Source organism: Pogoniulus pusillus, chromosome 7, assembly GCF_015220805.1.
Source record: "Pogoniulus pusillus isolate bPogPus1 chromosome 7, bPogPus1.pri, whole genome shotgun sequence".
Classification (NCBI taxonomy): Eukaryota; Metazoa; Chordata; class Aves; order Piciformes; family Lybiidae; genus Pogoniulus; species Pogoniulus pusillus.
Genome location: NC_087270.1, coordinates 1,805,087 through 1,947,716, shown reverse-complemented (window position 1 = coordinate 1,947,716; position 142,630 = coordinate 1,805,087). Strand labels below are relative to the sequence as shown.

The 142,630-nt window shown below is 48.9% G+C and overlaps 1 protein-coding gene across 1 annotated transcript in view; it reads right to left on the bottom strand.

The window, feature by feature from the left end:
- Positions 1 to 138,129: 138,129 nt before the first annotated feature.
- PAX1 (paired box 1) overlaps positions 138,130 to 142,630 on the bottom strand; it is a 6,691-nt gene continuing 2,190 nt past the window's right edge. The window contains exons 3-5 of the mRNA XM_064146756.1: positions 141,857 to 141,999; positions 141,430 to 141,649; positions 138,130 to 138,700 (exon numbers count right to left, since the gene is read on the bottom strand). Coding sequence (XP_064002826.1) covers positions 138,600 to 138,700; positions 141,430 to 141,649; positions 141,857 to 141,999 — 464 coding nt within the window. The 3' untranslated portion in view covers positions 138,130 to 138,599. The remainder of the gene's footprint in view (positions 138,701 to 141,429; positions 141,650 to 141,856; positions 142,000 to 142,630) is intronic.

Below are 142,630 nucleotides of genomic sequence, written 5' to 3'. Positions count from 1 at the left end.
TAAAGATCAGCCAGTTCCAACCCCCCTGCTGTGGACGGCGACACCTCCCAACCTGGGCTTGAATATCTCCAGGGAGGGAGCATCCACAACCTTCCTGGGCATCCTCTTCCAGTGCCTCCCCATCCTCACAGTCAAGAATTTCTTTCTAATCTCCAGTCTAACTCAGCTCTCCTCAGGCATAAAGGTAGAGGAATGTAAGCAGGTTGCCCCAAATGACATCCAAGTGAGTTTGGAATCATAGAATCATAGAATCAACCAGGTTGGAAGAGACCTCCAAGATCATCCAGTCCAACCTAGCACCCAGCCCTATCCAGTCAACCAGACCATGGCACTAAGTGCCTCATCCAGGCTTTTCTTGAAGACCCCCTGGGACGGTGCCTCCACCACCTCCCTGGGCAGCCCATTCCAATGCCAATCACTCTCTCTGGGAAGAACTTCTTCCTAACATCCAGCCTAGACCTACCCTGGCACAACTTGAGACTGTGTCCCCTTGTTCTATTGCTGGTTGCCTGGGAGAAGAGGCCACCCCCCACCTGGCTACAATGCCCCTTCAGGTAGTTGTAGACAGTAATAAGCTCACCTCTGAGCCTCCTCTTCTCCAGGACAAACAGGCCCAGCTCCCTCAACCTCTCCTCATAGGATTTGTGCTCCAGGCCCCTCACCAGCTTTGTTGCCCTTCTCTGGACATACTCCAGCACCTCAACATCCTTCTTGAATTGAGGGGCCCAGAAATGGACACAGCACTCAAGGTGTGGTCTGACCAGTGCTGAGTACAGGGGCAGAAGAACCTCCCTTGTCCTGCTGGCCACACTGCTCCTGATGCAGGCCAGGATGCCATTGGCTCTCTTGGCCACCTGGGCACACTGCTGGCTCATCTTCAGCTTACTATCTATCAGTACCCCCAGGTCCCTTTCCTCCTGGCTGCTCTCCAGCCACTCAATCCCTCTGGGCAAGGAGATCCCACAACCTCTCTGGGCAGCCTGATCCTCACAGTACAGTTTTTTCTCATGTTTAGGTGGAACCTTCTGGGTCCCAGTGTGTTCCTGCTGCCTGTGATGGTTTGGGTGTTCCCTGCCCCCCCACGCTTTGGAAAGCACCCAGACTAGACTCAGCCAGCTCTGGAAATTGAATGAAGCTTATATTTACAGCTTAGCTCAATATGCAAGCAGAGATTTACAATATAGATACAGCTATATACAGAAATGTACAAGGTAGAAGGGAATACAGAAACACAACAGCCCTCCCAGAAACCTGAGTCCCCAGGAGGGGCTCCCAACTGCCCTTCCACCTTCTCCCACCCCTCTCTACCTTACCCCAGACATTGCCTTGTGCCCAAGGAAGAATGGAGAGTCAGCCAGGGGGGCTAGGAAGCAAGTGGGTTAATCAGAGAGACAGAAGGTGAGGTTAGAGAGATGCAGCCCAGAGCCCAGACAGAGAGCAACTACGTTTGGATTCTTGCTCTTATACCTCTCAGCAAGCCTATGAGTGCAGTAGACATCACCATTGTTTCTCTTTCACAGTCTGTAATCTAATTCTTCTCACCAAAACATTCTAGCTAGCTTCAGACTAGCACACTGCCCCTTGTCCTCTGGGCAGCACAGAGAAGAGTCTGTCACCATCTTCTTGTCTCCTTTCCCTTTAGATATTGATATGCATCAAGAAGATCCCTTATCAGTCTGCTCTGCTCCAATCCCCTCAGCATCTTTGTAGCCTCCACTGGACTCTCTCTAGTAGTTCCCTGTCTTTCTTGAGCCCAGCACTGGTCCCAGTACTCCAGATGTGGCCTCACTAGGGCAGAGTAAAGGGGGAGGAGAACCTCCATCAACCTGCTGATCACACTCTTGATGCACCCCAGGAGACCATTGACCTTCTTGGCCAAGAGGGAATGTGGCTGGCCCTTGGGCAAGATATTTTCCACCAGCACTCCCAGGTCCTTCTCTGCAGAGCTGCTTTCCAGCAGGTCAACCCTAACCGGGACTGGTGCAGGGAGTTATTCCTTTTCAGCTCCAGGATCATAGAATCACAGAATCACAGAGTACCAGGGGTGGGAGTGACCTTCAAAGCTCATCCAAGTCCAAGCCCCCTGCCAGAGCAGGATCTCCTAGACCAGAGCACACAAGAATGCGTCCAGGCAGGTTTGGAATATCTCCAGAGAGGGAGACTCCACAACCCCCCTGGGCAGCCTCTGCCAGGGTTCTGGCACCCTCACAGGGAAAAAATTCCTCCTCATCTTTCCATGGAACCTCCTATGGCTCAGCTTCCAGCCAGTGCCCCTTGTCCTGGCACTGGGCATCACCCAGCAGAGCCTGGCTCCAGCCTCCTGCCACTCACCTGCACATCTTGATAAGCAGTGTTGAGGTCACCTCTCAGCTCCTCCAGGTTCTTGTTAAACTCATGAGGTTCCTCTCCACCCAGCTCCTCAGCCTGTTAATTTAGGTGGGTTGGGTTTTCTTTCCCTGGTGATTTTAGCAGTACTGGTGATGGATTTGCTATTTATCCCCAGCCTGACAAAGCCCTGGGTGTGAGCAGATTGTCCACCCTGCCTCCCATTGCATTTTCAGCTGGGAAAAAGAACTTTGCTTGTATTCTTTCCACTTTATAAATTCAGATGTGCATCTGTCAGGCCTCCCATGCCAAGGGACACAGTACCTGCTAGTGCCTCCTGGACCTCCTGATCTGTTGGAAGGTAGGAGAGCCCTGCAGAGGGACCTGGCCAGGCTGGATGGGTGGACAGAGGCCAATGGGATGAGATTTAACAAGGCCAAGTGCAGGGTTCTGCACTTTGGCCACAACAACCCCAAGCAGCACTACAGGCTGGGGACAGAGTGGCTGAGAGCAGTCAGGAGGAAAGGGACCTGGGGGTACTGATAGAGAGTAAGCTGAAGATGAGCCAGCAGTGTGCCCAGGTGGCCAAGAGAGCCAATGGCATCCTGGCCTGCATCAGGAGCAGTGTGGCCAGCAGGACAAGGGAGGTTCTTCTGCCTCTGTACTCAGCACTGCTCAGACCACACCTTGAGTACTGTGTCCAGTTCTGGGCCCCACAATTCAAGAAGGATGTTGAGGTGCTGGAACATGTCCAGAGAAGGGCAGCAAAGCTGGTGAGGGGCCTGGAGCACAAATCCTATGAGGAGAGGTTGAGGGAGCTGGGGGTGTTTAGCCTGGAGAAGAGGAGGTTCAGGGGTGACCTCATTGCTGTCTACAACTACCTGAAGGGACATTGTAGCCAGGTGGGGGTTGGCCTCTTCTCCCAGGCAACCAGCAATAAAACAAGGGGACACAGTCTCAAGTTGTGGCAGGGTAGGTCTAGGCTGGATGTTAGGAAGAAGTTCTTCACAGAGAGAGTGATTGGCATTGGAATGGGCTGCCCAGGGAGGTGGTGGAGGCACCGTCCCTGGGGGTCTTCATGAAAAGCCTGGATGAGGCACTTAGTGCCATGGTCTGGTTGATTGGCTAGGGCTGGGTGCTAGGTTGGACTGGATGATCTTGGAGGTCTCTTCCAACCTGGCTGATTCTATGATTCTATGATTCACAGATTCACAGACTGCAGCAGGTGGGAAGGGACCCTCAAAGGCCATCTTGTCCAAACCCTCTGCAGGCAGCAGGGGGATCTCCAATTACATCATGCTGTCCAGGGCCACATCAAGGCTGATTTTGAAGTCCCCTTGAGGGAGAAGACCTCAACCACATCCCTAGGCAACCTGTTCCAGTGTTTCACCACTTTCACTGTGAAGAACTTCCTCCTGATTAACTTTAATCTGCCTTGCTCCAGTTTCAAACCACTGCCTCTCATCCTATCACCACAAGCCCTTCTAAACAGTCCTTCCCCAGCCTTCTGGTAGGTCCTTTCAGATACTGAAATGTAGCTCTAAGTTCTCCCTGGAGCCTTCTCTTCTGCAGGCTGAACAGCCCCAGTTCTTGCAGCCTGTCCCCATAGTAGAGGTGCTCCAGCCCTCTGAGCATCTCTGTGGCCATGCCAACAAGTCTGTGTCCCTTCTGTGCTCGGGGCCCCGTACCTGAGCACAGTACTCCGGGTGAGGTCTCACCAGAGCAGAGTGGCAGAATAATCTCTTTCCATCTCCTGGCCATGTTGCTTTTAGTATCCCAGTATCATCAGGGTTGGAAGAGACCTCACAGATCATCAAGTCCAACCCTTTAGCACAGAGCTCAAGGCCAGACCATGGCACCAAGTGCCACGTCCAGTCCTGCCTTGAACAGCTCCAGGGACGGCGACTCCACCACCTCCCCGGGCAGCCCATTCCAGTGCCCAATGACTCTCTCAGGGAAGAACTTTCTCCTCACCTCCAGCCTAAATCTCCCCTGGCGCAGCCTGAGGCTGTGTCCTCTTGTTCTGGTGCTGGCCACCTGAGAGAAGAGAGCAACCTCCTCCTGGCCACAACCACCCCTCAGGTAGTTGCAGACAGCAATGAGGTCTCCCCTGAGCCTCCTCTTCTCCAGGCTAACCAATCCCAGCTCCCTCAGCCTCTCCTCGTAGGGCTGTGCTCAAGGCCTCTCCCCAGCCTCCTCGCCCTTCTCTGGACACGCTCAAGCATCTCAATGTCCCTCCTAAACTGGGGGGCCCAGAACTGAACACAGCACTCAAGGTGTGGTCTGAGCAGTGCAGAGTACAGGGGCAGAATGACCTCCCTGCTCCTGCTGACCACACCATTCCTGATGCAGGCCAGGATGCCACTGGGTCTCTTGGCCACCTGGGCACACTGCTGGCTCATGTTCAGGCAGGTATCAATCAGCACCCCCAGATCCCTCTCTGTCTGGCTGCTCTCAGCCACTCCGACCCCAGCCTGTATCTCTGCATGGGGTTGTTGTGGCCAAAGTGCAGCACCCTGCACTTGGAGCTATTGAAGCCATCCCCTTGGACTCTGCCCATCTGTGCAGGTGGTCAAGGTCCTGCTGCAGAGCCATTCTGCCCTCCAACCCAGCCACATCTGCCCCCAGCTTGGTGTCACCTGCACACTTGCTGATGACTGACTCCATGCCCTCATCCAGATCATCTATGAAGGTGTTAAAGAGGATGGGGCCCAGCACTGATCCCTGAGGGACACCACTAGTGACAGCTGCCAGCTGGATGTGGCACCATTCACCACCACTCTCTGGGTCCAGCCCTCCAGCCAGTTCCTAACCCAGCACAGAGTGTTGCCATCCATCCTAGGTGCAGAACTTTGCACATTGCCCACACAGACAATGTAGGTACTTGGACATATCAGGGATGCTTTAGAATCATTGAATCAGAGGGAGACTCCACAACACCCCTGAGCAGTCTGTTCCAGTGATCTGTCACCCTCACAGGGAAAAAATTCTTCCTCAGGTTTAAGTGAAGCTTCCTATGCCTCAGCTTCCACCCAGTGCCCCTCGTCCTGGCACTGGGCATCACCCAGCAGAGCCTGGCTCCAGCCTTCTGGCACTCACCTTTACATAGTTACAAACATTGATGAGGTCTACTCATCAGAGGGTGGTGATCAATGGTGCCAGGTCCAGCTGGAGAGCTGTGACCAGTGGTGACCCTCAGGGATCAGTGCTGGGGCCAGTCCTGTTCAACATCACCAAAGACATTGATGAGGGCACAGACAGACAGAGTCTGCTCAGCAAGTTTGCTGATGACACCAAGCTGGGAGGCTTGGCTGATCCAGCTGAAGGCTTGAGGCCATCCAGAGAGACCTGCACAGACAGAAAGCTGGACACAGAGGAACCAGATGAAGCTCAACAAGGACAAGTGCAGAGTGCTGCATCTGGGGAGGAATAATAAACTGCAGCAGTACAGGCTGGGAGGTGACTGCTGGAGAGCAGCCCTGTGGAGAGGGACCTGGGGGTCCTGGTGGATAACAGCCATGGCACAGCAATGTGCCCTTGTGGCCAAGAAGGCCAATGGGATCCTGGGGTGTATTAGGAGTGTGTCCAGCAGATCAAGGGAGGTTCTCCTGCTCCTCTACTCTGCCCTGGTGAGACTTCATCTTGAATACTGTGTTCAGTTTGGGGCTCCCCAGTTGAAGAGGGACAGGGATCTGCTGGAGTGGGTCCAGCAGAGGGCTAGAAGGATGATGAGGAGACAGGAGGGCATGGCTGATGAAGAGAGGCTGAGGGACCTGGGGCTGCTTAGTCTGGAGAAGACTGAGAGGGGATTTGATAAATGTTTATAAGTATCTGAGGGCTGGACAGGAGTAGGGGGACAGGCTCTGCTCACTGCTCCCTGGCATAGGACAAGGAGCAATGGATGTAAGTTGAAGAAAAAGAGGTTCTAGCTCAGCACAAGGGGACACTTCTTTACTGTAAGGGTCCCAGAGCACTGGCACAGACTGCTCAGAGTGCTTGTGGAGTCTCCTTCTCTGGAGCCTTTCCAGGCCTGTCTGGATGTGTTCCTCTGTGATCTGTGTTAGATAGGATTGTCCTGCTCTGGCAGAAGGGTTGGACTTGATGATCTCCTTGGGTCCCTTCCAACCCCTAACATCCTGTGAGCCTGTGGTCTTGTGATCCTCTTAGTCTCCTCTCCTCCCAGCAGCACAGCCCCAGCTCCCTCAGGCTCTCCTCCTAACAGAGCTGTTCCATTCCCTTCAGTAGATTTGTGGCTCTGTGCTGGACTCTCTCAAGCAGTTCTATGTTCTTCTTGACTTGAGGGGCCCAGAACTGGACACAGTACTCCAGATGCAGCCTCATCAGGGCAGAGTATAGTGGCAGGAGAGCTTCTCTCAACCTCCTAACCACAGCCATCCTAATGCCCTAGAACAGCATTGCCTCTGCTGGGCACGAACGCACATTGCTGGCTCATGCTCAACCTCCCATTCACCAGGACCTCCAGGTCCTTTTCCCTGTTGCTGCCTCCCAACAGGTCAGCCCCCAACCTATCCTGACCCCGGGGGTTGTTCTTTCCCATGTGCCAGACTCTACACTTGTCCTTGTTGAACGTCATTAGAGTCAAAGTATCACAGTATCACAGTATCACAGTATCACAGTATCACAGTATCACCAGGGTTGGAAGAGACCTCACAGACCATCAAGTCCAACCCTTTACCACAGAGCTCAAGGCCAGACCATGGCACCAAGTGCCACGTCCAGTCCTGCCTTGAACAGCTCCAGGGACGGCGACTCCACCACCTCCCCGGGCAGCCCATTCCAGTGTCCAATGACTCTCTCAGGGAAGAACTTTCTCCTCACCTCCAGCCTAAATCTCCCCTGGCGCAGCCTGAGGCTGTGTCCTCTCGTTCTGGTGCTGGCCACCTGAGAGAAGAGAGCAACCTCCTCCTGGCCACAACCTCCCCTCAGGTAGTTGTAGACAGCAATAAGGTCTGCCCTGAGCCTCCTCTTCTCCAGGCTAACCAATCCCAGCTCCCTCAGCCTCTCCTCGTAGGGCTGTGCTCAAGGCCTCTCCCCAGCCTCGTTGCCCTTCTCTGGACATGCTCAAGCATCTCAATGTCCCTCCTAAACTGGGGGGCCCAGAACTGAACACAGCACTCAAGGTGTGGTCTGAGCAGTGCAGAGTACAGGGGCAGAATGACCTCCCTGCTCCTGCTGACCACACCATTCCTGATGCAGGCCAGGATGCCACTGGCTCTCTTGGCCACCTGGGCACACTGCTGGCTCATGTTCAGGCAGGTATCAATCAGTACCCCCAGATCCCTCTCTGTCTGGCTGCTCTCAGCCACTCCAACCCCAGCCTGTATCTCTGCATGGGGTTGTTGTGGCCAAAGTGCAGCACAAAGTAAAACTCTCCAAAGTCAAGAGATAACAACCCAAGGCAGCAGAGCTCCCACGGTTCATCCCAGTAGCTATTTTCAACCCTAACTCTTTCTATTTACCTCTCTGATGTTAAAGCACAGCAGCAAACACTTATATCATAGAATCATAGAATCAACCAGGTTGGAAGAGACCTCCAAGATCATCCAGTCCAACCTAGCACCCAGCCCTATCCAATCAACCAGACCATGGCACCAAGTGCCTCAGCCAGTCTTTTCTTGAAGACCCCCAGGCACGGTGCCTCCACCACCTCCCTGGGCAGCCCATTCCAATGCCAATCACTCTCTCTGTGAAGAACTTCTTCCTAATATCCAGCCTAGCCCTACCCTGGCACAACTTGAGACTGTGTCCCCTTGTTCTATTGCTGGTTACCTGGGAGAAGAGGCCACCCCCCACCTGGCTACAATGCCCTTTCATGCAAGCCAGTGCCACTGCTCAGCCCCAGCCACGCAGCTCAGGCACACAAACGAGCTCCAGGTTTTACATGCAGTTCATTCTTCATCTTGCCTTTCTGGGCTTGTTTATGTTAGCCCAGCCTCCTTCAAAACGGTGTCCTAATTAAATCTGAAAAATGGACATTTGACTCTATTTTAAGTGATGATTTCATTCTGCCCTGGGTATAAATTTAAGTTATACATAACAGACATGCAGGCTGCACAGCTCATTCCTGGGTTATAGAGATGTGATTTAAACGAGAGCTTGTCCTTCCCTCCCCCCCTCCCTCCATATTTTTCAACTGTTTGTTTGGGGAAAAAAAAAAATCCCCACTCCAACTAAACCCCAAGCCAACCACCAAGCTTTCAGTTCCTGTGGAAAGCAGAATCACAGAATCATAGAATATATCTCCTTGGAAGAAACCTCCAAACTCATCCAGCCCAACCTAGTACCCAGCCCTAGCCAATCAACCAGAACATGGCATTAAGTGTCCCATCCGGGCTTGGCTTCAACACCTCCAGGGGTGGGGACTCCACCACCTCCCTGGGCAGCCCATTCCAATGCCAATCACCCTCTCTGACAACAACTTCCTCCTAACATCCAGCCTGAACCTGCCCTGGCACAACTTGAGACTGTGTCCCCTTGTTCTGTTGCTGGTTGCCTGGCAGAAGAGCCCAACCCCACCTGGCTGCAACCTCCCTGCAGGTAGCTGTAGACAGCAATGAAGTCTGTCCTGAGCCTCCTCTTCTGCAGGCCAAACACCCCCAGCTCCCTCAGCCTCTCCCCATAGGGTTTGTGTTCCAAGCCCTTCACCAGCTTCATCACTCTTCTCTGGACACATTCCAGTACCTCACTCTTGAACTGAGGAGCCCAGAACTGGACTCAGCACTCAAGGTGTGGCCTGAGCAGTGCTGAGCACAGGAGTACCAGTGAGTATCCTTGTCCCCAAGTGAGAGTCTCCTTCTCTGGAGCCTTTCAAGGCCTGTCTGGATGTATTCCTGTGTGACCTGAGCTAGACTGTATGGTCCTGTTCTGGCAGGGGCATTGACTTGATTATTTTTTCAGGTCCCTTCCAACCCCTGACATCCTGTGAGCCTGTGAGAGGTCCACATGTGGCTTGAACACCCCCAGGGATGTTCTTCACCACTACTCTGGGCAGACCATTCCAATGTTTGAGAATCTTTTCAGTGAAAAAATATTTCCTGCCCTGGTGCAGCTTTGAACCATTTCCTCTGATCCTGTTGCTTGACACCGAGGAGAAGAGACTGCTCCCTCCTCACTTCAACCTCTTCTCAGTTAGCTGTAGAGAGCAATCAAAATCACAGAATCACAGCAACATGCAGGCTGGCAAAGCCTCTCAGGAGCACCAAGTCCAACCTAGAACCCTACTCTACAAGATTCACCTTCAACCACAGCCCTAAGCACCACATCCAAACCACCCTTAAACACACCCAGGATGGGTGACTCCAGCACCTCCCTGGGCAGCTCATTCCAGTCCCATGACTATGAAAAACTTTTTCCCAATGTCCAATCTAAACCTCTCCAGTCTCAGCTTGAGGCCATTCCCCATTGTTCTATCTCAAATTCCCTATGAGAAGAGCCCAGTGGCAGCCTCTCTGCAATGTCTCTTCAGGTAGTCATAGACTGAGGTCTCCCCTCAGCCTCCTAAAGACTGAACAATCCTCTGTCCCTCAGATGCTCCTCTCCCTTCACCAGCCTCATTGCCCTTCTCAGGACACGCTCCAGCATTGTTCCTCTTGCAGTGAGGCAGCCCAGAACTGAACACAGTACTCAAGATGTGGCCTCAGCAGTGCTGAGCACAGGGGGATGGGCACCTCCCTATCCCTGCTGGCCACAGTGTTTCTAATACAAACCAGGATGCCACTGGCATTCTAGGCCACCTGGGCACGCTGCTGACTGATAGTCAGCTGACTATCTACCAGTACCCTCAGTTCCCTCTCCAAGGTACAGCTTTCCAACCACACATGCCCAGGTCTGTAGCTTACCATGGGTACCCCTGACTATATCTCTAGCCTGAGATATGAGTAATTGGTCTGTAATGTGCAGCATCAATCAGTAATTCCTTGGGAGGATGAATCTTGGGGTTCATGCTGTGTGTTCAAGGTGTGCCTGCTTGCAAACCTGGAGTTACCTCATGTGCAGAGTACCTTCATCAAAACCTCTAGTCCCATAGATGATGGGGAGCCCCAAAATACTGGCTCTGAGCTGCTTGTGCTCACATCCACTCAATCAGGATCAATCCTAACTCCTGATATTGAACTGATATTGTAGTATCCAACCTGATATTGGGATTTACAGTGAGGGTGGTGAGACACTGGCACAGGTTGCCCAGGGAAGTCATGGATGTCCAGGCACTGGAGGTGTTCAGCATCAGGTTAGATGAGACCTTGAGCAACCTGGTGCAGTGGAATGTGGAAGTGAAACTCTCCTACTCATGGCAGGGGAATTGGAACTAGATCTTTAAGGCCTCTTCCAAACCCCAAATCATTCAATGAATCTATGGTTTGTTTTGTGTCCTGTGAGGGAGATGTCCACCTTCCTGAGCGACTTATGGGATGAGGCACAGCACCGCAATCAGTCCCCCAGCACCCTTGATGAGTTCTACCTGTTAGTGGAGGCACTGTCCCTGGAGGTCTTCAAGCAAAGACTGGATGAGGCACTTAGTGCCATGGTCTGGTTGACTGGATAGGGCTGGGTGCTAGGTTGGACTGGATGATCTTGGAGCTCTCTTCCAATCTGGTTGATTCTATGATTCTATGATTCTATGATTCTACCTGTTAGTGGAGGCACTGTCCCTGGAGGTCTTCAAGAAAAGACTGGATGAGGCACTTGGTGCCATGGTCTGGTTGATTGGATAGGGCTGGGTGCTAGGTTGGACTGGATGAGCTTGGAGGTCTCTTCCAACCTGCTTGAGTCTATGATTCTATGATTTGTTTCAGAGAGCCTGCTTTGTTGTTCACCATGTTTATGCATTTAGGAGAAACTAAATGGCCCAGCTCCAAAGTGCCTCCTCTTTCCCCAGGTCCCATTTGTGGGCACTGTGGATTTGGCATTGCCAGTGCCTGCGTCTGCCGTGCCTCCTGAACGATCCCTCCTCCAGCAAATAGAGAACAGAGGCCCTTAAAACGTGGAAAATTAAGAAAATGCAGAACACATCGTTAAATCCTAGACTCAGGAAGCTGTGGCAATCTTTCCTTCCACTCACAGAAGGACCCCACTCTAACTGAACTCTCTATTTTAATGATTTCCAGTTTGGATGCCCCCAATGCACTGTGGAGAACCTCCACTGCTTGCTGTGGAATAAAAAAAAAAAACGGAAAAGCAAAGGAAAAGAAAAAGAAAAAGAGAAAATTGGGTGGTAAAATGAAGAATGCTGCAGCTAATGCAGAACAGTTGCATGCTTATATTCCACATTGCCCTAGGCAAAAGCCCTCCTTTTATTTTGGTGCACAAGGCATTGCTTTCCCTCCCTGCTACAGCAGCTGCGCTCACATCGTGTTTGATCGCCAGCTCTGACAGGCTGACCCAGAGCAGCTCTTCCAAGCAGCTCCTCACCCCAAACCCACCTCCCTTGTAACCCCTCTACAATGCACATAAAGTTCCTCCAGCCTCTTCCAACACTGAGCAGGCAGATTTTATATTTTCCATAACGTTTGCAGTTGCTGACAGCTGGAATAACTCCGTACTCAGTGTTACTGAGATTATTCTCCATCAAACATCCCTGGCTGCAGGCAGCATCCCTCAGACCTCACCACCTGCTCACCAAGGGTAAAGCCACTGCCTTGTTCAGGTAAAATCCTGGCACATCCTAAACTGTGTGTTCAGGGCTACTGCTTCCACACCTTGAGTGCTGTGTCCAGTTCTGGGCCCCTCAATTCAGGAAAGATGTTGAGGTGCTGGGAAGTGTCCAGAGAAGGGTGACAAAGCTGATGAGGGGCCTGGAACACAAACCCTATGAGGAGAGGATGAGGGAGCTGGGGGTGTGCAGCCTGCAGAAGAGGAGGCTCAGGGGTGACCTCATTGCTGTCTACAACTACCTGAAGGGACATTGTAGCCAGCTGGGGGGTGGCCTCTTCTCCCAGGCAACCAGCAATAGAACAAGGGGACACAGTCTCAAGTTGTGCTGGGGAAAGTCTAGGCTGGATGTTAGGAGGAAGTTGTTGGCAGAGAGAGTGATTGGCATTGGAATGGGCTGCCCAGGGAGGTGGTGGAGGCACTGTCCCTGGAGGTGTTCAAGAAAAGACTGGATGAGGCACTTGGTGCCATGGTCTAGTTGACTGGCTAGGGCTGGGTGCTAGGTTGGGCTGGATGAGCTTGGAGGTCTCTTCCAACCTGCTTGATTCTATGATTCTATTTGACACTCCAGGATGTGGTTTAATGGCCATGGTGGTGTTAGATCAAGTGGTTGGACTTGATGATCTTAGACCTGTTTTACAACCAAAACCTTTCTATGACTCTCTTCACTGGTCGAGGGCAGGTGGTCTGGATCAGGGTCTTAAATCTGTTAGTAGCCTTTTTTTATTGTTTTTGGGGGTTTATGGCTCACTAATACACTGTTTGATTTTCTTTTGGAATTGTTGGATCTTGACTCAGACAGGCTAGACAGATGGGTAGAGAGGAAGCTCATTAATCATAGAATGGTAGGGGCTGGAAGGGCTCTTCAGAGATCATAGGGATCACAGGATGTCAAGGGTTGGAAGAGACCCAAAGAGATCATTGAGTCCAACCCCTCTGCCAGAGCGGGACAATCCTATCTAACACAGATCACAGAGGAACACATCCAGACAGGCCTGGAAAGGCTCCAGAGAAGGAGACTCCACAACCACTCTGAGCAGTCTGTGCCAGTGCTCTGGGACCCTTCCAGTCAAGAAGTTCCCTCTTGTGTTGAGGTGGAATCTCTTTTGCTGCAACTTACACCCATTGCTCCTTGTCCTATCCCAGGGAGCAGTGAGCAGAGCCTGTCTCCCCACTCCTGGCAGCCTTCAGATGCTTATAAACATTTATCAAATCCCTTCTCAGTCTTCTCTTCTCCAGACTAAGCAGCCCCAGGTCCCTCAGCCTCTCCTCATCAGCCATGCCCTCCTGTCCCTTCATCATCCTCCTAGCCCTCTGCTGGACCCTCTCCAGCAGATCCCTGTCCCTCTGAAACTGGGCAGCCCAAAAGTGAATGCAGTATTCAGGATGAAGTCTCACCAGGGCAGAGTAGAGGAGCAGGAGAACCTTGATCTGCTGGACACACTTTTCTTAATACACCCCAGGACCCATTGACCTCCTCGGCCACAAAGGCACTTTGCTGTCCCACAGACAACTTGTTCTCCTCCTGCACTCCCAAGTTCCTCTCCGCAGGGCTGCTCTCCAGCAGAGCACCTCCCAAGATCAAGTCCAACACCCCTACCAAAGCAGGACCACTTCAGGCAGGTCACCCAGGAATGCATCCAGATGAGTATGGAAAGTCTCCAGAGAAGGAGACTTAAACCTCATGAAGTAGACAGAGGCCCACTTCTAAAGCTTGTCCAGACCCCTCTGAATGGATTTGATGCCTCAGACTTGCCAAATGCACCGTTCAGCTTAGTGTCTGTTTCCTTGTTCCATCTCAAACACATCACGGAGCCAGCAACCACCACCTGTGGTCTCCAACACATCCACTTCTGCCACAGAACTTCATGGGAGCTGAATGATGCCCTGACTTGTCAACCAGATTTTGTCCTTTCCCTTGTAAAAGAAGATGCACTTCACCTCCTCCTGTGTTCACCACACAGCACAGTACCTGCTCAATATCCAAGAAGCCAGGGATAAACCCAGCCTTTGATCTTGAAGTTGTGGGAAGAGTTTGGTGTGGTTTCTCTAGATTTAAGACAGATATCCTCGCTTGGCAAACTGCTCTGCTCCCCAGCACTAAAAGGATTCAAGCACAAATGCACAGACTTATGACACCAAGCTGGGGGCAGATGTGGCTGGGTTGGAGGGCAGAAGGGCTCTGCAGTGGGACCTTGACTGCCTGCACAGATGGGCAGAGTCCAAGGGGATGGCTTCAATAGCTCCAAGTGCAGGGTGCTGCACTTTGGCCACAACAACCCCATGCAGAGATACAGGCTGGGGTCAGAGTGGCTGGAGAGCAGCCAGACAGAGAGGGATCTGGGGGTGCTGATTGATACCTGCCTGAACATGAGCCAGCAGTGTGCCCAGGTGGCCAAGAGAGCCAGTGGCATCCTGGCCTGCATCAGGAAAGGTGTGGCCAGCAGGAGCAGGGAGGTCATTCTGCCCCTGTACTCTGCACTGCTTAGACCACACCTTGAGTACTGTGTTCAGTTCTGCCCCCCCCAGTTTAGGAGGGACATTGAGATGCTTGAGCGTGTCCAGAGAAGGACAACGAGGCTGGGGAGAGGCCTTGAGCACAGCCCTACGAGGAGAGGCTGAGGGAGCTGGGATTGGTTAGCCTGGAGAAGAGGAGGCTCAGGGGAGACCTCATTGCTGTCTACAACTACCTAAGGGGTGGCTGTGGCCAGGAGGAGGTTGCTCTCTTCTCTCAGGTGGCCAGCACCAGAACAAGAGGACACAGCCTCAGGCTGTGCCAGGGGAGATTTAGGCTGGAGGTGAGGAGAAAGTTCTTCCCTGAGAGAGTCATTGGACACTGGAATGGGCTGCCCGGGGAGGTGGTGGAGTCGCCGTCCCTGGAGCTGTTCAAGGCAGGACTGGACGTGGCACTTGGTGCCATGGTCTGGCCTTGAGATCTGTGGTAAAGGGTTGGACTTGATGGTCTGTGAGGTCTCTTCCAACCCTGATGATACTGTGATACTGTGGTACTGTGACTTGGAAGCAGGAGGGCAGCTGAGTAAGGGCAAAATGTTAGCATTAAAAAGCAAAAAAAAAAAGGGGAAAAAAAAAGGGAATTGAAAATAAAATTGAGGAGTTTATGTCCTAAATTCCACAGTGTCACTAGGATCTGTTCCCAGCTTTTCTTTAACCCAGGAAAGGATCTTGGTGTACTGGTTGTGACACAACATCTCTCTGATAGGCCTGTCAGAATTGTTCTGGTTTTTTTCCCAGAACTCAGGGACTTCAAATTATTCTGTGATGTCCCATCCCATCCTATCACTCCTTTTCCTTGTGCTCCTGGGATGCGTGCTTCAGCCACACTGCCTTCAGCAAGAGGAGCTGATGAGAGGCTGAGCAAGGAGGTTCCGAATTAGCACAACCTAAACACCTCCAGGTTTGCATAGAACAAAGCTGTGTGATCACTTTAGATGAAGCTTTTCAAGAGCTTCCATAAAGCAGGGAGCTAAGTCCAGGTGATGTCATGGATGGAGCTGGTACACGTTGCAGTAGTCAGGAAAACACTGATTGCCATAAGGTGTCAGCTTTGGCTGGGATGCTCCTGTCCCAGCATCCACTCTCCCCCCATACCACCTCCACCACCAAAGCCAAAAATAACCCTGCAGGATGATGTTCTCATTCTGGATCTGTATGGAGGTGAGAGGCTGTCCTGTATCAGTGCTACGATGTGGTCCTTCCAGCATAGCTTCAGGCACGACACATCTGACTCTCAGTGCATGGGATGTCTTCCAACTCAGAGGCTAATTCTGCATCTCCTTTATGGATAAGAATTAATCATGGAACATCTGGGCTTTCAGAGATAGAGAGTAGCAGCAGGAAGTTTGCACATGACACCAAGTGAGGTGGCAATACTGATTTGAATGAGGGTAGAGATGCTCTGCAGAGGGACTTGGGTAGGGCCAACATGAATGGGAGGAGTTTCAACAAGGCCAAATGCCAGGTCCTGCACTTGGGGCACAACAACCCCAAACAATGCTACATGTTTGGGGCAGTGTGGCTGGAGAGCTGCTGGCAGAAAGGGATCTGGGGGTTGTAATAGGCAGGAGCTGAATGTAAACCAGCAGTGTGCCCAGGCAGCTGAATGTGAGCCAGCAGTGTGCCCAGGCAGCTGAATGTGAGCCAGCAGTGTGCCCAGGCAGCTGAATGTGAGCCAGCAGTGTACCCAGGCAGCTGAATGTGAGCCAGCAGTGTGCCCAGGTGGCCAAGGAGGCAAACAGCATCCTGACTGGCATTAAGAATGCTGTGGCCAGCAGGAGTAGGGAGGTGATTGTGTCCTTGGACTGGGCTTTGGTGAGGTCACACCTCAAGTGTTATGTTCAGTTTTGGGCACCACAATACAAGAGAGATGTGGAGGTTCTGGAGTAGGACCAGAGGAGGGCAATGAAGCTGGGGAAGGGCCTGAAGAATAAATGTTATGAGGAGAGACTGAGGGAGCTGGGGATGGGTAATTTGAAGAAAAGGTGGCTGAGGGCAGACCTCATTGCTGTCTACAGTTACCTGAAGGGACATTGTGGAGAGGCTGCTGCTGGGCTCTGCTCACAGGGAATTGGAGACAGAGCAAGGGGGAATGGCCTCAAGCTGAGGCAGAGGAGGTTTGGACTGGACATTAGGAAGAAGTTTTTCACAGAGAGAGTGGTCAGGGACTGCAGTGAGCTGCCCAGGGAGGTGCTGGAGTCACCAACCCTGGATGTGTTTAAGGGTGGTTTGGATGTGGTGCTTAGGGCTCTGGTTGAAGGTGAATCTTGTAGAGAAGGGCTCTAGGTTGGCCTTGGTGCTCTGGAGGGGCTTTGCCCACCTGCATGTTGCTGTGATTCTGTAATGATCTCTGTGACAGGCTTGTGAGCAAACCACTTTCCATTGGACTTGCCATGAAGCATGTAAGAAGAGGGAACCCCTGGATCTCCTCTCTGGACTTTTCAGAGCTCTGTGAGGTGATAAGAAAGGCACAGACTAACATGGGCTAGAGGTAAACTGCTCCCAAATCCAGGCCAGGGAAAGACACCTGGAGCAGGGTGGGGAAGATGATGAAAAATGAGACTGGTGTTCTTGTAGAATGATGCAATTTATGTTATCCCTGAGGATCTTGGTATCTCACAGACATACAGGGTGGTTTATATCCTGCCTCCTGAGCTTCACAGCAGGGTGAAGGGCTCTGGTAGCATCACTGCTCTGGAAACCTTCTAGCACAACATCTCAGGCAGCACTGGCACCAGGAGACACTGTGTGAACAACCACTGGATCTTTCACCTCCCTGCATCTTTGCTCCCCAAAGTCCTGTCATCATTTGCAACTCTGCTGCCCCTCCAAGTCATTAAGGCTTTTCCAAAAGTATTAAGCCTGAGATGGAAAGACTTAACGTGGGCCAACAGATGAAACCTGGGTGGAAGGCTGCCACTGAGAGCGCAGGTGTGGGACATGGAGTGCCAAAGGATACAGAAGGGTTTCAGGGGAGCAGCTCTGTGTCTGGATGAATATCTGCTCCCAGACACATGCCAAGGTATTTGCACATTACTGGGCAGCAGGTGCTGCTTAGAGGCGAGGTGAAGCCTCAGAGCCAAGTGCAACAGTGGAGCTGGAGGAGAGCAGGTCCTTCCTAAACATGTGTCAGCAGCAAATGTGGTCATGCCCCAGCACAGCTCACCAGCACCACCTTGCCCGCCCAGCGCTTTGCTGGGTCCAGGCACAGATGAAGGATGTGGTGCCAAAGAGCTGTGCAAAACACTAACACAGTTGCAAGGCAATAATTCCTTTTCTCATTCCTTCACGCCACAGTGCCCAGGAAGCACCTGATGTGCCATCAGACATGTTTCAAGGGTCCACATTTCCATTTGGTGCTGAAAGTGTGGGAAACAAAGCACTGAATGGACTCAAGCAGCTCTCCCAGAGCAAGCTGGGATGTGAGAGCTGCCTCCATGGTTCCTGGATCTCAGTTGTCATGCCCCTGTACTCAGCACTGCTGAGGCCACGCCTGGAATAGTGGCTTCAGTTTTGGACCATTCATTACAAGAAGAATATTGAGGTGCTGGAGCAGGTCTAGAGAAGGGCAAAGAAGCTGGTGAAGGGTCTGGAGAACAGGGCTAGTGAAGAGTGGCTGAAGGAACTTGGGTTGTTTAGTCTGGAGAAGAGGCTGAGGGGAGGCCTCGTTGCTCTCTGAAAGGATGCTGTAATGATGTGAGGTGGTCTCTTCTCCCTGGTAGCAGGGAACAACAGCAAATGGCCTGAGATTGTGCCAGAGAAGGTTTAGTTTGGAGATGAGGACAAATTTCGTTCCTTAAAGTGTGGTCAGACATTGAAACAGGCTGCCCAGGGAGGTGGTGGAGTCCCCATCCCTGGAGGTGATCAGAACAGTCTGGATGCAGGACTGGGCAATCTGAGAGGTCTTTTCCAACCAAAGCAATTCTATGATTCTATCATCCAGAAGGCCCCACTGTGCAAGAGGGACATGAGGACATACTGTGGGGACACCTGTCTGGTCTCAGAGCAGCACCATTCATTCTAAAAGGTGGGTTTCAGGGGAATGGACTTAGCCAAAGCAGGGCAAATCATTGCACTAACCCTACAAAACCAACCCACACATCTAACCCAGTGCCTGAGCACGCCCAGGAATGCTGCAGTCCAAGACTTTGCAGCTTTAGTAAGTTCCTTCACAAGATTAGGTGTATTTTTGTTTAAAGCCCTGGGTTTGGAGCTGTGTTTTGACACATAATTGGTGTTTTTAATGAATTAAAGCCACCAGGCTTTGTGGCTGTAAGATGAAAGCTCGAAAAGAGCCTGAGTCCAAAATGGGAAGGAAAATGAAAAGAGTCCAGGATTTATTATTTTTCTTATTATTATTTGCCTGGTTTCTGAGCCTGCCTTTTATTTTCTTTGGAGCTAGCTTGTGATTTTTGAGCTCCTGGGGCTGACAGTGCTAGAGTTAGACTCCAGAGCCTGGCTGCTGCCTTTCTGCTCAAGCAGCTTTTACAGGCTGTAAGCAGGACAAAGCAAACATGTTCATATTATTTCTGCTTTACTAGAGGCTGTACAAGGAGGTCAGTTTGTTTCCTCAGGGCTTTCTTTGCTGCTTGCAACACCCAGCATCTATCCCCGTTCCTCCAGGTTAAATGCCAGGCTCCTCACCCCACTGTCAGTAAATCCCTTCAGAAGCTCTGAAGCTTTTTTTCTCTGTAAGATGCTCAAGCAGATAATGCTCCCAGGGCTGAGAATTGAACTCATATTTAACCCCCAAAAAATGAGCCAGCCAAGGCATCTCTTTACAGGATCACAGGCTCACAGGATGTCAGGGGTTGGAAAGGACACAAAGAGATCAACAAGTCCAACCCCCATGCCAGAGCAGGACCATACAATCTAGCTCAGGTCACACAGGAACACATCCAGACAGGTTTTGAAAGGCTCCATAGAAGGAGGATCATAGAATCATAGAATCAACCAGGTTGGAAGAGACCTCTAAGATCCAAAAGCCCTTAAGGCTTTTTTGTGGTGGGATGGAGGCAGCTGTAACCCAAAGCCCTCTCTGAGGGCACTCAAACATCCAGCAGCTGTGACGTGCCCAGTTTTGCCTCGCCTGGGCAAGGGATCCCACGGCACAAGTCAGTGAATGAATCCCATCAAATCACAGATTCATTTAGGCTAGAAAAGGCCTTTAGAATCATCAGAGCCCATGGCACAGCTTCTCTCCATGTGAGAACCTGGCTTGCTTCTTTACTCATCTCAAGATGAATCTGTATTTTCCAACACTTCAACCTGGTTAATCTGGACCTGAGCCCAAAAGTGAATAACGTTAGAGAATCTGCCAGTAAGGTGGGGGAGAAATAAGCAACTCAACTACTTTCCTCTGCTGTTTTTGCTATGAATCATGTTCATTGCAGGCCTGCTTCAGGCTTTTCTTTTTCTGGCCACTCTGTAGGTTTGGCAAACATCAGTATCTTTTGGAAGAGTGGCAGAGAGCAGCAGTTGGTGTCCCTGGAGCTGTAGGAGATGAGATGCAGCGGAGAAATGCAGCAAGGGCTCAGCTCAGAAGTGGCAAAGCTCTTAAAATCCCAGTTTGGTACTGAATTTGCTTTGAAGGTTATCTCCCAGCAAGCTGGGAAGTGGCTGTGCTGACTTTCCACCTGAAAACACAGGTGCTTTGCTGTGTCTGAAGGCATGCTTCTTTTGCCTTTATCACAGTATCACAGTATCATCAGGGTTGGAAGAGACCTCACAGATCATCAAGTCCAACCCTTTATGGGGCTTGAGGCAGCTGGTTCCCTCATAAAGATACCAAATAGTTTGAGGTTCTCTGCAGAATTATTTAGTGCTGGATGGGGGTTGTGGAGTCTTCCTCTCTGGAGATATTCAAGAACCGTCTGGATGCATTCCAGTGTGATCTGCTCTGGGTGATCCTGCTCTGGCAGGGGGGGGCTGGACCAGACGTTCTTAGCATGGAGAAGAGGAGGCTCAGGGATGGTCTCATTGCTGTCTAAAACTACCTGAAGTGAGGCTGTAGCCAGGTGGGGTTGGGCTCTTCTCCCAGGCACCCAGCAACAGAACAAGGGGACACAGTCCCAAGTTGTCCTGGGGGAGGTCTAGGGTGGATGTTAGGAGGAAGTTGTTGGCAGAGAGAGTGATTGGCATTGGAATGGGCTGCCCAGGGAGGTGGTGGAGTCCCCATCCCTGGAGGTGTTCAAGCAAAGACTGGATGAGGCACTTAGTGCCATGGTCTGGATGAGCTTGGAGGTCTCTTCCAACCTGCTTGTTTCTATGGTTCTATGATCTTTCGAGGTCTCTTCCAGCCCCTGACATTCTGTGATTCTACAACTGATGCATTGCTTCCCACAACCAACTTGGACCTGAAGGGTGCATACAAAAAAGCTAGGCAGGGATAGGGTGAAAGAAAAGGAATTAAAGCTTGAGGAGGGCAGGTTTAGACTTGAGATTAGGAAGAAATTCTTTACAGTGAGGGTGGGTAGACACTGGAACAGGTGGCCTAGGGAGGTTGTGGATGCCACTTCTTTGGAAGTGTTCAAGGACAGGCAGGATGAGTCCTTGAGCAACCTGGTCTACTAGAAGGTGTCCCTGCCCATGGAAGGGACCTTGGAACTAGGTGATCTTGAATCTTGGATCATAGAATCATAGAATCAACCAGGTTGGAAGGCACCTCCAAGATCATCCAGTCCAACTGCAGCCTGTGAGATGAGCTGAGGAATGCAGTCTCCATTTCAGCAGAGCTCAGATCAGCCCCCAGAGCAGCACATTTCTTGTTTGCATTTTCATTCCTCATTTAAGATTAATCGATACAGTTCCCTGCTCAGTGCAGGAATGAGAGTGGAAGGCAGAACTCCACTCAGCTTCACTCCCAGTGTTGAAATCTGTGCAAGGAATGCCTGGTTTTATTTTCCTAGCCTTTCTTATCCTGCTTCGCTCCTCCTGGGAGCTGTTTGCAGGAATGTTTTGGTGTCGTTCTATTTTTGCTAGCCTGCTCCTAACCCGCCCAGCTCCGTGGGGTACATGAACATTTAGCATAGCTTTGTGTCATTTCCCTGTTGATCTTGCACACTGAATTTTTATTTTAAAGGATTACATCTGCATTTGACTCCTGAGAGCAACGTAGCAACGAGAGGGGAGAAAAACCCCAGACAGGCAAAGTGAGCAAAGACCTGGTGGATTTGGGCACAGCACCATCACTGTCTATATCTTACCACTTGTGCTATGCTTAAAGGCATCTGCTGAGGTCACACGTTGAATGTGTTCCATTTCACAGACTCAGTAATTCACAGGTTCACAGATTGCATTGGGTTGGAAGGCACCCAGGACAAGGAGCAATGGGTGGAAGTTGAGGTGTAAGAGGTTCCATGTGAACCTGAGGAAGAAGTCTTTCCCTGTGAGGGTGACAGAGCACTGACACAGGCTGCCCAGGGGGGTTGCAGGGTCTCCTTCTCTGGAGATATTCAAAACCTGCCTGGATGTGTTCCAGTGTGATCTGGTCTAGGTGCTCCTGCGCTGGCAGGTGGGCTGGACCAGATGATCTTTTGAGGTCCCTTCCAGCCCCTGACATTCTTTGATTCTATGACCCTCAAAGGTCTTCTTGTCCAAACCCCCTGTAGGCAGCAGGGACACCTCCTACTAGATCAGGCCACCCAGGGACATATCAAGGTTGAATTTCAATGTCCTCAACCACATCCCTGGGCAACTTGTTCCAGTATTACACCACTCTCATTGTGCAGAAATTCTGCCTGATGTCCAATTTAAATCTCCCTTGCTCCAGTTTCAAACCGTTGCCCCTCATCCTGTTGCAACAAGCCCTTCTAAGCAGTCCCTCCCCAGCCTTCCTTCAGGTCCCCTTCAGACATTGCAATGTGGCTCTAAGGTCTCCTCAGAGCCTTCTCTTCTCCAGGCTGAGCAGTGTTAGCTCTCTAGCAGACATAACTAAGCTCTTCCCCACCCACCCCTGTTTGATTTGCATTTCACTTGCCCATTCTGCTCATGCAAGTTCTGTTGATTGGCTCAAGCAACGCACAAGCTCCTGAAAATCGTCTCTGCTACGGTGCCTTTTATTAGGAAATGAGGCATGAATGCAGAACGGCAAACCCCAATCGAGCCTGAACAGAAGTCTTCAGGCGATGCTGTGGAATTGATTTTCACAACAGGATGTGAACAGCATTGACAGGAGATGTTTTCTCATTAACTAGGCATTAATACAGATCACTGCCCTGTCATTGCTGGCTCCTATTTGAACAGCGAAAGAGACAAGAGAGGCTGAGGAGATTCAAATGCATTTTGGGAGCTGAATCTGCCACCTGAAAAAAAAAAATGACCAATAACAACAAACTCCTCCAATTATTTTTATCCTACAGGTCCTGCCAGGTGCTGTGGGCACTCAGCCAGGGGAGGGATGCTGTGCCTCACAAGAAGAGACACTGTTGTGGTAGCTGAAGATATTGAAAATCAGCCTTGATGTGGCCCTGGACAGCCTGCTCTAGGTGGAGGTGTCCCTGCTGCCTGCAGTGGGGTTGGACAAGATGACTTTTGAGGGTCCCTTCTAGCTCAGTGTAGGCTGTGAACCTGTGCATGTCTGTAGTGATGTTTGGTCCTTTCCTGCTTCTCATTCTTTTAATTCTGGAGCTTTAGCACTCTGAATTACTCCAGTCAATGGCATAGGAGTGGTAGGTGATGCTGTGGTGACCACTGGGCAGCATCCATCATGTGTCTGGGGGTATTTCATAGATGGTTGCCAATCCCATGCCCTCCTTGTGGCTGGTGGTCTCAGGCATCTTCATCTTCCACCTGTGTTCCCTCACTAAAAAGTCAGGGAGGAGGCAAGCTGGTTCCCATCTCAAAGGTGGGTTCATGTCCAGGTGCAGTGCCCCATTCATGCACCTCCACTAAGCAACAAGCCAGCTGGTTCCAGCATTCCGGCTCCTGCTCTGTCATCCTGGTAGTGTGAGTGAGTGGAGATGCTCACATTTATCCTTTGCTGCCCTCTTTTGCTTTCCAGCAACCTGATCCTTCAGCAGCTTTGTTTGATGTGGCTCATGCAGCCTGCTGTTCTGGCAGGCTAATAAACAAAATGAAAGAAATGTGGATGCTGGCAGTGCTTTTAACTGGAAATGGTCTCATTCCTTAAAGCAGCTGCCTGGGACACTGTTAAGATCTAGAATAAGAGCATCTTCATTAAGACATCTGCCCAAACTGCTGTTGCATGATACCAACACGGAGGCACGGCAAGGTCCGTGACCAGAATCACTCATGGAACTGAAGTGTGTCTCCTCTCCACTACCAAGGTACCAAACACAACCTCCTTTAGAAGCTCAAAGCTGCTCATTCACCCTGAACTGTACCTTGCCTCCATGCATGGTTAGAGCAGATGATCTCTGAGGTCCTTGGTCTAATTTTGGAGAGAACCTCCTCCAGAGCCTCCTTGAGGGGCAGCTCTGTGTGACACCAGCCCTAGTGGTGTCCCTTTGGATACCAGGAGATGTAGGCATCTGCTGAAATATGACCAGAATATTTGGTTTTCCTGCTTGTAGGAAAATTGAGTGAAATCAAAATGCCCTCTGGGGGCTTAGGTGGGCACAGTGAGGCTTACCCAGTTAGAAGGTGGGTCACTCAGTTCACCTAGAGGCTTATCCACTTAGGGAATGGGTTCCACAACTAACAAATGGTTTCCCAAATAGTGAATGGCTTCCCCAGTTAGGGAATGGTTTCTCTAGTTAGGGAATGGCTTCCCCTATTAGGCAATGGTTTCCTCAGTTAGGGAATGGTATCTTCAATTAGTGAGTGGTTTCCCCAGCTAGTGGATGGCTTCCCAACTTAGGGAATGGCTTCCCCAGTGAGGGAGTAGTTTCCCCAGTTAGATAATGGCTTCCCCGTTAGGAAATGGTTTCCTCAATCAGTGGATGGCTTCCCCACTTAGGGAATGGCTTCCCCACTTAGGGAATGGCTTCCCCAGTGAGGGATTGGTTCCCCAGTAAGTGAATGGGTTCCTCAGTTAGTGAAGGGCTTACCAGTTAGGAAATTGTTTCCCCAGTTAGTGGGTGGCTTCCCTACTTAGGGAATGGCTTCCCCAGTTAGTGAAAGGCTTCCTAGTTAATTGGTTCTGTTTACTGCTCCTTGTTTAGTTGGCAGGATGAAGCTATTTGGTACCTGTTGGGGTAATTTACTGTGGCTGTGTTTGGTTTGGGCTCAGGCTGAGGTGACCTGTGAAGGGCTGTGGCTCTCTTGGGACAGTGCAATAATAAAGCACAGCCTTTCCTCAAGGTTTTTATCCCTTCTCTTTTTTTGGTTGTTGCTGTCTTCCAGCTATTTCCCACCATCCAGCACCACAGTAGAGAAGAACACTAGCTCCCCTGCACCATAAATCCTCAAAAGTTCAAATCAGAATGATTCTGTTGCTATTTGCCAATGTTGGAGGACATAGTGGCCAATTTCTCCTTCCAGAAACAGAAGCATGCTCGTGGCATCCATTTCTGAAAGGCAGCAGCACTCACAGGTGGAAGGAAATGTTTAAGAGGCTTGAAAAGAAACATTCACCATCCTGGCTGCAAACAATAGACCCTTCTTTAGATGTGGTCCTTGCCACATTATGGTTCCATGAGCAGCTCTTCTCAGATGGAGGCAGATACTGGGAGAGTCTTCACTGAGCTGAATGAGAAGTTGCTTCACAGCATCATTCCTGTATCTGAAGGGGGCCTACAGGAGGGCTGGGGAGGGACTATTGACAAGGTCTTGTAATGACAGGACAAGGGGTAATGGATTTAAACTTGAAAAGGGGAGATTTAAACTGGATGTTAGGAAGAAGTTGTTTGCAGTGAGGGTGGCACAGGTTGCCCAGAGAGGCTGTGGCTGCTTCCTCCCTGGAGGTGTTCAAGGCCAGGTTGGATGAGGCCTTGAGCAACCTGTTCTAGTGGGAGGTGTCCCTGCCTATGGCAGGGGGTTGGAACTGTCTGAGTTTTGAGGTCCCTTCCAACCTAAACCATTCTATGATTCTATGATCATTCAGATTTGAAGTGGCCCTGAGCAGACTTGATGTTGTCCTGGGCAGTCTGATCTTGTTGGAGACATCCCTGCTGACTGCAAGGGGGTAGGTCAAGATGAGTTTTGAGGATCCATTCCAACCCAGTGCAATCTGTGAACCTAGGAATGTTAGAGCCATTCTTCCCATAAGCTCATACAGATAACTGCAGAACAGAATCATGACCAGCTTGCAGAGGCAGGTGCTTGAGTTCTGCCCATAAAGCAGAGGGATGTGTCTGCTCCTGGATGTAATCACAGAATCATTCCAATCAGAAGTACCCTTAAGATCACAGAATCACAGAATGCCAGGGGCTGGAAGGGACCTCGAAACCTCATCCAGTCCAACCCCCATGCCAGAGCAGGATCACCTAGAGCAGATCACACAAGAATGCATCCAGGCAGGGTTTGAATATTTCCAGAAAGAGAGACTCCACATGCCCCCGGGCAGCCTGTGCCAGTGTTCTGTCATAGTATCATAGTATCATAGTATCAGCAGGGTTGGAAGAGACCTCACAGATCATCAAGTCCAACCCTTTACCACAGAGCTCAAGGCCAGACCATGGCACCAAGTGCCACATCCAGTCCTGCCTTGAACAGCTCCAGGGACGGCGACTCCACCACCTCCCCGGGCAGCCCATTCCAGTGCCCAATGACTCTCTCAGGGAAGAACTTTCTCCTCACCTCCAGCCTAAATTTCCCCTGGCGCAGCCTGAGGCTGTGTCCTCTCATTCTGGTGCTGGCCACCTGAGAGAAGAGAGCAACCTCCCCCTGGCCACAACCTCCCCTCAGGTAGTTGTAGACAACAATAAGGTCTCCCCTGAGCCTCCTCTTCTCCAGGCTAACCAATCCCAGCTCCCTCAGCCTCTCCTCGTAGGGCTGTGCTCAAGGCCTCTCCCCAGCCTCGTTGCCCTTCTCTGGACACGCTCAAGCATCTCAATGTCCCTCCTAAACTGGGGGGCCCAGAACTGAACACAGCACTCAAGGTGTGGTCTGAGCAGTGCAGAGTACAGGGGCAGAATGACCTCCCTGCTCCTGCTGGCCACACCATTCCTGATGCAGGCCAGGATGCCACTGGCTCTCTTGGCCACCTGGGCACACTGCTGGCTCATGTTCAGGTGGGTATCAATCAGCACCCCCAGATCCCTCTCTGGCTGCTCTCCAGCCACTCCGACCCCAGCCTGTATCTCTCCATGGGGTTGTTGTAGCCAAAGTGCAGCACCCTGCACTTGGAGCTATTGAACTCCATCCCCTTGGACTCTGCCTATCTGTGCAGGCGGTCAAGGTCCTGCTGCAGAGCCCTTCTGCCTTCCAACCCAGCCACATCTGCCCCCAGCTTGGTGTCATCTGCAAACTTGCTGATGACTGACTCCATGCCCTCATCCAGATCATCTATGAAGATGTTAAAGAGGATGGGGCCCAGCACTGATCCCTGAGGGACACCACTAGTGACAGCTGCCAGCTGGATGTGGCACCATTCACCACCACTCTCTGGGTCCTGCCCTCCAGCCAGTTCCTAACCCAGCACAGAGTGTTGCCATCCAAGCCATGGGCTGACAGCTTAGCCAGCAGTTTGCTGTGGGGGACAGTGTCAAAGGCCTTGCTGAAGTCCAGACAGAGCACATCCACAGGCCTCCCCACATCCACCAAGCAGTCACCTGATCATAGAAGGAGATCAGGTTAGAAAGGCAGGATCTGCCCTTCCTAAATCCATGCTGGCTGGACCTGAGCCCTTTGCCATCCCTCAGGTGTGCTCTTATCACCCCCAAGCTAACCCGCTCCAACAAGATCCTTGACTCTGACCATCATCTATCTCTACCAAGGCTGGTGCCAAGCCATGTCCCTTAGAACCACAAAGTACCTCAGGTTTCATCTACTGATGCTCCAGAGAGGAGAATTTTATGGCATGAAACACTAAGCAAATCACAAAGAGTGGTTCTGAGCACTTCCATGTATTTATTTGAACTCTATTTCTATGTATTTCCAGCTGCAATTGTGCTTCAGTTACAGGAAGAAAGTCTTCATCTGATGTTGGCAGCTCCTCTTGATAAGGCAGGTTAGTGTTTGTTGGGGTTTTGCTGTTTATTGGGATGGGTTTGGGTTTTTTTTTGAAGGGGAGGGTTGCTTGTTTTGTGTGTTGGGTTTTTGTTTGCTTTATTTGTTGGGTGTTTGCTAGTTTGGTTTGGATGAGCTTTACTGGGTTTGTGTGTTGAGGTTCTGCTGTGTTTGGTTTGAGGGGATTATGGGTTTGTCTGCTGGAGTTTTGCTGGGTTTTGTTGAGGATTTGTTGTTTTGTTGGAGTTTGGTTTGGTTTGGGGTTTTTGTTGTTGGGGTTTTGTTGGTTTTATTCATTGGGGTCATGTTGGGTCTATTTCTTGGGGTTTTGTTGGTTTTATTTGTTGAGATTTGGTTGGTTTTACTCATTGGAGTTTTGTTTGCTTTATTTGTTGGGATCTTGTTGGGTTTATTTATTGGAGTTTTGTTGGGTTTATTTGTTGGGGTTTTGTTGATTTTATTCATCAGGGTTTTGTTGGTTTTATTCTTTGGGGGGTTATTGGTTTTATTCATTGGGGATTTGTTGGGTTTATTATTTGGAGGTTTGATTCATTGGGGTTTGGTTGGTTTTATTTGTTGGAGTTTGGTTGGATTTATTCATTGGGGTTTGGTTGAATTTATTTGTTGAGGATTTGTTGGATTTATTTATTGGGTTTTGTTGGGTTTATCTGTTGGGAGTTTGTTGGTTTTATTCTCTGGGGTTTTGTTGGTTTTATTTATTGGGGGTATGTTGGTTTTATTTGTTGGAGTTTTGTTGATTTTATTCATCAGGGTTCTGTTGGTTTTATTCTTTGGGGGTTTGTTGGTTTTATTCATTGGGGATTTGTTGGTTTTATTATTTGGAGGTTTGATTCATTGGGGTTTGGTTGGTTTTATTTGTTGGAGTTTTGTTGGATTTATTTATTGGGGTTTGGTTGATTTTATTTGTTGAGGTTTTTTTGGATTTATTCATTGGGGTTTGTTGGATTTATTCATTGGGTTTTGTTGGTTTTATCTGTTGGGAGTTTGTTGAGTTTATTCTCTGGGGTTGTGTCGGTTTTATTTATTGGGGTTTTGTTGGTTTTATTTGTTGGGGGGTTGTTAATTTTATTCATCAGGGTTCTGTTGGTTTTATTCTTTGGGGGTTTGTTGGTTTTATTCATTGGAGATTTGTTGGGTTTATTATTTGGAGGTTTGATTCATTGGGGTTTGGTTGGTTTTATTTGTTGGAGTTTGGTTGGATTTATTCATTGGGGTTTGGTTGGTTTTATTTGTTGGGGGGTTGTTGATTTTATTCATCAGGGTTTTGTTGGTTTTATTCTTTGGGGGTTTGTTGGTTTTATTCATTGGGGATTTGTTGGGTTTATTATTTGGAGGTTTGATTCTTTGGGGTTTGGTTGGTTTTATTTGTTGAGGTTTTGTTGGATTTATTCATTGGGTTTTGTTGGTTTTATTTGTTGAGGTTTGGTTGGATTTATTCATTGGGGTTTGGTTGATTTTATTTGTTGAGGTTTTGTTGGATTTATTCATTAGGGTTTGTTGGATTTATTCATTAGGGTTTGTTGGATTTATTCTTTGGGGTTTGTTGGTTTTATCTGTTGGGAGTTTGTTGGTTTTATTTATTGGGGTTGTGTTGGTTTTATTTATTGGGGTTTTGTTGGTTTTATTTGTTGGGGTTTTGATGATTTTATTCATCAGTGTTCTGTTGGTTTTATTCTTTGGAGGGTTGTTGGTTTTATTCATTGGGGATTTGTTGGTTTTATTATTTGGAGGTTTGATTCATTGGGGTTTGGTTGGTTTTATTTGTTGGGGTTTTGGTGATTTTATTCATCAGGGTTTTGTTGGTTTTATTCTTTGGGGGTTTGTTGGTTTTATTCATTGGGGATTTGTTGGGTTTATTATTTGGAGGTTTGATTCATTGGGGTTTGATTGGTTATATTTGTTGGAGTTTGGTTGGATTTATTCATTGGGGTTTGGTTGATTTTATTTGTTGAGGTTTTGTTGGATTTATTCATTGGGGTTTGTTGGATTTATTCATTGGGGTTTGTTGGTTTTATCTGTTGGGGTTTTGTTGTTTTTATTCATCAGGGTTCTGTTGGTTTTATTCTTTGGGGGGTTGTTGGTTTTATTCATTGGGGATTTGTTGGGTTTATTATTTGGAGGTTTGATTCATTGGGGTTTGGTTGGTTTTATTTGTTGGAGTTTGATTGGATTTATTCATTGGGGTTTGGTTGATTTTATTTGTTGAGGTTTTTTTTGATTTATTCATTGGGGTTTGTTGGATTTATTCATTGGGTTTTGTTGGTTTTATCTGTTGGGAGTTTGTTGAGTTTATTCTCTGGGGTTGTGTTGGTTTTATTTATTGGGGTTTTGTTGGTTTTATTCTTTGGGGGGTTGTTGGTTTTATTCATTGGGGATTTGTTGGGTTTATTATTTGGAGGTTTGATTCATTGGGGTTTGGTTGATTTTATTTGTTGAGTTTTTTTTGGATTTATTCATTGGGGTTTGTTGGATTTATTCATTGGGTTTTGTTGGTTTTATCTGTTGGGAGTTTGTTGGTTTTATTCTATGGGGTTGTGTTGGTTTTATTCTATGGGGTTTTGTTGATTTTATTCATCAGGGTTTTGTTGGTTTTATTCTTTGGGAGTTTGTTGGTTTTATTCATTGGGAGTTTGTTGGTTTTATTTGTTGGGGTTTTGGTGATTTTATTCATCAGGGTTTTGTTGGTTTTATTCTTTGGGGGGTTGTTGGTTTTATTCATTGGGGATTTGTTGGGTTTATTATTTGGAGGTTTGATTCATTGGGGTTTGGTTGGTTTTATTTGTTGGAGTTTGGTTGGATTTATTCATTGGGGTTTGGTTGATTTTATTTGTTGAGGTTTTGTTGGATTTATTCATTGGGGTTGTGCTGGGTTTATTTCCTGGGGTTTTGTTGGTTTTATTTGTTGGAGGTTGTTGGTTTTATTCACTGGGGTTGTGTTGTTTTTTTTTCTTAGGATTTTGATAGTTTTATTTTGGGGGAAGTTGTTGGTTTTATTTGTTGGGGTTGTGTTGGTTTTGTTCATTGGGAGTTTGTTGTTTTTATTCTTTGGGGTTTTATTCATTGGGGTTTGGTTGGTTATGTTCATTGGGGTTTGGTTGGTTTTATTCATTGGGGGTTTGCTGGGTTTATTGTCTGGTTTCGTTCTGTTTGTTTGGGGTTTTATTTTGCTAGATCAATTCAACAAAGTCAGTAAATCTGCAACAGCATCTGAAAATCATGGGAGCAGACCTGAAATAAGCTGCTCCACTGTTTAACAAGAGAAAACAAAGCTATTTCTGCATCCTTCTATTTGCACTGAGTGAAACATCTATTTTTATCCAAGGCCCGGTGGTAACAAAGAGTGGAACAAGCTTTGAGGTCATCGCTCTGTGCTGCAGACCTTGCAACGGGAGCTGACTGTAACATCTTTCCAAGTGTTCTCTTGGGGTCCATATGTGTAGACTGGTAAAGCTGTTAACGCTCCCAATTAGGTTTTAATTTATCTTAGTTTCCTCAGCGTGGCCATTAAAAGTCACACCACAGAGCTATTAAACCTTAGCAGTGCAGCCGCCGAGTTTTGTCAGGTGTTGACCAAGCGAAGACTGCTGCAGACAAGCAGCAGAAACTGGACTTTAATTCCAGCTTTTTGGAAAGAGTCGGGGGGGGGGGGGGGGGGGGGAAGTGTTTAAATAGGTCAGGAGACCCTGGACATCTGTTTGACGTATAATGCAAGAAAAAACAAATAAAAGCTTCCACATTCCCAAGGACAGAAAGCATTTAATCTACTGGTCCAGTCCTTTCAAGAAGCCCCCCATTTTGGCAGGAGATAGATGTCACTAAAGAAACAACCAACAAGATTTATGGCAGCTAATTTATGTCTGCAGCAGCTCAGACATGTTTTGGGGGCGGCAGAGCTCACCACGGGCAGTATTTTCCTTCCTGCACATTCTTATTGTTTCAGTTGATTCCAGCAGCATGTCTTGTGAGATCATTTATTGCTTAGCGCGAACGCTCCGCCGAAGCCATTTATTACAGGGGGAGGTGGGACACACACACACGCACACACACACACACACACATCAACACGTGGAGTGAGATCACTCCGCTTCCTTGGGGTCGGCCTATGGGAGGGTGATGAAATCATGTATTTATCTACAACTTATTAGATGCCTTTGATTGACTGGGGATCGATTTATTTCTTTCCCCTCCTCAGTGCGGCTGAGGAAGGTTCTGGGCGCTCGGCCGCGGTGTTGCGCGACAGCCGCTAAAACAATTATCACGATACGGGACCGTGGGGGCAGCCCTCTAACACATGTTTGCAGAGAGAAGAAGACAGCTCCAGCAACTCAAAATATAAGCCAGATGGAAAAGTCATCCGGCTCCAAGGAGGAGGGGGAAAAAGCTCAACCTGTTGTAGGTTGTTTTATAACTGGGGGAACGGTACAGTAAATGTTTGGGATAACCCAAGTCACCAGTAGGTCTTTCCTGCCATAGGTGAACTTCTGACCTTATTTCCTTGGAGGGCTGTTAAAATGAAGTCAGAGGGCAAGCAGAGTTATTTGCCAGCACGGTTTTCACTTGTGTGGTCTAGAAAGTTAACAGATTTTTGTTCTCCCTCCTCCAGGAGACAGACATGGTGATGAGGGGAAAGAGGAGATAGCTTCATTAACCTGCCCCATCCTTTCAGGTCTCCTAGGTGACACATTCGCCTGGAGTGGAGCTTCCCAAATGGTGTTTCCATCCTGCCAAGACCTGTTTACTTTGGCTGGGGACAATGTTTTATGAGATTTCACAGAATCACAGAACTCTTTTGGTGGAACAGACTCATAGATTCACAGAATGGGTTGGAAGAGACCTTCAAGATTATCCTCCTGTCAAGATTATGCCTCCCTGTCATGGCCAAGGATATCTTCCACTAGACTAGGTTGATCAAGAACTCATCCAACTTGGCCTTGAACACCTCCAGGGAAGGTGGTCCTTCATGGGCAACCTTCTCCAGTGTCTCACCATGCTCACTGTGAAGAATTTCTTCCTAACCTCCAATCTACATCTGCCTTCTCAAACTTCAGTCCACTCCCTCTCATTGTGTCACTACAAGCCCTTGTAAAAAGGTCTCTTCCTGGCTACCTTGTAGGCCACTTTGATGCACTGGAAAGCTTCTATAAATTTTCCCCCTTCAAGATCATCAAGTCTCACCTTTAACCCAGTACTGCCATTTCAGGTGTCCTCACTGGTGTGAGTGTAAATAGTGACAGAAGGAGATATTTGCAGCTTTGGATGGGTTTTCCGCTTCTGGAGTCAGACTGGAGCTGCCTGCTTTTATGACAACCTGGCTTTCAAGTTCCAAATGGTTTGGACAGATTCACTCTGGGATGGGTCAAGAAATGGCTGGAGGGCTGGGCCCAGAGAGTGATGGTGCATGGTGCCACAACCAGTTGGCAGCTGGCAGTGATTGTGTGCCCCACTGGGCACAGTCCTGTTCAACATCTTTACTGATGATCTGGACCAGGGGATTGAGTCCAGCGTCAGTAAGTTTGCAGATGACACCAAGCTAGGTGCAGGTGTGGATCTGCTGGAGGGTAGGAGAACCCTGCAGAGGGACCTGGCCAGGCTGGATGGGTGGGTAGAGGCAAATGGGATGAGACTGAACAAGGCCAAGTGCAGAGTTCTACACTTTGGCCATAACAAGCCCAAGCAGCACTACAGGCTGGGGCCAGAGTGGCTGAGAGCAGCCAGGAAGAGAGGGAGCTGGGGGTGCTGGTTGAGAGTAGCTGAAGCTGAAGCAGCAGTGCCCAGGTGGGCAGCAGAGCCAATGGCATCCTGGGCTGGCTCAGGAGCAGTGTGGGCAGCAGGACAAGGGCAGTCCATCTGCCCCTGTACTCAGCACTGGTCAGGACATGCCTTGAGTGCTGTGCCCAGTTCTGGGCTCCTCAATTCAAGAGAGATACTGTATGAGTTTGCTGGAAGGTGTCCAGAGAAGGGCCAAAAGGCTGGGGAGGGGCTTGGAGCACAGCCCTGTGAGGAGAGGCTGAGGGAGATGGGGGGGTGCAGCCTGTGGAAGAGAAGGCTCAGGGCAGAGCTCATTGCTGTCTGCAGCTGCCTGAAGGGAGGCTGTTGCCAGGTGGGGTTGGGCTCTTCTGCCTGGCAACCAGCAACAGAACAAGGGGACACAGCCTCAAGTTGTGCCAAGGCAGGTTTAGGCTGAATGTTAGGAGGAAGTTGTTGGCAGAGAGAGTGATTGGCACTGGAATGGGCTACCCAGGGAGGTGGTGGAGTGACCATCCCTGGAGGTGTTCAAAAAAACACTGGGTGATCTGCTTAGTGCCATGGTCTAGTTAGTTGGATAGGGTTGACTGGATGTTCTTGGTTGGATAGGTTGGACTGGATGAGCTTGGAGGACTCTTCCAACCTGGTTGATTCTATGATTCTGTAATAGCTGGACAAGTCAAAATAGCATAGAATGAGCAAATACACTGGAGCACATCTCATGTCAGAGATTCACAGGAGGACAAAGCTTTGTGGGTCAGAGCTGACCTGGAAGCCACACCAGAAATCAGCATCCTCATCCGCCTGAGTAGGAACTGCAAGCTCTCCTCACATCTCCTTCCTACTGCTTGAACTGGAAAATCTTTTGTGTGATTCTGGCACTCCTGAGACCTCATCCTGAAACAAGCCTTGAGCCTTTCCAGAGTGCTACATAGTGATGTCTATCAAAGCCTCATTGATGCTTCTTCTCCTCTGAGGAGAGACTGAGGGAGTTGGAGCTGTTCAGTTTGGAGAGGAGTAGGCTTCCAGCAGACATTAGTGTGACCTTTCAGTATCTTAAGGAGTCTAACAGAAAGCTTTTTAGCATGTTAGGCAGTGATAGGATGGGGGACAATGGAACAAATCTGGATCCTCTCACTCTGAAGAATCTGTTTCCTAGGGGAGGCTGGAGGAAAGCAATGACAGATACCTACCAGTGTCTCTATTCACAGAATCACACAACTTTAGAGGTTGGAAGGGACTTTCAGAGATCATGGAGTCCAATCTCCCTGCCAAGCAGGATCACCCAGGTAAGTGTGCACAGGAATGCATCCAGGTGAGTTTTGAAAGTCTCCAGAGAAGGAGACTCCACAACCTCTCTGGGCAGCCTGCTCCAGGGCTCTGGCACCCTCACTGGAAAGAAGTTACTCCTCATGTTGAGCTGAAACCTTCTGATGTCCAGTTTGTAGCTGTTGCTCCCTGTTTTATTGCTGCTGACCACCAAAAAGAGCTTGGCCTCCTCTGCTTGACACCCACTCCTCAGATACTTGTATACATTGATCAGATCTCCTCTCAGCCTTCTCTTCTCTAGACTAAACAGCCCCAGGGCTCTCAGTCTCCCTTCATAGGGAGGTTCTCAAGGCAAACTCGTTTATGATAAAGAAACCACTGACCATTCTCTGTCCTTATTCTTATCCTTATGCCCTGGAAGCCATGTGGTGAATGGTGCCACATCCAGTTGGCAGACAGTCACTAGTGGTGTTCCTCAGGAATCAGTACTGGGCCCAGTCCTGTTCAATATCTTTATTGATGATCTGGACGAGGGCATTGAGTCCAGCATCAGTAAGTTTGCAGATGACACCAAGCTAGGAGCAGGTGTGGAGCTGTTGGAGGGCAGGAGAGCCCTGCAGAGGGAGCTGGCCAGGCTGGATGGGTGGGCAGAGGCCAATGGGATGAGATTTAACAAGGCCAAGTGCAGGGTTCTGCACTTTGGCCACAACAACCCCAAGCAGCACTATAGGCTGGGGACAGAGTGGCTGGAGAGCAGCCAGGAGGAAAGGGACTGCAACTGCCCCATTGCACTGGGGGACTTGACTCTGCAGACACTACCTGCCTCCTCCAGACACACATTCTTCCTCAGATATGTGGAATTGACAACTTCTTCTCTGAATGCTGAAATTCGGGCAAGAAAATGAAACAGTATTGGAATGCTTCCAGGGCATAAGGTAGGTATAGGCTGGATATTAGGAAGAAGTTCTTCACAGAGAGAGTGATTTCCCTTTGGAATGGGCTGCCCAGGGAGGTGGTGGAGGCACCGTCCCTGGGGGTCTTCAAGAAAAGCCTGGATGAGGCACTTAGTGCCATGGTCTGGTTGACTGGATAGGGCTGGGTGCTAGGTTGGACTGGATGATCTTGGAGGTCTCTTCCAACCTGGTTGATTCTATGATTCTATGATTCTATGTTCTAGGAGCCAGCTGGGGCTTTTAAGCCCTTTGGAGGGAACCTGCTGGAAATGCTACCCACCACACACCATGCTTGGCTTCAGGTTCACCTGAGCATTTTTCCCCTCTCCATTTTCTGGCACAGAAGGTCTCTCTGACACCACTCTGACATGCTAAATAAACCAAGGTTGGACCGGATCATTGCTAAGGTCCCTTCCAGCCTGACATTCTGTAATTATTGTCCTTTCTTACCTGTGTCCCACAATGGCATGGGCCTCTCTGTTTACACCCTTTTTAACAGGAGGGTGTTGGCTTTCCTTTTCAATAGGCTTTGTTTTCCCCCTACTTTAGAATCACAGAATCAGTCAGGGTTGGAAGGGATCTCAAGGATCATCCAGCTCCAGCCTCCCTGCCATGGGCAGGGACTCCCCACACTAGATCAGGTTGCTCAGAGCCACATCCAGGCTGGCCTTAAAGACCTCCAAGTATGAAGCTTCCACCACCTGCCTGGACAACCTGTGCCAGTGTCTCACCGACCTCATTGTGAAGAACTTCTTCCTAACATACAAACTGAGTCTGCCCACTTCTAGTTTTGCTCCATTCTCTTCTGTCCTATCACTACCCAACACCCTAAAAAGTCCCTCCCCAGCTTTCTTTTAGCCCCCTTTAAGATATTGAAAGGCCATAGTAAGATCTCCTTGGAGCTTTCATCTCTCCAGACTGAACAGCCTCAGCTTTGCCAGTCTTTCTCCATCAGATCATAATTAAGAAATCCACATTCTGCTGATTGATTCATGAACTGCAACATTAACTGCTTCCTACCAACATTCAAGTTGTCTTCTCACTGCATCCCAACCTTGCTCCAGGCTTGTTGCCCACATTATGAGTGCAGGAAGACAGAGCTCCTGGGACTAAAATCACTTTGCTGGCAATATCAGACATCCAATGGTGGGAGGCTGGGAGGATGCTCACACCCAAACAGCCCTTGCACAGGTTAATTGGCTGCTCATCTACTTCTAATAGCAAGAGGTGGTAATGAATTCAGTTCATTCATTAATGAGCTGGATGAAGGGATAGAGTAGACCCTCAGCAAGTTTGCAGATGGTACTAAAACGAGAGGAATAACTGACATGCCAGAAAGCTGTGCTGCCATTCTGTGTGACCTGAACAGGTTGGGCAGATGGGCAATGGAAAGAAATGAAATGAAATTCCCTAAAGGCAACTGTTAAGTCCTGCAGATGGGAAAGAACAAGCCCAGGAATCAGTGCACGTTGGGTGCTGAGCTGCTGGAGAGCAGCTCTGAGGAAGAGGACCTGGGAGTCCTGGTAGGCAACAGGATGAGCATGAGCTGGCAATGGGTCCTCCTGGACAAGGAGGGTGATGACATCCTGGGATGAATTCAGAGGAGTGTGGCCAGTAGGTTGAGGGAGATTCTCCTCCCCTTCTACTCTGCGCTGGTGAGACCTCACCTACATTACTGTAGCCAGTTCTGGGCACTCCACCTCAAGAAGGACAAAGAACTCCTGGGGAGAGTTCACCCCTAAGATGCTGAGGGGACTGGAGCATCTCTCACATGAGCAGAGGCTGAGAAACCTGGGGCTGATTAACTGGGAGAAGAGGAGGCTGAGGGGGGAATCTCATCAATGCTTACAAATCTCTAAGGGGTGGGTGTCAGGAAGATAGGGCCAGACTCTTCTCAGTGGTCCACAGTGACCGAATAAAAGGTCATGACCACAAATCTGACGTAGAAAGTTCCATCTAAATGTGAGAAGGAACTTATTGACTTTCAGGGTGGTGGAATGCTGAAGCAGGCTGCCCAGAGGGGTTGTGGAGTCTCGTTCTCTGGAGCCAGCAGTGTGCCCAGGTGGCCAAGAGAGCCAGTGGCATCCTGGCCTGCATCAGGAATGGTGTGGCCAGCAGGAGCAGGGAGGTCATTCTGCCCCTGTACTCTGCACTGCTTAGACCACACCTTGAGTGCTGTGTTCAGTTCTGGGCCCCCCAGTTTAGGAGGGACATTGAGATGCTTGAGCGTGTCCAGAGAAGGGCAACGAGGCTGGGGAGAGGCCTTGAGCACAGCCCTACGAGGAGAGGCTGAGGGAGCTGGGATTGGTTAGCCTGGAGAAGAGGAGGCTCAGGGCAGACCTTATTGCTGTCTACAACTACCTGAGGGGTGGTTGTGGCCAGGAGGAGGTTGGTCTCTTCTCTCAGGTGGCCAGCACCAGAACGAGAGGACACAGCCTCAGGCTGTGCCAGGGGAGATTTAGGCTGGAGGTGAGGAGAAAGTTCTTCCCTGAGAGAGTCATTGGACACTGGAATGGGCTGCCCGGGGAGGTGGTGGAGTCGCCGTCCCTGGAGCTGTTCAAGGCAGGACTGGACGTGGCACTTGGTGCCATGGTCTGGCCTTGAGCTCTGTGGTAAAGGGTTGGACTTGATGATCTGTGAGGTCTCTTCCAACCCTGATGATACTGTGAGACTGTGATACTGTGACTTTCAAGGCGAGCCTGGATGTGCTTCTGTGTGACCTGCTTTAGGTGATCCTGCTCTGGCAGAGGGGACTGGACTCGATGATCCCTTCCATTCTATGTTTCTATGATAGTGGCAGGTGATGGTGAGGAATGAATGTGGGAAGCAGTGGCAGCAGGCAGCCCGAGGCAGAGCCGATGGCTGAACACCAGGCAGCGTGTTCCGCGTTATCCCTGCACTCCAGCAAACAGCAGACAGATGTTCCCTGGTGCGATACATCTCCACAGCCTGAGGTAGATCACAGGAAACACCCAACTGCTTCCAGCTGCGCCGCCGTGATGAAACGTTTCAGACATATGGTCCCAGAGCTGATCCCTATGTAGATGGTGCCTGGAAACAGGGAGAAGGCATTTGGGAACGAGTGGTGCCTGTGAATGGATTGCTGGAGGCTCACAGAGGGAGAGGGGTTCCTGTATGCTGGATGGTGGGGGGGGAAGCCCTGCTGCTGAGATTGTGGAGGAGCAGTTTGGGGATGGGGTGGTGAGCTTGGGTGTCTCCCAGTTAATAAAAAAAAATCACAACCCAAAACCCATCAAAAAATAAAATAAAATAAAATAAAATAAAATAAAGCAAAATAAAATAATGCAAAGAGAAATAAAGAAGGCAGGAGAGAAGAGAAAATAAGATAAAAGAAACAAGGGAAGGGAAGGGAAGGGAAGGGAAGGGAAGGGAAGGGAAGGGAAGGGAAGGGAAGGGAAGGGAAGGGAAGGGAAGGGAAGGGAAGGGAAGGGAAGGGAAGGGAAGGGAAGGGAAGGGAAGGGAAGGGAAGGGAAGGGAAGGGAAGGGAAGGGAAGGGAAGGGAAGGGAAGGGAAGGGAAGGGAAGGGAAGGGAAGGGAAGGGAAGGGAAGGGAAGGGAAGGGAAGGGAAGGGAAGGGAAGGGAAGGGAAGGGAAGGGAAGGGAAGGGAAGGGAAGGGAAAAGAGGAGAGGAGAGGAGAGGAGAGGAGAGGAGAGGAGAGGAGAGGAGAGGAGAGGAGAGGAGAGGAGAGGAGAGGAGAGGAGAGGAGAGGAGAGGAGAGGAGAGGAGAGGAGAGGAGAGGAGAGGAGAGGAGAGGAGAGGAGAGGAGAGGAGAGGAGAGGAGAGGAGAGGAGAGGAGAGGAGAGGAGAGGAGAGGAGAGGAGAGGAGAGGAGAGGAGAGGAGAGGAGAGGAGAGGAGAGGAGAGGAGAGGAGAGGAGAGGAGAGGAGAGGAGAGGAGAGGAGAGGAGAGGAGAGGAGAGGAGAGGAGAGGAGAGGAGAGGAGAGGAGAGGAGAGGAGAGGAGAGGAGAGGAGAGGAGAGGAGAGGAGAGGAGAGGAGAGGAGAGGAGAGGAGAGGAGAGGAGAGGAGAGGAGAGGAGAGGAGAGGAGAGGAGAGGAGAGGAGAGGAGAGGAGAGGAGAGGAGAGGAGAGGAGAGGAGAGGAGAGGAGAGGAGAGGAGAGGAGAGGAGAGGAGAGGAGAGGAGAGGAGAGGAGAGGAGAGGAGAGGAGAGGAGAGGAGAGGAGAGGAGAGGAGAGGAGAGGAGAGGAGAGGAGAGGAGAGGAGAGGAGAGGAGAGGAGAGGAGAGGAGAGGAGAGGAGAGGAGAGGAGGGGAAAGGAAAGGAAAGGAAAGGAAAGGAAAGGAAAGGAAAGGAAAGGAAAGGAAAGGAAAGGAAAGGAAAGGAAAGGAAAGGAAAGGAAAGGAAGGGAAAGGAAAGGAGAGGAGAGGAGAGGAAAGGAGAGGAGAGGAAAGGAGAGGAGAGGAAAGGAGAGGAGAGGAAAGGAGAGGAGAGGAAAGGAGAGGAGAGGAAAGGAGAGGAGAGGAAAGGAGAGGAGAGGAAAGGAGAGGAGAGGAAAGGAGAGGAAAGGAGAGGAAAGGAGAGGAAAGGAGAGGAAAGGAGAGGAAAGGAGAGGAAAGGAGAGGAAAGGAGAGGAAAGGAGAGGAGAGGAGAGGAGAGGAAAGGAGAGGAAAGGAGAGGAAAGGAGAGGAGAGGAGAGGAGAGGAGAGGAGAGGAGAGGAGAGGAGAGGAGAGGAGAGGAGAGGAGAGGAGAGGAGAGGAGAGGAGAGGAGAGGAGAGGAGAGGAGAGGAGAGGAGAGGAGAGGAGAGGAGAGGAAAGGAGAGGAGAGGAAAGGAGAGGAAAGGAGAGGAGAGGAGAGGAGAGGAGAGGAAAGGAGAGGAAAGGAGAGGAAAGGAGAGGAGAGGAGAGGAGAGGAGAGGAGAGGAAAGGAGAGGAGAGGAGAGGAAAGGAGAGGAGAGGAGAGGAGAGGAAAGGAGAGGAAAGGAGAGGAAAGGAGAGGAAAGGAGAGGAAAGGAGAGGAAAGGAGAGGAAAGGAGAGGAAAGGAGAGGAAAGGAGAGGAAAGGAGAGGAAAGGAGAGGAAAGGAGAGGAAAGGAGAGGAAAGGAGAGGAAAGGAGAGGAAAGGAGAGGAAAGGAGAGGAAAGGAGAGGAAAGGAGAGGAAAGGAGAGGAAAGGAGAGGAAAGGAAAGGAAAGGAAAGGAAAGGAAAGGAAAGGAAAGGAAAGGAAAGGAAAGGAAAGGAAAGGAAAGGAAAGGAAAGGAAAGGAAAGGAAAGGAAAGGAAAGGAAAGGAAAGGAAAGGAAAGGAAAGGAAAGGAAAGGAAAGGAAAGGAAAGGAAAGGAAAGGAAAGGAAAGGAAAGGAAAGGAAAGGAAAGGAAAGGAAAGGAAAGGAAAGGAAAGGAAAGGAAAGGAAAGGAAAGGAAAGGAAAGGAAAGGAAAGGAAAGGAAAGGAAAGGAAAGGAAAGGAAAGGAAAGGAAAGGAAAGGAAAGGAAAGGAAAGGAAAGGAAAGGAAAGGAAAGGAAAGGAAAGGAAAGGAAAGGAAAGGAAAGGAAAGGAAAGGAAAGGAAAGGAAAGGAAAGGAAAGGAGAGGAAAGGAGAGGAGAGGAGAGGAGAGGAGAGGAGAGGAGAGGAGAGGAAAGGAGAGGAAAGGAGAGGAAAGGAGAGGAGAGGAGAGGAAAGGAGAGGAGAGGAGAGGAGAGGAGAGGAGAGGAAAGGAGAGGAGAGGAGAGGAAAGGAGAGGAGAGGAGAGGAAAGGAGAGGAAAGGAGAGGAAAGGAGAGGAAAGGAGAGGAAAGGAGAGGAAAGGAGAGGAAAGGAGAGGAAAGGAGAGGAAAGGAGAGGAAAGGAGAGGAAAGGAGAGGAAAGGAGAGGAAAGGAGAGGAAAGGAGAGGAAAGGAGAGGAAAGGAGAGGAAAGGAGAGGAAAGGAGAGGAAAGGAGAGGAAAGGAGAGGAAAGGAGAGGAAAGGAGAGGAAAGGAGAGGAAAGGAAAGGAAAGGAAAGGAAAGGAAAGGAAAGGAAAGGAAAGGAAAGGAAAGGAAAGGAAAGGAAAGGAAAGGAAAGGAAAGGAAAGGAAAGGAAAGGAAAGGAAAGGAAAGGAAAGGAAAGGAAAGGAAAGGAAAGGAAAGGAAAGGAAAGGAGAGGAAAGGAGAGGAGAGGAAAGGAGAGGAAAGGAAAGGAAAGGAGAGGAAAGGAGAGGAAAGGAGAGGAGAGGAAAGGAAAGGAGAGGAGAGGAAAGGAGAGGAGAGGAGAGGAGAGGAGAGGAGAGGAGAGGAGAGGAGAGGAGAGGAGAGGAGAGGAGAGGAGAGGAGAGGAGAGGAGAGGAGAGGAGAGGAGAGGAGAGGAGAGGAGAGGAGAGGAGAGGAGAGGAGAGGAGAGGAGAGGAGAGGAGAGGAGAGGAGAGGAGAGGAGAGGAGAGGAGAGGAGAGGAGAGGAGAGGAGAGGAGAGGAGAGGAGAGGAGAGGAGAGGAGAGGAGAGGAGAGGAGAGGAGAGGAGAGGAGAGGAGAGGAGAGGAGAGGAGAGGAGAGGAGAGGAGAGGAGAGGAGAGGAGAGGAGAGGAGAGGAGAGGAGAGGAGAGGAGAGGAGAGGAGAGGAGAGGAGAGGAGAGGAGAGGAGAGGAGAGGAGAGGAGAGGAGAGGAGAGGAGAGGAGAGGAGAGGAGAGGAGAGGAGAGGAGAGGAGAGGAGAGGAGAGGAGAGGAGAGGAGAGGAGAGGAGAGGAGAGGAGAGGAGAGGAGAGGAGAGGAGAGGAGAGGAGAGGAGAGGAGAGGAGAGGAGAGGAGAGGAGAGGAGAGGAGAGGAGAGGAGAGGAGAGGAGAGGAGAGGAGAGGAGAGGAGAGGAGAGGAGAGGAGAGGAGAGGAGAGGAGAGGAGAGGAGAGGAGAGGAGAGGAGAGGAGAGGAGAGGAGAGGAGAGGAGAGGAGAGGAGAGGAGAGGAGAGGAGAGGAGAGGAGAGGAGAGGAGAGGAGAGGAGAGGAGAGGAGAGGAGAGGAGAGGAGAGGAGAGGAGAGGAGAGGAGAGGAGAGGAGAGGAGAGGAGAGGAGAGGAGAGGAGAGGAAAGGAAAGGAAAGGAAAGGAAAGGAAAGGAAAGGAAAGGAAAGGAAAGGAAAGGAAAGGAAAGGAAAGGAAAGGAAAGGAAAGGAAAGGAAAGGAAAGGAAAGGAAAGGAAAGGAAAGGAAAGGAAAGGAAAGGAAAGGAAAGGAAAGGAAAGGAAAGGAAAGGAAAGGAAAGGAAAGGAAAGGAAAGGAAAGGAAAGGAAAGGAAAGGAAAGGAAAGGAAAGGAAAGGAAAGGAAAGGAAAGGAAAGGAAAGGAAAGGAAAGGAAAGGAAAGAGGGAGAAGGGAAAAGGGAAAAGGGAAAAGGGAAAAGGGAAAAAAAGGGAAAAGGGAAAAGGGAAAAGGGAAAAGGGAAAAGGGAAAAGGGAAAAGGGAAGGGAAGGAAAGAAAAAGAAAGGGAAAGGAAAGGGGAAAGGAACACAATAAAACAACATATAAAAGAAAATAAAACCTAAAATAGAGTAATAGACTAAAATAATAAAAGGAAATAAGTAGAATAGAATAGAATAGAATAGAATAGAATAGAATAGAATAGAATAGAATAGAATAGAATAGAATAGAATAGAATAGATTGAAACCAACATCCAAAAAAATCCACGTCCAAAGATATCTCAGTCCCTTAGGACGTGCAAGAGGTCCAAGGTTCTCTCAATGACTTTGAACGTTCAAGAGATCCCAAAGTATCCCAGTGCCTTGCCTCTGGATGTCACCAAAACATTGCGCTTCCAGTAATGACTCCTTCTTCATATGCATCCTTTTGGAGTGAGTTGTGGTACTTTCTGGGGGGCTGCAGAAGTCCTTGTTCTCCATCTGCAGCAAGTGGTGTTGGGGTGATTTGACACTGCAGCGAAGTGAAGCAGAGCCAGGGAGTATGTCTGGAGCACAAGCTGGTCGCTCTTGCTTCCGACTGCCTGTCTGGGTCAGCCAGTTTGTGCAGGTGGGGGTGGAAGGACCCAGACACTAAACAGAAGGTCCTACTGTAACATCCCAGTGGTCCCTTATGACCTTGAAGATTATCAAAATCTCTTCTTTTGGGGCAGGTGGCTACCAACTTGTCTGCCTGTGTGCAGAGTTCACCTTGAAGCTTTGTAAATCCGAGAGGTTTGTGGTTTGAAGGTCTGAGTCATGCTTTGATGGCTTTAATTTCTCATCCAAATGCAGTGATGCTCACTGATCTGCAGGCAAGTTCTTAAATCAGGGGAGCCAAATATTCCTAGGGCAGCCTTAAATCAGCTTTAAGTGACTTAATTCAACTCAGGACGATTCCTTATCGATTTAAATGAGTCATTAAATCTCGACTTTAATGTCAATCAATCTTCCTACCTTGCCACTCTCATCTTCTGGGGCCACAGGAATGGGATCCAGCTGTTTGTGTTTAGGTCTGTGCCTGGCTGCCAAGGTGGGGAAATGTGGTTTCTTCAGTGTGCAGTTATCCAAACATTCCAGAAGGTTAGCTTCCTGTGCAAGGACATGTGTGCTGTGGCATCCTTGACAAATAAGGCTGGAAGGAGTGTGGAGAGGTCTTCTCATGCAGCCCCACCACAGAGTGGGTTTGGCCATGCTGAGTCACTCCTGGGCAGCTGCAGTCAGGGTCTTCTCCTGCCATGAGCGATGGAGATGGCAGTGCCTACCTAAGCAAGCTCCTGCTGTGTTTTCTCTAACCACTACAGAAGGTAACTGAGTGTTGAGCCATAGAATGGTTTAGGTTGGAAGGGACCTCAAAGCTCACAGTTCCAACTCTCTGCCATAGGCAGGGACACCTCCCACTAGATCAGGTTGCTCAAGGCCTCATCCAACCTGGCCTTGAACACCTCCCTGGGCAACCTGTGCCAGTGTCCAACCACCCTCAACCTGTGCCAGTGTCTCACCACTCTCACTGCAAAGAACTCTTTCCTAACATCCACTTTCAATCTCCCCTCTGCCACTTCAAACCCATTGCTCCTCATGCTGTCATTACAAGACCTTGTCAATAGTCCCTCCACAGCCCTCTTGTAGCCTTCAGATCCTGGAAGGCCACTCCAAGGTCTCCTGGAAACCTTCTGTTCTCCAGGCTGCAGAGCCCCAACTCTTGTAGCCTGTCCTCATAGCAGAGCTGCTGCAGCCCTCTGAGCATCTTGGTGGCCTCCTTTGGACTTGCTCTGAGAGTTTGATGTCCTTCTTGTGTTGGGAGCTCCAGAACTGCACACAGTACTCTAGGTAGGCTCTCATGAGAGCAGAGTAAAGAATCCTCTCCCTTGCCCTGCTGGCCACATTTCTCTTGAATCCCTATCTTTCTTGCTCCAGCTTGAAGCCATGGATTGTGTTGTCCACAGTGACAGGCAGAACCTTCTTATTTTCCATTTTGCAGTATCATTTGGTGCCTAACTCTTGTCCTATCCCATGTGTTCAGTTTTGGACACCAAAAGAGAGATGTGGGGGTGCTGGAACAGGTCCAGAGGAGGGCAATAAAGCTGGGGAAGGGCCTGGAGAATAAATGTTATGAGGAGCAACTGAGGGAGCTGGGGATTGTTAGTTTAAAAAAGAGGAGGGTGAGAGGAGATCTCATTGCTGTCTGCAACTACCTGAAGGGACATTGTGAAGAGGCTGCTGCTGGGCTCTGCTCACAGGTCCTTTGAGACAGAACAAGGGGGAATGGCCTCAAGCTGAAGCTGGAGAGGTGTGGACTGGACATTAGAAAGAAGGTTTTCATGGACAGAGTGGTCAGGGACTGGCATGAGCTGCCCAGGGAGGTGCTGGAGTCACCAACCCTGGGTGTGTTTAAGGGTGGTTTGGATGTGGTGCTTAGGGCTATGGCTGAAGGTGAATCTTGTAGAGTAGGGTTCTAGGTTGGCCTTGGTGCTCCTGAGGGCCTTTGCCCACCTGCATGTTGCTGTGATTCTGTGATCTCATTATTCTCTAACTTAAACACCATTTGCTCCTTCCTTTCTTGGGGGCCATGTTCTCCAGGCCTCTGATTCTTCCTGCTGCTCTACACCAGCTCTCTCCACAGGGTATCTCTTGTTGTTGAAGACTGAGCCATGTTAAAGGGCAAGGACAAAACCACCACAAATACAAGCACAGCATAAAGTGTTAGGACTCTTAGTGAAGTATTCAAACATGTACACTTTGCAACCTTCACCAGATTATGGCCCTGCTCTGGCATGGGAGTTGGACTCAATGATGTCCCTTCCAAGCCCTAACATCCTATGAGCCTGTGATATATCTTCAGAAATTCTTCCATGTGTGGGTTTAGCAGGTTCACAATGCTTCACCTCCAAGGCATCAATATCCAAAACCAGATGCTCACTTCTCCACTGTTTTCATAGACTCATAGAAGCAAGCAGGTTGGAAGAGACCTCCAAGATCATCCAGCCCAACCTAGCACCCAGCCCTATATCAAATCAGCCAGACCATGGCACTAAGTGCCTCATCCAGCTTTTTCTTGAACACCTCCAGGGACAGTGACTCCACCACCTCCCTGGGCAGCCCATTCCAATGCCAGTCACTCTCTCTGGCAACAGCTTCCTCCTAACATCCAGCCTAGACCTCCTCTGGCACAACTTGAGGCTGTGTCCCCTTGTTCTGTTGCTTCTTGCCTGGCAGAAGAGCCCAACCCCATCTGGGTACAGCCTCCCTTCAGGTAGCTGCAGACAGCAATGAGGTCTGCCCTGAGCCTCCTCTTCTGCAGGCTGCACACCCCCAGCCTCTCCTCATAGGGTTTGTGTTCCAGGCCTTTCACCAGCTTTGTCACCCTTCTCTGGACATGTTCCAGTATCTCAACATCTCTCTTGAATTGAGGGGCCCAGAGCTGGACACAGTACTCAAGGTGTGGTCTGACCAGTGCTGAGTACAGGGGCAAAATAACCTCCCTTGTCCTACTGGCCACACTGTTCCTGATGCAGGCCAGGATGCCATTGGCTCTCTTGGCTACCTGGGCACACTGCTGGCTCATCTTCAGCAGTAAAATTTGGATAGTTGGATGACAATGAAGTCTCTAGCAGGAGGAGGTAAGAGCTCAGCCCAGCAGGCTCTACTCCTTTCCTGCTGCCAAAGATCATGGGACAGACAGTGACATAAAGAACAGGAAACCTGTTGAGTAGCTCTTGGCATCTTGAATTCCACACTGGCACAGGTGGGAAATTAGCATGCAGAATCCAGAGCTGATCATAGAATCACAGAATGGGTTGAGTTGGAAGGGATCTCTAAAGCCCATCTAGTCCAACACCCATACAGTGATCATAGAATCATAGAATCATAGAATCAACCAGGTTGGAAGAGACCTCCAAGATCATCGAGTCCAACCTAGCACCCAGCCCTAGCCAATCAACCAGACCATGGCACTAAGTGCCTCAGCCAGGCTTTGCTTGAAGACCCCCAGGGACGGTGCCTCCACCACCTCCCTGGGCAGCCCATTCCAATGCCAATCACTCTCTCTGGGAAGAACTTCTTCCTAACATCCAGCCTAGACCTACCCTGGCACAACTTGAGACTGTGTCCCCTTGTTTTATTGCTGGTTACCTGGGAGAAGAGGCCACCCCCCACCTGGCTACAATGTCCCTTCAGGTAGTTGTAGACAGTGATAAGATCACCCCTGAGCCTCCTCTTCTCCAGGCTAAACAGGCCCAGCTCCCTCAACTTCTCCTCATAGGATTTGTGCTCCAGGCCCCTCACCAGCTTTGTTGCCCTTCTCTGGACATGTTCCAGCACCTCAACATCTTTCTTGAATTGAGGGGCCCAGAACTGGACACAGTACTCAAGGTGTGGCCTGACCAGTGCTGAGTACAGGGGCAGCATAACCTCCCTTGTCCTACTGGCCACACTGTTCCTGATGCAGGCCAGGATGCCATTGGCTCTCTTGGCCACCTGGGCACACTGCTGGCTCATCTTCAGCTTACTGTCTATCAGTACCCCCAGGTCCCTTTCCTCCTGGCTGCTCTCCAGCCACTCTGTCCCCAGCCTGTAGTGCTGCTTGGGGTTGTTGTGGCCGAAGTGCAGAACCCTGCACTTGGCCTTGTTAAATCTCATCCCATTGGCCTCTGCCCACCCATCCAGCCTGTCCAGGTCCCTCTGCAGGGCTCTCCTACCTTCCAACAGATCAACACCTGCTCCCAGCTTGGTGTCATCTGCAAACTTACTGATGCTGGACTCAATGCCCTCGTCCAGATCATCAATAAAGATATTGAACAGGACTGTGCCCAGCACTGATCCTTGGGACACACCACTAGTAACAGCTGCCAGCTGGATGTGGCACCATTCACCACCACTCTCTGAGCTCTGCCATCCAGCCAGTTCTTGATCCAGCACAGAGTGAATCTGTCCAAACCATGAGCTGGCAGCTTGGCCAGGAGCTTCTTGTGGCAGACAGTGTCAAAGGCTTTGCTGAAGTCCAAGTAGACTACATCCACAGCCTGCCCCACACTCACCAGGCAGGGAACCTGATCATAAAAGGAGATCAGGTTGGTGAGACAGGACCTGCCCTTCCTAAACCCATGCTGGCTGGGCCTGATCCCTTGGCTATCCTGTAGGTGCTTTGTGATGGCACCCAAGATGACCTGTTCCATGACCTTGCCTGGCACTGAGGTCAGGCTCACAGGTCTGTAGTTTTCTGGCTCCTCCTTACGACCCTTCTTGTGTATGGGAATCACATTGGCAGCTTCCAGTCTTCAGGGACCTCTCCAGTGAGCCAGGACTGCTGATAAATGATGGGGACATCTCCAACTAGATTAGGTTACTCAGACCCCCTGGAGGCCTTGCATCAGCCCAGACATGATCCGTGATGCTAACAACATCCCTGGTGAGGGCTGAAAGGGCATGGTTAGGGCTATGAGATGACACACATGCCTCCAGCTCTGCACCAGCCTGTGTACCTTCTCTGGCATCCAAAAATTCCTGCTGAATTGAAAATTGGCACTTATGGTCCTGGCCAGGTAAGGATGTTTTACCAGGGGGAAGGGGAAATATATTCACCTGGATTCAATGTAGGAAATTGATGGAGAGGGCTTTGTGGAGATGTTTGAAATCCCTGCACATGCACACACCTCTCCCCTTTATACTTTTTGTTTGTGTGGTTTGGGTTTGCTCTGAGCCATTGAAATGAAATATTCCCTGGTTCAGTCTGAGAAAAGAGCCCGAGAAGGTGAAGGCTGCACCAGGACAGGTTTAGAATCACAGAATCACAGAATGTCAGGGGCTGGAAGGGACCTCAAAAGCTCATCCAGTCCAATCCCATGCCAGAGAAGAACCACCCAGAGCAAATCACACAGGAACACATCCAGGCAGCTCTTGAATATCTCCAGAGAGGGAGACTCCACAACACCCCTGGGCAGCCTCTTCCAGTGCTCTGCACCCTCACAGGGAAAAAATTCCTCCTCATGCTTAAATGAAACTTCCTCTGCCTCAGCTTCCAGCTGGGCATCACCCAGCAGAGCCTGGCTCCAGCCTCCTGCCACTCACCCTGCACAACTTTATAAGCATTGCTGAGGTCACCTCTCAGCTCCTCCTCTCCCAGCAGCACAGCCCCAGCTCCCTCAGGCTCTCCTCCTAACAGAGCTGTTCCATTGCCTTCAGCAGCTTTGTGGCTCTGCACTGGACTCTCTCAATCAATTCTATGTCCCTCTTGACCTGGGGGCCCCAGAACTGGACACAGTGCTCCAGATGCAGCCTCAGCAGAGCAGAGTAGAGTGGCAGGAGAACCTCTCTTGACTTACTAGCCACAGCCCTTCTAATCCACCCCAGAAAGGCATTGGCCTTCCTGGCCACAAGAACATTGCAGCATTAATGGTTCATGCTCAACTTCCCATCCATTGGGACCCTCAAATCCTTTTCCCCTTTGCTGCATTTTGGTTGGATTGGAGAAGTAATTTCCTCCCCAAAAGGCTTGTCAAGTCCTGGAACAGGGTGCCCAGGGAACTGGTGTAGTTACCATCCCTGGAAGGATTGAAAAGCTGTGTAGATGTGCTGCTAAGAGACATGGTTTATTGGTGACCTGGCAGTGCTGGGTCAATGATTGAACTCAATGATCTTAAAGGTCTTCTCCAACCAAAATGACTTCATGGTTCTATGAGTCCTCACCATCCCTCCACACTGTGACTTTGGTGTATAGTAGATCCTCCTGCTGGTTACTGAAGCATCTCAGTGTCTCCATTCAGGCAATACTGATCAGTTCTCCTCAACAGACCAGAGATACATCCTCACTTCAGCTGGCTGACTTTGTATTTCTTGAGCCAAAAGACTGAATTTGGGGTCTTCCTTGCATTCATTGAAGGCTGGAGTGACACTGGCTGCTGCCCAGTTCTCGGTCACTTCCCCTGTTCTCCAGGGCTTTTAAAAGATGGTGGAGAGTGACCAAGCAATGACTTCTACCAGCTCCCTCAGCACTAGCAGGTGCATTCTATCAGGACACATGGACATGCAGATATCTAATTTATTTAATTGATCTCTAATTAATTTATTTAACTTATCTCTGACTTGATTTTCCTCAGCCAAGAGAAAGTCTTCCAGGCTTTTTCTGTTGTCTCCAAAGCTAGGAGTTCCTGAGGTCTGACATGAGCAGTAAAGACTGAAGCAAAGAGGCATTCAGTACCTGGACCTTCTCTGCATCCTCCATCACCATGGCACTTCCCTCATTCAACACCAGGCTCACACTTTCCCCAATTTTCTTTTTGCCTCAGGTATACTTGAGGGAACCCTTTGTGTTGACCTTGACCTCCCTAACCAGATTGAGTTCCCAGGAGACCTTGGCTATTGTCAGAGACTGAGCTAAACAGCATGTCCCAACATCTTACAAAAAAAACTTGGTTTGAGCTAAGTTTCCAAAAGTGCTAAGTGAGCATCCTGTTTGCACTCACTGTCCCATACATCCCCTCTTGCATCAGCTCAGACCCCCAGGAGCTCTCCAGTGTGCAACAACTGGACACAAAAGCAGCCAAGGAGTGCAGAGTGAGCTTGTGCATGCTGCCATGGGACCACCTGCCTGACTGCTCAGCCCACATGGACTGAAAGATCATCCCTCTGGACCACCATACCTGGACCTGAGCTCCTGTCACCTAACACACATAGGATGTGAAGGCTTCTTGTGCCAGGTGATGCTGATTCTGAGCCAACCACAGTCTAGCAGCTCCTGATTGATCAACAGCAGCCATCATTTCAGAGAAAACAGCCAGACAAGGGGGGGCTCAATCCTGGAAACCCCCTACCACACCCAGCATGCCCAACACCACTGGACAGCGGGGAGGCTAAGCAAAGCACTCCTGGGAAATGCTAAGTGACTCTCAGAAGAACCTGCATATTCAATGAGGCAGCAGGGAAAAGGAGAGCAGCTCTGACCTGCAGGCAAAGTGCTCCCCACACGCTCTCTTCAAACGGACTTTTGGGACACCAACTGACTCCAGGGTGACCTTTCTTCTCTCTGCATGGGGATATTGCTTTCTTTTCTTTCTCTTTCTACTCCCATCTCTCTTTCTCTTTCCCTCTCCTCATCCCTCCCTATCCTCACGTGTGCATGCAATAAAACCAGCCTATGTGTTTGACACCGTTTGTGCCTTAATTCTGTGCCCAAGAATCTGAACACCCCATAGCTGGGACTCCTCTGGACTGGGACAGCTATCCTTGTTACACCTGAATGCTCTAAGAGCATCCCTGGAATCTTCCCAAGTGGTCAGTCCCTTTTTTCAGGTACTGTAATGTTCCTTCCCTTGAGCTTTTTCAGAAGCATCCTGTTCAGCTACACAGGTCTCCTGCTTCCCTTGCTTGTTGTCATGCTCTTAGGGATACACCAATCCTGAGCTAGGAGAAAGTGATTCTTGAATATCAACCAGCTCTCTTGAGCCCCTCTACTCTCTAGAGCCCTAACACATGAGATATCTAGACTTGGTAACTACATTTCAGTATCTGAATAGGATCTGCAGGAAGGCTGGGGAAGGACTGTTTAGAAGGGCTTGGAGTGATAGGACAAGGGAAATGGTTTGAAAACAGAGCAGGGGAGATTTGGTTTGGACATCAGGAGGAAGATCTTGATAACGAGAGTGGTGAAATGCTGAAACAGATTGCCCAGGGGTGCAGTTGAGGATCTATCCCTGGAGACATTCAAGATCAGCCTTGATGTTGCCCTGGGCAGCCTGATACAGCTGGAGGTGTCCCTGCTGCTTGCAGAGGGCATTGGACAAGATGGGCTTTGAGGGTCCCTTCCAGCCCAAAGCAATCTTGAATCTAAGCAGTTTCTTGGAAAGGACAATGATAGCCCTCCTGAAGTCAAAGGCTGCAATCATTCTTAGCAATTTGTGCCTACTGCCCACGATCCTCAATTTTACCTTCTCATGATCACTACTGCCAAGGCTACCCTCAATCCTAATCATAGAATCATAGAATGTCAGAGGCTGGAAGGGACCTAAAAGCTCATCCAGTCCAACCCCCATGACAGAGAAGGATCACCTAGAGCAGATCACACAGGAACACATCCAGGCAGCTCTTGAATATCTCCAGAGAGGGAGACTCCACAACCTCCTGGGCAGCCTGTGCCAGGGCTCTGCGCCCTCACAGGGAAAAAATCCTCCTCATGCTTAAATGAAACTTCCCATGGCTCAGCTTCCACCCAGTGCCTCTTGTCCTGGCACTGGGCATCACCCAGCAGAGCCTGGCTCCAGCCTCCTGCCACTCACCTGCACAACTTTAAAAGCATTGTTGAGGTCACCTCTCAGCTCCTCCTCTCCCAGCAGCACAGCCCCAGCTCCCTCAGGCTCTCCTCCTAACAGAGCTGTTCCATTGCCTTCAGCAGCTTTGTGGCTCTGCACTGGACTCTCTCAAGCAGTTCTATGTCCCTCTTGACCTGGGAGTCCCAGAACTGGACACAGTGCTCCAGATGCAACCTCGGCAGAGCAGAGTAGAGGGGCAGGAGAACCTCTCTTGACTTACTAGTCACAGCCCTTCTAATCCACCCCAGAATGGCATTGGTCCTCCTGGCCACCAGAGCACCAGTCCCTCTTTATTTGTCAGTACTAGCTTCAGAAGTACACCTCTCCTTCTTGGCTTCTCCATCAAGTCAAAAAGTTACCATCACATTTATACAAAGGAGCTTGAAAAAGTGGAGAAATGGCCTTAAAATAATGGCTCTTGGTTGGATGCTTCAGGTTCAGCTGCTGGGTAATGCTGAAGATTGCAAGCCTGGCCAGCTACAGGAGTTTGGCCAAGCTGGAGCCCATCCAGCTCAGAGGAGACATGGTGCTTGTGTTTTTGGCAGGGGCAATAAAAATAACCCAGGTCATTCCAACAGCTCTCCGAGATGGACTGTATTTTATTTGTGAGCTCTTAACATTTCAGACTCCTTTGTCTTCTGTTCGTGTGCAAAGTGGACAGTGTTGTATTTTAAGGGTAATTATGTGGATTTGAAAGTTTCCTCTTTCATTCTTTTTACTGTTGGACCCTTAAATGCTGCCCAGGCTATAATCAGCTGCAAAATGGATCCATGTGCAGTGCACATGGCAAAGAGTATTTCTAGCTGTGTCTCCATCCGGGCAGCATCACCCCTGAAGAAAACCAAGCTGCTGAGTAGCTGGAACTTGAGTTTCTGGTCCAGAAGGATTTTTTTTACCTTTCACATCTTGTTTTCATGCTCCACCACGAAACAGCAGATTTTTTTTTGTTTTTTTGTGGGGGATGTTTTCCTCTGAAAAAAAAATTATAAGTACAGCCAGAGCTCTGTTTGGGCAAACACAATAAAAAGGAAAATTTCACTTTTGATGTTTGTTTAGATACCTCAAAATTGTTTCACAGACTCCCCACATTCCAGTGTGGTAGGTTTGCAAGGGACCTCTGGGCATCATCTAGTCCGACCCTTCTGCTAAAGCAGGCTCATCCAAAGCAGGCTGACTGCAATCGTGTTCAAACAGGTTTGGAATCTTCAGAGGAGAATCCTCAGCCTCTCTGAGCAGCCTGGTCCAGAGCTCCTGCATCCTCACTGGGAAGTTCTTCCTCATGCTCAGAATGAACCTCCTGGGTTCCAGTTTGTTCCCATTGTCCTGTGACTGGCCACCACAGAAAAGGATCTGGCCCCATTGTTTGACCCCCAGCCTTTAGATACTGATAAGCATTAAGATCTCTTCTCAGTCTGCTCTGCCCCAGTCTCCTTCCTCAGCAGCTTTGTAGCCATCTGCTGGGCTCTCTCTAGTAGTTCTCTGTCTCTGTCGAACTGGAGGAGTGTGGATCTGGACACAATACTTCATAGAATCACAGAATCTTAGAATCATGGAATCATAGAATCTTAGAGTAATAGACTCTTGGAATCATAGAATCATAGCATCAAGGAATCATAGAATGGTAGAGGCTGGAAGGAACCTCCAAAGGTCATCTCCCCCTGCAGTCATCAGAGACATCCTAACTAGATCAGGTTGCCCCAGATGTGATATCACTAGGGCAGAGTAGAAGGGGAAGAGAACCTCCCACTACCTGCTGGTCTCACTCTTCTTAATGCACCCCAAGAGACAATTGTCTTCTTGGCCAAGAGGACACATTGCTGGCTCATGGGCAACTTGTACTCCAGCAGCACTCCCAAGTCCTTCTCTGCAGAGCTACTTGATAGCAGGTCAACTTCTAACCTGTGCTGGTGCAGAGAGCTATTTGTTTTCATGTGCAGGACCCTACACTTGCCCTTGCTGATCTTCATGAGGGTCCTCTCTGCCTCACCAACCTGATCTCCTTTTATGATCAGGTTACCTGCCTGGTGAGTGTGGGGCAGGCTGTGGATGTAGTCTACTTGGACTTCAGCAAAGCCTTTGACACTGTCTGCCACAAGAAGCTCCTGGCCAAGCTGCCAGCTCATGGTTTGGACAGATTCACTCTGTGCTGGATCAAGAACTGGCTGGATGGCAGAGCCCAGAGAGTGGTGGTGAATGGTGCCACATCCAGTTGGCAGCTGTCACTGGTGGTGTTCCCCAAGGATCAGTACTGGGTCCAGTCCTGTTCAATATCTTTATTGATGACCTGGACGAGGGGATTGAGTCCAGCATCAGTAAGTTTGCAGATGACACCAAGCTAGGAGCAGGTGTTGATCTGTTGGAAGGTAGGAGAGCCCTGCAGAGGGACCTGGCCAGGCTGGGTGGGTGGGCAGAGGCCAATGGGATGAGATTTAACAAGGCCAAGTGCAGGGTTCTACACTTTGGCCACAACAACCCCAAGCAGCACTACAGGCTGGGGACTGAGTGGCTGGAGAGCAGTCAGGAGGAAAGGGACCTGGGGGTACTGATAGACAGTAAGCTGAAGATGAGCCAGCAGTGTGCCCAGGTGGCCAAGAGAGCCAATGGCATCCTGGCCTGCATCAGGAACAGTGTGGCCAGTAGGACAAGGGAGGTTATTCTTCCCCTGTACTCAGCACTGGTCAGGCCACACCTTGAGTGCTGTGTCCAGTTCTGGGCCCCTCAATTCAAGAGAGATGTTGAGGTGCTGGAACATGTCCAGAGAAGGGCAACAAAGCTGGTGAGGGGCCTGGAGCACAAATCCTATGAGGAGAGGTTGAGGGAGCTGGAGGTGTTTAGCCTGGAGAAGAGGAGGCTCAGAGGTGATCTTATTGCTGTCTTCAACTACCTGAAGGGACATTGTAGCCAGGTGGGGGGTGGCCTCTTCTCCCAGGTAACCAGCAATAGAACAAGGGGACACAGTCTCAAGTTGTGCCAGGGTAGGTCTAGGCTGGATGTTAGGAAGAAGTTCTTCACAGAGAGAGTGATTGGCATTGGAATGGGCTGCCCAGGCAGGTGGTGGAGGCACCGTCCCTGGGGGTCTTCAAGAAAAGCCTGGATGAGGCACTTAGTGCCATGGTCTGGTTGATTGGCTAGGGCTGGGTGCTAGGTTGGACTGGATGATCTTGGAGGTCTCTTCCAACCTGGCTGATTCTATGATTCTATGATTCTCTCTGCCCAAGTCTCCAGGCTGGCCAGATCTGGTTGAATGGCAGCACAGCCAGAAAGGGTCTCAGTGGCTTCTCCCAGTTTGCATCATCAGCAAACTGGCTGAGGGTCCACTCCATCCTTTCATCCACATCATTGATGCTTCCACTTGTGGGTTACTGCTGGTGTCAGAGCTGCTGTTTGTTTAACACAACACTGTGTTTTGGAATAGTGAAAGAAAAGAGAATATTGGGATAGGAGCACGTGGAAACCAGGAGTTGTTTGCTTTCTGAAGTAAATGGGTTAAAATTAGGGGACACTGTTTGGGGGTTGATGATCAGAGGGCTGGAGCACTTCTCCTGCAAAGACAGGCTGAAAGAATTTGGGCTGCTCAGCCTGGAAAAGAGAAGGCTCCAGGGAGACCTTAGAGCTGCATTTCAGTGTCTAAAGTGGGCCTACAGGAAGGCTGGGGAAGGATTGTTCAGAAGGGCTTGGAGTGATAGAACAAGGGGCAATGATTTGAAACTGGAGCAGGGGAGACTGAGGTTGGACATCAGGAGGAAGTTCTGCACAATGAGAGTGGTGAAATACTGGAACAGGTTGCCCAGGGATGTGGTTGAGGCTTTGTCCCTGGGGACATTCAAGCTCAGCCTTCATGTGTCCCTTGGCAGCCTGATGTGTCTGGAGATGTCCCTGCTGCCTGCAGGGGAGTTCAACCAGATTACCTTGGAGGGTCCTTCCCAACCCAAAGCAGTGAACCTTATGTTCCAGACACCTGCATTTGTGCTCTGAGTCTCCTCAGCAAGAAGAAACTTAGCAAACTTGCCTTGAGCACAGCCCTAGGAGGAGAGGCTGAGGGAGCTGGGATTGGTTAGCCTGGGGCTGGTTAACTGGGAGAAGAGGAGGCTGAGGGGGGAATCTCATCAATGCTTACGAATATCTAAGGGGTGGGTGTCAGGAAGATAGGGCCAGACTCTTCTCAGTGGTCCACAGTGACCAAATAAAAGGTCATGACCACAAATCTGACGTAGAAAGTTCCATCTAAATCTGAGAAGGAACTTCTTGACTTTCAGAGTGGTGGAGTGCTGAAGCAGGCTGCCCAGAGGGGTTGTGGAGTCTCGTTCTCTGGAGCCAGCAGTGTGCCCAGGTGGCCAAGAGAGCCAGTGGCATCCTGGCCTGCATCAGGAATGGTGTGGCCAGCAGGAGCAGGGAGGTCATTCTGCCCCTGTACTCTGCACTGCTTAGACCACACCTTGAGTGCTGTGTTCAGTTCTGGGCCCCCCAGTTTAGGAGGGACATTGAGATGCTTGAGCGTGTCCAGAGAAGGGCAACGAGGCTGGGGAGAGGCCTTGAGCACAGCCCTAGGAGGAGAGGCTGAGGGAGCTGGGATTGGTTAGCCTGGAGAAGAGGAGGCTCAGGGCAGACCTTATTGCTGTCTGCAACTACCTGAGGGGAGGTTGTGGCCAGGAGGAGGTTGCTCTCTTCTCTCAGGTGGCCAGCACCAGAACGAGAGGACACAGCCTCAGGTTGTGCCAGGGGAGATTTAGGTTGGAGGTGAGGAGAAAGTTCTTCCCTGAGAGAGTCATTGGACACTGGAATGGGCTGCCCGGGGAGGTGGTGGAGTCGCCGTCCCTGGAGCTGTTCAAGGCAGGACTGGACGTGGCACTTGGTGCCATGGTCTGGCCTTGAGCTCTGTGCTAAAGGGTTGGACTTGATGATCTGTGAGGTCTCTTCCAACCCTGATGATACTGGGATACTGTGAAACTATTTCAAGTCCTTCCAACAGACCTCCCACAAATGACAACTTCTCTGAAGCCCAACTGCCTCCAAAGATGTACACAGCTTCAAAAGGGATCCCTACCAACGGCTGGAGCCATACAGCCTCCCATCTGGCTCCAAGCTCCAATAATAAGGGTCAGGACCTTGTCCATTCATAGTGAAAAAAAATACTGTAAGAAAGCACTTTTTTAGTATTTCCAGATGTAAGGGGAACATTTTTCTTTTTGAAATACAATGAGAAAGCTTTGTCAGGTTTCTCTGGAAACAAATATATAGGCAAGGCCAGGGAAGAAAAACATTTTGCCAAGTAGTAAAGGCACATCAGGGCAGGTGAGTTTAGGAGCTGGCAGCACGAGGAGGTGCCAAAGGCCAGCAGAGTTTTGGATAGTGCAGTAAGTGGGATTTATCTAAATGGAATAAGGAACCACATTTTCAATAGACTCATGGAGGTTTTTCAGGTCAGGAGGGGGCCACTAAATCTGCTAGGCTTTTCCCCAGCATAACCTAAGCCCATTGAGTTTTTCCCTCAGATGCTCCTGAATAAAAAAAAAATAGATCAAAACAAAGTAACAAGCAAACAAAAAAAAAAAAGTCAAATTAAGAAAGAAGGAGGGAAAAAAACACCAAAAAATACACACCAACACCACCACCCCCCCAAAACACAAGAACTTGTATTTGAATGTCCTTTTGGAAGCTGTGGTATCTCAGAATCACAGAGGCTGGAAAAGGCCCCTGAGATCATCAAGTCCAGCCTATGACCCAAAGCCATGATGTCAGCTAAGCCATGCCACCAAGCTGCATCCAAATCTTTTCTGGAACACCTCCAGGGATGGTGACTTCACCACCTCCCTGGGCAATCCATCCCAGCACCCAAACACCCTCTTCATGAGGAAGTGCTTCCTAATATCCAACCTAACCCTCCTCTGGTGCATCTTCAGGCCAATGCTCTCTGGTCTTGTCACAAGTTGCCTGGGAGCAGAGCCTGACCCCCACCTGACTACAACTCCCTTTCAAGTAGTTGTAGAGAGTGAGAAGGTCCCCTCTAAGTCTCCTCTTCTCCAGGCTGAGTAGCCCCAGCTTCCTCAGCCTCTTCACATCAGACTTTACCTCCATCCCCCTCCTCAGTCTCATCTTGAAGTCACTAAAGTCTCCAGGCAGTCATAGAGGGAGTCAGGCCCCATATGCTTTGTTGCCTACAATGGGCTTTGGTTCAGGTGTTGCTACTTCTATCTCTTTTTCTTCATGATAAAAGCAAGCCTGCAAACTCTGTATTTTTTCCTTCACAAAAGTGTTTGTTCAGCAGAATGACATCACCCCTTGCTCTCTTTGACAAATGAAGCAGCTTATGCACCATGGATTCATGAAGCCCAGAAGGCTAATCCTATGGCTACATCAAAAGCAGTGTGACCAGCAGGGCAAAGGAGGTGATTCTTCTCTGGTGAGACCCCACCTAGAGGGCTGCATCCACTTCTGGTGCCTTCAGCATAAGAGGGACATCAAACTTCTGGAAGCATGTCCAGAGGCCATGAAAATGATCAGAGGGCTGGAGAGCCTCCCCCGTGGGGAAAAACTGAGGGAGTTGGGGCTACAAGAAAGCTGGAGAGGGACTATTTAGGATGTCTAGGTAGGGATAGAACTGGAGGGAATGGAACAAAGATGGAAATGGGGAGATTCAGACTGGTTATAGCCAGGTGAGGTTAGTCTCCTCTCCCAGGCAACCAGCAAGAGAACAAGGGAACACAGTCTCAAGTTGTGCCAGGGCAGGTTCAGGCTTGATATTAGGAGGGAATTCTTCCCAGAGAGAGTGGCTGGCATTGGAATGGGCTGCTCAGGGAGGTGGTGGAGGCACTGTTCCTGGGCGTGTTCAAGCAAAGCCTGGCTGGGGCACTTTGTGCCATGGTCTGGTTGAACAGCTAGGGCTGGGTGCTAGGTTGGACTGGATGAGCTTGGAGGTCTCTTCCAGCCTGGTTGATTCTATGTGATTCATATGTGGATGTTAGGAAGAAGTTCTTAACCATGAGGGTGGTGAGACCCTGGAATAGGTTGCCCAAGGAGGTGATGGAAGCCTGATTCCTGGAGCTGTTTAAGGCCAGGATGGATGAGGCTTTGGACAGCCTGATCTAGTGTGAGGTGTCCCTACACATAGCAGGGGGGTTGGAACTGGATGATACTTGTGGTCCCTTCCAACCCTGACACATTCTATGACTCTATGATTCTATATTCAGCCTGGAGAAGAGAAGGCTGAGGGAGACCTCAGAGCAGCCTTCCAGCACCTGAAGGAACTCTAGAAGAAAGTCAGGAAGGGACTTTTAACAAGGGCTTGTAGTGATAGGACAAGAGGAAATGCATTGAAGCTTAAGGAAGGCAGATTTGGACTGGGGATTAGGAAGAAATTATTTCCATTGAGGGTGGTGAAGACACTGGCACAGGTTGCCCAGGAAGGTTGTGGATGCCTGCCCCTAGAGGTATTCAAGACCAGATTGGATGAGACCTTAAGCAACCTGTTCTAGTGGGAGGTGTCCCTGCTCATGGCGGGGGGTTGGAAATGGATGAGCTTTGAGGTCTCTTCCAACCCAAAATACTCTATGAATCTATGAATCCTTAACTGCTTGCTACTCAAGCCCCTGAAGAGTTCTTCTGGCTATTCCATGAACAAGATTGTTCAAGCACAACCCAAAGCTTGGGTATAACTTCCTTTTGAGATGTGCTATGAGCAGCAAAATGAAGTGGAAAAAGCACTTCCCAGAGAGAAATTAAGGCTTCTATCCATCACACCAGAAGCATGCCTCAGCAGTGTCACCCATCTCCTTCCCCTTCAGTCCCCTCAGCATCTTCACTGAGAGAGTCATTGAGTCATTGGACACTGGAATGGGCTGCCCGGGGAGGTGGTGGAGTCGCCGTCCCTGGAGCTGTTCAAGGCAGGACTGGACGTGGCACTTGGTGCCATGGTCTGGCCTTGAGCTCTGTGCTAAAGGGTTGGACTTGATGAGCTGTGAGGTCTCTTCCAACCCTGATGATACTGGGATACTGTGTGATACTGTGATCTCCGTAGTCCTCCACTGGACTCTTTCCAGTAGTTCCTTGTCTCTTTAGACCTGTGGAGCCCAGAGCTGAACTCAATACTCCAGATGTTGAGGGAGCTGGGGTTGTGCACTCTGTAGAAGAGGAGGCTCAGGGATGACCTCATTGCTACTACCTGAAGGGAGGCTGTAGCCAGGTGGGGGTTGGTCCCCTCTCCCAGGCAACCAGCAAGACAACAAGGGGACACAGTTTAAAGTTGTGCCAGGGGAGGTCTAGGCTTGATATTAGGAGGGAATGGGCTGCCCAGAGAGTGATTGGCATTGGAATGGGCTGCCCAGGGAGGTGGTAGAGTCACTGTTTCTGGGCGTGTTGAAGCCAAGCCTGGCTGGGGCACTTAGTGCCATGGTCTGGTTGATTGGCTAGGGCTGGGTGCTAGGTTGGGCTGGATGAGCTTGGGGGTCTCTTCCAACCTGCTTGATTCTATGATTCTATGATTCTATATGGCCTCACTCTTGCAGAGTAGAGGCAGAGGAGGAGGCCTCTCGACCTTCTGATCACTTTAATGCACCCAAGAAGAAAATGCTTCTTTTAGGCCTCGGTAGCTTCTCTCTTGTTGATGTAGGAGCAGCAAGCGTGAAAGGCACTACCAGGTCACAGTGTGCTTGTGAACGCTCAGTTTCTTGGAAGCATGAAGCCTTAGGAGACTTTTGGGTTTCACTTTGAAAAACATCATGTTTCCAGCTGAGAAAAAGAGGACAGTACCATCTCTGTGGGTCAGGGAGGCTCAAAGAGCACTGCAGAGGGAAAAAAAAAAAGAGAAGCCTTTCAAGCACCTTCATGCTGCAGCTGATTCCATGAATGTTTGGGTCCTGACTCACAGTTTTGAAGGCATTTAGACTTGGCAGTGTCTTGGAAAGACTTTGTGGGATCGAATTCTTTCAAGGACCATCTAGATTTCAGTGGTGTTTTGCTTGCTTTGGGGATTTTGTTGGTCAAATTTATTTCCTTTAGTAAAAAAATAATTAAATTTGACTTTATTTCTTTTAATGTTCCTGGAATGTTTCATGCTTTCACCAGCCAAATGCTGTCCTGGTTACCAACAAGTATCTAAAGGACTATCCTAACTAATGTAACCTAGAATGAGTAGTATCAACCTGTTGTTGGTAGCCCCAGAGGTTATTGTGAATAATTAGTTTTCCTTTCCCTCTTTTACTCAGGGAAAAAAAACTTTAATTAGAAGTGTAGAGCTGCTTAGAATGAACAGAAAATACTTGGAGGTTGGACCAGATGATCTTCATGGTCTCTTTCAACCCAAAACATTCTACTGGCCTGAAAAACCAAAGTGCCCTTTAAAGGTATGGTCCCACTCACCTGAGATTTTGTTCTACTTCCACCCATCTGGGTGAAGAGACAAGATTCACTAACTCCATGATTTAGTAGATTCATAGATCCCAGAATAGTTTGGAGTGGAAGGAACCTTAAAGGTCATCTAGTTGCAACCCCCTGCTGTGGCTGGGGACACCTTCCACTAGCCCAGGTTGCTCAATGCTTCATTCAACCTGGCCTTGGACACCTCCAGGGAGGGAGCATCCACAACCTCCCTGGGCAACCTGTCCCAGTGTCTCACCAATCTCACTGGAAAGAACTTCTTTCTAATCTCCAATCTAAACCTGCCTCTTTTTTATGTCTCCTTCCAATCACACACATCTCATAGTAGAATAAGTCCAAGGAACCATCTAGTCCAAACTCCTAGTCAAGGGCAGGGACACCTTCCACTAGAGCAGGATGCTTAAAGCCCCATCCAACTTGGCTTTGGGTGTCAGCCACATCAGCCAGAGGTTCAGCTGCTTCAGTCAATGCTCACTTCTGTCTGTATTACTTCCTCTGTGCTGAAGCTTGCAAGCTCTGCTTACATCTCTTTGCCTGTCCTATCACTCTGTGTTCCTATGGCTCCCTTCTCCCTCACATCCAAGATCCTGAGGGTGGTGAGGCTCTCATCTTGCCCTTTTCCCACCTGATCCCTCAGTGGATGCACATGGCATCACTTCCCAATTAAGTTTTGTTCTGTCTCCTCACCCTTGGAGGGGTTAGTCTCTATAAATAGACATCAAGATAGGAGCTTTTGAGACCCTCCTTAAAACACACCATGGAGCCTGCAGAAGACTTGGCCTTGCAGTTTTGCAAAACGTAATTAGAGCTGGTCTCAGATGCTCCTTTATTGCTTTCTGTGCTATTTAAGAAGAGGAAAGAAAGGAAACAAAGACCTAGCTGTGTAGATTCTCATTTCACCTGCAGTGTGGCTGTCAAGCTGGGAATTTAGTCTGCTGAGTCCAAAAGGTTAGATCCCACACAGAAATAGTTTAGACCCATGTTGAGATATCTCATATTTAATTATGGAATGGTTATGTTTGCTAAAAGCTCAAAGCATATATCAGACAAGGCCACAAGGGCTCAGAGATGGAAAGGTTTGCTGTCTAACAATAAATTCACTGAAGGAAGTGTTTGCACACCCAACTCAGGTGACAGCCACAACGAGAGGAGGTGACCAGTGAGTCACAGCCTCCACCACTGGCTAGGGAGTGTTTGTGCTGCTTCAGTCCCTTGCAGTTCAAGGGCTTTGGGTAAATATTCATAGAATCATAGATTCATAGAATGGTTTGAATTGGAAGGGACATTAAAGATATCTAGTTCCAACCACCTGTCATGGGCAGGGACAACTTCCATTAGCCCAGGTCTTGAACATCTCCAGGGAGGGGGCATCAACAACCTCCTTGGGCAGCCTGTTCCAGTTCCTCACCAGCCTTACTGCAAAGAATTTCCCTCTAGTCTCTGGTCTAAATCTGTCCTCCTCAAACACCAATCCAATTCCTCTCATCCTATCACGCAAGTCTTTGTCAAAGCTAAAAATGGGTAGATTCAGACTGGATGTTAGGAAGAAGTTCTTCAGCATGAGAGTGGTGAGACCCTGGAAGGGGTTGCTCAGGGAGATGGTAGAAGCCTCATCCCTGGAGATGTTTTAAGATCAGGCTGGATGAGGCTCTAGACAGCCTGACCGACTGTGAGGTGTCCCTGCTGATGGCAGGGAGGCTGGAACCCAATGATCTTGGTGGTTCCTTCCAACCCTGACTGATTCTATGATTCTATGAAATGTCCTTTCCCGGCTTTCCTGTGTCCCTCAGGGATCAGTGCTGGGCCCCATCCTCTTTAACATCTTCATAGATGATCTGGATGAGGGCATGGAGTCAGTCATCAATAAGTTTGCAGATGACACCAAGCTGGGGGCAGATGTGGCTGGGTTGGAGGGCAGTGGCTCTGCAGCAGGACCTTGACCACCTGCACAGATGGGCAGAGTCCAAGGGGATGGCCTCAATAGCTCCAAGTGCAGGGTGCTGCACTTCGGCCACAACAACCCCATGCAGAGATACAGGCTGGGGTCGGAGTGGCTGAGAGTAGCCAGACAGAGAGGGATCTGGGGGTGCTGATTGATACCCACCTGAACATGAGCCAGCAGTGTGCCCAGGTGGCCAAGAGAGCCAGTGGCATCCTGGCCTGCATCAGGCTGAGGGAGCTGGGATTGGTTAGCCTGGAGAAGAGGAGGCTCAGGGCAGACCTTATTGCTGTCTGCAACTACCTGAGGGGTGGTTGTGGCCAGGAGGAGGTTGCTCTCTTCTCTCAGGTGGCCAGCACCAGAACAAGAGGACACAGCCTCAGGCTGTGCCAGGGGAGATTTAGGCTGGAGGTGAGGAGAAAGTTCTTCCCTGAGAGAGTCATTGGACACTGGAATGGGCTGCCCGGGGAGGTGGTGGAGTCGCCGTCCCTGGAGCTGTTCAAGGCAGGACTGGACGTGGCACTTGGTGCCATGGTCTGGCCTTGAGCTCTGTGGTAAAGGGTTGGACTTGATGATCTGTGAGGTCTCTTCCAACCTTGGTGATACTGTGATACTGTGTCCCTGCAGCCTTCTCCTCTCCAGGCTGAACAGCCCCAATTCTTTCAGCCTGTTTTTGTAAGGGAGGTGTTCCAGCTCTCTGATCATCTTTGTGACCTAGCAGGTCTCTGTCCCTCTTACATTGGGTGTCCAACAGCTGGACACAGTATCCCAAGTGATGTCTCACCAGAGCAGAGTGGCAGAATAGCCTCTCTCGATGTGCTGGCCAGGCTCAGTCTGCTTGCTACATCTCCAACTTGTTCCCAGCCTGCCTGGATGTGGAAAGACTTAAGCTTTTGATGGAAATCCGGGGCAGAATGTGATTTAATCAGGACTTGTTTTATCTGCAATGCTTCGTCTGCACTCTTCATAGTGTGCTGGATCTTGGCACACTCAGACACATTTTAGATTCACCATCTGGTTTGGGAACTTAGTACCTGTTTCTTTTAAGGCTGCACTCCAAATCCCTCAGGAGGCTGTTTGTTTGCTTTGATGGGTTTTGGAGCTGGCATTCTTCTAAGGACAGAGCCCTCCTCTATTTTACATGAGGAGGCCACACCTCGAGTGTTGTGTTCAGGTTTGGGCACCACAATACAGAGAGATGTGGAGGTGCTGGAGCAGGTCCAGAGGAGGGCAACGAAGCTGGAGAAAGGCCTGGGAAATGAAACTTACAAAGAGCAACTGAGGGAGCTGGGGATGGGTTGTGTGAAACAGAGGAGGTTGAGGGGAGACCTCATTGCTGTCTACAGCTACCTGAAGAGACATTGTGAAGAGGCTGCTGCTGGGCTCTGCTCACAGATAACTGGGGACAGAGCAAGGGGGAATGGCTTCAAGCTGAAGCTGGGGAGGTTTGGACTGGACATTAGGAAGAAGTTTTTCGTGAAGAGAATGGTCAGGGACTGGAATGAGCTGCCCAAGGAGGTGGTGGAGTCACCCAGGCTGGCTGTGTTTAAGGGTCATTTGGATGTGATGCTTACGGCTATGGCTGAAGGTGACTTGGTGCTCCTGAGAGGCTTTGCCAGCCTGGATGATTCGATGATTCTGTGACAGTAAAGGGCTGCCTGAAGGCTTTCAGGCAAACATCAAACCCTTCCTGAAGCCTGATTTGGATCTGTATCAAAAAATGAGGGTGCTTTTCTGAAATTCATCCAAACATATCTGAGACTCTGTGGATGAGGAGTTGGGTTAAAAGCCAGGGAAACAGCCACTCTTCTATTTTTTCTCCAATCCCATCTTCAGCATTGCTGGTTCTTGTAAAGCTCAGACCTGAGGGAAAAAGCATAATTCATGGGGGAGCTCAGTAATTCTCTCTCTGCTCTTGGAAGAAGTTAAGATGACCAGATGTGTGCAGTCACTGTGGATGGAAAAATAGGATTAAGTTAGCTCAGCAGCTTCTCTCCACTGTATGGACTGTAACTGGGACCCCAGCCACAGCTGTAGGATGCAGAGATGCCCTCCTAATGCAGAGCCATCACCTCCTCATCCCCTGCAAGATGTGTGCTTGTTTTCTTTTGGCATTTTACCACCAATAAATCACTCTCCTCTAGTTGCTTCATACACACACACATGTGCACGGGCCCTACATCTGCCCTGACACCTGAAGATCATCCAATCTACACAGAATCCTTCATCCCCAAGGTTTCTCCTCCAGACCTTGTTGAAGGAATGTGTTTATTAAGCACAAACAGCATGATCATAGAACCACAGGGTTTTTTTGGTTGGAAGAGACCTGTAAGATCAAGTCCATCTGTTAGCCCATCACTGCCAGGTCACCACTAAACCATTTACCTCACTGAGCCTTCTAAACCCCTCAAGGATGGGGACTCCACCACTGCCCTGAGAAACATGTTCCAGGGCTTGACAAGCCTTTGGGGGAAGGGCTTGATCCTAATCACAGAATGTCAGGGGCTGGAAGGGACCTCAAAAGCTCATCCAGTCCAACCCCTATGACAGAGAAGGATCACCCAGAGCAGATCACACAGGAACACATCCAGGCAGCTCTTGAATATCTCCAGAGAGGGAGACTCCACAACACCCCTGGGCAGCCTCTTCCAGTGCTCTGCACCCTCACAGGGAAAAATTCCTCCTCATGTTTAAATGAAACTTCCTCTGCCTCAGCTTCCAGCCAGTGCCCCTTGGCCTGGCACTGGGCATCACCCAGCAGAGCCTGGCTCCAGCCTCCTGCCACTCACCTGTGCATAGTGAGAACCATTGCTGAGGTCACCTCTCAGGCTCCTCTTCTCCCAGCAGCACAGCCCCAGCTCCCTCAGGCTCTCCTCCTAACAGAGCTGTTCCATTCCCTTCAGCAGCTTTGTGGCTCTCTGCTGGACTCTCTCAATCAATTCTATGTCCCTCTTGACCTGGGAGGCCTAGAACTGGACACAGTGTTCCAGGTGCAGCTCCAGCAGAGCAGAGTAGAGGGGCAGGAGAACTGCTCTTGACCTCCTAACCACAGCTCTTCTAATCCACCCCAGAAAGTCATTGCCCCTCCTGGCCACCAGAGCACATTGCTGGCGCATGCTCAACCTCCCATCAACTAGGACACTCATATCCTTTTCCCCTCTGCTGCCAACTTCAGCTTCCCATGACACCGAATCATTTTGACAAGAAGAGGCATTTAAGAAGTCAAGCCCAAATGCTGTTCTAGCACTACCAAGAAGTGATGCTTCATGGGGCAAACTTAATGGGCTGCCCCAAGCTCCACAGTGTGAACAGCAGCCTCAGAGCTCAGCACAACCAGCTGATGTGCAAACCTCAAAACCCTTTCCTGCCTTCCCATGCTGTTCAGTGTGGATAAGAGGCTGAAGAAAGACCTCATTGCTCCCTACAACTCTCTGAAAGGAGGTTGGGGCAAGGAGGGAGCTGATTCTTATCCCTGGTGGCAAGCAACAGGCCTAGAGGAAATAGATGCAGGCTTTGCAAGGGGAGGTTTAGGCTGGGAATAAGAAATATTTCTTCACTGAAAGGATTCTCAAACATCTGCCCAGGACAATAGTGGAGTCACCATCCCTGAAGGTGTTTGAACAGGCTGTGGGCCTGATGCTCAGGGCCATGGATGTCAGGTAGTGATAGGACTGGGAGGAATGGAACCAAGCTAGAAATGAGTAGATTCAGATTGGATGTTAGGAAGAAGTTCTTGTGCATGATGATGGTGAGGCCTGGAAGGGATTGCCCAGGGAGGTGGTGGAAACCTCATCCCTGGTGGTGTTTATGGCCAGGCTGGATGAGGCTCTGGACAGCCTGATCTAGTGTGAGGTGTCCCTGCCCATGGCAAGGGGGTTGGAACTGGATGATTCTTGTGGTCCCTTCCAACCCTGACTGATTCTATGATTCTATGTCTTAGTGGTGACATTGCTGTGCAGGATTGAAAGTTGAACTAGATGATCTTGGTCTGACCAAAGACTGTCTGTGATTCCTCCCCCACCAAGATCTGGTGAAGACCAGAGCAGGGCTGAGGGACCCCCAGGTCACCAAGCTGGACAATCTGCAGGTGTCAGGGCAGGTCCAGGGCCAGTGCATGTGTGTATATATGTAAAATATATACAGGAGGCTGATTTAGTGGTGGCAAGATGCCAGGAAAAAACACCCAGGACCGTGGCCCAAAGACCATCTATGTGATGCTAAAATTCTATGCTTAATCCTATGGCCCTGATATATTTGCCTTAAATACTGAAACATTAGCCCCAGGCAGCATAAATCAGAGCTGCTTTGCAGGAACCCTGCTGATTTACCCAGTTCTTGCCTGGCATCCTGACCTGCCCCTGGGGTTTTAATCAGGTCCGAAGCGACTGAAGTACAGAGCCAATGAATTATTGTCAGCTCTTTGATAGCTCGGTGAAGGCTTGCCCAGCTGGAGAGGGGGAATATCTGAAATCAACCCATCAAACCACAGCCCTGCTGGTATTTTACCCCTTCAGCCTTCAGCTCATCAAAAGCCAGTAACAGCCTCTGGCAGATCCCGTCCGGCTGCTACTTATTCTCCTCCTAATGAATGGGAAAATCTCCATGGCAAGTGGAATTTATGGATGAAGGAATTCTAGTTCCCATCTTTTCATCCTTGCTGGAGTTAAGCAGGCTGCAGATGACAGCTCTGTAAAATACAGCCCACCTCCCCCCCAAAAAAAAACCCAATGAGAGACCCCAACCTTGAAAAAGGGTCAGAGGAGTCCTATCTGGGGAGGGAGATGGGGAGATGGGGGCAGAAAAACCCCACCTTGAAACCTCCCAAAGACCCTGTGCGGCTCCTGTTCCTCCTCTCAAAGCCAAAATGTAGGAGAACAAAATATTTTATTGAGTGGGCTCTGATGACCTTCACTTATTTATATATATTTTTTTAAATGAACAGAGCCTGTTGAAGGAAAGGGTGGGAGAGGAGGGAGAGGGGGGGGAGAAATATGTCTATATAAGCATATGAAAAACCCCCCAAACTAACTTCAGATGGCGAGCTTAACCTCCAGTGGTCTGGCAGATTAAAAACCATTAAATCTTGGTATCTAAATTCTAATAAAAATCATGTCTCCCATGGTTTTAGTGACTGCTTCCAACTGCACTTAGAAGCTTATTATTTTCGGGTCAGGCAGTGTGCACTGCAAAAGTTTCCTTTTCTTCTTTCTTTTTTTTGGTGTTGTGTGGCTTTTCTATTGCAAAGCCTTAGTTTAAGGCTTGCTCTCTTTGTCAGACTTCACCCAGGAAAAAGCTTTGTGGTTAAAAAAGAGGCAGCCTCAAGTTTTAGCTAAGAGTGAGACATTTTAATGGCAAGTGAAACCCGCTGCACGTTCCCCCCACCTTCTTTTGTGCAGCATTATTAATATGGCATGTGTTCATTGAGGGAAAAAAGAGTTCATTTGTTTTAATTATGGCTGGTAAGATTGATCAAGAAAGCTGGGAAGGGACTTTTTAGCATGTCAGGGAGGGACAGCACTGAGGGGAATGGAGCAAAGCTGGAAATGGGTAGATTCAGATTGGATGCTACGAAGAAGTTCTTCAGCATGAGGGTGGTGAGAGCCTGGAAGGGATTTCCCACAGAGGTGGTGAAAGCCTCATCTCTGGAGGTGTTTAAGGCCAGGCTGGATGAGGCTCTGAGAAACCTGATCTAATGTGTGGTGTCCCTGCCCATGGCAAGGCTGATGGAACTGGCTGATCCTTGTGGTCCCTTCCAGCCCTGACTGATTCTATTGTTCTATTCTATAAGTAGAGGGAAGAGTTGGTGCAGCTTGACTTCATACTTAGGTCACAGCATCAAGGGGACTTGAGCATCTTCCCTACAAAGAGAGATTGAGAGCCCTGAGGTTGTTTAGTCTGGAGAAGAGAAGACTGAGAGGAGATCTAATCAGTGTATACAAATCTCTGAGGGGTGGGTGTCAAGTGCCTGGGGCCAAGCTTTTTTTGGTGGTCAGCCAAGGAGTAAAGGATACAACCTTGAATGTAGAAGGTTTCACTTGAACATGAGGAGAAATGTCGTTACTCTGAGGATGATCTCTGGAGGCACCTTCCAACCTCTAATATTCTGTGATTCCCCTGGAGTGAGGCTGAGTTTTCCTGGGTTGGAAAAGCAGTCAAAGGGATTGGTGAATAGGACAAAGTGGAATGGATTGAAGCTTGAGGAGGGCAGATTTGGACTGGAGATTAGAAGGAGATTCTTTGCAATGAAATGGTGGTGAGACACAGCGATAGCATTGCTGAAGGAGTTTATATGTGCTCTTTCTTTGACAGAATGAGGGGACACAGTCTCAAGCTGTGCCAGGCCTGGTTTAGGCTGGATGTTGGGAAGAAGTTTTTGCCAGAAAGAGTGATTGGCATTGGAATGGGCTGCCCAGGGAGGTGGTGGGGTCATCATCCCTGGAAGTGTTGAAGCAAAGCCTGGATGGGGCAGTTGGTGTTGTAGTTTAGTTGATTAGGTGGTGTTAGGTGATAGGTTGGACTTGATGATCTCCAAGTTCTTTTACAACTTGATTCATTCTGTGATTCTGTGATTCCCTGAAACTGTTTAAGGCCAAGTTGGATGAAGACTTGTCCAAACTGCTCTAGTGGAAGGTGTCCCTGTCCATGGCAGGGAGATTGGAGTTAGATGATATTTAAGGTCCCTTCCACCCCAAATCATTCTATGAATTTTTGATTCTATGATTCCACAATTGTGCTCTTGCTCTTCCTCATCGTGGTCTGACTTTTAGCTACCACCAGAAAAACAAACAAACAAACAAACAAACAATATATATATATATATATGTATATATATATATATATATATATATACATAAGCAGGGTGAATCATCAATCTCAGAACTTGATCTTTAAGTTCTCTTCCAAATCAAACTCTTCTGTGAATCTATGAATCTATGAACAGAGAAAGATGGTTGATGCCCCAGGTCAGGCTGGATGAGGTTCTGAGAAAGCTGATCTAGTGTGAGGTGTCCCTGCCCACGGCAGGTGGATTTGAACTAGATGATTCTTGTGGTCACTTCCAACCCTTGACTGATTCTGCGATTCTATTCTATGCTTCTATGATTCTATGTCCTAGATCTTTGGAAATACTCTCAGCTGCAGCAAGCCCATAAACCGAGCATAGAATCAGTTAGAGTTGGAAGGGACCACAAGGATCAGACAGTTTCAACCTCTTTGCCATGGGCAGGGATATCCTACCCTAGAAACACCTCCAGGGATGGGGTCTCAGCCACCTCCCTGGCAGACCCATTCCAGCCTCTTACCACTCTCATGCTCAACAACTTCCTCCTCACATCCGCTCTGAACCTACCCACTTCCAGCTTTGCTCCATCCCCCCCTAGTCCTGTCACTGCCTGGTAGCCTAAAAAGCCCCTCCCCAGCTTTTTTGCAGGTCCCCTTCAGATCCTGGAAGGCCACAAGAAGGTTACCTGGGAGCCTCCTCTTCTCCAGACTGCACAGCCCCAACTCTTTCAGTCTGTGCTCACAGCAGAGCTGCTGCAGCCCTCTCAGCATCCTCGTGGCCCTTCTCTGGACATGCTCCAGCATCTCTACATCCCTCTTCTAATGGGAGCTCCAGAACTGGATGCAGTACTCCAGGTGGGCTCTCAGCAGAGTGGAGCAAAGGGGGAGAATCACCTCCTTCGCCCTGCTGGCTACACTTGTCCTGATGCAGCCCAGGCTCTGGTTGGCTTTCTGGGCTGCAAGTGCACACTACTGGCTCATGTTCTGCTTCTTATCCACCAGCACCCCCAAGTTCCTCTCCTCAGGGCTGCTCTCCAGCCAGTCACTGCCCAAAATCAGGCTGTTCAGAGTTTCCCTTACTCAAAAGGCCACAAAAATTAATGGTAATAACAAAAGACTTTAAAGAGTGAGGTAAAGCCTCCAGCTGATGTTCAGAGCTCATGGTCAGGGCAATGTCAGAAACCAGTATTTCCCTCTTTTAGCATGGTCGTTCCAAAGACTAACCAAGCCTTGCCCATGAAGGAGGCCTTTTGCTGCCACAGATATGAGAGGGGTTGGGGAGGGGGTGGGGGGGAAATAATCTGCCTTTGCATTCTGACTTTACATCAAAGCCCTTTCATTCCCCGTCCAGAAGAGTTATAAATGGGGCTGGGTGCAATCGGTCCGGCTCCTGCCTCGAGACGGAGCCCTTCAAACGCCTCTTGGCTTTCAAATGCCACAACATTAATATCCAGCACGCTGGAAGTTAAAAAGAATATTTATCCACGTACACATCACATTAATAATGCATCAATTGACTGCTCTCCTATTTAGAAACTAATATATTAAAACAAATTACCAAGTGACAAAACTTTCTTGACAGGGGATGAAATACGGTGGTCTGCTTTATTGTTCGGTCTACATGTTATTAGAAATGGAGGAAACGCTTCCCCAGGCTCTGACTTTTGGGAAAGAAAAGAGAAAAACAAAAATCTTTGGGTCTGATTCTCATTTATGCCCCAAAGCTCCCCCTTCGCTCCCCGGCTCGTGTGAAGCGGCAACAGGGCAGATAAGAGCAAAGTCTTTCCGAGCCAAAGGCTTTCAATCTCCTTCTTTAGCATGTACTTGAGGGAGAGAAAATAACCTTCCACCCCACCAGTAGCTGCGCTGAGGGGCTGGGTACCAAGCAGCAAGATTTCAGGACCCTGGCACTAAAAATTTGGCAGGGTCTTTAGCGTAATCCTTTAATCTGTTTACCGCTAGATACAAGAGAAAATGCTTATTTACATGAGTCAACATCGACTTCCATTTCAAACGGGACTTTAATCTGTTTAGAGAAAGGCTTGAGAGGAAATGATTCAAACTACTTTAAAGATTAAAGCTATCATCTCTCTCTTTTATTTTTTTCTTCTTTCCTTTCAAAGGAGATCTCAGGCAACCTTCAGAGGAAGCAAAGCTCATTAAAATTAGCCTGATAACGTTTAGGACACTCAATTATTTGACCTCACTGCAGTAAAATATGATTGTGGCAATTTTTTGCCCCTTTTGGAGGCTGTTGAGTGTGAGGTCTCATATCAAGTGGGTTTTACCCTCTCCACATGCATGGGGTGGTTGGAGTTGCTCAATGAACCATAGAATCATTTAGGTTGGAAAAGACCTTTAAGATCATCAGCTCCAACTATTAACCTAGAACTGCCAAGTCCCTTACCATACAGAGGGCTGCAGCAGCTCTGCTGTGAGCACAGACTGAAAGAGTTGGGGCTGTGCAGTCTGGAGAAGAGGAGGCTCCCAGGTGACCTTCTTGTGGCCTTCCAGGATCTGCAGGGGACCTGCAAAAAATCTGGGGAGGGACATTTTAGGCTATCAGGCAGTGACAGGGCTAGGGAGAATGGAGCAAAGCTGGAGGTGGGGAGAGTCAGAGTGGACACGTGGAGGAAATTGTTGAGCATGAGAGTGGTGAGAGGCTGGAATGGGTTGGCCAGGGAGGTGGTTGAGGCCCCGTCCCTGGAGGTGTTTCAGGCCAGGCTGGCTGAGACTGTGGGCAGCCTGATCCAGGGTAGATTGTCCTGATCCAGGGTAAGTTGTCCCTTCCCATGGTAGGGGGATTGGAACTGTCTGATCCTTGTGGTCCCTTCCAACCCTAACTGATTCTCTGATTCTCTGATTCTATGATTCTATGATTCTATACTATGTCCCTCACCACCATTAAATCCATTCAGTGACACTGACTCCATCACTTCTCTCAGCAGCCTGTTCCAGGGCTTGACAACCCTTTTGGAGAAGAAATTGTTCCTAATATCCAACGTAAACCACTCCTGGAACAACTTGAGGACATTTTCTCTTGTCACTTGCTACTTCAGAGAAAAAACAGTGCCCACAGGGACATGGATCTGCCAGAGGGCTACAAGGATGATAACAGGACTGGAGCAGTGCATGATGAGGATAGGCTGAGGGACCTGGGGCTGCTTAGTTTGGAGAAGAGAAGACTGAGAGGGGATTTAATCAATGTCTATAGCTATCCGAGGGCTGGGAATAAGCAAGGGGGGGACAGATTCTGTTCACTTGCTCCCTGGGATAGGAGAAGCAGCAATGGATGGAAGCTGCAGCACAGGAGGTTACAGCTCAACACAAGGGGGAATTTCTTTACTGGAGGCGTCCCAGAGCCCTGGCACAGGCTGCCCAGAGAGGTTGTGGAGTCTCCTTCTCTGGAGCCTTTCCAGGCCTGTCTGGATGTGTTCCTGTGTGCCCTGAGCTAGATTGTCTGGTTCTGCTCTGGCAGGGAGGTTGGGCTTGATGATCTCTTTGGGTCTCTTCCAACCCCTGACATCCTGTGAGCCTGTGATCCCACATTCCTACAGCCTCCTTTCAAGTAGTTGTAGAGAGCAAGGTCCCCCCTCAGCCTCCTTTTTTCCTGGCTAAACAATCCCAATTCCCTTGGCAGCTCCTCAGAGGACTTGTTCTGTAGACCCTTTACCAGCCTTGTTGCCCTTCTTTATATCCACTCCAGCACCTTAATGTCTTCTGGTAGTGAGGGAGAAACTCTAACACAGCCTAATTTTCAGCCATCATGCTTATGGTGTTCTACTCCATCTTTACTCCTGTGTTGCAGTCATTAGAATGTTCTGCAGCAAACATGAGTGATGCTTTGGAAGGGCTTAGTGCTTAAATGTGGTTTTCTTTGGAGCCTTTATTTAAATATACTTTAGATTAAAACCATCCATCCCACCTGACAGCCCTCCCTCGTGCTGGGCATTGATTTCCATGGAGCACCTTCTCCTGAGGACAGAACAAACTGACTCTTGTTTGCTCTACAGATGCTTATCCTGGTGAAAACTGGGTAAATCCTACTTTTCAAAGCAAAGGCAAATGCTGAGGTTCCCGCAGCTCAGGATGGGGGGAAAAGGAATTGCCACACTGGCAGGATAGGAAGGATCTGGATGTAGCATAGCAGTTCTTTTACCCAGCTTCCTTCACAGAGACCACTTACTAGTGTCCAGCTGCAGAAATTCACCTCCAGCACTCAGATGGGGCTTAGATATTGAGACAGGCTGACAAAGAGGTTGTGGAGTCTTCTTCTCTGGAGAGATTCCAAGTCCACCTGAATGTGTTCCTGGACAACCTGCTCTGGGTCACCCTGCTTTAGCAAGGTAGTTGGACTGGATGATCTCCAGAAGTCCCTTCTAACCCACACCATGATGGGATCTTCTCCCAGGCAATCAGCAACAGAACAAGGGGACACAGTCTCAAGTTGTGCCAGAGCAGGTCTAGACTGGATGTTAGGAGGAATTTTTCCCAGAGAGAATGATTGACATTGGAATGGGGTGCTCAAGGAGGTGGTGGAGTCACTGTTCCTGGGGGTCTTAAAGCAAAGCCTGGATGAGGCACTTAGTGCCATGGTCTGGTTGATCGGATAGGGCTGGGTGCTAGGTTGGACTGGATAGGCTTGGAGGTTTATTCCAACCTGCTTGATTCTATGATTTTATGTCACCATCTCCTGCCCTTAAGCTGCTGGAGCACTTGAGCACATGCCTGACTTTGGTGTGTGTCCCTTGTATTCGGCTCTGGTGAGGCAACACCTCTAGTATTGTGTTCCATTTTGGCCACCTCAGTACAAGAGAGATGTGGAGGTGCTGGAGTGAGTATTGAGGAAGGTAACAAAGCTGGGGAAAGGCCTGGAGAATGAATCTCACAAGGAGTGACTAAAGGAGCTGGGCATGGTTAGTGTGAAAAAGAGGAGGCTGAGGGGAGACCTCCTTGCTATCTACAGCTACCTGAAGGGACATTGTGATGATTTGGGTGTTACCTGCCCCCCCACACTTTGGAAATCACCCAGACTAGATTCAGCTGGGTCTGGAAATTGAATGAAGCTTTATATTTACAGCTTAGCAAAATATGCAAGCAGATATTTACAATATATACAGTTATATACAGAAATATGTAAGCTTAAAGGTAATAGAGAAACACAACACCCCTCCCAGAAACCTGAGTCCCCAGGAGGTGGCTCCTTCCACCTTCTCCCACCCCTCTCTACCTTACCCCAGACGTTGCCTTGTGCCCAAGGGGGGTTAGGAAGCAGGTGGATTAATCAGAGAGAGATGACAGGTTAGGTTAGAGAGAGAAAATGCAGTCCACAGCCCAGACAGAGAGCAAATGTCTTATCTATGTTTGGATTCTTGCTCTTATACATCTCAGCAAGCCTATGAGCAAAGTAGACATCACCATTGTTTCTCTTTCACAGCCTGTAATCTAATTCTTCTCACCAAAACATTCTAAGTAGCTTCAACCTAGCGTAATCTACCCCTGTCTATTTCACTCAGACTATTGCTGAGAGCTATCTGATCTAAAACAATATTTACACTAATGAATATTACAAACTCAGTTCACACTTCATTCCAGATATCTCAGATGTAGGTGATTGAAAAGCTCAGAAAACAGCAAACAGTTTGTCTCCTCACAGATGAGACAAGAACAGGGACTCCCAGGTGACATTGGGTTCGTGCTCATGTACTGCAGATTCTTTCAGTGGACGCCAATGGTATCTAGAACAGAAAACTCTTAACAGCTTGTATTATACACTCCAAATTTAAACTCTCTCAGCTAAAGTTAGATTTCTCTGTGGAATACACTGGATTTCACCATTGTCCTGCATTACCCAGTAGGTATGATCAGGACCTTCAGCAGACACCACCCCTTGGACAGGTTTTCCTTCGCCCGAAGGAGAAAATACCCAAACAGTTTTCCCTAACAGATTCTTTTCACGTACAACAGGAACTTTATCACCGTCTACTGTTTGGACCAAATCTGATTGTGCAGGTCCTGCTCTGTTTACTGAACCTCTACTGTTTACCAACCAAGTTGCTTATGCTAAATGTTTGTCCCAGTTTTTCAGAGTTCCACCCCCCATGGCTTTTAGGGTGGTTTTCAGCAAACCATTGTAGCACTCAATCTTCCCTGAAGCTGGTGCATAGTAGGGTATGTGATAGATCCATTCAATACCATGCTCTTTGGCCCAGTTTTTCACAAGATTGTTCTTGAAATGAGTGCCATTGTCTGACTCGATTCTCTCTGGAGTTCCATGTCTCCACATGATCTGTCTCTCCAAGCCAAGAATAGTGTTACATGCAGTAGCATGTGGAACTGGATAGGTTTCCAACCATCCAGTGCTGGCTTCTACCATCGTTAGCACATACTGCTTGCCAGAACGAGATCGAGGTAAAGTGATGTAGTCAATCTGCCAGGCTTCACCATACTTGTACTTTGACCATCTCTCACCATACCATAAGGGCTTGATTCGCTTAGCCTGCTTAATAGCAGCACAAATGTCACAGTCATAGATGACTTGGGTGATAGCGTCCATGGACAAGTCAATTGACCTATCGCGAGCCCATCGGTATGTTCCATCTCTGCCTTGATGTCCAGATGAATCATGGGCCCACTGAGCTAAGAACAGCTCACCTCGGTGTTTCCAATCAAGGTCAAGATCAGAGTTTGCATCAACTTGAGCAATCTTAGCAGCTTGGTCTGCCTGCTGCTTGTGTTGGTGTTCTTCAGTGTCTCTGCTCTTAGGCATGTGTGCGTCTACGTGCCGCACCTTCACTGGAGTTCTCTCCAGCCGTGCATCAATGTCCTGCCATAGATCAGCACACCAAATAGGCTTTCCTTTCCTCTGCCAACCATGCTTCTTCCAGTCCTTTAGCCAACCCCATAGAGCATTGGCTACCATCCATGAGTCGGTGTAGAGGTAAAGGATAGGCCAATTCTCACGTTCAGCCACATCAAGAGCAAGTTGAACAGCTTTTACCTCAGCAAACTGACTGGATTCTCCTTCTCCATCTCTCACTTTGGTAACTCTCCTGGTAGGACTCCAGACTGCTGACTTCCATCTTTGCTAGTTCCCAACAAGATGACAGGAACCATCTGTGAACAAAGCACAGTTCTTTTCCTGATCAGAGAGATCATCATAGGGAGGAGCTTCCTCAGCACCAGTTATTTGCTCCTCTGGAGGTTTGGAACAGTCTGTGCCTTCTGGCCAGTTGGTGATCACCTCCACCAGACCAAGTTGATCAGGATTACCCATTCGTGCTCGTTGGGTTATCAAAGCCATCCATTTAGACCAGGTTGCATCTGTGGCATGATGTGGTGCTGAACCTTTGCCTTTGAACATCCAGTTTAGAACTGGCAGTCTAGGAGCTAAAAGCAATTTTGACTCAGTTCCAATCACTTCAGAAGCTGCTTTCACTCCTTCATAGGCTGCTAGTATTTCTTTCTCTGTTGGGGTGTAATTTGCCTCTGAACCTCTGTAACAACGTCCCCAGAAACCAAGTGGACGACCACGTGTCTCATTTGGAGCTCTCTGCCAAAGACTCCAAGTTGGACATTGTCACTGGCAGCCGTGTACAGAATGTTCTTAATGTCCGGACCAGATCGCACAGGTCCCAAGCCCACTGCATGGACTACTTCTCACTTGATCTGATCAAAGGCTGCTTGTTGTTCAGGTCCCCACTCGAAATTGTTTCTCTTATGAGTCACATCATGCAGAGGTTTGACAATCTGACTGAAACCAGGAATGTGTAGTCTCCAAAATCCCACCACACCAAGAAAAGAAAGTGTGTCCTTCTTACTGGTGGGAACTGCCATGGTAGAGACTTTGTTGATCGCATCCTGAGGAACGTAACCGCGACCATCCTGCCACCGCACTCCCAGAAACTGAATTTCTCTGGCAGCTCCTTTGACCTTGTCTCTCTTAATGGCCAAACCTGCTTGCAACAGAATGTCAATGATTTTGTTACCTTTCTCGAAGACTTCCTCTGCAGTTTGGCCCCACACAATGATGTCGTCAATGTACTGGATGTGCTCTGGAGCTTTACCTTTCTCCAGTGCATTGTGGATGACTGAGTGACAGATGGTTGAGCTGTGTTTCCACCCATGAGGCAAACGATTGAACTGGTACTGGATTCCTCTCCAGGTGAATGCAAACTGAGGCCTGCACTCCTTTGCTATGGGAATAGAGAAGAAAGCATTAGCAATGTCTATGGTTCCATACCATTTAGCCTCCTTCGATTCCAGCTCGTACTGGAGTTCCAGCATGTCCGGCACAGCTGCACTCATGGGTGGAGTCACCTCGTTGAGGGTACAAAAATCAACTGTGAGTCTCCAGTCTCTGTTAAGCTTACACACAGGCCAGATGGGACTGTTGAAAGGTGAATGAGCTTTCTCGATGACAGCCTGACTCTCCAGTTGACGAATCAGCTGATGAATGGGCGACAAAGAGTCACAGTTAGTTCTGTACTGCCTGTGATGAACAGTTTGAGTTGCAATTGGCAGCTCCAGATCCTCTATGTCATGATGTCCCACAACTGCAGATTCATCTGACAGTTCAAGTCTAATGGACAACTTCAATTTACCATCCTCAGTCTCTACAGATGCTATTCCAAAAGCCCATCTGTGACCCTTAGGATCTTTGAAACAACCTTGTCTCAAAAAGTCAATTCCCAGAATGCAAGGTGCATCAGGACCAGTTACAATAGTATGTTTCTTCCACTCTTTACCAGTTAAACTTATCTCAGCCTGCAACTTAGTTAACTCTTGAGATCCACCAGTGATTGCAGAAATAGTGATAGACTCTGTCCCTTTGCCATTTGATCACAGTACAGTACACTGAGTACCTGTGTCAGCTAAAGCCCTGTATTTCTGAACTTCTGAACTGCCAGGCCACCTAATGAATACATTCCAATAGATTCGGTTCTCTCCACTATCCCTTTCCTCCTCCTAGCTGGAGGCAGGGCACCCCTAATGCTGAACATGGCATGTGAGGTGTACACAGTGATTGGTGTTGTTGTGAGAGAAACTGCAATAGTTGGAATGATTGCAGTTGCTCTGGGGAGCTGAAGAAGTGACAGCTACTTTTCTGGCATTGCTGCCTCTGTTTCTGCCACTCTGCAGTTCCCTGACTCTCTTTGAAAGAGCTGCAGTAGGTTGACCATCCCACTTGTTCATGTTCTCACCATATTTGTCACACAGAATTATCCACAGTGACGCACATGATTGCTGATGTCTGGGTGGAATTTGTCTCCTCCTGGGCTGGAATTGCCTTGCAGGAGGTGGGCATCTGTTCCTGATGGCAGAAACATGCACCCATTCAGAAGATGCAGGGATTATATCCTTCACCAGATTGGAAATGGAGGTTTTGAGTTCCTCCTTCAGTTCTCTCATGCTGTTCTTAATGCCAGATTTTACCTCTCTCATCTCTGTACCCAGAGTTTTTATGGCACAGACTATGGCAGAATGTGCCAAGCTGTCCTCTACCTGCCTGAGCTGGTTAGTGAATTCACCCACAGTGAAAGACCTTCCATTATCACTCCTTGACAGAAATCTGCTAGCCAAGATGTTAGCATAGGATGAAGGAGCAAGCTTAATAAGCTTCTTCATGAGACCTGTCCCAAGAGGAATGTCATCAGGCTCATGTGTGCCATGATCTCCATAAAGCACTTCCTTCACAGCAAACTCCTTCAGAAGCTTAATTCCCTGCTCAATGGTGTTCCACTTCTTGGCCACCCATGGCAGATCATCTTGGGAAGGATGTCTCATAGCCACAGCCAACAGGAGTCGTGTCCACAAGCTAACCCTACCAAGAGGACTTGCCAGGTATTTGTCCACTCCACTCTCCTTGGTGAGTGGTCCTAGCTGCTTGGCAGACTTGTCTCCTACCTGCAGGATCTGGGTGTCCCTGGCCTAGAAACAGAACTTTCCTAAGAGCACTCTTAAACTCATCGGAACCATTCTCTTTCTTGGCAGCCAACCTCACAGCACTCCTCTGATCAGAGTACTGGAATCTGAGCATGTTCGCCAAGTCCCGAAGACTAAATGCCCTCCTCTTCCTCCTCTTGCTCGCCAGAGGTCCCCTCTCTTACATCCTCTTTTGAATCACACTTTGTCAAATGTGGTGTCTTAGCTTTCACCGTAGCAGGTGCCAAAATGGCCTGAGCTGCTACAGACTTTGACGTCTGGAGGGTTTGAATCATTGAGGGTCTGGCCTGAGGCCTGTGAGTTCAGATCTGCCTTAGAGGTAGAGGGGTTCTTGTCTGCTGCTGGCTGGAGATTCGAACTGGCTGAGTTAGTGTTACTAGTGTTATTATTCGAAGGAACATCTGGGCTTTGATTATTTCCCTGTACTCCTGGGAATCCTGCCAACACTGCTGTGTCATCATTCCCACTAGGAACATTGGCAGCTTTCCCAGAATCTGGAGAGGGAGGTGTAGTGGCTGTCCCTTGATGGGAAGGAGGTAGTGTTCCTCAGGGGAGTTATCTTTGTTTTGGTTTGGACCGCTTTGTTTATGTGACACTGTCCCTTTCGTTTTGGACACAGAGACTTTCCTAGTTCTTACAGGCATTGCACTCAAATTTTTCACACAGAATGTTAAAAGTATTATAAAATCAAATATTATAAGACCTAGGATCACACACACCAGAAATGCCACAGTGTGGTGTGAATACAATTCTGAACAAGGGTCTGGCATCTCAGTTCTGAGCATGATAACCCTCAACAATGCAGTGGATCAAGCAGTACTTCCATTGCCTGCAATATTATTGGTAAATACCCCTGTTATACTACTAGCAAAATTTTCAGTGACATTAAAACCAGCACACCCAAGAATGAGATCCCCCCAGCTCCAGAAAAGGTTTGTGAGTTTAGCTTTGACCTTCTTAAAAATTATATTAAGCAAGAAATAACCAATGTGGGCTTTCATCCAATGGTACACAAGAAAACAGAAAACAGGCCACACAATAGCCCCCATTAAGTAAAATAGCTGCTTTATTAGCTTAATTCTGATTCCCAGAGTTAATTAACAATCACTCAAAATGAATTTGCCCCACGTTGGGGATCCAAATAAAAAACATGTGATGGTTTGGGTGTTCCCCCACAGACACACTTTAGAAATCACCCAGACTAGTCTCAGTCAACTCTGGAAATATGAATGAAGCTTATATTTACAGCTAGCACAATATACAAGCAGGTATTTACAGTATATACAGTTATAGACAGAAATAGACAAGGTAAAAGGTAATACAGAAACACAACTCCCCTCCCAGAAACCTGAGTCCCCAGGAGGGGCTCTCAACCACCCCTGCACCTTCCCCCTGCCCCTCTCAACCTTACCCCAGTCCTAAAGAAGAATGGAGGTTCGGCCAAGAGGTTAAGAAACAAGGTGGGTTAGGCCAAATGGAAGGTGAGGTTAGGGAGTAAGATGTTGCTCAGCCAGCAGCCCAAGCGAGAGTGAGAGAAAAATGACGAGAGTGTTATCTGATGTTTTTGTTTCTTGTTCAGCAAGACTGTGAGGGAAGTAGACATCACCATTGTTTTCCTTTCACAGCCTGTGAGCTAGCTTTTCCCACCAAAACATTCTACCCTGCTTCAAACTAGCACACCTCCCCTAAGTTCTCTTTTGAATCACTCCTTGTCATATCACAGTATCACAGTATCATCAGGGTTGGAAGAGACCTCACAGATCATCAAGTCCAACCCTTTACCACAGAGCTCAAGGCCAGACCATGGCACCAAGTGCCACGTCCAGTCCTGCCTTGAACTGCCCCAGGGACGGCGACTCCACCACCTCCCCGGGCAGCCCATTCCAGTGTCCAATGACTCTCTCAGGGAAGAACTTTCTCCTCACCTCCAGCCTAAATCTCCCCTGGTGTAGCCTGAGGCTGTGTCCTCTTGTTCTGGTGCTGGCCACCTGAGAGAAGAGAGCAACCTCCTCCTGGCCACAGCCACCCCTCAGGTAGTTGTAGACAGCAATAAGGTCTCCCCTGAGCCTCCTCTTCTCCAGGCTAACCAATCCCAGCTCCCTCAGCCTCTCCTCCTAGGGCTGTGCTCGAGGCCTCTTCGCCTCTTCGCCTGTTCCGTCTTCACCCGGGCTTTGGCTTGAGCCAAGATAATTTGAGCTGAAATGGACTTTGATGACCCCTGTAGAGGGTCTGAATCAATCTGTGTTCATTCATGTGCCTGTGGTGCCTTCAGGACCTCTGCAAGATGAGATCTTCACAAAGACAAAGCCAAATTCTCAAAATTCTGGGTTTTCCTTTCTCCTTTCCATCCCCAACAAAGGGGATTTTAACTTCTACTGGAAAAGTCTCCAGAAATGGTCCTTTCAGGCTTAAGATATGTTCTCCCTTAGGCAGCAGGGCTTAGGCTGGGTAGTAAGAGATGAGTTTATCTATTCCCACCTTGAAACTGGCCAAGACAAATAACTAGAGGTAGCAGTGTCAAACATAAAAAGTGAACCAAGCTCTGGCAAACTTTGAAATTGGTTCTAGAAGTATTAGAGTCAGGATGCTACTGCCAAGCACACTGAACCTGTGAAATGTTTTTCTGCTCATCTGGGTTAAGGTGGCAATTTGGCCTGGGCAGGTGGAGCACAGGTGTGCTGGATCCAGCAGCTGGATAGGTGCTTCACCCATGGACCTGTTCCAGGAAGCTCACAGAACTCATAACTCTCTCTCACCTTTTAAAGTCAGAAATTGTTATTTCATTAAGTTGAAATGACAGAAGTAGGTGACCAGTGAAGCAGCATCTGAAAAACCTGCAACAGGGGAGATGTTTCTCCATCCAGGCTGGGGGAATGCCAGCAGTACATGGATCAAAGTTGTGAGGATTTGGTTTTGCACAAAGCCCTCAGTTTCAGCTTTCCTTTTTGCTGTAAGTATCAATAATGCAATAATGTCAATAATTAGTGGCCACATCTAACAAGAACATCCACGGATTACCAGAGTCACAGGCTGGAAGAGACTCTCATAGGTCATCTTGTCCAACCCCACCCCCCTCCCCTGCAGGCAGCAGGGACACCTCCAAATAGATCAGGCTGCCCTGGGACACATCAAGGCTGATCCTGAATGCCTCCAACAGTGGGCCCTCAACCACAGCCCTGGGCAACCTGTTCCAGTATATCACAGAATCACAGAATGGTTTAGGTTGGAAGCGACCTCAAAGATCATCTAGTTTTAATTCCCCACCATAGGCTACCATTGTAAAGAACTTCCTCCTGATGCCCAACTTCCAACTTCCTCCTTATGTACAACTTATATCCTCCTTCTTCCTCCCCTTTCCAGCTGCAAAGAATTAATGAGACTCATAGAATGGTTTGGATTGGAAGAGACACAAAAAATCATCTGATTCCAATGCCCAAGGCTTCATCCAACCTGGCCTTGAACACCTCCAAGGAGGGGACTTCCAAGACATCCCTGGGCAACCTGTTCCAATGTCTCACCACTCTTAGTATAAAGGAATTTTATTTTTTTAGTATCCAGTCTCAGTCTGCCCTCCTCAAGCTTCAATCCGTTCTCTCTCATCCATGTTTGCTATTTTCATTACTTTCCAGGCATTTTCATCACTTCTCAGCTGAACTTGCCCTGATCTAAGGAATTCCTTGGGTTTCTACATGCAAAACCTCAGTGACAGTGGGGTTATCCAAGACATCCCTAGGCAACCTGTTCCAGTGCCTCTCCTCTGCCCTGGTGAGACCCCATCTGGAATACTGCCTTCAGTTTTGGGCTCCCCAGTTGAAGAGGGACAAGGATCTAATGGAGAAGATCCAGTGGAGGGCTACAAAGATGATGAGAGGACTGGAGCACTGCCTGATGAGGAGAGGCTATGGGGCCTGGGGCTGCTTAGTCTGGAGAAGAGAAGACTGAGAGGGGTTTCAATCAATGTCTATAACTATCTGAGGGCTGGGGGTCAGGAACTGGGGGAAAGGCTCTGCTCACTGCTCCCTGGGATAGGACAAGCAGCAATGGATGGAAGCTGCAGCACAGGAGGTTCCAGCTCAACACAAGGGGGAACTTCTTGACTGGAAGGGTCCCAGACTACTGGAAGAGGCTCCTCAGAGAGGCTGTGGAGTCTCCTTCTCTGGACTTTCCAGGCCTGTCTGGATGTGTTCCTGTGTGCCCTGAGCTAGATTGTGTGGTCGTGCTCTGGTGGGGGGTTGGACTTGGTGATCTCTTTGGGTCCCTTCCAACCCCTGACATCCTGTGAGTCTGTGACCACTATCACTGTGAAGAATTTCTTCCTAATCTCCAGTCTAAATTCTCCTGCTGAAATGTGATTGAGCTGTTCCAGAACAGGCGCTAGAGCCAGCAAGGTGAGAGTTAATTTCTTGGTAACAAGGGTTTAATTTAAGGTAATTATTGCTGTGTTAAAGAAGCAGCCTCCTCCATTATTTATTTACAACATGCACATTAAAATGCTTAACTAGAGCTCAACCCTATTAAGCTGATCTGCAGCATCAGCACATGGAGGCGGTTTTGATCAGAACTTATCCTCTTTCTTGTTTGTGAAATGCAGACCTTAAAGCTTGGCTGATGTGGGGAAGGGATTTCTTAGGAGGCAAGAAGTGAAGCTGTTATTCCCCCTCTTATCTGGGCCTAAAATCGGAACTGAGCAGTGAGCCACAGTGAAAATGTGCAAATATGGAATATTCCCATGTAAGAGAGCATGGCTGGGAGCTCGTGCCAGCTTTCGTTTGGGGTTTGGAGTCAAACAAGAGCCATGGCAGGGTGTGTGGTGTGGCGAAGCCCATCCAGATGTTATTGTTTTTGTCAGGGGGATTGTACAGTCAAGAAGGACGTGGAAGTGTTAGAGTGAGTCCAGAGGAGGCCACAAGGATGCTCAGAGGGCTGCAGCGGCTCTGCTATGAGGACAGGCTGAGAGAGTTGAGACTCAGCAGCCTGGAGAAGAGAAGGCTTCCAAGAGACCTTGGAGTCGCCTTCCAGGATCTGAAGGGGGCTACAGGAAGGCTGTGGAGAGACTATTGACAAAGTCTTGTAATGACAGGATGAGGAGGAATGGGTTTAAACTGGCAGAGGGAAGATTGAAAGTGGATGTTAGGAAGATGTTTGCAGTGAGGGTGGTGAGACACTGGCATAGGTTGCTCAGGGAGGTTGTGGTTGCTCCCTCCCTCGAGGTGCTCAAGGCCAGGTTGGATGAGTCGTTGAGTGACCTGTTCTAGTGGGAGGTGTCCCTGCCCATGGCAGGGGCTTGGAACTGGCTGAGCTTTGAGGTCTCTTCCAACCTAAACCATTCTATGGTTATTGGGGGTTTAAGCTCCTGCCCCATGCAATGTGTGTTTTAGTCACCACCTCTCCTGTAACGCAAAAGGCTCTGTCTCCAGACAGTGCCAGCAACAGAGTGAGGAGCTCTGGTGTCAGCTCCCTCTATCAGAAGGAGTCTTCATAAGGCTTTAAAATGTTTTGATGGTGTGAAGGAACATTAAGCAATGTAGACAATGAGCTCATGTTGAAGAGCACCCTCCTTTTTTATGCAGGGCACTAAAACACTCTGGAGTGGCTTCACAGTCTCAAAACACAAGGTCCTGAGCATTCAGCATGCTGTTATTTGGCTGATTTTTCCTTTCTCTCCATTACAAACCATGGTCCTGAGTGTTTATCCTTCCCTGACTCACAGCAAAAAGGATGAGATCACAGTTTGACTAAATCCCAGCATGATGGAGATTGGACAGGGCTTCTGGGGATTATCCAATCCAACGCTCTTGCTAAGGTAGGATCACCCACAGCAGATTGCCCAGGATGGCAATGTCCTCCATAGACTCTCTTGGCAAGCTCAAGTACCCTCACAACAAAGAAGTTCTTCACATTGAGATGAAATCTCCTGGATTCCAGTTTGTGTCCATTCCCCCCTGTCCTGTTACCGGGCACCACTGAAAGTAATTACACCACTAAACTCATGAAACTCATCCTGTGCTCACCCCTAAGTGAGCACATGTGGCTAGGGAAGAGACAAGATCCCCTCCATCAGAACCACTAGCAGGTTATTCCTTGGAGATGGCTTTAAGCTCATTACCTCCCACAGCAGGATTATTTCTAGGCACATCCAGCATCTCAACAAACCATGGGCAGGCAGGAGGCTACATGTCTCACCTACCTGGGGCATGGATGTCATAGCATCATAGATTGGTTTGGGGTGGAAGGGATCTTTAAAGGTATTCCAGCCCAATCCTCCTGCAGCAACCAGGCACATCTTCCACTACTTAGGACTTAGGGGTGCTGGTGGACAAGAAGTTCAATATGAACTGTCAGTGTGCTCTTGCAGCCCAGAAAGCCAACCAGAGCCTGGGCACTATCAAGATAAGTGTGGCCAGCAGGGTGAGAGAAGTGATCCTCCCCCTCTACACCATACTGCTGAGATCCCACTTGGACTACTGTGTCCAGTTCTGGAGCTCCTGGGACAAGAGTGCTAAGGAGGTGCTGGAAGGTGTCCAGAGAAGGGCCACGAGAATAAGAAGAGGGCTGGAGCTGCTCTGCTGTGAGGAAAGACTCAGGGAGTTGGGGCTGTTCAGTCTAGAGAGGAGAAGACTCCCAGCTGACCTTATTGTGACCTGTCAGTATCTCAAGTGGCCTACAAGAAAGCTGGGGAGGGACTTTTTAGCATGTCAGGTAGTTATAGGATTGGAGAGAATGGAACCAAGCTAGAAATGGGTAAATTCAGACTGGATGTGAGGAAGACATTGTTCAGCATGAGGGTGATGAGAGCCTGGAAGGGGTTACCCAGGGAGGTGGTGGAAGCCTCATCCCTGGAGGTGTTTACGGCCAGTCTAGATGAAGGTCTGATCTAGTGTGAGGTGTCCCTGCCCATGGCAGGGGGGGTGGAACTAGATGATCCTTGTGGTCCCTTCCAACCCTGACTCATTCTATGATGGCATGTAGGTTTCTACTACACTTACTCTCCTTTGGTGGGAGCTGGGATTATGTGCAAGACAAAAAAAGCCTCCTGCAGCACCTCTGCTCTGCAGACATGAGTTTTCAGTGGGTGCACATCAGTGCCTGGTGAGAACTGTGAGGGAGAGGTGGCATTGTAGGTGATGAGGAGCACAGGCTGCCTTATGCATGGTGTGGTATGGAGGTCGGCAGTGTCCTCAACATGGAAACGTTCACATGTGGCAAAAGAAGTCAGGTTGGAGCTGCAGCTTCTCTAGCAATGGGCAGCAGCCAGCAGGAAGTGTTGGTGATGAAGTGAGAAGCCTAACAGCACCCACTCTGCCTGAAACATGTGGGCATAGGTTTTCCACGATGGCCAGGAAGGAGAGAAAGCATCTTAGCAGATTTGGCAGTGCTGGGCTAATGGTTGGGTTCCATGATCTTAAAGGGCTTTTCCAACCTCAACAATTCTGTGGCTCTATGATTAAATGACAGCAGGAGGAGTTCCTGCTGGAAATGGGTGACAGTTTGCCAGCAGCAGAGGAGAGGAATCTGGTGACATTTCCAGCTAAATATGTGGTTAGTCCTTAAAGGTTATTAAGGGAAAGATGGAGGCTGGAGCTGGTCCTGGTTTGCAGTTGCCCTCGGTTTTGGAAGGGGGTTTGGGCAGCTGCTGTCTTCTGGCATTTGGCCACTAGATGCCCCTGTACATTGCAGGCAGGACGTGGCCACTGCCAGCCCCTTGGCCAACACCGACGCAGTGGCTGGGAGCCACTTAGCATCTCCATCACCCTCTCATCATTCTTTGGGCACTTCGTGTCCCAGTATAAACGCTCTGTGAGAGTCAGGTTCTGCTGAGAGCCCTCCTGCCCAAACGGGAGCAGCAAGGACTGCAAAACTGGCTGTCTCTCCAGATGAGGAGGTAAATTCTCTGCACCCCTTAGACCTTTGCCCCTTATGCCCAGGTTCACTGCCTGCTTACATTTCACTATAAACACATTTCAGTATCTGAAGGAAACCTACAACAGAGACTCAAGTGTCAAGTGGTTGGGGCCAATCCCTTTTCAGTGGTCAGCAGTAATAAGCCAAGGTTGTGGTTGTGGCCAGGAGGAGGTTGCTCTCTTCTCTCAGGTGGCCAGCACCAGAACGAGAGGACACAGCCTCAGGCTGTGCCAGGGGAGATTTAGGCTGGAGGTGAGGAGAAAGTTCTTCCCTGAGAGAGTCATTGGACACTGGAATGGGCTGCCCGGGGAGGTGGTGGAGTCGCCGTCCCTGGAGCTGTTCAAGGCAGGACTGGACGTGGCACTTGGTGCCATGGTCTGGCCTTGAGCTCTGTGGAAAAGGGTTGGACTTGATGATCTGTGAGGTCTCTTCCAATCCTAATAATACTATGATACTGTGAAGGAGCAACAGATACAAACTGGAACATAGAAGATTTCACCTCAGCATGAGGAGAAACTTCTTTCAGTGAGGGTGACAGAATCACACAGAATCACAGAATTAACCAGGTTGGAAATGACCTTTGAGATCATCGAGTCCAACCTACCACCTAACACCTTCTAATTAGCTAACCCATGGCACTAAGTGCCTCATCCAGTCTCCTTTTAAACACCTTCAGGGACAGGGACTCCACCACCTCCCTGGGCAGCCCATTCCAATGCCAATCACTCTTGCTGTGAAGAACTTCTTCCTAACATCCAGGCTGAACCTGCCCTGGTGCAGCCTGAGGCTGTGTCCTCTTGTTCTCTCACTGGGTGACTGGGAGAAGAGACCAACCCCATCTGCCTACAGCTTCCCTTCAGGTAGTCCCTAATGTCCTCCACCAGTCCCTCTTTGTCAGTACTAGATCCAGAAGAGCACCTCTCCTTGTCAGCTTTCAACCTGACTCAGTCTGTGACTCCGTGACGGAGTATTTTGGGCTGTTATGTCAGTAGCTTTTCTTCAGCAATGGTTGGAGCTCAGGAAAAGCAGGCTTGGTCCTCCTGGGCTTTTACCTATCATTTGACAAAGTGCATGCATGGCCTCAACATTCACTGCAGAATTAATCACCCCTGACAGCCCAAGCACAGCCTTGTGTGAGAGGACAGAGTTCCAGCGAGGCCACCGGCTCCTGCCAGCCGTCCCCCAGCCTCAGCCACCTGAGCTCATTGCTGGCAAACATTCATTTTTTCGGTGTGTCCCCTGGGCAGAAGTTCATTTTTTAGTGTGATTGGCAGGGCCAAGTGACAGAAGTGCTTTTCTTGGGCAACAGGCAGGAGAGAAAGGAAGCCTTTGTCAGCATGGGGCTGCCACTCTTTTTGGGTGACACCTTTCTTCCAGACCTGCCAGCCTGCCTGAAAATGGCAGTGATTTGTTCTGTAACTCCTTGTGGACATGCCTCTGCTCCCAGCAGGCAGGTCTATTTATAACTGGAGTTTATAACTCTAGGTTAGCCCCCAGTTGTACACAACCAGTGTCATTAGGCTGAGAAAAGATTGTGGCAAGAGTTGAGGAGTATTTTTATGATTTTCTCTTAGTTTAGCTCAAAATTTAACAGTCTGAGTGCAATGGTGGTAATATTTCTCCTGCAATCATGGAGTACCTGAGTCTGCATCCTGCAAAAGCAGCACAAAACCCAGCATCCTTCTGCATGTCATCACCTCTGTCCTCTCAGCTTGCATCTCCAGGGATACACTGTGTTGAATTCAGTGGCTCCAAACATCTAAAATGCAAACCATAAGCATCACTTCTACAAGCATGATCTTGGATGGTAGGGACCTTAAAGATCACAGACTCACAGGATGTCAGGGGTTAGAAGGGACCCAAAAAGATCACCAAATGCAACCCCTCACCAGAGCACAATCATACAGTCTAGCTCAGGGCACACAGGAACACATCCAGACAGGCCTGGAAAGGCTCCAGAGAAGGAGACTCCACAACCTCTCTGGGCAGCCTGTGCCAGTGCTCTGGGATGCCTCCAGTAAAGAAGTTCCCCCTTGTGTTGAGCTGGAACCTCCTGTGCTGCAGCTTCCATCCATTGCTCCTTGTCCTATCCCAGGGAGCAGTGAGCAGAGTCTGTCCCCCCCCTTCCTGACTCCCAGCCCTCAGATAGGTTTAAACATTGATTAAATCCCCTCTCAGTCTTCCCTTCTCCAAACTAAGCAGCCCCAGGTCCCTCAGCCTCTCCTCATCAGGCAGTGCTCCAGTCCCCTCATCATCTTTGTAGCCCTTCACTGGACCCTCTCCATCTGATCCCTGTTCCTCTTCAACTGGGGAGCTCAAAACTGAAGGGAGTACTCCAGATGAGATCTCACCAGGGCAGAGTAGATGGGATGGAGAATCTCCCCTGATCTGCTGGTCAGACTCTGCTTAATGCACTCCAGGACCTCATTGGTCTTCTTGGCTACCAGGGCACATTGCTGTGCCATGGATGTTCTCTTCCAGCACTCCCAGGTCTCTCTCCACAGGGCTGCTCTCCAGCAGTCACCTTCCAGCCTGTACTGCTGCAGTTTATTATTCCTCCCCAGGTGCAGGACTCTGCACTTGTCCTTGTTGAACCTCATTTGGTTCTTCTGTGCCCAGCTCTATCTGTCCAGGTCTCACTGGATGGCTGCACAGCCTGCAGCTGTATCAGCCAAGTCTCCCAGTTTGGTGTCATCAGCAAACTTGCTGAGCAGACTCTGTCCCCTCATCAATATCATCAATCATGAAGATGTTGAACAGCACCGGATCCAGCACTGGGTCATCCAGTTCCAACTCTACTGCCATAAGCAGGGACACCTCCCAGTAGAACAGGTCCCTCAAGGCCTCATTCAGCCTGGCCTTGATCACCTCCAGGGATGAGGAGGCATCCACAGTCTCCCTGGGCAACCTGTGCCAGTGGCTCACCACCCTCATTGGAAAGAATTTCTTTATAATCTTTCTTTAATATAAAATATTTCTTCATAATTTCTTTATAATCTCCCTCAAGCTTCAATCCATTCCCTCTCATCCTATCACTACCTGCCCTTGTAGGAATGCCCTGCCAAGCTTTCTTGTTCAATCCATTCCCTCTCATCCTATCACTACCTGCCCTTGTAGGAATGCCCTGCCAAGCTTTCTTGTTCAATCCATTCCCTCTCATCCTATCACTACCTGCCCTTGTAGGAATGCCCTGCCAAGCTTTCTTGTTCAATCCATTCCCTCTCATCCTAGCACTACCTGCCCTTGTAGGAATGCCCTGCCAAGCTTTCTTGTTCAAGTGGCCTGGGTTTACTGAGCAGACATGGAGGAACTTGTGCAGGTGTTGGCTTTGGAGTGGTCGACCAAACTGTCCCTCTTAGCCACCAGGAATTGCCAGATGTAGCAGGCTCCTCAAGTGTAAAGGCTCAACTCATGTTTCTTGTGTTTGACTCAAAATTATGAGGATTTAGCTGTGGATAGGCTGCTGCTGGTCTCTTCTCACAGGTCGCTGGAGACAGAACAAGGGGGAATGGCCTCAAGCTGAGGCTGGCAAGGTTCAGATTGGACATTAGGAAAAAGTTTTTCATGAAGAGAGTGATCAGGGACTGGAATGAGCTGCCCAGGGAGGTGCTGGAGTCACCCAGCCTGGGTGTGTTTAAGGGTGGTTTGGATGTGGTGCTTGGGGCTATGGTTGAAGGTGAATCTTGTAGAGAAGGGCTCTGGGTTGGACTTGGTGCTCCTGAGGGGCTTTGCCAACCTGCATGCTGCTGTGATTCTGTGTGATTCTGTGCCCCTAGTAGAGTACGATAAGGCTGAGTGAGAAGCATGACAGAAGCAAGGCCTCAAGTGCACAATCCATTTCTTTGGATGAATTTTCCCTGAAATAAAACCTTCTACAAGTTAAAATGGGACCTCTCTTACTTTCTGAGCAACACCAATAAAAAACAAGTCCCAGGAAAAACATCTTCCGAGTTCTCTCCCTGTAAGCGTCCTGCCTTCCAGCATGCCTTCCTTGTTTAAATGCCTGCTAAACCCACCTCCCTCCTTTCCTTCATCATATTCCCAGTCCCTTTCCATCTCCAGAAATAAATCTGAATGTCTCTTGAACTCATTTATACTGCTCGATTGCCTTCCCCAGCCTAACTCATTCCATATGGCCGTTGCTCTTTGCATGGAGCAGTTCTGCCTGGGTTCCCTCATTTACTTCCAAGATTCTTAATTTTATGAACAATTTCCTAACAATCAGATCAATTAGAATGTGGAAAAGTCCTCCAAGGGAAGCTGTAGGATCCCTGTCACTTGGAGAATGCAAATTTGGGCCAGACAAAGCAATTCCGCTTTTCCTCGGTGGAACAATCCCCTTGGAAGGGCTGATCTAATAAAGCAGAGATTTTCCATCCTTACATTCCTGGGGCCTGATCCTCCTCCCAGTGACACCAGTGGCTTACTGGGGAAGAAGCTGGGTTCCCTCTGCTCATCACACCGGGGCCCTGCTCTTTTCCACACGATGCAAAAATCACTTTGGGTTATTTAGGCTTCTTTTCCCAATTATTGCTTTGCCGCTGCCTCGCTGCTTTCTTTCCCACCCCCACCCCCCCTATTTATTCTGAGTAATGCCTGACACATGCTTATTTCATGCTTCATACCGACATATTTCAACGAAAGGCAAACAGAAAGGATGAAACCAATCCAGTTTTAATGGATCAAATACCATCCTACTAAAAACCACAATTTTCAAATCAAGGTTTTTTATTGAAGCAGACTCTGTCAGCGCAGAGCATCCTACCCAAACCCAGGCTTTGCTTTGGCTCTTTCTTTTGGCCTTCTCAAACTCTTGCCCAGCAGCCTCTTTTATTTCACCCCCCTCATCTCAAACAGGTAATTTTCCAATCAGGCCCATTATCCCAAATCAATTTTCATTTACCAAAAAGACATAATTACAAGAATTAGCCCCAACCAGCTTATTTTTTTTTTGCAATCCCTTTCGCCTGCTAACTCAAACCACATCTATCTGCCAGCAGGAATGCTGCTGGAGAGCAGTGGAACTCTACTCCAAACAACGCATTCTTATTCAAATTCCTATATATTTTAATCAGAAAAACCTTGTATTATCTGCAACCAATCTCTTCCAAGTCAGCCTGTCTTGTTTGGTTTGAGTCAGACCACTTCTCCTCACCCCCTCCTTTATATGGAATTAATCTAGTGCCCAGAGTGAATTCACTGCCTAATGACTTTGATATAAGGACACAAGCAAGTTGTTTTCAGTAGATCTATAACAAACAGCTATAATGCTGATATTTACCAAATCAAAACAGGGTTTTATTGAAAGCAGGAGGAATTCTCAGCAAGGATTAGATTATTTTTTTTTCCTTGCCTTTTTGTGGCTGGAGTGGTTTGGGGTTGGAAGAGTGAAGGACCAAAGGGGAGATTATCTCCACCCTCCAAAGTTTGCTGGCTCGGCACAGAGAACCACAGAACCCCAGTATGGTTGGGGCTGGAAGGGGATCTTTCATCCAACACCCCTGTTAAAACAGGATCACCCAGAACAGTTGTGCCAGGGGAGGAATAGGGTGGATATTAGGAGGAAGTTCATCCCAGAGAGAGTGATTGGCATTGGAATGGGCTGCCCAAGGAGGTGGTGGAGTCACCATCCCTGGAGGTGTTGAAGCAAAGCCTGGATGGGGCATGGTCTGGTTGATAGGATAGAGCTAGGTGCTAGGTTGGCCTGGATGATCTTGGAGGTCACTTCCAACCTGGTTGATTCTACGAGGCCTTGAGGGACCTGTTCTAGTGGGAGGTGTCTCTGCCTATGATGGGGAGTTGAAACTGGATGAGTTTAGAGGACACTTTGAGGACTCTTCCATCCTGGTTGATTCTATGATTCTATGAACAGGCTGCCCAGAATCATGTCTGAGCAGGTTTGGAATCTCTCCAGAGAAGCAGACTTCAGATCTCTGGGCAGCCTTGTCCAATGTTACAACATCCACAAAGTGAAGTTTCTCCTCATGTTCAGATGGAAACTCCTGGGTTCCAGTTTGTGTCTGTTGTCCCTTGTCCTATGTCCTGCTGAGGAGAAAAGTCTGGCCCCACCTGCTGACCTCCCACCTTTTAGATGCTACTCAACATTGAGAAGATCTCCTCTCAGCCTTCTCTTCTCCAGGCTAAATGGTCCCAGGTCTCTCATCCTTTCTTCCTGGGAAAGAGGTATTCACAGCATCTTTGACTGGAGGATCCCATGTGGTGCTGTCCCTACCATAATTTCCCAAAAGCCAGAAATGTGGGAGGTTCTGTGGCCACAACTTGCATGGGAAATTTCATCTCCGTGGACGAATGGGACCCTTCTTCCAGCTGTGGGCCAGTGGAGATCTACTTTCTAAGTGCTGGCACTAGCCTTGCTGGATCTTCTCCATCTCTGAGTTGTGGTGTTGAGAAGAGATTTCTCTGCTCTCAGCTTTCACTTCTCTTGGCCAAATGACAGGTTCTCCTTTCCTCAGGGTATCTTGGGGTAATTCTCTCTGCTGGCTCTAGCTCCAGCTGAGCTTCCTTGCACATGGATGACCAAATTCCATGATTCTCCATTAAGGAAGGTCTCAACTCAGTCTTATAAAGTGGCAGTAAAACTTTCCAGTCCTGAGTAGGTTCACACCACATGATATGTCCCTCAGCTGCCTACGTTTTCCTGCTCTGTGGTTGAAACTCCAGCTGCTTGTTCTCATGACCATACTGATCTCACCTAGCTTTGGCAACCATCACAAAGTGAAATATTTGGTCTACATAGTGTAAGAGAGAAAGGTGCTTCCTAAGGACAGGTCCTCATATATTAGGGTCACCCTTGGGATATGCTGGTTTTCCTCCAAAATTGTGAGATGGAGCAGGCAGCAAGAGCTGGGTGGATAGGATCACAGAATGATTGGGGTTGAAAGGGATATCCATGGATCATTGAGTCTAACCCCCCCTGCCAGAGCAGGACCGTAGAATCTAGCTCAGGTTGCACAGGAGCACATCCAGATAGGCCTTGAAAGTCTCCAGAGAAGTAGACTCCACAAGCTCTCTGGGCAGCCTGTTCCAGTGCTCCATGACCCTTACAGTAAAGAAGTTCTTCTTCACATTGAGGTGCAACTTCCTGTGCTGTAGTTTATGCTCATGACTCCTTCTCCTACCACAGGGTGCAAATGAGAAGAGTTTGTCCCCTCTCTTGACCCCTGAGCCCTCAGATATTTATAAACTTTGCTTAGATCCCCTCTTACCAAAAAGCCCCAGGTCCCTCACCCCTCCTCACAGGGCAGTGCTCCAGCCCCTTCATCATCTTCATAGCCTCAGCTGGACGGTGTCCAGTAGATCTCTCTCCCTCTTGAACTGGACAAAGGCATGGACCAGAGCACAAGAGAGTGTGCCGGTCCCAGGTAGTTGGCAAATGAGTAGCCCCACCAACATAGTGCCAGGATGGGAGAGAAAGGCACTTGGGCTTCATGACACCATCAAGTCCCAGTTTCCAGCCCTGCCACCTCTTTTCCCAGTGGCTGATGAGAAGGTGATAGTGGGAGTGCTTCAGTCCCTGCCAGGCAGCTGGGAAGCCAACCTGGCTAAATTCATTTACTCCTCTGCCTGCTCCTTCATTTATTGAGAGGCTTGGCAGTATTCTGCCATTTCAACAGAATTAAATATTAATTTTCTCCTCAATTCTCCATCATTTTATTTTATTAACATTTTTACAAGGTTAGAGAGGAGGTTTTCTTTGCCCCACCCCAAACGGGTGCCAATAAAACCTCTACACCCTACCGCAGCCTCGGGTACTGCAACTTTGTAAAGAGAAATACATTATGCAGAGAAATTATTTTCATATATATATATAAATAAAAGAAAGGGCATAAAACTTTATTGGTGCTGTATTTCCTACCCTTCTGCTGCAGAAAGCCAACTTTCTCAAGTGTTGCACACCAAGCGTGCAGCCCTGAGAAGAAGGACAGAGGGAAATAAACTTTGGCACAGACTTGAGGATCTCTGAGAGCACTTCCAATCGTTTTTAACTAGGAAAATAATAGCTTGATTTTAGGGTCTGGTGCCTGAGGAGATGAAATGGGTTTAGAGGAGAGCAGCCAGTTCAGAGGGGAGCAGCAATTTAAGAGGAAAGCAGCCTTTAGATAGAGAAACTGGGAGTCACAGAATCCCAGCATGCTGGGAGGTAGAAGAGACCTCCATAATTCAGATAATCCAACTTCCCTGCTGAAATAGTATAACCCAGAGAAAGCTGCCCAGGATAACCTTGAGGTGAGTTCAAAATCTCTCCAGAGGAGACTCCACAACCTCTCAGAGTAGCATGCTCCAGAGATCCAACAACCTTAAAGTGAAAAACTTTATCCTTGTGTTCAGGAAGGATCTCTTGGGTTCCAATTTGTGCCCTTTGCTGCTTGTCCTGCCACTTAGCACCACTGAAAATAGTCTGACAACATCCTCTTGCCCTCCACCCTTTAAATCACAGTATCACACAGTATCACAGTATCAGCAAGGTTGGAAGAGACCTCACAGATCATCAAGTCCAACCCTTTACCACAGAGCTAAAGGCCAGACCATGGCACCAAGTGCCACGTCCAGTCCTGCCTTGAACAGCTCCAGGGACGGCGACTCCACCACCTCCCCGGGCAGCCCATTCCAGTGTCCAATGACTCTCTCAGGGAAGAACTTTCTCCTCACCTCCAGCCTAAATCTCCCCTGGCGCAGCCTGAGGCTGTGTCCTCTCGTTCTGGTGCTGGCCACCTGAGAGAAGAGAGCAACCTCCTCCTGGCCACAACCACCCCTCAGGTAGCTGCAGACAGCAACAAGGTCACCCCTGAGCCTCCTCTTCTCCAGGCTAACCAATCCCAGCTCCCTCAGCCTCTCCTCGTAGGGCTGTGCTCAAGGCCTCTCCCCAGCCTCGTTGCCCTTCTCTGGACACGCTCAAGCATCTCAATGTCCCTCCTAAACTGGGGGCCCCAGAACTGAACACAGCACTCAAGGTGTGGTCTTAGCAGTGCAGAGTACAGGGGCAGAATGACCTCCCTGCTCCTGCTGCTATCTCAGTCTTCTCCAGGCTAAACAGCCCCAAGTCCCTCAGCCTCTCCTCCTCAGAGAAATGCTCCATTCCCTCATCATCTTTGTAGTCTCTGCTGGACTCTCTGGTAGTTCTCTGCCTCTTTTGAAGCAGGAAGCCCAGTGCTGGATCCAGTACTTTGCACATGGCCTCATGAAAGCAAAGTGAAGGGAGAGGAGAACATCTCTCAACCTCTTCTGAGGTCACACCTCAGAAGACCAAATGCCTTCTTGGCCAAGAGGGCACATTGCTGGCTCGTGTGAACTTCTTGTTCACCAACACTCCCAGGTCCTTCTCTGCAGAGCTGCTTTCCACCCCTCATCTGTAGTGTTGCATGGGGTTATTCCTCCCCATGGGCAGAAACTGGTGAGACCTCATCTTCAGAACTGCATTCAGTTTTGGGCTCCCCAGTTGAAGAGGGACAGGGATCCCTCAAGAGAGACCAGTGGAGGGCTACAAGGATGATGAGAAGGCCTGATGAGGAAAGACTGAGGGACCTGGGGCTGTTTAGTCTGGAGAAGAGAAGACTGAGAGGGGACCTAATAAACATCTATAAATGTCTGAGGGTTGGGGGTTGGGGAGGGAGCACAGGCTCTGCTCACTGCTCCCTGGGATAGGACAAGCAGCAATGGATGGAAGCTGCAGCACAGGAGGTTCCAGCTCAATACAAGGGGGAACTTCTTGACTGGAAGGGTCCCAGAGCACTGGCACAGGCTGCCCAGAGAGGTTGTGGAGTTTCCTTCTCTGGAGCCTTTCCAGGCCTGTCTGGATGTGTTCCTGTGTGCCCTGAGCTAGATTGTGTGGTCCTGCTCTGGCGAGGGGTCAGACTCAATGATCCCTTTGGGTCCCTTCTAACCCCTGACATCCTGTGAGTCTGTGATCTTTACCATCCAAGATCATGCTTGTAGAAGAAGTGATGCTTACAGTTTGCATTTTAGATGTTTGGACACACTGAATTCAACACAGTGTATCCCTGGAGATGCAAGCTGAGAGGACAGAGGTGATGACATGCAGAAGGATGCTGGGTTTTGTGCTGCTTTTGCAGGATGCAGACTCAGGTACTCAATGATCTTTTTGGGTCCCTTCCAACCCATGACACCCTGTGAGCCTGTGTGATCCTGTGACCCTACCCTTGACCCACTTGAACTTCCTTTCTGCCCATGGGAAGACCACACTGGTAAGGCAGAATGCCTTGGAAACCCTCCTAGAGCCAGACGATCACTCAGGATTGAAAGCAGCCAAGAATCTGGTCTGGCTCTTAAGGCTTTATGAGGGAAATTTGTTTACAGATCAATACTGGGCCAGGCAAGCTTGTGCAGCCCTTCTACAGCACTTATTCACCCAAACCTTTAGTATTTGATAATGTTATTTAATAAAACCTGTTACAAGGTTCTTAAATAACTCTTTATGACCCTTTTATGATTTATGCCACGACACATAACCTCGGGTGGATATATTTCATGTTATTACAGATGTGTAAACTGATATTAATTGTACCCATTTTCCCCTGAAGTATAAGACCCTCTTTTTATTATTTTTTTTCCCCCCACACTTCTTTTTTTTTTTCCCCTTGGCTACCTAACTAGACATTTAATAATTTCTACAGAAGGTAAAAGCAGCACATCTAGTTAAAACAAAAAAAAAATTAAAAATAAAACTGTTCTACCAAAAAAAGGGTTGAAAAATGTTTGTGCAGCTCTGCCTTTCATTTTAAATTAATATAAATGTTCATATATGTCATAAATTTAAGCTGCAAGTAAATTACTGCCAAGTTCTGAGCCCATCTCATGTTTGAATCCCCCAGTAAAATAGGAAACATTTGTTGAATCAGTCTGCTGAAAGCAGCAAGGAAATGATGTAATGTTTATGAAATATGCAGGTTTGATACAATCCAATTAGCACTCTGGGTTGCTGGAGGGGGGAACTGGCTGTGGAATTAGGGATGGCCCCCACGGCAGCAAGGATGAGTGGATGTAAATCGAGGGTTTCCCAGAGGGTTTCTTAGGGAAAGCTGTGATGTTTTCCCTTCTTGATGAGTAAAATGCCCATTAAGAGCTGCTGTCTTGCTGTGCAGTAGAGCCAGCACAGCATTCTCTCTCTCCAAGGCCTTTTTGGTACTGGTAGAGAGTAGCTGAACATGCGCCAGCAGTGTGCCCAGGTGGCCAAGAGAGCCAATGGCATCCTGGCCTAGATCAGGAAGCGTGTGACCAGCAGGACAAGGGAAGTTATTCTGCCCCTGTACTCAGCAGTGGTCAGGACACATCCTGAGTGCTGAGTCCAGTTCTGGGCTCCTCAATTCAAGAGATGTTGGAGAATTCTTGTTAGCAGAGCACACAGAATTGATAAACATGAGCAACCCATGCTGGGAAGACCTTGAATCCATCTTGGGAGCTTCCCCCCACATGCAGCTGCAGGGGGTGGAGTGCAGCTGCAGGTGGGCAGAGTTTAGCCAGCCCCAGAGGCTGACCCTCAGATTGTTATGGTATGCTGACCTATCTATGCCTTACAAGTAACTCTGGACCCTCTGACTGTAACCAATCTTGTTGGAGCACGTCTCTTGCTAGAATGCATTTAAGTCACCGTATCACAGAAATAAAGTGGATTTGACCATTTAACCACATTAGTGAACAAAGAGTCATCTTCCCATAGTGCTCCACAGGATTAAACTCCAACAAAGAGAGATGTTGAAGTGCTGGAAGGTGTCCAGAGAAGGGCAGCAAGGATGGGGAGGCGTCTGGAACACAGCCCAGTGAGGAAAGGATGAGGGAGCTGGGGGTGTGCAGCCTGCAGCAGAGGAGGCTCAGGGCAGAGCTCATTGCCGTCTGCAGCTACCTGGAGGGAGGCTGTAGCCAGGTGGGGTTGGGCTCTGCTGCCAGGCAACCAGCAACAGAAGGAGGGGACACAGTCTCAAGTTGTGCCAGGGCAGGTTCAGGCTGGATGTTAGGAGGAAGTTGTTGGCAGAGAGAGTGATTGGCATTGGAATGGGCTGCCCAAGGAGGTGGTGGAGTCACTGTCCCTGGAGGTGTTGAAGCAAAGCCTGGATGAGGCACTTAGTGCCATGGTCTGGTTGATTGGCCAGGGCTGGGTGCTAGGTTGGACTGGCTGAGCTTGGAGGTCTCATCCAACGTGGTTGATTCTATGATTCTATGATTCATGGGATAAGCACAGGAAGCTCCCATCCCTGGAAACTGAAAGTTTCGCTTTCAGTGAATGGTACTGAGGGTGGTGAGACATTGAGCCCAGGTTTCCCAAAGAAGTGGTAGATGCCTTATTCCTGGAAACATTCCAGGATGGGTTGGGTGGGGCTCTGAGCAACCTCATCTAGATGCCTCTTTGCCTACTGCAGGGGATTTGGACTAGATGACCTTGAAAAGTCCCTTCCAACCCATGCTTCTGTGATTCTGTCAGCTCATTCAACATAGCTGTGCCCAGCAAAGAAAAATATGATAACACACAATAATATCCCAAACTAGAGCTAAAATGCCAGGATCTGCAGCCTGGCTGGCTGACCTTACAGGATTTTCTATCCCCAGAATTTCACAGGTTCACAGATTGTATCGAGTTGGAAAGGGACCCTCAAAGGTCATCTTGTCCAGCACCCCTGCAGGCAGCACTGATACCTCCAACTACATCAGGTTGCCAAGGGACACATCAAATCTAATCTTAAAGGTCTCCAGAGGCAGGGTCTCCACCACATCCCTGGGCAACCTATTCCAGTATTTCACCATAGAATCATAGAATCAGTCAAGGTTGGAAGAGACCACAGGAATCAACTAGTTCCAATCCCCTGCCATAGGCAAGGACACCTCACACTAGATCAGGCTGTCCAGAACCTCATCCAGCCTGGCCTTAAACATCTCCTTGGGCAACCTGTTCCAGAGTGTCACCAGCCTTATGGCAAAGAACTTATTCCTAATACCCAGTCTGAATCTACCCATCTCTAACTTAGTTCCATTCCCCCCAGTCCTATCACTACCTGGCAGCCTAAAAAGTCCCTCCCCAGCTTTCTTGTAGGCACCTTTAAGATACTGAAAGGCCACAATAAGGTCTGCTGGAATCCTTCTCCTCTCCAGTCTGAACAGCCCCAAATCCCTCAGTCTCTCCTCCTATGAGAGGTGCTCCAGCCCCCTGATCATCACCATTCTCCTTGTCAAGAACTTCCTCCTGATGCCCAACCTAAATCTCCCCTGCTCCAGTCACAAACCATTGCTCTTGCAGTCTGCGTCTCTGCAAACGATGACCGCAGCTGAGGATACCCCAAACATCAAAAAGAAGGAGAAAAAAGCAAAGATACCTTTCTCTTCAACTGTGATTTACAAAACATTTCAGTGTCTGGAACAAGGGACGTTAGTCTTGATTATTTCCTTATGATATTTATTCAATTTGTTATACTTAGAGCTCTTCTTGTTTCCTCTTCTATCTCTCCCTCGTCCTGCTCTTCTCTTTCATCCCCACAGCTCTGTTCATTTGTCAAGCACGGCTGAAGGGCGGGGGGGGAAATCAACAGCAGGGGAAAAGAAATGGAAACATGTCATCAGTGTGGCCTCTTTTTTTGTTGTTTTATGGCATGAAATGAACTGCCTGCCCAGGCAGGGAGGGGGGAAATCAAGCAAGCATTTGAAGTCTGACATTATAAGGACCAAAAGCAAAGCATGAAAGCGAGACAGTAATCAAATACGTGGGCAGTGGATCTACCCAAACCTCTGCTAGTGATGGTGGGATGCTGCTGATGGGAGCACATCTGTGTCTGCTGTGAACTGAAGGGGGATTCACATTAAAAACTAGATTAAAAGTAGACGTGCTGGGATTGTAAAGTGGCACAAGTGCCACTCTCAGGCAACCACTGACAGAATGAGGGGACACAGTCTCAAGTTGTGCCGGAGAAAGTTTAGACTGGATGTTAGGAGGAAGTTTTTGCCAGAGAGTGATTGGCATTGGAATGGGCTCCCCAGAGAGGTGGTGGAGTCACCGTCCCTGGAGGTGTTCAAGCGAAACCTGGAAGTGGTACTTAGTGCCATGGTCTGGTTGATTGGCCAGGGCTGGGTGCTAGGTTGGACTGGATGAGCTTGGAGGTCTCTTCCAACCTGCTTGATTCTATGATTCTATGAAACCCAAACCTCTGCTAATGATGGTGGGATTCTGCTGATGGGAGCACATCGGTGTCTGCTGTGAATTTAAGGGGCAATCTAAATAGTAGATTAAAAGTAGCCATGCTGGGATGGCACAAGGGCGCAAGTGCCACTCCCAGGCAACCAGTGACAGAATGAGGGGAAACAGTCTCAAGCTGTGCCAGGGCAGGTTTAGGCTCGATGTTAGAAAGAAGTGCTTGCCAGAGAGAGTGATTGGCATTGGAATGGGCTGCCCAGGGAGGTGGTGGAGTCACCATCCCTGGGAGTGTTTAAAAGGAGACTGGATGAGGCACTTAGTGCCATGAGTTAGTTGATTTTGTGATTCTGAGTCCAACCTTCCACATTACACCACCGTGGCCATTGAACCATGTCCCAAAGTGCCTTGCCTACATGGTTCTTGAACAGCTCCAGGGATGGCGACTCCAGCACCTCCCTGAGCAGCCTCTTCAGGGATGGTGACTCCTGCACCTCTCCGGGCAACCTAATCCAACACCTGAGACCACTCCTGCAGGAACAAAATCGCAGAACCACAGAAACATTCAGGTTGCAAACTCCCCTCAGGATCACCAAGTCCAACAGATATCCCTACTCTACAAGGTTCACTCAACCATATCCAAAAGAGCCACATCTGAATGACTTTTAGATACATCCACTGCCAGATCACAGAATTCCAGAATCCCAGCATGCTGCAAGTTGAAAGGAATCTCTGGGAACCCTCTGATCCAATTGCCCTGATAAATCAGGGTCACCAGCATCATGTTCAGGTGAGTTTGGAATCTCTCCAGAGGAGACTCCACAGTCTCTCTGAGCAGCCAAATTCAGCAAAAACCCTCACAGCAAAACGTTTCCTCATGTTCAGATGGATCCTCATGGATCTGTCTGTGTGCCTATTGCCCCTTGTCCTGTCTCTGGGCACCACAGAAAAGAGCCTGGCCCTATCTTCTTGCTCCCCATCTTTTAGATATTTAGCAGACACTCTCTGAGGCTGCTCTTCCCTGGGCTACACAGCCCCAGGTCTGTGTCTTTCATCATCAGAAAGATGCTCCAGGCCTCTCAGTCCTGTTGGGCAAGAGGACTCCTCTCACTCTTCAACATGCCCATCCCAAGGAAGGAGCAGTAGGGAATCTCTTGAGCTCCTCAGCAAACTGGGTGGGTAATGGATTTTTTGGCTCTCTGGTCAAACACCACCACCATAAAAACCCAAAAATCAGTACAGCACATGTTAAATCTCAGCTTTTTTTGGGGGAAAGAAAAAGTAAAACCCCAAACATGTCATGCTGGGTCAACCTGAAACATCATCTTTGATTCAAATCCCAAGAGCTTTGTTTGGCTCCAGCTAAGTTATTTAACTCTTTTGTCCTAACTTTTGTCTCTTAATTTAGGTCAATTCAGAAAGGAACAAATGCTGCTTGGGAATAAAAGGCTGCAAGGTTTTCCTGGGCAAATGTCAAATGTTTTAGCAAGTCTAAACTGAAATGTTTTGACACTCAAAAAAGAAAAAAACAACAATGAAAAATCTGTGCTTGTTTTTTCCAAGCTGAAATCATGGATTTGAATTTGACCTGAAAGTGTGAAGAATTGCTCTTTTCTTCTAAAACTCCATTTTAAAATGAAATTGCTTGCAGTGGTGAAGACAACAAACCCAAACCCTATGCCCAAGCATAATTCTCTTCTCCTGGTGCAAGGAAAGCTCCCAGAATCACTGTTCAATCTTACTTAGGTAGATGGACAGAGATGTTTATTCTGGAGAAGAGGATGCTGAGAGGGGACCTTATTGCCCTCTACAACTACCTAAAAGGAGGTTGTAGCGAGGCTGGAGCTGGTCTCTTCTCCTGAATCATTAATGATAGGATAAGAGGAAATGGCCTCAAGTTGCATCAGGGGAGGTTTAGGTTGGATGTTGGGAGGAAGCTCTTTCCTGAGCAGGTGGTCAGGCACTGGGACAGGCTGCCCAGGGAGGTGGTGGAGTCACCATCCCTGAAGGTGTTTAAAAGGAGAGCGGTTGTGGCGCTTGAGGCTATGGTCTGGTGATTACGGATGCTGGGATGAAGGTTGGATTGGATGATCATGGTGGACCTTTCCAACCCTAGGTTGGACCTGGTTGTCCTTTCTAACCATAGTGATTCACAGTGATGAGATGTTGTGCTGAGGGATTTGGTTTGGTCAAGGACTTGTCAGTGTGAAACTAATGATTGGACTCGAGGATCTTGAAGGACTTTTCCAATCTAAGAAACTCTGTGATTCTGTAATTCTGAATTTTCCTTTTCCATCCAATAATGATCCAGAAATGATGCAAATGGTTATGTTTTTTTAGGGTGAGGACCCTGACCATCATGTGTAAATCCTATCTTGTTCCTCCCTTCTGCCCTTGTTAAACCTGCCTCTCATTGGTTGCCCAAGGAGGTGGCAGAGTTGCCATCCTTGGAGGTAAAAATGAAATGTTAGAATGTGGCACTTTGGGGCATGGTTTATTGGCAGTCTTAGGTTGAGGGTTTGACTCAGTCACAGAATCACAGAACATCAGAAGTTGGAAGGGACCTCCAGAGATCATGGAGTCCAATCTCCCCTGCCAAAGCAGGATCCCCCAGGGTAGTTGGCATAGGAATGCATCCAGGTAGGCTTTGAAAGTCTCCAGAGAGGGAGACTCCACAACCTTTCTGAGCAGCCTGATCCAGGGTTCTGTCACCCTCACTGGAAAGAAGTTTCTCCTCATGCTGAGCTGAAACCTTCTCTGTTCCAGTTTGTAGCTGTTGCTCCTTGGCTTATTGCTGCTGACCACCAAAAAGAGCTTGGCCCCAGGCACTTGACACCCACCCCTCAGAGATTTGTACACATTGATCAGATCTCCTCTCAGCCTTCTCTTCTCTGGACTAAACAGCTCCAGGGCTCTCAGGCTCTCTCCACAGGGAAAATGCTCAAGTCACCCACAGTCATCCTCATGGCTCTCCACTGGACTGTCTCCAGCAGGTCCCTGTCTCGAACTGGGCAAACCCAAAACTGGACACAATATTCCAGGTGTGGTCTCCCTAGGGCAGGGTAAAGGGAGACAAGAACCTCCCTAGACTTGCTGGATACAATGACCTTAAGAGGTCTTTTCTAACCCAAACAATTCCATGGCTCTATGATTCACTTGCTGGCCAACTGGCTTGTCCAGGGAATTGTCAAGGCCTGCTAAGGTTGGTGCTGATTTTGGTACCATTTGCTCCATTTCGATGCCTGCACTTCTTACAGCTTGGCTGGTTGCTCTATCCTGAGTGAGGCCAGTTTATTTAAGTGGATTTTCAGTGGCATGGGACAGAGCTGGAGGTTACAGCCCACATGTAAAAAATGACCAGCTGATAAGAAATGGGTTTGGATGATGGAGAGAGACAATGGCAGAGATAAAAGAGTAAAAGTCTGTGAGGGAAGCATGGTTCCAAGCTTGTGTTTTCCACATCTCCCCTGCCTGGGCCAAGCAACACTTTATCTTGGCTTTACCATGCCAGATGTGGCTGAGAAGCCCAACTTTGAGGTCAGGCCAGCCCCTTTAGCTATACAAATCATAGAGCCATAGACTGGTTTGGGTTGGAAGGGAACTTTAAAGCTCATCTACTCCAACCCCCACCCTGCAATGAGCAAGAACATTTTCAACCAGATCAGGTCTCTCAGAGTCCACTCCAGCCTAACTCAGAATGGTTTCAGGGATGGGGCTTCAACCACCTCTCCAGGCAGCCTAGTTCAGTGTCTGCCCACCCTCTGTGTAAAACAATTCTTCCTTATATCTAGTCTAAATCACTCCCCCTTGAGTCTAAAACCATCACACCTTGTCCTGTCACAAGAGACCCTGCTACAGTCTATCCCCATCTTTCTGTAGTATCAAAAGACCACAATTAGGCTTCCCAAGAGCTTTTGTTCTCCAGTTTGAATAGCTCCAAATACAGAAGTAATGTCCAACTTGAGCTGGCATGAGAGGCCATCAGCCTAGCTAGTCCCATGGGACCACATGTCTCTTTTCTAGCCTCACCTGGTGCAATGCAGTGAGCTTTGATTTGATGGGACTTGTAAGGAAAGCAGCAAAACTGGTGCAATTCAACCCAGACACCATGAAACACCAGTGTAGGGCTGAGGCACCTCTGCTGAGAGGATAGGCAGAGGGACCTGGGGGGAGTTTCAGCACAGAGAAGAGAAGACTCCAGGGAGGACTTTATAGCTGCCCCTCAGTACCTGAAGAGAACCTACAGGAAATCTGGAGAGGGACTTTTCGTAAGGGTCAAGAGGAAACAATTTTTAGCTGAGGGAGAGTAGGTTTAGACTGAATCTTAGGAAGAAGTCCTTCAGTACGAGGCAGGTGAGACTCTGGAACAGGTTGTCCAGAGTAGTTGTGGATGTCCCCTCCCTGGAAGTGTTCAGGGTCAGGTCAGATGAGAACTTGAGCAATCAAGTGGAGAGGCATCCCTGCTCATAGCAATGAGGCTGAAGTGGGTGATCTCTAACATAGCTTCCAACCTAAGTCATTCTATGATTCTGTGATTGTGTGATTCTATGACTCTGATTCTATAATTCTGATTCTATGACTCTATGATTCTATGCTTCTATGATTCTGTGCTTCTATGATTCTATGCTTCTGTGATTCTATGCTTCTATGATTCTGTGCTTCTATGATTCTATGCTTCTATGATTCTGTGATTCTATGATTCTATGATTCTGTGCTTCTATGATTCTATGCTTCTATGATTCTATGCTTCTATGATTCTGTGCTTCTGTGATTCTGTGCTTCTATGATTCTATGATTCTGTGCTTCTATGATTCTATGCTTCTATGATTCTATGCTTCTATGATTCTGTGCTTCTATGATTCTGTGCTTCTATGATTCTATGCTTCTGTGATTCTATGCTTCTATGATTCTGTGCTTCTATGATTCTGTGCTTCTATGATTCTATGCTTCTATGATTCTGTGCTTCTGTGATTCTATGCTTCTATGATTCTATGCTTCTATGATTCTATGCTTCTATGATTCTGTGCTTCTATGATTCTGTGCTTCTATGATTCTATGCTTCTGTGATTCTATGCTTCTATGATTCTGTGCTTCTATGATTCTGTGCTTCTATGATTCTATGCTTCTATGATTCTATGCTTCTGTGATTCTATGCTTCTATGATTCTGTGCTTCTATGATTCTGTGCTTCTATGATTCTATGCTTCTGTGATTCTGATTCCATGATTCTGTGATTTTGTGACCCTGTGTTTCTGTGACTGTGATTGTATAACTCTGCAATTCTATGACTCTGTGGTTCTATGAATCTGTGATTCTATGATTTATTATTCTATACTTCTATGATTCTGTGATTCTATGGCTCTGATTCTACGATTCTGTGTTTCCTTGATTCTATGACTCTGATTCTATGACTCTGATTGCATGGTTTTGTGATTCTATGTTTCTATGACTGTGGTTCTGTGATTCTGTTGCTGTGATTCTATGACTGTGTGATTCTATGATTCTATGACTCTGGTTCTCTGATTCTGCAATTTCCTGATTCTCTGACTTTGTTTTTGCATGATTCTGTTATTCTGTGATTCTATGACTGTGATTCTGTGATTCTATGATTCTGTGTTTCTATGATTCTGTGACTCATCTGACCCTCTGGTCCAGGCTGATTGCTTCAAGGGGTCTTAGGGCCTCTCAGAGCTGCTGAAGCTATGCATGAGGCTGCTTAGCTCCTCACTCAGGAAAAAAAAAAAAAAACAAAGTGCAATTCCTCAGCTCCTGGCAGCTGGGAGAGTTTACTGTGGAAACTGATACCCTCCTAAGAGTCCTCCTTCGTGACAGTGTCAGTGCAGGTAAGGCTGGGTCAGAGGATTACTCTAGGGCTGCCTGCCATGCTCATTGTCCTCCCAAGCATGAATGAATGGGGTAATTTAAGCCTGGGAAGATAAGGTCCCACCGTGTCTGTCCCAACGGTTGTTATTGGCATTTCCCATGAAGCTGTCAGGTGTGGGCTTAAAGGGGCTTTTATCAAACCATCAGGATATCTGGCTCCTTCCAGGTGCTGAGTGTCTCTGGGAGGCAGCTGCTCTCCGGCCATCAAGTAAGAACTGGCAGAAAAGCTTTAATTACCTCCAGTGCTTGTCACAGGGCTGGCAGAAATTTGCAGAAGGGCTGGCTTGTGGTGGGGACCACATCTAAAGTACATAGGCTATCCCAGCAGAGAACTTTTCCTCCTCAGGCAGTAGAATCATAGAATAAACCAGGTTGGCAGAGACCTCCAAGATCATCCAGTCTAACTTATCACCCAACCCTATCCAATCAACCAGACCATGGCACTAAGTGCCACATCCAGGCTGTGCTTGAATACCTCCAGGGACAACAACTCCACCACCGCCAGCTACACTCAGGTTGCTCCATGAAGCATTTCTCCACTCTTTCTGATTATGTGTTAATGTTTTTCCTTCAAAGCAAGAGGGAGGAAAGCCCTGCCTTATGATGAAAGGCTGAGAGAACTGGGTTTGTGCACTCTCAAGAAGAGAAGGCTTAGGAGAGACCTCATTACTATGGACCAGCACATAAAGGGTGGCTGCCAGGAGGACAGAGACACCCTTTTTACAAGCAGTCACATATGGAAAAGACAAGAGGTGATGGGGTACAATTTATTCCTGGGGAGATTCTCATTGGACTCCAGAAGAAAATTTTTCACTGTGAGAGGAGTTTAAGATTGGAATCATCCCCCAAGGCAAGCAGTGGATTCCCCTATGTTGGACAATTTAAGACTCAGCTTGACTGGGTGCTGCACCAGCTCATTTCAACTGCACTATCACCTAGAAAGGTAGGACCAGATGGTCCTTGGGGTCCCTTCCAGCCTGACATTGTGTGATTTTGTGAAACAGGTATTAACTGTACTGCCTCAGACTAATATAAATAGTGCTTACAGCATTAAACCCCAACAATTACAAAAAGTATAAGATTATATCAGTTAATTCAAAAGAAACTGGGAGGGTGGGAGAGGATTGCCAAGATTTATGGCTGGACACATTCCACAAGGAGCTGAGCATGTTAATCTAGGACAGCAAATCTTCCTGATGGTGATAAGAGGTTAACTGGAACTCCTCAACTGGCTAGCTGCAAAATGTGATCACCAGCATTCCATGCTCACTCTTTTCTCCTTTGCTGCATCTGCCCAACCTTTCCTCGTGGTTCTTGCAATGACAGGACGAGAGGTAACAGGTTTAAACTGGCAGAGCTTTAAACTAAATGTTAGGAAGTTGTTTAGGGTGAGGGTAGTGAGACACTGGCACAGGTTGCCCAGGGAAGTTGTGGGTGCTTCCTCCCTGGAGGTGTTCAAGGCCAAGTTGGATGACACAGTCTCCACAGTTTGAGGACACAGTCTCAAGTGGTGTCAAGGGAGGTCTAGGCTGGATGTTAGGAGGAAGTTGTTGGCAGAGAGAGTGATTGGCATTGGAATGGGCTGCCCAGGGAGGTGGTGGAGTCGCCATACCTGGGGGTGCTCAGGCAAAGCCTGGCTGAGGCACTTAGTGCCATGGTCTGGTTGATTGGCTAGGGCTGGGTGCTAGGTTGGGCTGGATGATCTTGGAAGTCTCTTCCAACGTGGTTGACTCTATGAGGCCTTGAGCAACCTATTCTAATGGAACATGTTCCTGCCTATAGTGGGGGGTTGAAACTGGATGAGCTTTGAGGACACTTCCAATCTAAACCATTCTATGATTCAATGATTGCCACTGCTCCAGGGCAGAGAAGAACCAGTCATGGATGGATTCACCAAATTTGGATGGCCTTAGTGGGCATCTTTTGGCTAGCTTAAAATGCTCTGGCATCAGTATCCAACCCAAACCCACCTCTGTGCCCAGCCAAAACACAGGCACTAAGCTTTGGACGCTTCATTGACCCTCAGGCAGAAGATTCATCCATTCAATGCCTAACTTACCAGGGGCTGTAGATTTCAGATAAGAATTTTAATTTCACCCCATGGAAGATTCTCCAGCAGATGAAGTGTGTTCTGCTCTGAGGAGCCTAGCAAGTGTCCAGTATCAACCAGTGGATCAGTTTTATTAAGCAGGCTGCTAGGCAATTTAATAGCCTGCATGAATTCTGTAGAATTCACCAAGCTTAAGTATTTTTCCATCTTCCACTCAGCTCATTTTATGATTTATCAATTACCTATTTCATATATATCATGGGTTTAACTTTTTCACTCTGTAAATCATGTTCCTGACTGAAGAAATGAGTTGGGTTTTTTACACTTCAAAAAGAAATCCCATGTTGTTCTTCTTATTTTCTTTTTTCTCCATGTATCAGCATCATAAAACAGAGACCTGGAGCTGTCTGGACCAGAGAAGAGAAGACTGAGAGGAGATCTTATTAATGGTTATTAATATCTGAACTGTGGGTATCAAGAAGAAGGGGCCAGCCTCTTCTCAGCGGTGTCCTGTGATAGGGCAAGGGGGCAAGGGGCAATGGATACAAACTGGAACACAGGAGGTTCCACCTCAACATAAGGAAAAACTTCTTTACTGTGAGGATGACTCAGCCCTGGAGCAGGCTGCTCAGATGTTATGGACTCTCCTTCTCTAGAGACTTTCCAGATCCATCCAGATGCATTTCTGTGTGACCTGCCCTAAGTGATCCTGCTTTGGCAGGGGACTTGAACTTGTCCCTTCTGACCCCTCCCATTCTCTGGTTCTATGGTTTAAAACATCATTTACAAGAGATGCAATTCACCAATGAGTCAGAAGCTTTGCAGGACACTCCTGAGGTTGTAGTGACCTTTTGAGAGCAAATTGTACTGACTTATTAATCTTTCCTACAAACAAACCAGGCTTCCATCACTAGGAGGTTCTGGGTTTGTTTTTATTTCTTCTGCTAAGCTTGCCACTCCATCTGGAGAAAGTTTTTTCTTGCAGCTTCACTGGACCTCAGATAGTTGGAGAGGAGCTGCCCTCCTGTTCCAATGCAGGCATTCATTTTGCAGCCTCACAGATTGCATCAGGTTGGAAGGGACCCTCAAATGTCACCTTGCCCAGCTCTCCTGTAGGGACACATCCAACTAGATCAGATTTGACTTCTTGCTGAGGAAGAAGTCACCACAGTGGGAGATTTGTGGGTGTCCCTCCCCACCAGAGCCTCGTTTTGTAAAGCACTTACTGAAACCCTGCCTGAAAAAACAAACAGGCAGCTGAAATCCCTCGTCCGCATCCCGAGGGGACATCTCCATTCACTTTGGCAGCCATTGGCCCAGGCTCCAGCTGGACAAAGGCATGGCAATATAATTGCAATAAGCCCTGTGACAGCACTGTCAAACTGAAGCTCAAACTCTGTAATTCTTCTCTTTTAATTGTCCATTGTATCCCATCCCGACCGACTCCCAAAGACTCTTAAAAACCAGAACGCTGAGTAAAATCCCTGGCTTCAGGGAGGTCAGCAGCAGAACCTTCCCCTGGCTTAATGAGCTCAGAGGCTCTCCCCAGGCCTGCTACAACTTTATTTATGTTGTGGTTCAATGAATGATTGTCGAATGCTGAGGCGGAAATGGCTCCGAATGAGACCAAGGTCCCTGAGGTGCTTGGTGCTGTGTGAAAATGTCATAGAGTCCTGGTATGATTTGAGTGGGAAAGGACCAATAAAGCTCACCTGGCTCAATCCCCTGGTGGTGAGCAGGGACATCTTCAACTACAGCAGGTTGTCTCTGCCCCCAAGACCCAGAGAGAGAGGGAGAAAATGTGACTTATTTATGGTTTTCAAGCTGAGTGGTAAATTTTGCCATTTTTAGGAGGCCACTCCTCTGGCTCAAACCCACCTTTGGATGCATTACCAGGAGTGTGACCAGCACGTTGAGAGAGGTTCTCATCCCCCCCTCCACTCTGCTCTAGTGAGGCCGTGTGTTGAGTACTGGATGCATATCTGGGCTTTCCAGTTCAAGAGAGACAAGGAAGTACTGGATAGAGTCCAGTGGAGGGCTGTGATGATACTCAGTATCACAGTATCATCAAGGTTGGAAGAGACCTCACAGCTCATCAAGTCCAACCCTTTAGCACAGAGCTCAAGGCCAGACCATGGCACCAAGTGCCACGTCCAGTCCTGCCTTGAACAGCTCCAGGGACGGCGACTCCACCACCTCCCCGGGCAGCCCATTCCAGTGTCCAATGACTCTCTCAGGGAAGAACTTTCTCCTCACCTCCAGCCTAAATCTCCCCTGGCACAGCCTGAGGCTGTGTCCTCTCGTTCTGGTGCTGGCCACCTGAGAGAAGAGAGCAACCTCCTCCTGGCCACAACCACCCCTCAGGTAGTTGCAGACAACAATAAGGTCTGCCCTGAGCCTCCTCTTCTCCAGGCTAACCAATCCCAGCTCCCTCAGCCTCTCCTCGTAGGGCTGTGCTCAAGGCCTCTCCCCAGCCTCGTTGCCCTTCTCTGGACACGCTGAAGCATCTCAATGTCCCTCCTAAACTGGGGGGCCCAGAACTGAACACAGCACTCAAGGTGTGGTCTGACCAGTGCAGAGTACAGGGGCAGAATGACCTCCCTGCTCCTGCTGGCCACACCATTCCTGATGCAGGCCAGGATGCCACTGGCTCTCTTGGCCACCTGGGCACACTGCTGGCTCATGTTCAGGAGGGTATCAATCAGCACCCCTAGATCCCTCTCTGTCTGGCTGCTCTCAGCCACTCCGACCCCAGCCTGTATCTCTGCATGGGGTTGTTGTAGCCAAAGTGCAGCACCCTGCACTTGGAGCTATTGAACCCCATCCCCTTGGACTCTGCCCATCTGTGCAGGCAGTCAAGGTCCCGCTGCAGAGCCCTTCTGCCTTCCAACTCTGTCACATCTGCCCCCAGTGATACTGAGGGAACTGGAACGTGCCTCTAAGGAAGAAAGGTTTAGAGCTCTGGAGCTGTTTAGCCTAGAGAAGAGCAGCCTGAAAGAGGATCTGATCAATACTTACCAGTATCTAAAAGGTGAGGTCAGGAGGGTGAGACCACACACTTTGCAGTGGTTCCCAGCAACAGGATAGAAGGCAATGGGCACAAACTGGAGCTCAGGAGGTTCCATCTGAACATAAGGATGAACTTCTTTCCTATCAGGTTGCTGGATCACTGCTGCCCAGAGAAGTTCTGAGTCTCCTTCTCTGGAAAGATTCCAAACCCTCCTGAATACATGGTCTGGGGCAACCTTCTGTGGGTTACCCTGCTTTAGTGCAAGGGTGAGACCAGATGATCTGCAGTCATCCCTTCCAGCCCCCACCAAGATGGGATTCTGGGACTCTGTGAATTACTACTTGGCCAAAAAAAATCCCCCAAAAGCAACAGAGTCAGACAGGAAACCCATGCCAGGAAAAAGTAAAGGCTTAATCCCACCACAAACCCTCTCTCAGTTCCTTTTTATGGTCAGCAGCACTATTGATCCATCAACATCTAATCAATAGGGACCAATTTACTGAGGCAAGGTGATAATTAAGTGGGCTTTTACAGATTCAGCCTGGAACACGACCACTGGCAAAAAGATGCTTTTAATTCAAGGGTTTAACATAGAAAATAAATCACTCACAAGGACAGAATTGCCCATTAAAGCTGATGATATTCTGACAAACATTTATCTCCTCCTGCAGAAATCTGTGGCCTTTATGTTTTAAAGTGTAAGAGAAAACATGATCAAGAGCATCAGAAGGCTTTCTTTTCTCTCTCTCTCTCTGCCAGGAACCAGCCAGTTGCAAGCATTTTCACATGGAAGCAACTCAGAAATTTCAACAATGTTTGCAGAAAAAAAAATAAAGAAAAGAAAAAGATAAATAAAGAAAGGATAAAGGAAAAGAAAGAAAAAGAAAAAGAAAAAGAAAAAGAAAAAGAAAAAGAAAAAGAAAAAGAAAAAGAAAAAGAAAAAGAAAAAGAAAAAGAAAAAGAAAAAGAAAAAGAAAAAGAAAAAGAAAAAGAAAAAGAAAAAGAAAAAGAAAAAGAAAAAGAAAAAGAAAAAGAAAAAGAAAAAGAAGAAGAAGAAGAAAAAGAAGAAGAAAAAGAAAAAGAAAAAGAAAAAGAAAAAGAAAAAGAAAAAGAAAAAGAAAAAGAAAAAGAAAAAGAAAAAGAAAAAGAAAAAGAAAAAGAAAAAGAAAAAGAAAAAGAAAAAGAAAAAGAAAAAGAAAAAGAAAAAGAAAAAGAAAAAGAAAAAGAAAAAGAAAAAGAAAGAAAAGAAAGGGAAAGGAAAAAGAAAAAGAAAATGAAAAAGAAAAAAAGAAAAAGAAAAAGAAAAAGAAAAAGAAAAAGAAAAAGAAAAAGAAAAAGAAAAAGAAAAAGAAAAAGGAAAAGGAAAAGAAAAAGAAAAAGAAAAAGAAAAAGAAAAAGAAAAAGAAAAAGAAAAAGAAAAAGAAAAAGAAAAAGAAAAAGAAAAAGAAAAAGAAAAAGAAAAAGAAAAAGAAAAAGAAAAAGAAAAAGAAAAAGAAAAAGAAAAAGAAAAAGAAAAAGAAAAAGAAAAAAAAGAAAAATGAAAAGAAAAAGAAAAGAAAAAAGAAAAAAAAAAGAAAAAGAAAAAGAGAAAAAGACAAAGAAAACGAAGAAGAAAAAGAAAAATAAGAAAAATAAAAATACAAAGAAAAAGAAAAAGACTAAGAAAAAGAAGAAAAAGAAAAAAGAAAAAGAAAAAGAAAAAGAAAAAGAAAAAGAAAAAGAAAAAGAAAAAGAGGAAAAAGAAAGAGAAAGAAAAAGAAGAAGAAAAAGAAGAAAAAAAGACAAAGAAAAAGACCAAAAAAAAGAAAAAGAAGAAGAAAAAGAAAAATAAAAAGACAAAAGACAAAGAAAAAGAAAAAGAAAGAGAGAAAAAGAAAAATAAATAGAAAAAGAAAGAAAAGAAAAATATATTTTTTTTTTCACTTTTTAACCAACTCTGTTATTGATTTTCCAGGCTGGGGAAGGAATGCTTGTTGAATTTTATGGAAACTGATGGTGGGGACTCTATGAAACTGGCCATAAAAGATAACAGATTTTGTTTTCAAGTCAGATAAAAGTTACAGCCCCGCGTTCCTTGGCGCGTGACTTTCCTAGGGTACCAATAAAAATGTGAGTTAGAAAGCATTTCCTGAGGAATGGTTATGAGCCCCAAATGATCATGGTTATTTGCTGAGGAAAACTGAGTTTTATTCTGAACAATAAACCTATGCAGATTTACTAACCTGGGAGCCTTAGGATCAAGGAGCAATGGGTGTAAGTTGCAGCAAAAGAGGTTCCGCGTCAACACAAGGGGGAACTTCTTTACTGTGAGGGTCCCAGAGCACTGGAACAGGCTGCCCAGAGAGGCTGTGGAGTCTCCTTCTCTGGAGCCTTTCAAGGCCTGTCTGGATGTGTTCCTGTGTGATCTGTGCTGTCCTGCTCTGGCAGGGGGGTTGGACTCGATGATCTCCTTTGGTCCCTTCCAACCCCTGACATCCTGTGAGCCTGTGATCCTGTGAACCTCCCCCTGTACCAATCCGCTTCCAGCTGATGAAATTAATAACACTGACAGAATGAAAACTCTCTCTTTTGCACCCCAAAGCCATTGCCTGCTTAATGTCACACATAAAAGAGTTTACTTAGCAGCCCTTTAGTTTGATTTTTCCCCTTTCTCTGCCGAAGTCTTCATTCACCGTGGGTTGGTTCTATTTAAGTGGTGATATTTGCTGTGTATCAGGTTACTCCAGCCCTGTTCCCTGCAGATGAGTGAAAGCTGAGCATGAACTAACAAGAAAAATACTCACAAGATGAAAACCCAAAGCAACCCAAAATGCTCTTCGTGTTTTCAAGGTTGAACCCTGGAACAGGCTGCTCAGGGGGGTTGTGGAGTCTCCCTCTCTGGAGATATTCAAAATCCACCTGGATGTGTTCCTGTGTGATCTGGTCTAGGTGATCCTGCTCTGGCCAGGGGGTTGGACTGGAGGAGCTTTCCAGGTCCCTTCCAGCCCCTGACACGCTGTGATTCTGTGATTCTATGGCAAGTGATGGACATTTGCAGTGCCTGCTAACACTTCAAGGAGCACCTTTGCTCTAGGCATTGATAAGATTCATAGATTCACAGAATGGGTTGGGTTGGGAGAGACCTTAAAGATCACAGGACAATAGGTGTTAGAAGGGACCTCCAGAGATCATTGAGTCCAACCCCACTGTATGAACAGGACCATACAATCTAGCTCAGGTTGCACAGGAACACATCCAGACAGACCTTGAAAGCCTCCAGAGAAGGAGACTCCACAATCTCTCTGGGCAGCCTGTGCCAGTGCTCCATGATCCTTGCAGTAAAGAAGTTCTTCACATTGAGGTGCAACTTCTTGCGCTATAGTTTGTACCCCTTACCCCCTCTCCTATCACAGGGTGCAAATGAGAAGAGTTTGTCCCCTCCCTCTTGACCCTTGAGCCCTCAGATATTTATAAACATTGCTTAAATCCCCTCTTAAGTCTTGTCTTTGTCAGAAAAAAAGCCCCAGGTCCCTCAGTCTCTCATCACAGGGCAGTTCTCCAGCCCCTTCATCATCTTCATAGTCTCAGCTGAACTCTCTCCAGTAGATCCCTGTCCCTCCTGAACTGGGAAGCCCAGAACTGAACACACTATCACAGTATCCCAGTATCATCAGGGTTGGAAGAGACCTCACAGATCATCAAGTCCAACCCTTTACCACAGAGCTCAAGGCCAGACCTTGGCACCAAGTGCCATGTCCAACCTTGCCTTGAACAAGATGAGGTCTCAGCAGGGCAGAGTAGAAAGGGAGGAGAACCTCCCTTGATCTGCTGGCCACACTCCTTAATTCACCCCAGGAACCCATTGGCCTTCTCAGCCACAAGGGCACTTTACTGTCCCATGGATAGATTCTTGTCCACCAGGACTCCCAGGAGGTCATCCAGTTCCAGCCCCCCGGCATCGACAGGGACACCCTTCTCTAGACCAGATTGCCCAAGGCCTCATCCAACACAACCTTGAGCACCTTCAGATAGGGGCCAAAAAAATACCCTTCAAAAGCAACAAAGTCACATAAGAAATGTGGACCTCCAAGGACACAGCCTGAGCCTCACTAGAATTCAGCCACAGACAACAAGTAGGGAGAAGATTAAAGGAAGAGTTCAGTGATGCTTGTTGCAGCTGCCCTGGGAACCCAACCCATGGACCCTGGACCAGAGCTGTGATGGGTAGACAGAGACTGACATGATGAGGGGCGTCAGAAGCAGTGCTGCGAGATCTGGGGTTTCTCTCCCCTTTGAGACCCCAGCTCTGACTGCAGAGCCTAACTCTGTTAGTAAAGCAGGATGAACAATCATGAAATCTTCAACCATCAGCCTCACCTCTTCTACCCAGCTCTATTCTCCATTCTCTTCTAAATTTCAGGCAGCAGCCAAGCAACAGTCCCACTCTGTAGGGACAAGCTCCCTGCCTTATAGAATCATGGAACCATAGAATGTCAGGGAATGGAAGGGACCTCGAAATATCATCTGGTCCAGCCCCTGCCAGAGCAGAATCACCTAGACCAGAGCACACAGGAGTGCATCCAGGTGAGTTTTAAATATCTCCAGAGAGAGAGACTCCACAACCCCCCTGAGCAGCCTGTGCCAGTGTTCTGACACCCTCACAGGGAAAAGATCCTCTTCATGTTTAAATGAAACTTCTTCTGACTCAGCTTCCAGCCAGTGCCCCTTGTCCTGGCACTGGGCATCACCCAGCAGAGCCTGGCTCCAGCCTCCTGCTGCTCACCCAGCATATCTTTAAAACCACTGCTGAGGTCACTTCCCAGTTTCCTCCTCTCCTCCAAGCAGCACAGCCTCAGCTCCCTCAGGCTCACAAGGAAGATGTTTAACTTCCTTAATCATCTTTGTGGCTCTGCCCTGGACTGTCTGAAGCAGTTCTATGTCCTTCTTGAACTGGGGGGCCCAGAACTGGACACAGTACTTCAGATGAGGCCTCACCAGGGCAGAGTAGAGAGGCAGGAGAACCCAACATCACCTGGGAGTCCCTGTTCTTGTCTCATCTGTGAGGAGACAAACTGTTCTGAGCTTTTGAACCACCTACATCTGAGATAGCTGGAATGAAGTGTCAACTGAACTTGTAAAATTCATTAGTGTAAATATTACAGTTTCACAGTATCAGAGTATCACAGTATCAGAGTATCACAGTATCAGAGTATCACAGTATCACAGTATCTCCAAGGTTGGAAGAGACCTCACAGATCATCAAGTCCAACCCTTTACCACAGAGCTCAAGGCCAGACCATGGCACCAAGTGCCACGTCCAGTCCTGCCTTGAACAGCTCCAGGGACGGCGACTCCACCACCTCCCCGGGCAGCCCATTCCAGTGTCCAATGACTCTCTCAGGGAAGAACTTTCTCCTCACCTCCAGCCTAAATCTCCCCTGGCACAGCCTGAGGCTGTGTCCTCTTGTTCTGGTGCTGGCCACCTGAGAGAAGAGAGCAACCTCCTCCTGGCCACAACCTCCCCTCAGGTAGTTGTAGACAGCAATAAGGTCTCCCCTGAGCCTCCTCTTCTCCAGGCTAACCAATCCCAGCTCCCTCAGCCTCTCCTCGTAGGGCTGTGCTCAAGGCCTCTCCCCAGCCTCATCGCCCTTCTCTGGACACGCTCAAGCATCTCAAAATCTCTCTTGAGTTGAGGGGCCCAGAACTGAACACAGCACTCAAGGTGTGCCCTGACCAGTGCTGAGTACAGGGGCAGAATAACCTCCCTTGTCCTACTGGCCACACTGTTCCCGATGCAGCCCAGGATGCCATTGGCTCTCCTGCCCACCTGGGCACACTGCTGGCTCATCTTCAGCCTACTATCCACCAGTCCCCAGGTCCCTTTCTGCCTCGCTGCTCTCCAGCCACTCAGTCCCCAACCCGCAGCACTGCTTGGGGTTGTTGTGGCCAAAGTGCAGAACCCTGCACTTGGCCTTGTTAAATCTCATCCCATTGGCCTCTGTCCACCCCTCCAGCCTGGCCAGGTCCCTCCGCAGGGCTCTCCTACCTTCCAATTGGTTTAGATTAGATCAGATTTCAGCAGTACTCTGAGCAGACAGGTGGATTGTGCTAGTTTGAAGCAGGGTAGAATGTTTTGGTGGGAAAAGCTAGCTCACAGGCTGTGAAAGGAAAACAATGGTGATGTCTGCTTCCCTCAGAGTCTCGCTGAGGAGTTTGGGAAGGAGAAACAAAAACATCAGATAACACTCTCACCATTTTCTCTCACTCTGGCTTGGGCTGCTGGCTGAGCAACATCTTACTCCCTAACCTCACCCTTCATTTGGCCTAACCCACTTTGCTTCTTAACCTCTTGGCTGAACCTCCATTCTTCCTTAGGACTGGGGTAAGGTTGAGAGGGGCAGGGGGAAGGTGCAGGGGTGGTTGAGAGCCCCTCCTGGGGACTCAGGTTTCTGGGAGGGGAGTTGTGTTTCTGTATTACCTTTTACCTTGTCTATTTCTGTCTATAACTGTATAGACTGTAACTATCTGCTTGTATATTGTGCTAGCTGTAAATAAATAGCTTCATTCACATTTCCAGAGCTGGCTGAGTCTAGTCTGGGTGATTTCTAAAGTGGGGGGGGGGGGGGGCAGGGAACACCCAAACCGTCACATCCCTCAACCTACTAACCACAGCCCTTCTAATCCACCCCAGAATGGCATTGGCCTTCTTGGCCACAAGAGCAAACTACTGGCTCAAGGCAACCCTTCCAGCCACCAGGACTCTCAAATCCTTCTCCCCTTCACTGCTCTCCAGCAGCTCAGTCCTCAGCCTATACTGATACATGGGGTTGTTCTTCCCCAGGTGCACAACTCTCCACCTGCCCCTGTTGAACATCATTCCATTTCTCCCTGCCCAACTCTCCAGCCTGTCCAAGTCTCTTTTGTTCTCCTAAACCTATGGCTTTTTACTTTTTTTACTTAATCATAGAATTTTATGATTTTCTTAAATTGGAGAATAGCTGACTTAAAATAAGAGACACTGCAAACAGCCTGACCTAGCAGTTATCAACTGATGGAGGGAGGATATTTTTGGAGGGTAGAGCTAAAGCTAGGAAGAGGACTTACCTTTGGGCAAGAAACAACAGAAGTCAGTCCTGAAATGTCCAGCTGAACACAAGGCTCCCTTTAATTAGGCATTAAAGGCAGTGCAATGATGTGCTTCAGTCAGAACAAGGCAAATTTTATTACCCTAATGTTGCTTCTTTTAATTTTTTCTTCAGTTTACCCTGAAACCAGCTACCACTCTTTAATTCATTCCATATTTGCCAGGGTTGAAGACCCCCATCCCGAGCAGCAGTGTGCTCTGCAAATGTTCTTCTGGAGCACAGAACAATAAGTGTTTTATCCTATCCTGCTGCCTTTGCATCCTCGGGACAGCTGGAAGCTGTGCTGCTGTGACAGCAGAGAGTTGTCAGAGGAGAAGGCCATCATCAGCCCCATCCCACCTCAGTACATGGAGCAGAGAGAATGAGAAAGAGGATGTGTTATCATTCTGGGAAAGGTCTCACCTCAATATTGCTTGTTTCAAGGCAAGGATGTACAGCTGGGATTGCTCAGTCTGGAGAAGAGGAGGCTCAGGGGGGACTTTATTGCTCTCTACAACTACCTGAAGGGAGGTTGTAGCCAGGTGGGGTTGGGCTCTTCTCACAGGCACTCAGTGACAGAACAGGAGGACATAGCCTCAAGCTGTGCCAGGGGAGGTCTAGTCTGGATGTTAGGAGGAAGATCTTGCCAGAGTGATTGGCATTGGAATGGGCTGCCCCAGGAGGTGGTGGAGTCTCCATCCCTGAAGGTGTTTAAAAGGAGGCTGCATGAGGCACTTAGTGCCATGGTTTAGTTAATTAGAAGGTTTAGGTGATAGATTGGGCTCAATGATCTTAGAGGTTAATTCTGTGATCCTGTGAAGAAGGCTAAAGTAGCAGATGCTCAGTTCTGGACACCCTTTCCACAGCCTCCTGAGGGTCAGAATACTGGGATAGCCAAGCCCCATCTGTGAGCTCTGCCCTTTCCCATGCAGAGCTTGCTTCCCTAGGCAATCTGTCTTTTCAGAATCATTCACCTTGAAAACATCTCTAGAATCATCACTGGAAATTCAGGTTGGGAACTTCATTTAACCTGATTTGGGTTGGTCCTTCTGCAGACCATCAGCTCTGCTGATGGCCATATTTGCAGAGATGGCTTCTTTCTCTGCATGCAAAGCACTTGTGTTCATGCCATGGTCCTGGGATGGGCAGGTGAACATGTGGGACACAGCCCCCACCCAGCCCCTTGGTCCTGCACAGATGACATCCATTCAGGTATCTGTGATGGATCCAGAAAAAGCTCCTAGAGCCATGTAAACTCCCACAAAACAAAGCTGTAGGCTCACCTGACACATGAAGATTGCAAATGGGAGGGAAAGGGTTAAGAGTGTGGAGTGAGGCCAGCAGGTCAAGAGGGGTGATTTTTCCTCTTTACTCTGCTCTTATGAGACCCACACCTCAAATATTACATCCCAGTTCTGGTGTCTCAATCTTAAGAAGGATATAGAACTGTTGGAGCCAGTCCAGAGGAGGATCACAAAAATGAATGATCCAAGGGCTGGAGCCTCTCTGCTGTGAGGATAGGCTGAGGGAGCTGGGGGTCTTCAGCCTAGAGAATAGAAGACTCTAGAGGGACCTTAGAGCTACTTTCAATACCTGAACAGAAGAGAAGAGAAGAGAAGAGAAGAGAAGAGAAGAGAAGAGAAGAGAAGAGAAGAGAAGAGAAGAGAAGAGAAGAGAAGAGAAGAGAAGAGAAGAGAAGAGAATCAACCAACCAGGTTGGAAGAGACCTCCAAGCTCATCCAGTCCAACCTATCACCCAGCCCTAGACAGTCATCTAGACCATGGCACTAAGTGTCTCATCCAGTCTTTTGTTGAACACCTCCAGGGATGGTGACTCCACCACCTCCCTGGGCAGCAGGAAAGCTGCAGAGGGGCCTTTCATAAGGGTATCTAGAAACAGGGCAAGGGAGAATGGTTTGAAGCTGAGGGAGAGTAGGGTTAGACTGGATCTTGGGAAGTACAAGGGTGGTGAGACTCTGGAATAGGCTACCCAGAGTTGTTGTGGATGTCCCCTGCCTAGAGGTGTTCAAGGACAGGTTGGATGAGACCTTGAGCAACCAAGTGTGGTTGAGAGGCAGCCCTGCCCATGGTGGGGAGTTTGGAGTAGATGATCTCTAAGATCCCTCCCAACCCAAACCATTCAATGGTTCTGTAATGCTTGTAAATGGAAATGAGAGGGTTAAGAGGGGAGTTTGGGGGTTGTACAGATCAGCACAATTTCCCATTTACAAATGTAGATATCCGGGGGGGGGGGGGGGAGGGGAGGGGAGGAGGGAGGGCTGAGTTTTGCTTTTCCATAAAGCAGAACTTCAGTCCATGGGCCCTGGATTAAGACAAACTGCATGTTTGCAGGTAATTAGTGTTTAGAATCAGTTTGCAAAGCTAAAGCAGCTCCAGAGCACAACGCACTCAAGGAAAAGAAAAAACACACAGAGAAAAGGTTGTGGGTTGGATTTTAGTTTTTCCCCCTTTTGCTCGTGCATGCAAACGCCAAATTAACATCTGCATACAATATATGCTCTGGTCAGACCCAAAATATTGTTGTGGTTATGGCCAATTCACTTAAAAGCCAAGATGTTTCAACCCTCACATTAGTATAGATGAAATGTTTTCTGTGCCTTTCACTTCTCTTTGCCTTTTCTTTTTTTTCCTTTGTTGGTTTGTCTCTTTTTTTCCAGGGTTGGGTTGTTGGTTGGGTTTTGTTTTTTTTTTTTTTAGTCTTTTTTTTTTGGGGGGGGGGGGGGGATTTTGTGTTGTTGGTTTTTTTTAAGTTGAAGTTTCACATTAATGGTCCTTATAAACCACAGCTGTTTCCCTGCACCCGACAACAATAGCGTTTTGTATCTGAGAGGGTTTGGAAATCTTCATGCTTATTCAATTCTTCTCAAACCTAAAAGAAAAAGAAAAAAAAGAAAAAAGAAAAAAACAACCCCCACTTGTTCCTGGAAATGGAAGAGGTATCTGTGGTGTTTGCAAAACAATTAGGTTCTTGACAGCGTTTGGTAAGGCCACACCTTGAGTGCTGTGTTCAGTTCTGGGCTCATCAATTCAAGAGAGATGTTGAGGTGCTGGAAGGTGTCCAGAGAAGGGCAGCAAGGCTGAGGAGGGGCCTGGAGCACAGCCCTGTGAGGAGAGGCTGAGGGAGTTGGGGGTGTGCAGCCTGCAGCAGAGGAGGCTCAGGGCAGAGCTCATTGCTGTCTACTACTACCTGAAGGGAGGTTGTAGCCAGGTGGGGTTGGGCTCTTCTGCCAGGCACCCAGCAACAGAACAAGGGGCCACAGCCTCAAGTTGTGCCAGGGGAGGTTCAGGCTGGATGTTAGGAGGAGGTTATTGGCAGAGAGAGTGATTGGCATTGGAATGGGCTGCCCAGGGAGGTGGTGGAGTCATCATCCCTGGAGGTGTTGAAGCAAAGCCTGGATGATCATTTAGTGCCATGGTCTGGTTGACTGGACAGGTTGGACTGGGATGAGCTTGAATGTCTCTTCCAGCCTGGTTGATTCTACGATTCTATGATGTTTGGGGATTGCTTCAGAGGTGAGGTGAAACCCAGTCTGGGAGTCTGATAGAATTTGGCAGTTTGGGCACTGGCAGCTTTTTTTTTCCCTGTTATCATTGTAGAGAAGGGAAAGCTGAGCAGGCTACTTCACTGGCAGTGCTGGATCTCTCCAGGCATGGGTGCTGTGGTAAGATGAGCAGTGCCACTTTCCTCATCAGGGAGTCTTGGGGATTCACCTGGGAGTCTTGGTTGATGAAAAGCTCAACATGAGCCTGCAGTGTGAGTGCAATCCAGACAGCAACCCTGTGCTGGGCTGCAGCAAGAGCAGTGTGGGCAGCAGGGAAAGGGAGGGGATTCCGCCCCTTGGCTCTGCTCTCCTCAGACCCCACCTGCACTCCTGGGGGCAGTTCTGCAGCCCCCAGCACAAGAAGGACATGGAAGTGTTGGAGCCAGTCCAGAGAAGGCCACCAAGATGCTGAGAGGGCTGCAGCAGCTCTGCTGTGAGGACAGCTACAGGAGTTGGGGCTGTGCAGCTTGGAGAAGAGAAGGCTTCCAGGAGACCTTGGAGTGGCCTTCCAGTATCTGAAGGGGGCCTACAGGAGGGCTGTGGAGGGACTATTGACAAGGTCTTGCAATGACAGGATGAGGAGGAATGGGTTTGAACTGGCAGAGGGGAGACTGAAACTGGGTGTTAGGAAGAAGTTGTTTGCAGTGAGGGTGGTGAGACACTGGCACAGGTTGCCCAGGGAAGTTGTGGCTGCTCCCTCCCAGGAGGTGTTGAAGTCCAGGTTGGATGAGTTGTTGAGTGATCTAGTGGGAGGTGTCCCCAGTGCATTGGAACTGGCTGAGCTTTGAGGTCCTTTCCAACCTAAACCATTCTATGATTCTATGAGTGCAACCAATTGCCTCATCACATTGTGGCTGCAGCACCTACAGCACTTCTGCACTGGCAATTGCATGATTCCCAGGACCTCAAACTAGTTGTGAGCTTCTGGGTGAAACCATCAGGTGAACCACCTGCAGGTCTCCTGTGAGAGGCTTCAGCAGCAAGAACCAAAGGTCTACAAAGATGCAGTGACTAATGGCTTCATCACACAAAGCTTTTTCCCACATGATCATCCTCTCCAGTGTGGTTTTCAGGTGAGGGCTTGGAAGCTGTTTGCCCTCCCAGGCTCTTCCCATTATACCATGTTTACTCCTCCCTGTCCTCTTCTGTAAACTATGTTCAGGTTTGGGCTTCTCAGTACAAGAAGGGCCTTGAGGTTCTGGAGCATGTCCAAAGAAGGGCTACTAATCTGGTGAAGGGTCTGTAGCACAAGTCTTCTGAGGAGCAGCTGAGAGAACTGGAATTGTTTAGCCTGGAGAAAAGTAGACTAAGGGGACGCCTCTTCCCGAAAGGAGATGGGACAAGGTCTTGTCTCCCAAGGAACAAGTGATAGGACAAGAGGGAATGGCTTCATGTTGTTCCAGGGGAGATTTAGGTTGGACAATTGGACAAATACCTCCCTCAGAGGGGTTGTCAAGCCTCAGAATTGGCTGCCTATGGCAGTGGTGGGTTCACCATGCCTGGTGGGGTTTAAAAGCTATGTAGATGTGATGCTGAGAAGCATGGGTTAGGGCTGAATGGGCAGTGCTGGGTTAACGGTTGCATTAGATGACCTTAAAGGTCTTATCTAGGCAAAATGAAATGATTCCACAATTGTCTCCCTGGCTGACCTAATTGCATCATCTGGGCTGCCACTGCAGGGTCTACACAGTGCTACCCTGTGTCTCGTGAAGCTGTTGTGCTGCTGCCTGTCTCCAGCACAACCATTGGCTTGTGTGACTCTGACCCATCTATCTACTGCACATATCCTACAGATATCATCCAGCTTTGCTGATGGCTTAGCTAAGCTAAAAGGACTACCTAGATTTTCATCATTCACAAAGTCACAGACTGCATCAGGTTGGAAGGTACCCTCAAAAATCATCCTGGCCAAACCCCCACCTGCAGTCAGCAGGGACACCTCCAACCACATCAAGATGCCCTGGAACACATCAAGTCTCATCTTGAAGGTCTCTAGGGACAGGGCCTCAAACTGTCCCTGGGCAGCTTGTTCCAGTAGTTCACCACTTTCATTGTGGAGAACTTCACACAGTATCACAGTATCACAGTATCATTAGGGTTGGAAGGGACCTCACAGATCATCAAGTCCAACCCTTTGTTTTTTTTTTTTTTTTTTTCATAAAAAGCCTTAGCAGAATATTTATTCAATGCCATGGTGAAGAGCAAAACTCAGTACAAACATCAACCCTCAGTGCCTTGCTCACTGCTACCCCAAGCCAAGGGACATTTCACAGTCTTGGGGACGAAGGTCAAGGCTGTGCCTTGCTGTATGACTGGACAGGGCTGGATGTGGATCCTGAAGTCTGCCTTGCTTCTGGGAAGTCCTCTGATGACATAAAACCTGAGTACAAGGCTTTGGGGCAAAGCCAGGGGCATCTTCTGGGGCACAGCAGAAGGAAGGTAGAAGCCACCTGCCAAGGGCACACAGTGGCTACTGCCTCCCTCAGGTCTAGTTCCACCTGCAGGCCGTGGCTGACACAGGCAGCTGCTCCCAGGGAAATCCCCAAACACCTTCCCCAGCCCCTATCTGGCTGCTTTCCAGACACAGCCCAGAGCTTAGCTCCTGGGGTCAGTGCTGGCCGCAGCCGTCAGGGCCAAGCCAAGAGCAGAAGCTCAGTTTCAGACATTTGGGTACCAGCTGCAGGAGGAAAGGCTCCAGGGCAGAGCAAATACCACCGAACTCATCCCTTCAAGTAAGCCAGCTCCACCCTCAGAGGGGGCCTTGGGAGGGAAGCCCCAGGTCACCCAGCCCAGGCCAGGCAGCCCAAGTGAAAGCTTTTCAGCTGTGACTGTGGGCAGGGGAGGACAGACTGCCCCAGGCAGCTGCAGGTAAACTGCAGCCACCCTCGGGGATTCCTGCACATACCCATGGAGAGCACACCAAGAGAACCTAAAGTGCCACGACTGGAGCATGGGAGAGAGGTGACCTCGAGCGCAAGCAGCCATCCTCAGAGCTGCCCCTGTGGAGCAGCAGCAGATGCCCTACAATAAATAGGTGCCCAGGCCATAGCTTATCAAGTGCTGCTCAACAGGCAGAGGCAAAGCCCTGATGTCCAACCTAAATCTTCCCTGATCCGGCTTCAAGCCATTGCCCCTCGTCCTATCACTACAAGCCCTTCTAAACAGTCCCTCTGCAGCCTTCCTGTAGGTCCCCTTCAGACACTGAAATGCAGATATAAGGCTTCCCCAGAGCCTTCTGCAGGCTGAAAAGCCTCAACTCTTTCAAGCTGTCTTCACAGAAGAGGTGTTCCAGAGTTCTCCTGCTGCAGCAGGTCCATGTCCCTTTTGTGTTGAGGATCCCATAGCTGGACACAGAACTTCAGGTGAGGTCTCACCAGAGCAGAGGGGCAGAATCACCTCTCCCCATCTGCTGGCCACGCTTCTCTAGATGCAGCCCAGGATGCCAGTGGCCTTCTGAGCTGCAAGTGCACATTGCTGGCTCCTGTCCAGCTTCTCATCCACCAGGATACCCAAGCCCTTTCCTTCACAGCTGCTCTGAATTTCATCATCTCCCAGCCTCTATCAATGTCAAGGATTACCCCAACCCAAGAGCAGAACCTACCACTTTGCCTTTCTAAACCTCCTGAGATTCTGCTCACCCCACCCCTCCAGCCTGTCCAGGGCCCTCTGGATCCCAAGTGCCTTTGCAAATCCTTGCAGCCACAGGACCCTTTGCTGCGGGGGTCCAGGTGTAGAGCTCAGCTTTGAGACATGTGGCTTGTGCTCTGTGGCTTCGGAGGCCACTAGCTGATTCCACTGGTGACCATGGAAAGCAATGAGCCTGTCTGAGGTTGCTGCTCTGCTGCCAAAAGCAAGCAGAAGATCAAGTTCCTGACAGTGGGCATTTTGTTCTCACTTTCAAGCAGCTCATGAAGCAGTTTGTTGGCTGGGCTTTTCTTCTCAGAACATTTCATCTCTTTCTTCAAGCTTACAGTTTCCTGAGAGAGATTTTGAAGTGGCATCGTTTGTAACCTGACCTCTCTGCTTGTCATATTTGCATCACTGGTTCTGGGGATGGGGCCAGGATGCTGACAAGCACTTCTGGCTTGAAAATATAGCTTTTTGGCAACCCAAAGAAACAAAAAAAAAAGACCCTGATGTCTTCAGAGGGATAAGGGTTCATGGCACAGCACAACTGTGACCTGCCCAAAGTTGCCTGGGTCCCACCCTGGCTTATCCTCAGTGGTTATTCTGAGCCCAGTTGTTTTCTCCCCAGGGGCCAGCAGAAATTGCAGCCCAAGAGATGTGAGGAACTTGAGCTGCTGCTGCTGCTGCACGGGGAGCTGTGGATCTGCACATCTCCACAAGCCTCCTGTCTACTCCTTGGGGGTCTAGTGGGATCAGAAAAGGGCTGCAAAAAAACGTGGTCCTCTCCTGTCAGGCACAGATGTCATCAGACCCTGTGCCTGGGCCCAGAGTCCTGCTGGGCTGTGGCACATTGAAGGAGCAGCCCTGGTGCTTTTTGTAAGTGCATGAGGTTTGGCAGGTCCAGCCAAGGCCACCACAGCTGGGATTGGCTGGACAGACCTATTTTTTTGGCAAAGAGAGGTCTTCCCTGGGGGAAGGGGCACAGGAACAGCACTGGGTAAGAGCAGAGGCAATTAAAGTTCTGAAGAACTAAGCAAGGAGCTGTTTTCAAGCCTCTTCCCAAGGCTCACAAAACCAACCTTGCCTATCAACCTGTTCTCTTCCTCACAGAGATACCTTCTGACCATCACAGATCCATGTGTCTGGGTCTTGGAAATGTCACAGAATCACAGAACAGGAGAGGCTGGAAGGGACCTCCAGAGATCACCCAGTACAACCTCCCCCTACCAAGCAGGATCCCCCAGGGTAGTTCACACAGGAATGCATCCAGGTGGGTTTAGGAAGTCTCCAGAGAAGGAGACTCCACAACCTCTCAGGGCAGCCTGCTCCAGGGCTCTGGCACCCTCAGTGGAAAGAAGTTTCTCCTCATGTTGAGCTGAAGCCTTCTATTGTCAAGGTTGTATCCTTTGCTCCTTGTCTTATTGCTGCTGACCACCAAAAAGAGCTTGGCCCCAGGCACCTGACACCCACCCCTCAGAGATTTGTACACATTGATCAGATCTCCTCTCAGCCTTCTCTTCTGCAGACTAAACAGACCCAGGGGTCTCAGTATCTCTCTGTGGGAAAGATGCTCAAGTTCCCCAGTCATCCTTGTGACTCTCTGCTGGAATCTCTCCAACACGTTCCCACACTCAGGAGGTTTCCTGAATTGGTCTGATGAGAATCACTGCAGAGTAATAAAAAGGAGTTCTAGGGCCTTTTTCCTGTGTCCTCATGGCTGCTCTGGGGAGCCTTTTCTTGGAATGAGGGCACAGCTTGAGCTGTCCTCCAGTCCCTGAATCTTTGTGGATCTCTGCGGGACTCCTTCCAGGAGGTCCCTGTATCTCTCTGGAACTGGGGAGCCTAAAACTGAACACGGTATTCCAGGTGTGCTCTCAGCAGGGCAGACCCTTTCTGACACCTCTCACTGAAATTGTGTGAGACTGATCCAGATGGAGAGCACTGAGGACACAGGTGGGCAGAGCTCAGCCAGCCAAGAAGAGAACTCTTTGTCAGGAACGTCCTTTATAATAAAACTAAAACCCCTGAGCGTGTGCTCATGAGGAGAGATGAACCCTTGCTGACTCAGCAGAGCTGCACAAGCAACTTCCACTCATGCCCCAACTCCTCAAGAGCTGAGGGCCTTGCATGCATGTGAGCATCTGCAAGGTTGAGCCCAAAAGATGTGTCAGCCAGCCCCGAAATGAGAAGCGTAAATATGAGATATTAAAACCAGACCTGCTCCAGAGGAGAACTCTGACATTGCCACAAATCTGAAGAAGAAAGGGAAAACTCTGGCATGTGGATTTAGGATGACATCAGTTTCTGAGAACTCGATGCCAAAACAGAGCTATCTGTGGGAGAGCTTCACTGAAAGCTTTGGGTCGTCACTGCCAGGTTGGTGTAACTTGGAGATAAAAAGAGCTTTCACATTTGTGCTGCAGGATAGGGGGGAGAAAGAAGAGGGTATGTTTTCCCTGAGGGAAACATCACCTTCCTATCTGTAGTATCAAGTCAAGGAGCAGAAGATTTGCCATCTTTGCACAAGTCATTGATCTACCTTCCCCAGCTTGCTCCAAAATCTACTGATAGGCAAACACTTCTGAAGGGAGGCCAAAACCCACAGTGCTCCTTGGTGGCCAAGTAACACTATACTTAGGGTTCAAGAAATGTTTCTCTTCCATTTATCATCACCAGGTTGCTACAAATGATTGAGAGGAACCTACAACTATGGCACTACTGCTTTCCTTGAGCTCTCCTTCTCTGGCAGGCACTTTGAGGAGGTGGTCCAGAATCCTAGGATCATAGGATGATAGAATGGCTCAGGGTGGAAGGGATCTTAGAGATTATCTACTCCAGCCTCCCTGTCACAAACAAGGATGCCTCTCAAATCCAACAGTAAGTCCTAGAAATGTCAAAATGTCTTTTTATCCTGATAGAGAAGTAAAATAGTCATAACAAAAAAATAAAACCCCAAATCATAGAATCGTAGAATCAAGCAGGTTGGAAGAGACCTCCAAGATCATCCAGTCCAACCTAGCACCCAGCCCTAGCCAGTCAACCATGGCACTAAGTGCCTCATCCAGGCTTTTCTTGAACACTTCCAGGGACGGTGCCTCCACCACCTCCCTGGGCAGCCCATTCCAATGCCAATCACTCTCTCTGCCAATAACTTCCTCCTAACATCCAGCCTATACTTTCTCCAGCGCAACTTGAGACTGGGACCCCTTGTTCTATTGCTGATTGCCTGGGAGAAGAGGCCACCCCCCACCTGGTTACAATGTCCCTTCAGGTAGTTGTGGACAGCAATGAGATCTGCCCTGAGCCTCCTCTTCTCCAGGCTGCACACCCCCAGCTCCCTCAGCCTCTCCTCATAGGGTTTGTGTTCCAGGCCCCTCACCAGCTTTGTTGCTCCACTGGCAACAGATGGAACACATCCACCTTCTCAGCAGTGTAGAGGAGGGAAATAACTCTGCTTTTACAGAGCTCCCAAAATGCATAATGAAAAAGGGAGAGGAGGAAAGAGAGAATGAGAGAATGGTTTGGGTTGGAAGGGACCTTTAAGTTCCTCTATTCCAACCCCCTTGCAGTGAGCAGAAATGTCTTCAACCAGACCGGGTTGATCAGTGTCCCATCCAACCTGACCTGGAGTGTTTCCAGGCATGGTGCATCTGCCACCTGTCTGGGCAACCTGTGCCATTCTCAACATGAAAAATGCCTGCCTTCTATCTAGACTATCTCTGAGCACATCAGGTGTTGGCTCTTAACAATGAGCAAAGGGGATGTTGAGGGGAGATCACTACCTAAAAGGAGGTTGGAATGAGGTGGGGGGTTCTGTCTTCTTCTAGATAACTTGTGACAGAACAAGATGCAATGGCCTCAGTCTGAGGCAGATGAGATTTAAGCTGGACATTAGGAACAATTTCTTTCCTAAAAGAGTGGTCAAGCATTGGAACAGGCTGGCCAGGAAAATGGTGGAGTCACCATCTTTGGAGGTGTGTGAAAAATATGTAGACATGGAACTTCAGGACATGGGTTAGTGGACATGGTGGTATTGGGTTGATGTCTGGACTTGATGATCTTAGAAGTCTTTGATTTTGTGCTGTGAGTGATCTGCACTTGCACCCTATGGGACATGGAGGACTATGCAGAATCACAGAACAGGAGAGGGTGGAAGAAAGCTCCAGAAATCATTGAGTCCAACCCTCCTGCCAAGCAGGATCACCCAGGGTAGTTCACACAGGAATGCATCCAGGTGGGTTTGGAAAGGCTCCAGAGAAGGAGACTCCACAATCTCTCCAGGCAGCCTGCTCCAGGGCTCTGGCACCCTCAGTGGAAAGAAGTTTCTCCTCATGTTGAGCTGAAGCCTTCCATTGACAAGGTTGTATCCTTTGCTCCTTGTCTTATTGCTGCTGACCACCAAAAAGAGGTTGTCCCCAGGCACTTGACACCCACCCCTCAGAGATTTGTACACATTGATCAGATCTCCTCTCAGCCTTCTCTTTTCCAGACTAAACAGCCCCAGGGGTCTCAGTATCTCTTTGTGGGAAAGATGCTCAAGCTCCCCAGTCATCCTTGTGGCTGTCCACTGGACTCTCTCCAGCAGGTCCCTGTCTCTTCTGAACTGGGGACTGTCCAAAACTGGACACAGTATTCTAGGTGTGGTCTCAGTAGGGCAGAATAGAGGGGGAGAAGAACCTCCCTAGACCTCCCTAGGATGAAGATGCTGTATTCTTTCAGAGCTAATAGCAGCACTGTTTGATCTCTGAGAGCATCACCTCTCTTCAGGCAGCTCCTGCTTCTCACACTGACAAATAACCCAGAGCAAGGTGAGATGTGCAGGGACCTTGTCAAAAGCTGGACACAGTCAAAGTCTGGGAAAATGGAGAGGCAACCACAGCCTGGTCTTATGCCAAACATCTGCTGGCCCTACTTCCAGGGCCACTTTCTAGCCAAAGCGATGCTTTTAACTCTTCATGATTCTTAACATGCTAAAAGGAAAAGAAATCCCTGGTCCACTGGTGAGTCTCCAATAACAAAGCACAGGGCTTCAAGCAAGGGCTGTCAACATCCTCAATCCTGCTCTGTGACCTAGAGAGAAACAGTGCTAAAGATAAATGGGGCAGGTAGAGCTGATGGAAACGGTTTCAACTTGAGGTTTGGGTGGCTTTTTTTTTCTGTTAGAAAGTGCCATTTCATCAAAACTGCCATGTTCCAAGGGATGGGATCAATTTTGACGAAGCTGTCACTGAAAAAGTGTCAGACTCAATTGTTTCCACCCTCTCACTTGCTTCCAAGAAAGTCAGAAAGTTCCACTCCGATCGAGTCCAATTTTCTCTGGGTTGTGTCAGTCTGCCTGAGCATAGAGGAATTTGCTGTGAGGCCAGACCAGAGCAACACTTCAAGTCACCCCAGTTTTGGGTTTGGATTTATTTGGGGTCTTGGCTATAGCCCTGGGGAGGTTTCAAGGTGTGAATTCAAGACTGAGAGAGTTGGGGCTGTTCAGCCTGGAAAAGAGATGTCTCCAGGGAGACCTTAGAGCAGCCTTCCAGTACCTGAAAAGGGCCTATGAAAAAGCTGGGAAGGGACTTCTGACAAGGGCTTGTTGTGATAGAACAAGAGGGAATGGATTGAAGCTTGAGGATGGCAGATTTAGGCTGGAAATTAGGAAAAAATTATTTCCAGTGAGAGTGGTGAGACACTGGAACAAGTTGCCCAAGGAGGTCATGGATGCCCCCTCCCTGGAGGTGTTCAAAGCCAGGTTGGATGGGGCCTTGAGCAGCCTGGGCTAGTGGAAGGTGTCTCTGGCTATGGCAGAGGATGTAAATTAGATAACCTTTAAGGTCCCTTCCAACCCAAACCATTCTATGAATCTATGAACTATTCACCTCCCAACAACTTCCAGTCCCTCCAGTCCTCAGATCCCCTCTAACTCCCTCCCACAGCCCCTCTCAGCTTCCATCTGCATTCAGCTCATCCCAATTTCCCTCTTGACATAAGGCCTGCACACTGGGCAGGAGTAGTTTTCTCCTCCTCAATTTGGCTGCTCAGACCAGGTTGTGCACCCCAAACACCCTGAGCCTCCATCTGGATGGAGTCCAATTGCACAAAATCTTCTGCAACAGTCATCACCATCATAGAATCATAGAATCATAGAATCATAGAATCATAGAATCATAGAATCATAGAATCATAGAATCATAGAATCATAGAATCAGTCAGGGTTGGAAGGCACCACAAGCATCATCTAGTTCCAACCCCCCATGCCATGGGCAGGGACACCTCACACTAGGCTAGAGCCTCATCTAACCTGGCCTTAAACACCTCCAGGGATGAGGCTTCCACCTGGGAAACCCTTTCCAGGGTCTCATCAGCCTCGTTGGAATGGGCTGCCCAGGGAGGTGGTGGAGCCACCATCCCTGGAGGTGTTCAAGCAAAGCCTGGGTGGGGCACTTAGTGCCATGGTCTGGTTGACTGGCTAGGGCTGGGTGCTAGGTTGGACTGGATGATCTTGGAGGTCTCTTCTAACCTGGTTGGTTCTATGATTCTATGATTCTATGATTCTATGCAGAACAACTTCTTCCTAACATCCAGACTGTATCTCCCCATTTCCAGCTTGGTTCCATTCCCCCCAGTCCTGACACGACCTGACAGCCTAAAGAGTCTCTCCCCAGCTTTCATGTAGCCCCCTTAAGATACTGAAAGTTCACAATAAGGTCACCTTCTCCTCTCCAGACTGCACAGCCCCAACTCCCTCAGTCTCTCCTCACAGCAGAGCAGCTCCAGCCCTCTGCTCATCCTCATGGCCCTTCTCTGAACACCTTCTTGCACCTCCACAGCCCTCTTGTCCCAGGGGCTCCAGAGCTGGACGCAGTACTCCAGCTGGGGGTCTTACCATTATGAACATGGACAAAACAACATATTCTGCCCCATTCTCTCATGACTGAGTGACCCACAGCAACTGAAGCTTGTTTTCACTCTTTGTGCTGTTTTCTTCTCCACTGCTAAAACATCAGCCTCCAAAAAGAAAAAAAAGTGCTTGTGGTGGCCAGTTTCACCCCAGCTAACTTCTCAGCCACTACACTGCCAACTGGGAGTGGCTACATTTCTGTCTGAGACTGCATGGTAGTCTCAGTAGCACCTCTTGCTGTTGGGGCTAACTGTCCTCGTGTCCTGCTGCCCATTTTGCTCCCATCAATGTGTTGGTTATCCAAAGTCTTCTACTCAGATCAAGTCTAGCTGTCTACCCTCGGCTGAGTTGTTCTGGGCTGGTTAGTACAGCCAAGACGACACAGTCCCTATGCTTATACTCAGCTGTGGTGCCCTTGATTTGCCTCAACAGAAGACAGAGAATCTACACTGAGGCAAGCCACCAGGTTTTGCTTTTTCACTTGCTCTACCTGCACCAGGAATGCTGTTGGGCAGGGAAACAGGAGGGGGCTGTTATGAGCAGCTGAGGGTCTGTATGTGTGCACAAGCACAAATGGAACTCTGTGAGAGTGTGTCAGGATGGGTAACTGACCCAGAGCTACTCTCACAGCAAAGCATGGCATGGAAAGGAGGGCACCTCCCAGCTTGCAAAGAAGTGGCAATGGCATCCTGGCCTGCATCAGGAAGAGCCAGTGGCATCCTGGCCTGCATCAGGAATGGGGTGGCCAGCAGGAGCAGGGAGGTCATTCTGCCCCTGTACTCTGCACTGGTTAGACCACACCTTGAGTACTGTGTTCAGTTCTGGCCCCCCCAGTTTAGGAGGGACATTGAGATGCTTGAGCGTGTCCAGAGAAGGGCAACGAGGCTGGGGAGAGGCCTTGAGCACAGCCCTACGAGGAGAGGCTGAGGGAGCTGGGATTGGTTAGCCTGGAGAAGAGGAGGCTCAGGGCAGACCTTATTGCTGTCTGCAACTACCTGAGGGGTGGTTGTGGCCAGGAGGAGGTTGCTCTCTTCTCTCAGGTGGCCAGCACCAGAACGAGAGGACACAGCCTCAGGCTGCACCAGGGGAGATTTAGGCTGGAGGTGAGGAGAAAGTTCTTCCCTGAGAGAGTCATTGGACACTGGAATGGGCTGCCTGGGGAGGTGGTGGAGTCGCCGTCCCTGGAGCTGTTCAAGGCAGGACTGGACGTGGCACTTGGTGCCATGGTCTGGCCTTGAGCCCTGTGGTAAAGGGTTGGACTTGATGATCTGTGAGGTCTCTTCCAACCCTGATGATACTGGGATACTGTGATACTGTGAAGTGAGTTCAGTCCAGTGGCTGAAACAACCCCCTGCATGAAAGTGGATTGTTTTAACTGAGGAAGTCCCTTTGTCATAAGAGTTAAAATTACATTTGTAATCAAGGCTACTGACAGCCAAAGATGCAAGGTAAGGACAGAAGTGAGAAGCCTGGCTGCTCAAACCTCACTCTGACGTTACCTGGTGTGCTTCTCTCTGCCTTTGAGCAGCATCCCATGGATGGGCACAGCAGGTTTTCGCAGCACCTTAGCCCAAAATGCCTGCAGGAGAGCAGATTTCTGCCTGCAACACGTTCCGCCTGCTGCCGGCTCCTGGCTGGGAAAGCAGAGGCTTTCTCACCGGCCGCTCTTCGGTGTGGAACAATAGGATCTCCCTCTGGTGGCAAATCCCACCCGAAGTGTGCTGACATCGCAGGCTGGGATGGATGGGGCCACAGGACAGCAGAGCTGGATACTAGATGGCTGCCAAGGCATCACCCAAGCTTCCTGCAGAACCTTCTGGAGAACTGGGAACACAATGCATCCCTTCACATGATGCATCCCACCACACCATGAATCCCACCATGTCAAGCATCCCATCACACCGTGCATCCATCCCATCATCACATGGACAAACCCAAAAGCTCTCAGCCCCAAGGCTGAGTTGCTGAGGTGAGGACATGGCTCCTTGCCCATGTGCCGCACTTCTGTGGCTGCCTGAGCCTGGCAAGTGCCTGAGAAAGGCTGGCTTGGGGCAGTGGGGGATGTAAAAGATCAAGTTGCTGCTCGGGGGTTTTGGCAGGTTCCTGACAGCCTTGGAATGGAACAACACAGGCACTGACATGCCATCCCAGCAGGACATTAATTAAAGGATGGGACTCTGCACTGTGTCTATCTGACTCCAGTTCTCATGTCTTACTCATGCTAGATGTCCATCAGAGCCCTTGCTCCTGTCTCTGCAGGCTTTTAGGGTGTATTCAACTGTGGAGCATCCCAGAGGTCAGACTTTACGAGCCAGAAGGCACTGCAAGGCTAGAAAGAACAGAACACCTAAGGCACATGGCACAACATTTGGGTTGTCACATGGTGGGGGGGCGTTCCCACTTACCCAGACCACTCTGCAGTGTGAGAGCTCAGCTTCTCCTGACAGAAGGGCTTTTGGGGACCTCTATACAAAGGGCAGAGAAGTTTCTTCAGGCTGGTGAGCAGGAAGGTTTCAGTGCTGGATATGTGAAGGGCTCCTCTGACCACCCAAAGCAGCAGAGTCCCGGGAGAGGCAGGGCTTGGGCTGCCTCCTGCTCTCCTCATCCCTGGCAGGGATTGGGTTGCCCAGCTGTCAGGGCAGACAGAAGGGCCATGCGTGTTGCCATCCAGCCCTAGGGGTGTTGCTGTCCATCATCTTTTCCAAAGCTGCTCTGCCAGATGTTCAAATGTAGCTTTAAATGGATAAACCTGGCAAGGGACTGGCCAGCTGTTTCAGGTGACTCGTCCCTTCTTGGTGACTTGTCACTCCTCACATCCTTTAAAACAGTCAGTGACAGTTTGGCAGCAGGTCCTGCCCTGGAACAGTACTTTAAATCCTCTCCTTTCCCTCCCAAGCTTTGTAGTCAGTTGCAAAGACCAGCTCTAGCTGGAGGCTTTGCAGCAGCAGAGGCAAAACTGAATTTTGCCACCCCGAGGTTGAAGGCAAAATAATTTCCTGGGGTGGGATGTCAAATCTGGCATTCCTCTCCCTCCCACAAAGACATACTCTCTGCAAAAAGCCAGGCTTGTATTCTCCTGCCAGGATATTTCCTCCCTGCCCAGCTGTAGGACCTTCCTCTTCTCCAGACAATGAAGGGACTGACGCCAATGGCATTGGCTGATGGAGCCAGGGAATGTGAAAGCCCAGTGGAGTCCATCCTGAATGCATCCCAGGAGATTGGACAGGAGGGGTATAAGGAACCCCAGTGAATGGGCTGTGAGTTGCAGCCCTGCTGCTAACTCCCTGCTTACCCATGGCCAGGTGAGACAGCTGGGAGCCAGCCCAGGGGTTGGCCACCTACCCCACCACTTATGCCCAAAGCTGCCCTGTATCCCCATAGCATCAGGAGTCACCCAGCAGGACCTAGACTCCCTCAAATCTGCAATTACCCCTGAGGAGCAGGGCTGCAGCATGTTCACAGCAAACACAGGGTCCTCAGACTGGTGAGTGCATGGATCCAGAGCCAGCCCAGAGTGTTTTGTCTTGGCCAACTGTCCCCAAGATCCATCCCAGCAGGTCTCAAACACTCTCAGGCAACCTGGAGATGCAGTCTGACAGAGGACATCAGGAGGAGCAATGGTGCTAAGCCAGACCCCAAGGAACAGAGGTCAGCAGTATGTGCCCACCATAGTCACTTTTTATTAAGGTTTGTTGTTATAAAAATATATCATAAAACATTGTGGCACATTTGTGCATTCCCATGCTGGGGCATAGATGATGGCTGGGGTGGAGGTGTTTGCTGCCCTGCATCCAACAGTCTTGGCAACATGGGAAGGAGAAAGAAAAACTGAAAACAAGGAGGGGGGAGACAAAATAAAGAAGGCTGAGTCTCTCCTGTCACCTCTTTCCAACCCAGCAGAGGTGCAGTGTGAGTGAACATCCAGACTGTGCTTCCCTGCACGGGGTTTTGCCTCGGAGGATGTCACCTCTGACCATCCAGGCACACCTTCATCCCTGCAGGCACCTGCCCAAGGTACTGGCACTTAGGGTACTCTTCAATGGCACTTTGGGTACAGTTTGGCAGCACTTTGGGCTTCAGTTAGAGTTCACAGGTGCTTATTCCAAGAGTCACTGTCTCTGAACCACTGCTCAGCAGCTCGAGGAGGAGGAGGCTGGGACAGAGAGTCCATGGATGGTATTTAGAGGGTCTGGAGGTTTCCCCACAGGGCTGACAGGTTTCCTGTCCACAGCTGCAAGAAGAGAAGTGAGGAGGAAATAAAAGACAACAACGAGGCAGTGGATTGATGGACTCAAAACACATTGCTGCAGCCAGGCACAATCCATGTCTGGATGGATCTGGAACCTCCTACAATGGCCACCCAAAAGCAACTCTGCCCCTCAGAGGCCACCACCCACCTGCCCCCAGGAAATCCATGCCTTCAGAAACGAGTTTTCAGGAGAAAAAGGGAGGAAAGGGGGGAACACAGTGATGGCAAGCCCCCTCTGCCATTGCTGAAGATCTAGATATGGCTGGGAAGAGAATCCATACCCGCTGTGGCCACACAGAAAACACATCTCACGCCTGCAATTGGAGTACCTAGGGAGGGAACTATGCCAAAATTGCCAGGAAGAAGGGGAAAGGGGATGAGGAAGAGATCTCAATGCCCTGCCAGGTGTAGGTAAACTCCTACTGAGCTTCTTGCCAACCCCAGCTCACCTCAGGCATAGCCCAGCCCCGGCAGACATCACGGTGAATTGCGGGGGCCCAGACAACCTGTGCCTCCCCTACCCCATCCTGCACCAATCTCCTACGAGGGGATGAGCAAACTCGACGGATGCTGCAGGTGTTGAGATAAGCCTGGAGATTGGGAGGGGTAAACAGGGGACTATGAAATCAGAAAGGAAACTTGGAGGGCAGAACTGACCAGCTGAATTTGTCTCTCTCTTCCCTTATTTCTTTCCTTCTGTCCTCCTTTCTTCCCTTTCCTTTGTCTCTTTCCCCTCCCACTGTCTTCTCCTCCAGAGATACAGAGACCGGAGACTGGCGAGCAGAAGAGGCCGTCTGCCCCATCCCCCCTCCCCGGCGACACCTCTTCCTTCTCGGGGCGTTTTGCAGCATAATCCGATATTTGGGTTGTCCCAAATAAGTAGTGGAACTCGAAAGTCGATCCGAAGGAAATAAAAAAAAGGGGGGGAGGGGGGAATTAAAATAAAAAGAAGAAGAGGGGGGAAACCCTTTAAAGGAAAAAAAAATAGAAAGCCACCAAAAGCCAAACTAAAACCACATAAAACTAAAAAGTCACAAACGTTTAAAGGAAGTCTGTGGGATTTTCGGCAGAGATAGCTTGAAGACTGGCAAGGCAGAAAAATCGAGCTCCAAGCAATTTAAAATACCTCAAAAATATAATGAATACAAGCAGGTCATTGCTCTCCTTCCATTCGTTTTCTTTTTTTCTTTCTTTCCCTTATTACTTTATTTTTGCTTTCTTCCGTTTTCCTCTCCTTTCCTCTCCTTTCCTCTCCTTTCCTCTCCTTTCCTCTCCTTTCCTCTCCTTTCCTCTCCTTTCCTTTCCTTTCCTTTCCTCTCTTCTCCTCTCCTCTCCTCTCCTCTCCTTTCCTTTCCTTTCCTTTCCTTTCCTTTCCTTTCCTTTCCTTTCCTTTCCTTTCCTTTCCTTTCCTTTCCTTTCCTTTCCTTTCCTTTCCTTTCCTTTCCTTTCCTTTCCTTTCCTTTCCTTTCCTTTCCTTTCCTTTCCTTTCCTTTCCTTTCCTTTCCTTTCCTTTCCTTTCCTTTCCTCTCCTCTCCTCTCCTCTCCTCTCCTCTCCTCTCCTCTCCTCTCCTCTCCTTTCCTTTTTTCTCCTTTCCTTTCCTCTCCCTCACTTTCTCGTGTTCTGCTTCTCTATATTTATTATTACTTTCTTAAAATCGATTTCCAGGTCTAGATACTCAAGGGAGCTCATCCCCGCGATGAGTTTACCACCAGTAAAAGTGTCGAATAAAAACAAACAAAACCAAAGCAACCGAAAAAAGGAAAAAAATAAAGGGGAATTTGAGGAGGGAGAAAGAAAAGGGAAAACAAAAAGGTAAAACATAAAAGCAACAAGAAAGCAGTGGGTAGAAATGTGAGGAATTCGTTACAAATAAGGAAAATAATATCAAATCTGATTACCACGAAAAAGGAACAACATCGGGGTAAAATCGACGGCGGTTTTATACACAAAACGAAACCTCCCATCGTGGATATAAATCTTTCCTCAACGAGCAGAAATAATTAGAGAGAGATAAGAGAACCACCCGAATTAACCGCTCCTGGTCTAGAAGTTCCGATTCCCCTCTGCCGCAATCTCAGCAGGGGATTTATGATGGGAATAACGCTGAGCCGAGGCTCCTGCCCTGACTGCGGGACTCCTCGCTAAGATGGATGCCGTCAGAATGTCTGTTTTATCGCTGTTCATTTTGAGAGGACCTGTGGAAAAGCCTCTCAGTAGCCGCAGGTCCGTCCCCGTCTCGCAGACTGCACCGCGAAGGAGATTCCCTGCTAAAAAGAGGAGGATTCCCCACAAATCTTACTCCCCTTCCCTGGCCATTTCTAGAGCAAACGACGAGGAAAGAAAGGAGTTCTAGTTTAGAATCCCGATGTGCTGGTTGAGGCCAGGCAGAAAGGGGGTGGAAGCTGGACCGGCATCCGTCGAATACTGAGTCAAGGGGGACTAGGGCGTGGGCAGCAGGCAGGCAAAATCCCAGGGATCTCTTTCACCAGTTCGACTGAGCCCAACAGTCCTCATGGGGTGGGGGAATACCCTGGATTTTTCAAATATTAAAGATAGCTGAAATATTCATCTCTGAATGAAGGTGGGGGAAGCCGCAACGAGTCTTTTCACCACTGCTCGTTCCTCTTCTGCCCATTCCGAGACACCGGAGGGCCCTGGCCCCGCAGTCCCACTCCCTGCCGTGCACCGCTGTCCCCTTAGCTCTGCTCACCTTCCCTCCCGGGCTGCTTGAACGCCATCGCCGTGGCCAAGTCTCCTCCGTGCACTGTCACGCTGGGTCCATGGTGGCCCAAAGGGCTACCCTGTGGTGGCCAGGGAGGGCCCGCGGGGAGATAGCCGCCGGCCGGGCCGCCGTAGACGCCGTGTTGATTGGAAGGGGGATAAGCACAGGCTGGGAGGAAGCTACTCACCGAGGAGAGTCCCGGCGGCGGCTGGGGACAGGGACAAAGAGATATCTAGGGTACAGGGGGCAATGGGCTCAAAACAACCCGCCCATTCTTGGGGTTGCTCATGGACACAGCGGGAAATTGCTCACGCGCCGCCTTGTGCCGTCCTGCCCCCCAGCTCATCCCCTGTTGCCCCCTCTTGTCCTACTTCTGTCTCTCTTCTTGTCCCATCCTGCCCTGCAGAGCAGTTACCTGCGGGTATTTGATATCTCCTTCCATGGCAGCCTTGTCAATGCCGTTGACAGTCTGAGTTGAGGGAAAGCCTGTCCTGTTCACGCTGGGCCAGTCTTCCATTTTGGGGGGGTAAGCGGACCCCTCTGTGCCAGCCAGAGCCCCTGGAGAGGAGAGAAGCGGCTCTGTTAGCGTTAGCCCTCCTTGCGAGCCAGATATCTGTGCCTCGGAGGAAGGATTAGGGGGAAATGGAGAGAAAGCCCCACTGCAGGTGCATAAACCCGACGGGGAGGGGGCACAGACCCGCCTCGCCTCTCCTCTCGCTCTCTGCCACTGTCCCAGGAATACAGCCCGGAGACGCTCGGTCCTGACGGAGGAAATTTAGTGTATACGGCCGGGAGAGGTACACCTGATTTTGCCCACCAGCCCAAATCCCTGTCCCTCGACTCTCCATTCCACGCCCATCCGGCTCTCAAGGCCAAATTTCTCCTCTGACGGAGATCTATAAAAGTGACATCGGAATTTTAAAGATAAACGATGGCACAGAAGAAAACGCTTGCGGTTCATTTGCTCGGACTTTCGGAAGGATAAAAGGGCTCGCGTTTCCCACACCAGCCCGCCACGTCCCTTGTGTGTGTCCATTCCCCGGACACACACACTGCGAGGAGCCCCAGCCTCAGCGACCCCGCCGCGCTCCTCGATTCCTCCTCCCTGGATTGTTTTTTGGGAGAATCGGGGCTATTTCTCGGAGACATGCCGGGAAGCCGCATTCTCTTCTTTTCCTCCCTTTTCCCC